Genomic DNA, 117,688 nt, shown 5'->3' on the forward strand with positions numbered 1-117,688 from the left:
CTGGTTCTGGAATCCCCCAACATCGGGAACATGTTTCCTGCCTCTAGCATGTCCAAACCCTAAATAATCTTAGGTAGACAAAAATGCTGGAGAAACTCAGCGGGTGAGGCAGCATCTATGGAGCGAAGGAAATAGGTGACGTTTCGGGTCGAAACCCTTCTCCAGAATAATCTTATATGTTTCAATAAGATTCCCTCTCATCCTTCCAAACTCCAGAGTATACAAGCCCAGCCGCTCAATTCTCTCAGCATATGGCAGTCCCGCCATCCCGGGAATTAACCTGGTGAACCTACACTGCACTCCCTCAATAGCAAGAATGTCCTTCCTCAAATTTGGAGAAGAAAATTGCACACAATACTCCAGGTATGGTCTCACTGGGGCCATGTACAACTGCAGAAGGACCTCTCGACGGGATCGTTGAGTCCGGCATCCCGGGAATTAACCTCGTGGACCACCCTACCTGCGACTCCATCTTCAAAAAACGTGCCGATGCCATACCTGCCAACATTTGAAAATGAAAAATCTTCCTCTGAGTGCGCGGGTTGACGGAGATGGAGCGCGGAGTGGGGTCATACCCATGTAAGAGAACAAGAATGCATAACTTGTTTATTGTGTATTTATAGAAATAAAGAAACATAGAAAATAGGTGCACGAGTAGGCCATTCGGCCCTTCAAGCCTGCACCGCCATTCAATATGATCATCCAACTCAGTATCCCATCCCTGCCTTCTCTCCATACCCCCTGATCCCTTTAGCCACAAGGGCCACATCTAACTCCCTCTTAAATATAGTCAATGAACTGTGTGGCCTCAACTACCTTCTGTGGCAGAGAATTCCACAGATTCACCACTCTCTGTGTGAAAAATGATTTTCTCATCTCGGTCCTAAAAGATTTCCCCCTTATCCTTAAACTGTGACCCCTAGTTCTGGACTTCCCCAACATCGGGAACATAGAAACATAGAAATTAGATACAGGAGTAGGCCATTTGGCCCTTCGAGCCTGCACCGCCATTCAATATGATCATGGCTGATCATCCAACTCAGTATCCCGTACCTGCCTTCTCTCCATACCCCCTGATCCCCTTAGCCACAAGGGCCACATCTAACTCCCTCTTAAATATAGCCAATGAACTGGCCTCAACTACCCTCTGTGGCAGAGAGTTCCAGAGATTCACCACTCTCTGTGTGAAAAAAGTTCTTCTCATCTCGGTTTTTTAAAGGATTTCCCCCTTATCCTTAAGCTGTGACCCCCTTGTCCTGGACTTCCCTAACATCGGGAACAATCTTCCTGCATCTAGCCTGTTCAACCCCTTAAGAATTTTGTAAGTTTCTATAAGATCCCCTCTCAATCTCCTAAATTCTAGAGAGTATAAACCAAGTCTATCCAGTCTTTCTTCATAAGACAGTCCTGACATCCCAGGAATCAGTCTGGTGAACCATCTCTGCACTCCCTCTATGGCAATAATGTCCTTCCTCAGATTTGGAGACCAAAACTGTACGCAATACTCCAGGTGTGGTCTCACCAAGACCCTGTACAACTGCAGTAGAACCTCCCTGCTCCTATACTCAAATCCTTTTGCAATGAAAGCTAACATACCATTTGCTTTCTTTACTGCCTGCTCCACCTGCATGCCTACCTTCAATGACTGGTGTACCATGACACCCAGGTCTCGCTGCATCTCCCCCTTTCCCAATCGGCCACCATTTAGATAATAGTCTGCTTTCCCGTTTTTTGCCACCAAAATGGATCTCACATTTATCCACATTATACTGCATCTGCCAAACATTTGCCCACTCACCCAGCCAATCCAAGTCACCTTGCAGTCTCCTAGTATCCTCCTCACAGCTAACACTGCCCCCCAGCTTAGTGTCATCCGCAAACTTGGAGATATTGCCTTCAATTCCCTAATCCAGATCATTAATATATATTGTAAATAGCTGGGGTCCCAGCACTGAGCCTTGCGGTACCCCACTAGTCACTGCCCGCCATTGTGAAAAGGACCCGTTTACTCCTACTCTTTGCTTCCTGTTTGCCAGCCAGTTCTCTATCCACATCAATACTGAACCCCCAATGCCTTGTGCTTTAAGTTTGTAACAAATCTTCCTGCATCTAGCCTGTCCAACCCCTTAAGAATTTTGTAAGTTTCTATAAGATCCTATAATATATAATATATAACATATAATAAGTTTATTGTGTATTATATGTCATAGCTGCTTTCTTGCATTTGTCCAGAAGTTTATCATTGAAAGTCATTTGGTAGCAACGTTTGCCCATGGCCCGTGGAAACGTTAAGAGGCTGGAATCCCTCTATATCTCGTTCTCTCTCCCTCTCTCTGAAGCTGGTTGGTGATTGGCCGCACTCCCCTCGGAGACAGTGTTTGATTGGCCGTCGAGTGACCAGCGCATTATGTGATTGGACACAATGCCCTTGGAGACAGCGGCTGATTGGACGGGAAATTTAAGGGAGGCTGATGGATGATTGGACGCAATCCCCTTAGAGACAGCGGTTGATTGGACGAGAATTTTAAGGGAAGCTGGTCGGTGATTGGACGCAAAGTCCCTCGGACACAGTGTCTGATTGGCCGTCGAGTGACCAGCGCATTATGTGATTGGACACAATGCCCTTGGAGACAGCGGTTGATTGGACGAGAATTTTAAGGGAGGCTGATGGATGATTGGACGCAATCCCCTTAGAGACAGCGGCTGATTGGACGTTTTTTTCCCTTCATTTCAAAATCGTACTGTTCTCATTTTTCACACTTTTTTAACCTAAAAATCGGATCAAATACGATAAAATCGGACTAGTCGGCAGGTATGCAATGCACACCTAGACCCCTCTGCTCTGCAACACTCCCCAGAGCCCGAACATTCACTGTGCAAGTCCTGCCCATGTTAGATTCTCCAAACTTCAACAGCTCAAATTTCTCTGTCATTCCTTTATGGTGTGAAAATAAAAATATCTGCACACCCAGTCATCTGCTGCTCTTTGACCCAGCTTCCAGGAAATCTTACTGCAGAGCCATAAGAACAAATAATACTGCTTGCTGCTTCTAAAATAAAGAGCTCTTTTATTTAAAATCCCATCCACAGGCGCTTTCCTGGGTTCACTTTGTCGGAGGCACACCCCCCAACTCTCCTGAAATGTCACTGCTCGCAGCCCATCTACAAAATTGCCGCTGTGTTGACATTAAATAAACAGTTAAATTACACCGAAGATAGACACAAAATGCTGGAGTAACTCAGCGAGGACAGGCGGTATCTCCGGAGAGAAGGAATGGGCGTCGTTTCGCGTCGAGACTTTTCCTCAGACCAGCATTCTGTAATTATACCAGCGGTCTAAAGCAAAGATCTTATCTAAAGAAGGGTCTCGACCCGAAACGTCACCCATTCCTTCTCTCCAGAGATGCTGCCCGTCCCGCTGAGTTACTCCAGCATTTTGTGCCCGTCTTAAATTACAACTAACATATTTGCCGCAGTTCAGCACTCACAAGAAGCCTTTACACTTTTAAAAAGAAAATGTTTTTGGTTTGGAATCTTGCACAGTTAGTGAGCTCAGAAAATGGAATCGCAGGCGGCGACAGAGACCTGGGTTTGATCCTGACTAATAATAGAAACATAGAAACATAGAAATTAGGTGCAGGAGTAGAGGCCATTCGGCCCTTCAAGCCTACACCGCCATTCAATATGATCATGGCTGATCATCCAACTCAGTATCCCGTACCTGCCTTCTCTCCATACCCCCTGATCCCCTTAGCCACAAGGGCCACATCTAACTCCCTCTTAAATATAGCCAATGAACTGGCCTCAACTACCCTCTGTGGCAGAGAGTTCCAGAGATTCACCACTCTCTGTGTGAAAAAAAAGTTCTTCTCATCTCGGTTTTAAAGGGTTTCCCCCTTATCCTTAAGCTGTGACCCCTTGTCCTGGACTTCCATAACATCGGGAACAATCTTCCTGCATCTAGCCTGTCCAACCCCTTAAGAATTTTGTAAGTTTCTATAAGATCCCCTCTCAACCTCCTAAATTCTAGAGAGTATAAACCAAGTCTATCCAGTCTTTCTTCATAAGATAGTCCTGCCATCCCAGGAATCAGTCTGGTGAACCTTCTCTGCACTCCCTCTATGGCAATAATGTCCTTCCTCAGATTTGGAGACCAAAACTGTACGCAATACTCCAGGTGTGGTCTCACCAAGACCCTGTACAACTGCAGTAGAACCTCCCTGCTCCTATGCTCAAATCCTTTTGCAATAATGGACTTCAAGAAAAATCCCCCCCCCCCCCCCCCCCCCCCCCCCCAGGAGCCCCTTATCATCAAAGGGACTGTGGTGGAGAGGGCTGACAGTTACAGATACCTGGGATTACAAGTAACATCAGATCTGAACTGGATTTTGAACACTGCTGCCACAGTGGAAAAAGCCCAGCAGAGACTGTACTTCATCAGGCTGCTCAGAAAAGCTGGTCTGCACTGTCGCCCTCTCACCCAGATCTACAAAGGACTGATAGAGAGCATCCTCACCACAGGCCTCACGGTGTGGTATGGAAACACCACACAGAGAGGAAGGCTCTGCAAAGAGTGATAAAGACTGCATAGAGGATTATCAGAACGGAACTCCCCTCCATGGACACAATCTATACACAGCGCTGTCAAAAAAGAGCAGAGAGAATCATCAGAGACACACTACATCCAGGTCACTCCCTGCTCAAACACAAAAACTGCACATACAACCTCAGGCACAGACGAGCGGACAGCATCGTCACAAACAGATGCTGTTGCGCCGGGAGCCCGCGGATCCCTGGAGGGAGACCGCTTTTCGGGGCTCCTGCAACGGAGAATTCTCCCGCCCGTGTTGCGGGGTCGAAGAGCTCCTGGAGCGGGGCCTCACTACACCGCCCCGCGCGGCTGGAATGGCCGCGGGTACTTGCGAGCGCACACCGGGGGCTCTAACACCAAGACCCGGTGTGCGACCTCGCACCACCCGGCGTGGCTTCAATGGCCGCGGGACAATCGCCATCGCCAGCCGGGGGCTTTGACTTTGACTCTGACATCGGGGGGGGGAGAGTGCAGTGGAGAGATAAGTTTTTTTTGGCCTTCCATCACAGCTATGTGATGGATGTTTATGTAAAATTGTAATTATGTTGTGTCTGGGTCTATTTGTGTGTAATGTATGGCTGCAGAAACGGCATTTCGTTTGGACCTCCAGGGGTCCAAATGACAATTAAATTGACTCTTGACTCTTAACACGCTTTTTGAAGAGCTTCTTCCCTGCCACAGTGAGACTCTTGGCCAAAACAAAATGAACTGATGTCCTGACCTACCTCATAGCATATCATATTATATTATATTATATTGTCTCCTGGGCCTGAGCAATTTACAATGCAATCGACACTTTTTATATAGGGTTTGTGTAATTTACACTTTCCCCTTTATATAGGGTTTTAGGCATTTTCTTTCTTTTTTAGTTCTAGAGAAGTATATGTTTTTATTGATTATGTGTATTCTGTGTGTCTTTTTAACTTGACTTGACTCTCTGAACAACCGCACAAGAGTTCCTATGTGTGTAAGCACAAATGGCAAATAACGTTTTTGACCTTTGACTTTTGACTATAGGTGCTTGACTGTACGGAGTTTGTACGTTCTCCCCGTGACCTGCGTCGTGGGTTTTCTCCGATATCTTCAGTTTCCTCTCACACTCCAAAGACGTGCAGGTTTGCAGGTTAATTGGCTTGGCACAAACGTAAAATTGTCCCCCGTGTGTGTCGGGTAGTGTTAATGAGCTGGGATCGCTGGTCGGCGCAGAATCGGTGGGCCTGTTTCCATGTTGTATCTCTAAACAATAGGACAAGGCTTCACATCATGGTAGACCAGCACAAAGCACTGGTCCGTTGAGTTGTACAAGCATACACTAGACAATGGGTGCAGGAGTAGGCCATTTGGCCTTTCGAGCCAGCACCGCCATTCAATGTGATCATGGCTGATCATCCAACTCAGTACCTCGTAGAAACATAGAAACATAGAAATTAGGTGCAGGCGTAGGCCATTCGGCCCTTCGAGCCTGCACCGCCATTCAATATGATCATGGCTGATCATCCAACTCAGTATCCCGTACCTGCCTTCGCTCCATACCCCCTGATCCCCTTAGCCACAAGGGCCACATCTAACTCCCTCTTAAATATAGCCAAAATGAACTGGTCTCAACTACCCTCTGTGGCAGAGAGTTCCAGAGATTCACCACTCATTCCTGCCTTCTCCCCATATCCTCTGATTCTGTATCTTTAAGAGGCTCTTTTGAAAGTATCCAGAGAACCGGCCTCCACCGCCCTGAGACAGAGAATTCCACAGACTCACAAATCTCTGTGTGAAAAAGTGTTTCCTCATCTCCCTTCTAAATGGCTTACCCCATATTCTTAAACTGTGGGCCCTGGTTCTGGACTCCCCCAACATCGGGAACATGTTTCCTGCCTCTAGCGTGACCAAATCCTTAATAATCAGATTTCTGATGCAGGATTTCGACCGCCCAAAGAAAATGGATTTATCTTCAAGTATAAATCTGCTCTGGTCAATCCCACCATTTTGTGGTGGAGAAAATGTAAACAGGAATCTGCAGCCATGCCTTGCAATTTTAAAATTCTGGTTAAACTGGTTGCTTTTTTTTAAAAATAGACTCAAGTACGATTCCTGCTCACCCTTAATGATTAGTCAGACCATGTTTTTATTCCTGCTTTGCAGTTGCTGGTTGGGAAAGAAAAGGTGGAAGATGGGGGGAGAGGGAGAGCAGGGATCCAGACTTTCCTCGTGTTCCAACTATCGTTCAGTTCAGTCTGACCCCTTTGGAGAAACGGGGCCAACTCGCAAAGTTGGACTAAACTCCAGCAAGTTTTTTGATGAGACTGTCAAGTGAGTGTAAGGGCTGCTGATCAACAGATTATTTCCTTAGACGTCCTTGCAGGTTTTAAAAACAACCGCATTCATCCAACGTGATAACAGTGTCGTGGCTCAAAAGTCCAATAGTGTTTCGGAGATGAGAAGACATCCAAAGTTCGCTGTTGAGGGCACGGCTATGACTCACAGCCCGGGAGCTTCAGTATCGAGGTCTCTATGTACTGGCAAAGGCAAGGGACATGTGCATCACCAGTGTGGATGGAAGCCGTGGTGTGGGGGAGCTGGTTCATTGCAAGAAGCTTCACGTAATATCCACTGTATATGACCAGTAGTTGATAGGCTATTTCCTGAAACAAAAACCACACAAAAGGTTTTTGATAAAAGGGAAAGTGAGATGAGACATCAAAATATCAAATAGACAGTGTCGTTCTCAGGAACTCACAAAGTATTTCTTAGATACAATAGACAATGGGTGCAGGAGTAGGCCATTCAGCCCATCGAGCCAGCAACGCCATTCAATGTGATCATGGCTGATCATCCCCAATCAGTACCCCGTTCCTGCCTTGTCCCCATATCCCCTGACTCCACTATTTTTAAGAGCCCTATCTAGCTCTTGAAAGCAAGAGAACTGCAGGAATTGCAAGAAGCACAACTAGACTGCAGTCCTAAACTACCATCTACCTCATTGGTGATCATTGACCCATCAGCCTGAAGAAGGGTCTCGACCCAAAACGTCACCTATTCCTTCTCTCCATAGATGCTGCCTCACCCTCTGAGTTTCTCCAGCATTTTTGTCTACCTTCGATATTTCCAGCATCTGTAGTTCTTTGTACAGGGCCCTAATGAGACCATTTAGATAATAATCTGCATTCCTGTTTTTGCTGCCAAAGTTGATAAACCTCACATTTATCCACATTAAATGTGGATAAACAACCCATGAGATTGATGGTAGATGATCAGTCTGAAGAAGGAACTCGACCCGAAACGTCACCTATTCCTTCGCTCCATAGATGGTGCCTCACCCCCTGCGTTTCCCCAGCATTTTTGTCTACCTTTGATGGTTGCTCAGCACTGTTCTCTAGTAGGCGAGGAGACCAAGAGAGAGATGTATTACCTCAGAGACTGCTCCCTCTGTAACTCTCTGGTCAATTCGTCCCTTCCCACCCAAACCACCCCGTCCCCTGGTACTTTCCCTTGCAACCGCAGGAAATGCTACACTTGTCGCTTTACCTCCCCCCTTGACTCCATCCAAGAACCCAAGCTGTCGTTCCAGGTGAGGCAGAGGTTCACCTGCATCTCCTCCAACCTCATCTACTGCATCCGTTGCTCTAGGTGTCAGCTGCTCTACATCGGTGAGACCAAGCGCAGGCTTGGCGATCGCTTCACCCAACACCTCCGCTCAGTTGGCAATAACCAACCTGATCTCCCGGTGGCTCAGCACTTCAACTCCCCCTCCCATTCCCAATCCAACTTTTCTGTCCTGGGCCTCCTCCATTGCCAGAGTGAGTCCCACCGTAAATTGGAGGAGCAGCACCTCATATTTCGCTTGGGTAGTTTACACCCTGCGGTATGAACATTGACTTCACCAATTTCACCCTGCTTTCTCCCTCCTTCCCCTCCTTATAGAAACTTACAAAATTCTAAGGGGTTGGACAGGCTAGATGCAGGAAGATTGCTCCCGATGTTGGGGAAGTCCAGGACAAGGGGTCACAGCTTAAGGATAAGGGGGAAATCCTTTAAAACCGCGATGAGAAGAACTTTTTTCACACAGAGAGTGGTGAATCTCTGGAACTCTCTGCTGCAGAGGGTAGTCGAGGCCAGTTCATTGGCTATATTTAAGAGGGAGTTAGACGTGGCCCTTGTGGCTAAGGGGATCAGAGGGTGTGGAGAGAAGGCAGGTACAGGATACTGAGTTGGATGATCAGCCATGATCATATTGAATGGCGGTGCAGGCTCGAAGGGCCGAATGGCCTACTCCTGCACCTAATTTCTATGTTTCTATGTTTCCCTCCCCTTCCCAGCTCTCCCTCAGCCCACTGTCTCCACCTCTTCCTTTCTTCTTCCCACATCCCCCACCCACCCCACATCAGTCTGAAGAAGGGTCTTGACCCGAAACATCACCCATTCCTTCGCTCCATAGATGCTGCCTCACCCCCTGAATTTCTCCAGCATTTCTGTCTACCTAAATGGCCTGTCCCGCTTTCACGACCTAATTCACGACCTTTTTTACTGGTGGACATTTTTCATCATGTTGAAAAACGCCCCGACCTACTTGATGCCATGAGTACCTACGACTAGCATCACGACTTGCTACGATCTACCTACCACCTCGTGATGACCAGGCTGCGAGTAGGAGTCAAGGGCAAACTCGGGAATTAGGTCATGAAGGTGGGACAGGCCCTTAACGTTACCTCAGATGTGCCTTCAGGCACTAAGCTGGTCAGAGTGTTAAACACATGCTTCGGTTGCCGACAGCTGTGACTCGGAGAGCCACCGTCATTCCCTGGTAACAGAGGAGCCTCTTCAGACCCAGCGACCACTTTATTCAGAGCACTGACTTGAGTCGTCTCAATGACGATGTAGAGATGGCCCAGTTTCTCACGCAGAAGGGACTGTGGATTGGAAACACAAACTGTTTAGTTTCATTTAGAGATTCAGCATGGTAACAGGCCATTCGGCCCACACCGACCAACACCCACCCTGTTCACTAGCCCTATATCCTACACACTGGGGACAACTAACCTAGAATCTCACTGTAAGCCAACATCTGCTGCTCCTGGGTCAGGGTCTGAAGAAGGCCCTCGACCCAAAACGTCCACCTTTCCTTGACAATAATAGACAATAGGTGCAGGAGTAGGCCATTCGGCTCTTCACCGCCATTCAATGTGATCATGGCTGATCATCCACAATCAGTACCCCGTTCCTGCCTTCTCCCCTGACTGCGCTATCTTTAAGAGCCCTATCTAGGTCTCTCTTGAAAGCATCCAGAGAACCGGCCTCCACCGCCCTCTGAGGCAGAGAATTCCACAGACTCACAACCCTCTGTGTGAAAAAGTGTTTCATCATCTCCGTTCTAAATGCCTTACCCCTTATTCTTAAACTGTGGCCCCTGATTCTGGTCTCCCCCAACATCGGGAACATGTTTCCTACCTCTAGCTTGTCCAAACCCTTAATAATCTTATTTTTCAATAAGATTGCCTCTCATCCTTGTAAATTCCAGAGTATACAAGCCCAGCCACTCCATTCTCTTCAGAGATGCTGCCTGTCCCACTGAGTCACTCCAGTTTTTTGTGTCTGTCCAATTTAAACCAGCACATGCACTTCCTTCCTGCACATCTGCAGTTCCTTTCCACACAGTCATTTACAAACCTGTTGGGTTGCGCTGACACTTTGTGTCCAAGCTGCAAACTTGCATGTTTTCGGAATGTGGGAGGAAACCCGGAGCACCCGGAGGAAACCCACTTGGTCACAGGGAGAACGTACAAACTTCTTACAGCCAGCACCCGGGGTCAGGATTGAACCCGGGTCTCGAGCGCTGTGAGGCAGCAACTCTACCTTTGCGTCACTATGGTGCGTTAAAATGGTCTGAGAAAGGGGGACCCAAATATGAATGAATAAGTTTATTGGCCAAGTATATTCACATACAAGGAATTTGCCTTGGTGCTCCGCCCGCAAGTGTCAACATGACCTACAGTGACAGTGAGGTATGACACATATAACATTATTATGGGCTAATGGGATGAGCTTCGATGGGGTAGGGACAATAGGTGCAGGAGTAGGCCATTTGGCCCTTCGAGTCAATGTGACCATGGCTGATCGTCCCCAATAATAGACGATAGATAAAAGAGACCCTTCGGCCCAGCGAGTCCGCACAGATCCACCAACGATCGCCACTCTTGGTGGGTTTTTTTATAATGTAAAAAACTGGAGTAAATGTAATTTTGTTCAAACCTAGGTTTGAATGACAATAAATAGCATTCCATAGAAACATAGAAATTAGGTGCAGGGGTAGGCCATTCGGCCCTTCGAGCCTGCACCGCCATTCAATATGATCATGGCTGATCATCCAACTCAGTATCCCGTACCTGCCTTCCCTCTATACCCACTGATCCCTTTAGCCACAATGGCCACATCTAACTCCCTCTTAAATATAGCCAATGAACTGGCCTCGACTACCCTCTGTGGCAAAGAGTTCTAGAGATTCACCACTCTCTGTGTGAAAAAAGTTCTTCTCATCTCGGTTTTAAAGGATTTTCCCCTTATCCTTAAGCTGTGACCCCTTGTCCTGGACTTCCCCAACATCGGGAGCAATCTTCCTGCATCTAGCCTGTCCAACCCCTTAAGAATTTTGTAAGTTTCTATAAGATCCCCTCTCAATTTCCTAAATTCTAGAGAGTATAAACCAAGTCTATCCAGTCTTTCTTCATAAGACAGCCCTGACATCCCAGGAATCAGTCTGGTGAACCTTGTCTGCACTCCCTCTATGGCAATAATGTCTTTCCTCAGATTTGGAGACCAAAACTGTACGCAATACTCCAGGTGTGGTCTCACCAAGACCTTGTACAACTGCAGTAGAACCTCCCTGCTCCTATACTCAAATCCTTTTGCTATGAAAGCTAACATACCATTCTCTTTTTCACTGCCTGCTGCACCTGCATGCCTACTTTCAATGACTGGTGTACCATGACACCCAGGTCTCGCTGCATCTCCCCTTTTCCTAGTCGGCCACCATTTAGATTCTATTCCATTCCATTCCATTCCATTTCCATTTCATGGACCTAAGGGCCAGTTTTGGTGAGTCTACGATTCTACGACTAGATTCACGAGCAGGCAAAGAATGCAAAAGCTACCTGGAGCCCAGAGCCTGCATGACGTCTTGATTCCAGCAGAGAAGCCAGTCTCCTCTCACATCCCCGAATGTTGAAATAAATGAAACAGAGCTGTACGTTGGTCAAGGAACATTTTCCACTGGTGATATCGCACACCCATGCACCAGCCCGTTTACAGAGACCATAATCACAATAATACTTTATTAGCCAAGTATGTCTTGCAACATACGAGCAAATTCATTTGCCATATAGTCATACCAATAAAAAGTAACGGAACGCACAAAATATATTTTAACATAAACATCCACCACAGTGACTCCTCCACATTCCTCACTGTGATGGAAGGCGAAAAAAAAGTTCAATCTCTTCCCTTCACCACCAGGTGACGGGATGATCTTGGCTCCCGTAGCCGGTGGCGATTGGGGCCTCCACGTTGGGGCGATCAAGCTCATGCATCGGGGGAGGGGGGACGGTCATGTTTCGGGTCAAGACCCTTCTTTCAGACTGAAGGGTCTCGACCCGAAACATCACCCGTTGATTCTCTCCATAGATGCTGCCGGTCCCGCTGAGTTACTCCAGCATGTTGTGTCCATCTTCAAATGACGTCACGCGCTCCAGACGGCTGTGCGGACGCATGAAGTCGCGCGGGACCATCGTGTATTTAGCATGCCAAGGACACGCAAGTGGGACAGGGGCTTAAGAATTTCACTGCTCCCTGGCCAGTACATGTGACAATTAGACAGTTTGGACATCTTTAATCCCCAGAGATTATTCTGCCGTTTGAGAAGGATACATGTAACACACTTGAGCAATATTTTGTGCCATCCATTGCTCCAACTAGGATGTTGTGTTTCACGAGATTCTCGTTGGTCCACATGAGACGCAGATCCGTATTCGAATTAATCTTTAAAATAGATAAAATAGAAAGTTAGAATTGAGACTTAATCGAGGAGTTCTCATTGGAGATCAACATACAAGAAATGGGGTGGGAAGATTGCAACCTTCACGTGGTCCGCTCTGTTTTGACGAATGCAATCGATCTGGCGTGCACAATCAAATAAGATCAAATAGAACAAGTTGCCCTACAACTTTAGGCTGTGCACGCCATTCGCAAGACGATGAATTTGCAAGAATATTACATGATGTCACGATGCAGCTCGATAAGACATTGGACACGCTAGAGGCAGGAAACATGTTCCCAATGTTGGGGGAGTCCAGAACCAGGGGCCACACACAGTTTAAGAATAAGGGGTAAGCCATTTAGAATGGTGATGAGGAAACACTTTTTCTCACCCAGAGAGTTGTGAATCTGTGGAATTCTCTGCCTCAGAAAGGCAGTGGCGGCCAATTCTCTGGATACTTTCAGGAGAGAGTTAGATAGGGCTCTTAAAGCTAGTGGAGTCAGGGGATATGGGGAGAAGGCAGGAACGGGGTACTGATTGTGGATGATCAGTCATGATCACATTGAATGGCGATGCTGGCTCGAAGGGCCGAGTGGCCTACTCCTGCACCTTTGTCTATTGTTAGGCCACATTAGGAGAATTGCCAGGGACCCGGGTTCAATCCTAACCACAGGTGCTGCCTGCACGGAATTTGTACATTTTCCCTGTGACCATGTGAGTTTCCCTCCCACATTCCAGTGTACTCCAAAGACAATAGACGAAAGGTGCAGGAACAGGCCATTCGGCCCTTCGAGCCAGCATCGCCATTCAATGTGATCATAGCTGATCATCCACAATCAGTACCCCGTTCCTGCCTTCATATCCCCATATCCCTTGACTCCGCTATCTTTAAGAGCCCTATCCAGCTCTCTCTTGAAAGTATCCAGAGAACCGGCCTCCACCGCCCTCTGAGGCAGAGAATTTCACAGACTCACAACTCTGTGTTAAAAAGTGTTTCCTCATCTCCGTACTAAATGGCTTACCCTTTATTCTTAAACGGTGCCCCTGGTTCTGGACTCCCCCAACATCGGGAACAGGTTTCCAGCCTCTAGTTTGTCCAAACCCAAAATGATCTTATATGTTTCAATAAGAAACCCCTCTCATCCTTCTAAACTCCAGAGTGTAGAAGCCCAGCCGCTCCATTCTCTCAGTATATGACAGTCCCACCATCCCAGGAATTAACCTGGTGAACCTACGCTGCACTCCCTCAATAGCAAGAATGTCCTTCCTCAAATTTGGATACCAAAACTGCACACAATACTCCAGGTGTGGTCTCACTGGGGGACCTATACAACTGCAGAAGGACCTCTTTGCTCATATACTCGACTCCTCTTGTTATGAAGGCCAACATGCCATTGGCTTTCTTCACTGCCTGCTGTACCTGCATGCTTACAGTGTGGCAACAAAACATATTTTTTCTCTCCTACCTTCTTGTGCTGCCAGTGTAAGATGAGAAGCAGGGCGGTGGTGAGCAGAACAGCTACAACGCTGACCAAGAGGCAGAAAGCCCAGAAGAAGCTCTTCAGATACTGGCTCAAATAGACATGGAAGGTGGAGTAGAGACAGCACCAGGTGACCAGATAGAACACCTATGTGATCAACAGACAAGATTGTAACAATGTGTAGGAAGGAACTGCAAATGCTTGTTTAGATAAAAACATACTGTAGAAACACAGAAAAATAGGTGCCGGAGTAGGCCATTCGGCCCTTCGAGCCAGCACCGCCATTCAATATGATAATCGCTGATCATCTAAAATCAGTACCCCATTCCTGCATTTCCCCATATCCCTTGATTTCTTAGACGATAGACAATAGGTGCAGGAGGAGGCCATTCAGCCCATCGAGACAGCACCACCATTCAATTTGATCATGGCTGATCATCCCCAATCAGTACCCCGTTCCTGCCTTCTCCCCATATGCCCCTGAGTCCGCTATCTTTAAGAGCCCTATCTAGCTCTCTCTTGAAAGTATCCAGGGAACCGGCCTCCACCGCCCTCTGAGGCAGAGAATTCCACAGACTCACAACTCGCCGTGTGAAAAAGTGTTTCCTCATCTCTGTTCTAAATGGCTTACCCCTTATTCTTAAACTGTGTGGCCCCTGGTTCTAGACTCCCCCAACATCTGGAACATGTTTCCTGCCTCTAGCATGTCCAAACCTTTAAAAATCTTATATGTTCCAATATGAAAGAACGGCAGATGCTGATTTAAATCGAAGGTAGACACAAAATGCTGGAGTAACTCAGCGGATGAGGCAGCATCTGTGGAGAGAAGGAAGGGCGATGTTTCAGTCTGAAGAAGGGTCTCGACCTGAAACGTCGCCCATTCCTTCTCTCCAGAGATGCTGCTTCACCCCCTGAGTTACTCCAGCATTTTGTCTCTCCCTTAGTTCCGTTAGCCCCAAGAGCTAAATCTCTCTTGAAAACATCAAGTGAATTGGCCTCCACTGCCTTCTCTCTAGGTGAAAATGTTTTTCCTCATCTCAGTCCTAAACAGCCTACCTAAACAGTTGGTAACCTGTGTGACCCCTGGTTCTGGACTCCCCCAACATCAGGAACATTTTCCCCAAAGATTACACCAAAGGTAGACGTAAAAAGTTTGAGTAACTCAGCGGGATAGGCAGTTTCTCTGGAGAGAAGGAACGGGTGACGTTTCGAGTCGAGACCCAACTTCAGACCGTATCAATCTCCGACGCTGTGAGGCAGCACCTCTATCAGCTCGATTCTTCACAATGAACTTATTTTCGATATACTATACCAGTCGGAAGGGTTAGTTATTTATTTACAAAAATCCCAAGTTGGTGACCATAATTATATAACTTCCTCCTGAATTTTTCCCATTTAAAAAAAAAGCTTGGAGTTGCAAAATGACTGGCAATGCTATTAATGGAAAATAGTTTACACTGTGCATGGACCGCCTGGTGTCAAGTTACTCCACTACATCTCATGTCAATTAAATGGGATGCCGTGTTGGTTTCTTACGAGTCTTGCTATTGAGGGAATGCAGCGTAGGTTCACAAGGTTAATTCCCGGGGTGGCGGGACTGTCATATGCTGACAGAATGGAGCGGCTGGGCTTGTACACTGTGGAGTTTAGGATGATGAGAGGGGATCTTATTGAAACACATAAGATTATTAAAGCTTTGGACACGCTAGAGGCAGGAAACACGTGGTCCGCTCTGTTTCGACGAATGCAATCGACCTGGCGTGCACAATCAAATAAGATCAAATAGAACAAGTTGCCCTACAACTTTAGGCTGTGCATGCCATTCGCAAGACGAAGAATGTGCAAGAATATTACATGATGTCACGATGCAGCTCGATAAGACATTGGACACGCTAGAGGCAGGAAACATGTTCCCGATGTTGGGGGAGTCCAGAGCCAGGGGCCACACACAGTTTAAGAATAAGGGGTAAGCCATTTAGAATGGTGATGAGGAAACACTTTTTCACCCAGAGAGTTGTGAATCTGTGGAATTCTCTGCCTCAGAAAGGCAGTGGAGGCCAATTCTCTGGATGCTTTCAAGAGAGAGTTAGATAGGGCTCTTAAAGATAGCGGAGTCAGGGGATATGGGGAGAAAGCAGCTACGGGGTACTGATTGGGGACGATCAGCCATGATCACATTGAATGGCGGTGCTGGCTCGAAGGGCCGAATGGCCTCCTCCTGCACCTGTTGTCTATAGGAACAAACTGATGACCAAAGGAACCACAGAATTTCGACCAACTAAATGCCACGGAGTCTTGCTCCCACAACAAACAGTTCCCCAATTTGCACAGGGGACCAATGGTAGATTTTTGCTCGATTTCAGCGCCAGAGATCCGGGCTCAATCCAGACTAGAGGTGAAGTCTGTACAGAGTTTGTACATTCACGTTCGTTATCTCCGGGTCCCTCCCACACTCCAATGGCGTGCATGTTTGTCGGTCAAGAGCTTCAGTGAATTGTCCCTAGTGTGGCGGAGAGAATTAGTGCAAGGGTGATCGATGGTTGGTGCGTTCTCGGTCGGCCGAAGGGCCAGATTCCACGCTATATAGAGATACTGCATAGAAACAGGTCCTTTGGCCCACCGAGTCCGTGCGGACCAGCGATCCCCGCACATTAACACTATCCTACACACATACTAGGGACAATATACACTTATACCAAGTGTTCAAAGCCAAGCCAATTAACCTACAAACATAGAAACATATAGGTGCAGGAGTAGGCCATTCGGCCCTTCGAGCCAGCACCGCCATTCAATATGATCATGGCTGATCATCCAACTCAGTATCCCGTACCTGCCTTCTCTCCATACCCACTGATCCCTTTAGCCACAAGGGCCACATCTAACTCCCTCTTAAATATAGCCAATGAACTGTGGCCTCAACTACCTTCTGTGGCAGAAAATTCCAGAGATTCACCACTCTCTGTGTGAAAAATGTTTTCCTCATCTCGGTCCTAAAAGATTTCCCTCTTATCCTTAAACTGTGGCCCCTTGTTCTGGACTTCCCCAACATCAGGAACATGTTTCCTGCCTCTAGCGTGTCCAGCACTTAATAATCTTATATGTTTCAATACGGTGTCCTCTCATCCTAAATTCCAGACTGTACAAGCCCAGCCGCTCCATTCTCTCAGCATATGACAGTCCTGCCATCCCGGGAATTAACCTTGTAAACCTACGCTGCACTCCCTCAATTGAAAGAATGTTCTTCCTCAAATTTGGATAACAAAACTGCACACAATACTCCAGGTGTGGTCTCACTAGGGCCCTGTGCAACTGCAGAAGGATCTCTTTGCTCCTATACTCAACTCCTCTTGTTATGAAGGCCAACATGTAATTTGCTTTCTTCACTGCCTGCTGTACCTGCATGCTTACTTTCATTGACTGATGAACAAGGACCCCCAGATCCCGTTGTACTTCCCCTTTTCCCAACTTCACACCATTTATATAATAATCCGCCTTCCTGTTTTTGCCACACATTTATCGCATTAACCTCACATTTATCCACATTAAACTGCATCTGCCATGCATCTGCCCACTCACCCAACCTGTCCAAGTCACCCTGCATCCTCACAGCATCCGGAGAAAACCCACATGGTTCATGTTCATGAACTATAGGAGCAGAATTAGGCCATTCAGCCCATCAAGACTACTCCGCCATTCATTCATGGATGATCAATCTTTCCCCCTCAACCCCATTCTCCTGCCTTCTCCTAATAACCCCTGACACCTGTACTAATCAAGATCCTGGCAATCTTCGCTTTAAAAATGCCCAGAGTTGGCCTCCACCACACTGTACAACTGCAGAAGGACCTCGTTGTTCCTATATCAAACCCCCGTCTCTGACGCTGCAAGGCAGCAACTCTATCGCTGCACCACCCTTAATCTAATTAAGGCGGCCTACCTACCTGGATTGGCACGGCCTTTCCTGCCGGGATCGACCGGAGCTCCAGCAGCGGCAGGACAGCGCTGGAACATCGCGGGGCTGGCGATGCCTTACCGGGGGTCGGCGTTTGGAGCCCGGAGTGCTGGACCTGCTGCCGACATCCTGGAGCTGCGGTTTGCGGAGCTCCCAACGCGGGCGGCGCTGATGGACAGCGCGGGGTCCTGTGACTCTGCCCGGCTCGGCCTGCGGACTCAGGAGCTGCAGACTCCGGCAGCGGGAGGCGGCTGATCGGGAGGTCCAGGCCGCTGAGGAGGAGGATGCTCACCGTCAGGGTTCGGCGTCAGCGTTCCACCAGCCCGACGTGAGGGCCTGAACATCGGGTCACCCGGGGCGGCGACTGCAGGTGCTCGGAAGGCCCCGACTACGGATGGACACGGAGGGGAGGCTGGCCCTGGCCAGCACTATGGTGCCAGCTGTCCTCACCTGGGTGCCATTCCCCTGACTCCGTTATGTTGTGTTGCCCTATCTTTATGTCTTTGTGCTTTTTTAAAGACGTTAATTCAATTTTAATTTTATTTTTAATATGTTTTATTATTTATTTATTATTTATTTTTATTATTTTTCTTGTGATTTTTTTTAAGGGGGAAATTTTTTATAAAACCTGTAAGGAAAGGATTTTTTGTCTCAACAGAGACAATGGTGAAAATTGAAACTCTACAATACAAGGGTATCTAGAGGCCATTATTCGCTATTTTAGGAAGTGTTAGTGTTACCCTTGTGGAGTGAAGGGCATCATGAAGCCGCTGGAACTGAAGTACATGTATCTTCTTACTTCTGAGCTCATCAGCGTTGCTTGGATGGGCAGCTTGTAAACCTCTGGCGATATCTGTGCAGCGTGGAAATAAAATGCCGAAAGTGAATGCACCTGTAACGGCCTTCCCTTGGCTTGGACTCTCGCCCCCTTGCCAAGGGCCGTCACGGTGGGGCGCAGCGGTAGTGTTGCTGCCTCACAGTGAATGCATAGCCGGAGACCTAATGTGCCATCCTGACCGGCGGGGACCCTGTCTGTACGGAGTTTGCACGCTGTATCCGTGACCTGCGTGGGCACATTCTTGATCTCCCTTCGATGATCTTCAGGCCTGTCCCACACTCCAAAGAACAGTTAGACAACAGACACATAGGTGCAGGAGTAACTCCTTCGAGCCAGCACCGCCATTCAAAAAGGATCGCAGCTGATTTGGGTCGACAATAAGCACCTCTGTTCCTTCCTTCTCCAGCATATCCCCTGACTCTTCTATCTTTAAGAGCCAGCGTAGTAGCTCCTAAACTCTTGAAAGTATCTTAGAAAGACGTGACCCCTGGGAGGGGTATAGACAGGCTAGATGGCACGGAAGATTGTTCCCGGACCCATTTCCAAGCTTCCAAGTCCAGGACAAGGGGTCACAGCTTAAGGATAAGGGGGTAGGCCATTTGGAAAACGGAGATGAGAAAAAAATGTTTTTCACACAGAGAGTGGTGAATATCTGGAACTCTCTGCCACAGAGGGTAGTTGAGGCCAGTTCATTGGCTATATTCAAGAGGGAGTTAGATGTGGCCCTTGTGGCTAACGGGATCAGGGGGTATGGAGAGAAGGCAGGTAACGGGATACTGAGTTGGATGATCAGCCATGATCATATTGAATGGCGGTGCAGGCTCAAAGGGCCGAATGGCCTACTCCTGCACCTATTTTCTATGTTTCCATGTACAGGTATGTAGGTTAATGGTCGCTGCCCAAATTTAAAAATTGTCCCTAGTGGTATACTATAGAGTGGTGGAGTAACTGTGCGGGGAGGCAGGTCGGCGCGGAGAACCGGTGGGCCGAAGGGCCTGTTTCACAGCTGTATCTGGAAACTAAACTAACAGGCACATTCCTGATCACCCTTCGATGAGCAGGAGGGCCTGTTTCCATGCTGTATCTCTGAACAGTTATAAGATAGACACAAAATGCTGGAGTAACTCAGCGGGTCAGGCAGCATCACTGGAGAAAAGGAATAGGTGATGTTTTAGGTCGAGACACTGCTGCATGCTCTCTGTCCTGTTGAGTTACTCCAGCTTTTTGTGTGTGTCTTCGGTTTAAACCAGCCAGCGTAGTTCCGTCCTAAACGTTTAAACAAAATTAGGTCCAAACGTGACCAGCTGGGACTAGTATAGATGGGGCATCTTGGATGGCACGGACAAGTTGGGCCGAAGGACCCATTTCCAAGCTTCCAAGTCCAGAAGCAGGGGCCACAGTTTAGGAATAAGGAGTAGGCCATTTGGAACGGAGATGAGGAAAAATGTTTTCACCCATAGAGTTGTGAATATGTGGAATTCTGTGCCTCAGAAGGTGGCGGAGGCCAATTCTTTGGATACTTTCAAGAGAGAGTTAGATAGGGCTTTTGTAAGAGAGGGCGGAGTCAGGGGATATGGGGAGAAGGCAGGAACGGGGTACTGATTGGGGATGATCAGCCATGATCACATTGAATGGCGGTGCTGGCTCGAAGGGTTGAATGGCCCACACTCCTGCATATTGTGTTCAATAATACACCATGACTATAGGAATCCTGATGGTCGATGATTTACAACTTTATTGACTAGCTATATAGACAGGGAGAGGTTGAGTGGCTGGTATTATTCAGGAGGGGAGGATCAGGCAGCATCATGTGGAGAACATGGATAGGTGAATGTTTCACAGTAGTGCACAGAGTAACTCAGGTAGGGGAATCGAGGACCAGAGGACATAGGTTCATGGTGAAGGGGAAAAGATTTAATAGGAATCTGAGGGGTAACTTTTTCACACAGAGGGTGGTGGGTGTATGGAACAAGCTGACGGAGGAGGTAGTTGAGACTAGGACTATCCCATCATTTAAGAAACTGTTGGGTATGTACAAGGATAGGACAGGTTTGGAGGGATATGGGCCAAGCGCAGGCAGGTGGGACTAGTGTAGCTGGGACATGTTGGCTGGTGTGGGCAAGTTGGGCCGAAGGGCCTGTTTCCACACCGTATCACTCTGTAATAAAAACATTCCTCCACCTCTCATTGTGGCCACACACACACACAAGTTGGGGCCGAACACACACACACACACCGTATCACTCACACATACAACACACACACCACCTCACCACACACACACACACACACACACACACACACACACACACACACACACACACACACACACACACACACACACACACACACACACACACACACACACACACACACACACACACACACACACACAGACAGCAACAGCCTACAAGGATCTTCTGCAAGTTTCTTGCAGACGTGATTAAGTTTCGGTTCTCTATTCCCACAGTGGCTCACATGGAAGTCAAGAGGAGAGATGACCAAACGTTTCTGCAATTTAAGCTGGAACTACAGAACTATTTTAAACTTCTCTGCAGATTCAAGTCAAAAGCAGGAACTGAAAGTCGGGGGGAGGCGAGGAGTCAGGAGGTTGCGGGAGAAATCCCTGTCCAGATTCGACCAGTCGAGACATTATGCAATAACAAGTGACTGCAGATGTCGGTTTACCAATGAAGGACACCAAGTGCTGGAGGAACAACAGACAATAGGCGCAGGAGTGGGCAATTTGTAGGTTAATTGGCTTGGTTTAATGGTAAACTGTCGCAGAAGTGGGGCTGCACTGTGGTAGAGCCACTGCCTCATAGTGCCAGAGACCTTGGTTTGAGCCCCACCCCGGGTGCTGCCTGCGCGGAGTTTGCATGGTATCTCTGTGACCACGTGCGTTTCCTTCAGATGCTCCAGTTTCCTCCCACATTCCAAAGACGTGCGGGTTTGAGTGAGTGCAGCGTAGGTTCACCAGGTTAATTCCCGGGATGGCGGGACTGTCATATGCTGAGAGAATGGAGCGGCTGGACTTGTACATTCTGGAGTTTAGAAGCATGAGAGGGAATCTCATTGAAACATATAAGATTGTTAAGGGCTTGGACACACCAGAGGCAGGCAACATGTTCCTGATGTTGGAGGAGTCCAGAACCAGGGGGCACAATTTGAGAATAAGGGGTAAGCCATTTAGAACGGAGATGAGGAAACACTTTTTCTCACAGATCGTTGGGAGTCTGTGGAATTCTCTGCCTCAGAGGGCGGTGGAGGCCGGTTCTCAAGATGCTTTCAAGAGAGAGTTAGATAGGGCTCTTAAAAATAGCGGAGTCAGGGGATATGGGGAGAAGGCAGGAACGGGGTACTGATTGTGGATGATCAGCCATGATCACATTGAATGGTGGTGCTGGCTCGAAGGGCCGAATGGCCTACTCCTGCACCTGTTGTCTATTGTTAAGTTGCCCTCTGTAAATTGCTCCTAGTTTGTAGGTTTAGTTTAGTTTAGAGATACAGCTCGGAAACAGGCCCGCACATTAACATGATCCTACACCCACTAGGGACAATGTTTACATTTACACCAAGCCAATTAACCTACAAACCTGTACGTCTTTGATGTGTGGGAGGAAACCGAAGATCTCGGAGAAAAATCACGCAAATATCACCGTACCTAATGGTGCATGTGACAGTAAATGTGAATCTGAATCAGGTCACGAGGAGAACATACAAACTCCGCACAGACAGCACCCGTGGTCGGGATCGAACCCGGGTCTCCGGCGCTGCATTCGCTGTGAGGCAGCAACTCTACAGCTGCGCCACCGTGGCCGGATAGGAAAGTGAGATTACATAGTACGGGTGATTGAGGGTCAGCATGGACACGATGGGCCGAAGGGTCTGTTTCTGCCTGAATTCTCCAAAACAAAAGCAGGAACCATGTCACAAAGAAAGGTGAGCGTTGTACCTGGATTCCAAATCTGGAGAGACCTTCCTCACACGACTCTAGATCGAATCCACGAGTCCACCATGGCCCGCCGGAGGCGAGGACCAGCAACGTGCGGCCATTGTACAACACTGCAACACAAAGTGTGCACGGTTTGCTCTTTGTCTAGGTGGATGGTCGGAAGCCAAGAAAGTGCATGCATTAGGACCAGAGGCCACAGCTTCACCTGCATCTCCTCCAACCTCATCTATTGCATCCGCTGCTCTAGGTGTCAGCTGCTCTACATCGGTGAGACCAAGCGTAGGCTTGGCGATCGCTTCGCCCAACACCTCCGCTCAGTCCGCAATAACCAACCTGATCTCCCGGTGGCTCAGCACTTCAACTCCCCCTCCCATTCCCAATCCGACCTTTCTGTCCTGGGTCCTCCTCCATGGCCAGAGTGAGTCCCACCGCAAATTCGTGGAGCAGCACCTCATATTTCGCTTGGGCAGTTTACACCCCAGCGGTATGAACATTGACTTCTCTAATTTCAGGTAGTCCCTGCTTTCTCCCTCCTTCCCCTCCCCTCCCCAGCTCTCCCACAGCCCACTGTCTCCGTCTCTTCCTTTCTTCTTCCCGCCCCCCCCCATCCCCACATCAGTCTGAAGAAGGGTTTCGACCCGAAACATCACCTATTCCTTCTCTCCATAGATGCTGCCTCACCCGCTGAGTTTCTCCAGCATTTTTATCTACCTTCAGAATTAAAAGACGTTCCTTTAGGAAGGAGATGAGTGTGAATTTCTTTAGTCAGAGGGTGGTGAATCTGTGGGATTTATTGCCACAGAAGGCTGCGGAGGCAAAGTCAATGGATATTTTTAAGGCAGAGATGGATAGATTCTTGATTAGTATGGGTGTCAGACGTTAATCTGTAGGTCAAGCAGTATCTGTGATAAGAGTGACTGTTTACTCTTTTCCCTCAAAGTAACAAGAACATGAACCTTCTCAGCTATTTTGGGCCCCATATCCGAGGAAGGATGCGTTGGCTCTGGAGAGGATCCAGAGGAGGTTTACAAGAATTATACCAGGAATGAGTGGGTTAACATACGATGAGCGTTTGACGGCACTGGGCCTGTACTTGCTGGAGTTTAGAACAAACTTACTGAACAGTGAAAGGCCTGGGCAGCAGAAGATGTGGAGAGGATGTTTCCCACTAGGGGAGAATCTAGGATGAATGGAAGAGTTGAGGATGAATTTCTTCACTAGAGGGAGAATCTGTGGAATCTAGCCGTAGAGGCCAGAGGACACAGCACTGATTCTTGATTAGTATGAAGGAGAATGGAAGGGGGATGTGCTTGATTGAGGAAGACCTGATGGGCCGAAGTTTGAGGACGAACCACGTTCAGATCAGAGATGGCCTACAGGGAGAATCCAGCACCTCTGGTGGCCAACAATAACCTCCTCAACTCCAAAAAGCGAAGGAGGTATGCTTCGTAGACCAGAGGGGCCAAGTCATATGGATATTTTTACGGCTCCAACTAGATACCTCGGAGTACATTCTCGATTAGTATGGGTGATCAGGGGCAGCGCCTTTATGGGGGCTCAAGAAAGCCCACCTGAAGGCAGGAGAATGGAGCTGAGAGGGGAAGATAGATCAGCTATGATTGAATGGCGGAGCAGACTTGATGGGCCGAATGAGCTAATTCTGCTCCTATCACTTGTGGATTCTGCAGGGGGATAGTTGGTGAGAAGACATTGGTCCTGAACACTGTGCTAGTGTAAACTTGACACCCTTTAAACTTCAGGGAGTGAACCAGTGCCCATACCCTGATATGCATTGAAGTAGAGATACTTGTCCGGCAACATCACAATCTGGTTTGGGAACAGCTCTGCCCAGGACAGGAAGGATCTGCAGAGAGTAGTGCGTTCGGCCGAACACACTATGGGAACTACACTCACCCCCCTGCAGGACCTATACACCAGGAGGCGCAGATCCAGTCAGCAACATTATGGGGGACCCCTACCCCCCCCAGCAACAGACTGTTCCAGCTGCTACAGTCAGGCAAACACCTCCGCTGTCACGCTGTGAAAACAGGGAGGATGAGACGGAGTTTCTCTTCCCACAGGCCGTCAGGACTGTAAACTCTGATCTCATCAGGGCAAAAATACTGGTGCATCTTCGTTTAAAAAAAAAATGTAAATACTGGTTCTGTTCTGTTGTTTTGCACAATCCCACAGGCATTGCCACTGTACATCTGTATGTGTATGTGACAATTAAAGTCAACTTGAAAGTTTCCTGGAGTAAATATCAGCAGAAACTGGCCTTGGACCACCCATCATCGAAGCAATGCCCAAGTAAGCATGCCATGCTTCCTTAGAAGGCCAAGGAAATTCGGCATGTCCCCAATAACTTTCACCAACGTCTATAGATGCACCGTTGATCCGGAATAAATCTCAGTAAAGTTTGGGAACAGCTCCATCCAAGACTGCAATAAATTGTCCCTTTGGCCCAACCTGCCCACACCAACCAACATTCAATAGACAATAGACAACAAATGCAGGATTAGGCCATTCGGCCCTTTGAGCCAGCACCGCCGTTCAATATGATCATGGCTGATCATCCACAATCAGTACCCCGTTCCTGCCTTCTCCCCATATCCCCTGACTCCGCTATCTAAGAGCCCTATCTAGCTCTCTCTTCAAAGTATCCAGAGAACCGCCCTCTGAGGCAGAGAATTCCACAGACTCATAACTCTGTGTGAAAAAGTGTTTCCTCGTCTCCGTTCTAAATGGCTTACCCCTTATTCTTAAACTGTGTGTGGCCCCTGGTTCTTAACTCCCCCCAACATCGGGAACATGTTTCCTGCCTATAGCGCGTCCAAGCCCTTAGTAAACTTATATGTTTCAATGAGAATCCCTTTCATCCTTCTAAACTCCAGAGTGTACAAGCCCAGCTGCTCCATTTTCTCAGCATATGACAGTCCCGCCATCCCGGGAATTAACGTTTGTAAACCTACACTGCACTCCCACAATAGCAAGAATGTCCTTCCACAAATTTGGAGACAAAAACTGCACACAATACTCCAGAAGTGGTCTCACTATGGGCCCTGCACAACTGCAGAAGGGCCTCTTTGTTCCTATGCTCGACTCCTCCATCCAAGACCGCAAGAAATTGTCCCTTTATTCCAACCTGCCCGCACCGACCAACATTCCCCACACGCACACTCATCCCGCCTGCCTGTGTTTTACCCATATCCCTCTTGACCCGTCCTATCCATGGACCGGAATGTTTCTTAAATGTTGAGTGTGCTGTTGGTCACAAACCTATCGTGCTGCTGCTACAAGTGAAAATGTCCCTGCTTGTTACCTATGACAATCAGCTCTGGTACTTGGACTCATAAACTCACCTGGTCTCTCGGATGAAGAATAGCACTCGGGATCATTGCTGCTGCTGCTGCCGCTGATACTGCCTAACCCATTTGGATCTAGTGGAGAAAAGTCAGGAGATGGGAATAGGTGATGTATAACACATTGAGGTAAGATCGAGTCATACATTTTTTTTTCACTTAGATTTTTTTTGATTTTTAAGAGATACTAGACCAAGTGCAGACCCGTTGGGTCTGCTCCCCAAATGGTGTGATCCCCAACACAATATTCCACCATGCACCCGTTTCCTCCAACGGAACTGAACCCGTTCCCAACTGTAAGATTCCAGCACTCCCCTGCCTCCCTCAGCAGTGGATTAAATAAAAATTCCAATTGGCCCTCCCCCTCCTGTTGAAGCACTTGCTGTGATATCCCATTGAGGTGAAAAGTTCAGAGTGTTCCTGTCTTGCAACTTTGTTTTGAAGTGTGTTGGAAGCTGATAGGAAGGAGTGTATTGGGCATTGTGACATCACACGATGGAACGAATCAAAAGGCAGAAAGGCAGCCGGACGGCGGACGGCAGGCGGCAGCCACACAGTTTTACTATATAACTAGACCAAGTGCAGACCCGTTGGGTCTGCTCCCCCAATGGTGTGATTCCCCCAACCCAATATTCCACCATGCACCCGTCTCCTCCAATGGAACTGAAGCCGTTGCCAAATGTAGGAGCACTCCCCTGCCTAGATTTGCACCTCCCCTGCCTGCTGCGCAGTGAAAAGTTCAGTGTTCCTGTCTTGCAACTTTGTTTCGAAGTGTGTTGGAAGCTGACAGGAAGGAGCAGCGAATCAAAAGGAAGAAAGGCAGCTGGCAGTCGGACGGCAGGCGGCAGCCACAGACTTTTATATATATATACTAGACCAAGTGCAGGGCTCCCCCAATGGTATGATTCCCCCAACCCAATATTCCACCATGCACCCGTCTCCTCCAATGGAACTGAAGCCGTTGCCAAATGTAAGTTTCCAGCACTCCCCTGCCTCCCTCAATTGCACCTCCCCTGCCTGCTGCAGCAGTGAAAAGTTCAGTGTTCCTGTCTTGCAACTTTGTTTCGAAGTGTGTTGGAAGCTGATAGGAAGGAGCAGCCATCAACGAATCAAAAGGCAGGAAGGGATCCGTACTGCAGGCGGACGGATGGATTTGAGTTTTATATATTGATAGATAGATAGATAGATAGATAGATAGATAGATAGATAGATATACAAAACAGAACACCATCACCATCAGAAAAACAGCAATCAAAATTAAAAAATAAAAATAAAATAAAAATAAAAAGAAAATAAGTAGATAGGGGGGAAAAAAAGTAAATAAATTGTAATAAGACCGTGTGGTTCACTTACCAAATTAAAAAAAGAAAAAACATTGCATTGATTAGTTATCTGGAGATAATTCAACATTCATACAAACATACCATCAATACAACGCAATCTTCCCATATCTAGCTCGGCATTTATCTAATTGGTCATGGCTCAAATAAACGGTCCATTTTTCCCAGATCTTCTCAAATGAATTCTCCTTGACTCTCAAGGAATATGTCAGTTTCTCCATATCAAAGATCTCGCACAATTTCTAACCACTGTTCCTGTTTTGGACTTTTTTCATTCAGCCACTGCCTGGTCATAAATTAGAGTCATAAATGTATTCAATACAGAACAGGTTCAATGGTCCCTCCACTTCTCCTCAGGCCCCCTTTCTGTCGTGGCTGACCTGACCATGGATGTCTCCAGGGTTGGAGGATGCCAGTGCGTGACTTTGTATAATGTGGGGAGACTGGTGCACAGACGGTCCTTGACAGATCTGGGTCAGGATCCAGTGGCATGGAGTCCAAGACGACCGGAGACCCTTTTCTGCTGCAGCCTTCATCCGCCTTCCCAGCCGTTGTGACTGTGACGCTCCACTGAGGTCAGCCATCGTCCTCCGCCTGTTCCACCATTGAGGTCTTGGTTGGATTGCTCTTTGTCAAAGACCTCCCCCTTGACCTTACCGCCATGGGTGGCCCTACCAGGAGCGTAGATAGCTCCAGACGGCATCGCTCTCAGGATCTCAGGACCACACAAGCTTCTCCACCACCACAAGGTGACAATACACGGACAAGCCAGTGGGTGTTGGATCGTGTAAATGTGCGGGGATCGCAGGTCGGCGCGGACCCGGTGGACTGTTTCCGTGCTGTATCTACAAACTGTATCTCTAAACTAAATTGCTCACCATTTATCCAGTGAATAAGGTCTGCCTCTTCCACAGCATCGAGTGATGTCACAGAGGATCTAGCGGATGAGATGCTTTCTCCACCATTGCAGCGTGCCATTACACTATTCTCTGGCCACGCGATGCTGCAGGATCTTGCCTCCTTGCAGCTTCAACCATGGCATAAAGGACAGGTACTCCCGTAACCCACACATGCAACCCTCTTCACATGTACTGCTGCTCAGCGATGCCCGACGATTCACTTCAATAGTGGCACATCTCGAGGCCCGGCCAACCTGAACCAAAATACAAATCACAAATAACAAAAAATATATCATAACAATACACAATAGACATCGGCCCATAGAGCTGTGATCATGTGTTCACTGTGACATTGGCTGATCAACCACTATCAGAACTGATTGATCATAGAATCATAGAAACATAGAAAATAGGTGCAGGAGTAGGCTATTCGGCCCTTCGAGCCTCCACCGCCATTCAATATGATCATGGCTGATCATCCAACTCAGTATCCCGTACCTGCCTTCTCTCCATACCCTCTGATCCCCCTAGCCACAAGGGCCACATCTAACTCCCTCTTAAATATAGCCAATGAACTGGCCTTAACTACCTTCTGTGGCAGAGAGTTCCAGAGATTCAAATGCTTTTCTCATCTCGGTTCTAAAGGATTTCCCCTCTATCCCTAAGCTGTGACCCCTTGTCCTGGACTTCCCCAACATCGGGAACAATCTTCCTGCATCTAGCCTGTCCAATCATGGTTGAGTTCTTAATCAAATTTCATAGCTGGACCAAACTGCAATATGAAAGGTGCTTTCCATGTTTTGTTAGTACTGGAGTAAATCAATGGACAACAACATTAGGTGCAGGCCAGACCATTCAGCCCTTCGAGCCAGCACCACCATTAATTGTGATCATGGCTGATCGTCCCCAATCAATAACCCGTGCCTGCCTTCTCCCCATATCCCTTGACTCCACTAGCCCCTAGAGCTCTACCTAACTCTCTCTTAAATCCATCCAGTGATTTGGCCTCCACTGCCTTCTGTGGCAGGGAATTCCACAAATTCACAACTCTCTGGGTGAAAACATTTTTTCTCACCTCAGTCTTAAATGGCCTCCCCTTTATTCTCAGAATGTGGCCCCTGGTTCTGGACTCGCTCAACATTGGGAACATATTTCCTGCATCTAGCTTGTCCAGTCCTTTTATAATTTTAAATGTTTCTATAAGATCCTCCCTCGTCCTTCTAAACCTATTAACCTACAAACCTGCACGTCTTTGGAGTGTGGGAGGAAACCGAAGATCTCGGAGAAAACCCACACAGATCACGGGGAGAGCGTACAAACTCCGTACAGACAGCGCCCGTCAAACCCGGGTCTCCGGCGCTGCATTCGCTGCAAGGCAGCAACTCTACCGCTGCGCCAATGTGACCGCCAAAACATCTGCCTGATAACATCTGGGAAGAAACTATCCCAGAATCTGTCCCTATCCCTGTATCTTCCACTGTTATCAATAAGGAGATCAACATTGTTTTCCTCCTAGCATTTTCTCAGACATACTTTTTCCTTGAACCACTGTGGTAAGTAAAGTCTGTCGATGTCAGGCTTATATCCCCTCTCAGGGAGGGGAATTTCAAAATTTTCACATCGTCCGAGTGAAGGAATTTCTCATCTCAGTCCTAAATTGCGACACCACTATTCGATGATTTGGTGCCAGCTACATTTAGACTCAGCAGCTAAAGGAAACATATCATCAGGCATTGACCAATTCCAGAACTTGAACCCCATTGAGTTACAGAGCTGTACTCAAAGGGGAGCACAGTGGCACAGCGGTAGAGTTACCGTCTTACAGTCCAGCACATCATCTCCATTCACCCATCGAGAACTCTTCTTGTGCTTCCTCGTCACCCTTGCTCTTCCCCCTCTGCCTTTCTTAAAAGGCTGCTAAAGCAAAAGGGCTACTGCAAACAGCAGTACTTGTATTTTTACTAACATCCTCCAAACGAGTGCCTTCCTTGCTTGCATGGTTCAGAATGACTTTTAAAAAAACAACCTGGGAGGCATTTTTTTTGTGAGAAAAAAAATGCAGACATGACATCATTTTATCAAGTCAAGGCAAGTCAGTTTTATTTCTATAGCACATTTAAAAACCGACTCTCGTTGACCAAAGTGCTTTACATTGGTGGAGATACTAACGTTATACAACATTGGTTCATAGATTAAGTACATACATAAATACATACATATAGCCCTCACTCAGAGGACGTCAAGAAAGGCTTGAGAGTAAAGATGAGTTTTAAGTCTCGACTTAAAGGAGTTGATGGAGGGGGCAGTTCTGATGGGAAGAGGGATGCTGTTCCACAGTCTAGGAGCTGCAACCGCAAAGACGCGGTCGATCGCCCCTGAGCTTATGCCTAGACCGCGGGATTTTCAGCAACCCCAGGTCGACCGATCTGAGAGGCCTGGAGGTGGTGCGGTGGGTGAGAAGACTTTTGATGTAGGTGGGGGCAAGCCCATTGAGGGCTTTGTAGACATAAAGAAGGATCTTGACATTTATTCGGAACTGCACAGGGAGCCAGTGGAGAGAGGCCAGGATCGGGGTGATGTGGTCCCCTTTTCGGGGGCCCGTCAGGAGTCCCAAGATCTTTTGAGCTGTAGACATTCGGCACTGGTCATTGTTGGTTTTCGGTGTGGTCCTCTGAGGTGGAAGGGGGTCGCGTTCATTCGCGGACCAATTTGCCTGAGACCATCCTCGAGTGAAACGTACATGGTCGAAGCCAGTCTTCAACATAGTCGATGGAGGTCTTCTTCATAGTCGAGGGAGGTCTTCAACATAGTCATAGGAGGTCGTACACATAGCCATGGAGGGTGGTAGGAGGTCGTAGGTCACCGAGACCGTGATTTTTTTTGATTTTTTTTAGTCGTTTAAGGTCGCCAGAATTCGGGGTGGAGGTCTCCCAAGTGAGACAGGCCCTCAACACTATCCTACACCCACTAGGGACACTTTTTGCATTTACACCAAGCCAATTAATCTACAAACCTCCCACACTCTTTGGAGTGTGGGAGGAAACCGAAAATCTGGGAGCAAACCCATGCTGGTCACGGGGAGAACGTACAAACTCCGTACAGACAGCACCCGTGGTCGGGATTGAACCCGGGTCTCCGGCGCTGCATTCGCTGTGAGGTAGCAAATCTACCACTGCGCCACCATGACTTCCTGCTACTTGGGCTACTTGGCCCCAGTGTGTGTAGGATAGTGTTTGTGTGCAGGAATTGCTGGTTGGCGCGGACTCTGTGGGCCAAAGCACCAGTTTCCACGCTGTATCTCAAAACTAATACTAGATTAAAGGGTGGCTGGAATCTGAACATCACTGCCTGCAGGAAAGCTTTCGATGTCTCTACTCTTTCGAGGTACAGCAGCCTGTGAACCAAATTTGTGCGGATCAATACTCTATTGCGTACAGTTTTGGGCTCCTAAAAAGAGGAAAGACATTCGTGCCATAGAGGGAGTACAGAGAAGGTTCACCAGACTGATTCCTGGGGTGTCAGGACTTTCATATGAAAAAAGACTGGATAAACTTGGCTTGTACTCGCTGGAATTCAGAAGATTGAGGGGGGGATCTTATAGAAACTTACACAATTCTTAAGGGGTTGGACAGGCTAGATGCAGGAAGATTGTTCACGATGTTGGGGAAGTCCAGAACTAGGGGTCACAGTTTAAGGATAAGAGGGAAGTCTTTTAGGACCGAGATGAGAAAATCATTTTTTACACAGAGAGTGGTGAATCTGTGGAATTCTCTGCCACAGAAGGTAGTTGAGACCAGTTCTTTGGCTATATTTAAGAGGGAGTTAGATGTGGCCCTTGTGGCTAAAGGGATCAGGGGGTATGGAGAGAAGGCAGGGATGGGATACTGAGTTGGATGATCAGCCATGATCATATCGAATGGCGGTGCAGGTTCGAAGGGCCGAATGGCCTCTACTCCTGCACCTATTTTCTATGTTTCTATGTTTCTATTGCCAGCATGGACATGGTCGGCCGAAGGGCCTGTGTACGTGTTGTAGGACACTTATAGTTCATCACTGAGCAACTGGGAGATTAGGTTTACCTACCTGATCTCCTGGTTGCTCAACACTTCAACTCCCCTTCCCATTCCCAATCTGACCTTTCTGTCCTGGGCCTCCTCCATTGTCAGAAGGAGACCCAGCGCAAATTGGAGGAGCAGCACCTCATATTTCACTTGGGTAGTTTACACCCCAGCGGTATGAACATTGACTTCTCTAACTTCAAGAAGCCCCTGCTTTCCCTCTCTCTCCATCCCCCCCCCTTCCCAGTTCTCCCACCAGTCTTACAGTCTCCGACTACATTCTATCTCTGTAACACCCACTTCAGTTTGAAGAAGGGTCTCGAACCGAAACGTCACCCATTCCTTCTCTCCAGAGATGCTGCCTGTCCCGCTAAGTTACTCCAGCATCTTGGATATGGAGGTTACACAAAAAAGCTGGAGAAACTCAGCGGGTGCAGCAGCATCTATGGAGCGAGGGAAATAGGCAACGTTTCGGGCCGAAACCCTTCTTCAGACTGATCGGGGGCGGGGGTGGGTGGGGACAAGAAAGGGAAAAGGAGGAGGAGCCCGAAGGCTGGGGGATGGGAGGAGACAGCAGGGGGGCTGAGGAAGGGGAGGAGACAGCAAGGACTAACAAAATTGGGAGAATTCGATGTTCATGCCCCCGGGGTGCAGACTCCCCAAACGGAATATGAGGTGCTGTTCCTCCAATTTCCGGTGCTGCTCGCTGTGGCCATGGAGGAGACCCAGGACAGAGAGGTCGGAGACGGAGTGGGAGGGGGAGTTGAAGTGCTGAGCCACCGGGAGGTCAGCTTGGTTATTGCGGACCGAGCGGAGGTGTTCGGCGAAACGATCGCCCAACCTCCGCTTGGTCTCACCGATATAGATCTGCTGACATCTAGAGCAGCGGACGCAATAGATGAGGTTGGAAGAGATGCAGGTAAACCTCTGTCGCACCTGGAACGATTGCTTGGGTCTATAGATCTGCTGACATCTAGAGCAGCGGACGCAATAGATGAGGTTGGAAGATGGAGGATGCTTCCACTGGTGGGAGAGTCTAGGACTAGAGGTCATAGCCTCAGAATCAAAGTACATTCTTTCAGGAAGGAGATGAAGAGAAATGTCTTTAGTCAGAGGGTGATGAATTTGTGGAATTCTTTGTCACAGAACGCTGTGGAGGCAGTCAGTGGATATTTTTAAAGCAGAGATAGACAGATTCTTGATTAGTACGGGTGACAGAGATTATGGGGAGAAGGCAGGAGAATGAGGTTAGAAACATAGAAACATAGAAATTAGGTGCAAGAGTAGGCCATTCGGCCCTTCGAGCCTGCACCGCCATTCAATATGATCATGGCTGATCATCCAACTCAGTATCCCGTACCTGCCTTCTCTCCATACCCCCGGATCCCCTTAGCCACAAGGGCACATCTAACTCCCTCTTAAATATAGCCAATGAACTGGCGTCGACTACCCTCTGTGGCAGAGTTCCAGAGATTCACCACTCTCTGTGTGAAAAAAGTTCTTCTCATCTCGGTTTTAAAGGATTCCCCCCTTATCCTTAAGCTGTGACCCCTTGTCCTGGACCTCCCTAACATCGGGAACAATCTTCCTGCATCTAGCCTGTCCAACCCCTTAAGAATTTTATAAGTTTCTATAAGATCCCCTCTCAATCTCCTAAATTCTAGAGCGTATAAACCAAGTCTATCCAGTCTTTCTTCATAACACAGTCCTGACATCCCAGGAATCAGTCTGGTGAACCCTCTCTGCACTCCCTCTATGGCAATAATGTCCTTCCTCAGATTTGGAGACCAAAACTGGACGCAATACTCCAGGTGCGGTCTCACCAAGACCCTGTACAACTGCAGTAGAACCTCCCTGCTCCTATACTTAAATCCTTTTGCAATGAAAGCTAACATACCATTCGCTTTCTATACTGCCTGCTGCACCTGCATGCCTGCCTTCAATGACTGGTGTACCATGACACCCAGGTCTCGCTGCATCTCCCCCTTTCCCAATCGGCCACCAGGAGGGAGAGATAGATCAGGTCCGATTGAATGGCGGAGTAGAGTTGATGGGCCGAATAGGCCTAATTCTGCCCCTATCACTTGTGCCCTGATGACCTCCAAAAATTATAAATGCATCTCAAACTGTGCAAGGAGGTCCATCTGCAGTTATACAGGGCTCTAGTGAGACCATACCTGGAGTATTGTGTGCAGTTTTAGTCCCCTAATTTGAGGAAGGACATTCTTGCTATTGAGGGAGTGCAGCGTAGGTTTACAAGGTTAATTCCCGGGATGGCGGGACTGCCATATCCTGAGAGAATGGAGCGGCTGGGCTTGTACACTCTGGAGTTTAGAAGGACGAGAGGAGATCTCATTGAAACATAAGATTATTAAGGGTTTGGACACGCTAGAGGCAGGAAACATGTTCCCGATGTTGGGGGAGTCCAGAACCAGGGGCCACAGAGTTTAAGAATACGGGGTAAGCCATTTAGAACGGAGACGAGGAGACATTTTATCATCCAGAGAGTTGTGAGTCAGTGGAATTCTCTGCCTCAGAGGGCAGTGGAGGCCGGTTCGCTGGATACTTTTAAGAGAGAGCTAGATAGGGATCTTAAAGATAGTGGAGTCAGGGGATATGGGGAGAAGGCAGGAACGGGGTACTGATTGGGGATGATCAGCCATGATAATATTGAATGGCAGTGATGGCTCGAAGGGCCGAATGTCCTCCTCGTGCACCTATTGTCTGTTGTGCTTCAAAACCAGGGAAGTATTCACAGCTGGAAATAATGTCAGATATTTTCCATTTCAGCAGCTTGCTAGGAATTACTACTGGGAAACGGAACACCCTGGCGTGCAGTTTTCTTGGATATTGATATAGGAATAAGTGGAACCATTGTAGACTGGGTCAGGTCTGGTATCCCCTGACATGCAACTTGTCAGCACATGGAACATCTTAGCCTACCGTAGCTGGGTTCCCCAGAGGTGTTACTACCTTGTGACACAACACTATCGTACGAACAACAAACTGCAGATGCTGGTCAATACACAAAGGACACAAAGTGCTGGAGTATGTCAGACAATCCACAATAGGTGCAGGAGGAGGCCATTTGGCCCTTCGAGCCAGCACCGCCATTCAATGTGATCATGGCTGATCGTCCACAATCAGAACCCCGTTCCTGCCTTCTCCCCATATCCCCTGACTCCGCTATCTTTAAGAGCCCTATCTAGCTCTCTCTTGAAAGCATCCAGAGAACCGGCCTCCACCGCCCTCTGAGGCAGGGAATTCCACAGACTCACGACACTCTAGGTGAAAAAGTGTTTCCTCATCTCCGTTCTAAATGGCTTACCCCTTATTCTTAAACTGTGTGGCCCCTGGTTCTGGACTCCCCCAACATCGTGAACATGTTTCCTGCCTCTAGCGTGTCCAAATCCTTAATAATCTTATATGATTCAATAAGATCTCTCATCCTTCTAAACTGCAGAGTGTACAAGCCCAGCCGCTCCATTCTCTCAGCCTATGACAGTCCCGCCATCCCGGGAATTAACCTGGTGAACCTACGCTGCACTCCCTCAATAGTAAGAAAGAATTGCAGATACTGCAATAATTAAAGGTAGACAAAAATGCTGGAGAAACTCAGGGGGTGAGGCAGCATCTATGGAGCGAAGGAATTTTTGACGTCTCAGGTCGAGACGTTTTCCGTCGAAACGTCGCCTATTTCCTTCGCTCCATTGATGCTGCATCACCCGCTGAGTTCCTCCAGCATTTTTGTCTACCAGAGTGCTGGAGTAACTCAGCGGGTCAGGCAGTATCTCTGGAAAAACACGGATAGGTGACGTTTCTAGTTGAGACCCATCTTTGGACTGATTGTAATGGGGGGGGCGGGAGAAGGGGGGAAACCCGGAGGAAACCCACATGATCGCAGGGAGATCGTGCAAACTCCACACACAAGGTCAGAATCGATCCCGGGTCTCCGGCGCTGTGAGGCAGCAGCTCTACCCGCCGCGCCACTGAACATGGATAAACTGGGCTGAATTTCCAGAGGCATGCAACAGTTTGGGATAAAATTCACAAGAGGTTGGCATGGTGGCGCAGCGGTAGAGTTACTGCACCACGGGTCATTGTCTTTACGGAATTTGTACGTTCTCCCTGAGTTTTCCCCAGGTGCTCCAGTTTCCTCCCACACTCCAAAGACATAGAAACATAGAAAATAGGTGCAGCAGGAGGCCATTGCGCCCTTCGAGCCAGCACCGCCATTCATTGTGATCATGGCTGATCGTCCTCAATCAATACCCCGTGCCTGCCTTCTCCCCATATCCCTTGATTCCACTAGCCCCTAGAGCTCTATCTAACTCTCTCTTAAATCCATCCAGTGAGTTGGCCTCCACTGCCCTCTGTGGCAGGGAATTCCACAAATTCACAACTCTCTGTGTGAAAAAGTTTTTTCTCACCTCAGTCTTAAATGACCTCCCCTTTATTCTAAAACTGTGTGTGGCCCCTGGTTCTGGACTCGCCCAACATTGGGAACATTTTTCCTGCATCTAGCTTGTCCAGTCCTTTTATAATTTTACATGTTTCTATAAGTTCTCCCCTCATCCTTCTAAACTCCAGTGAATACAAGCCGTACAGGTTTGTAGGCCAATTGGCTTAGTATAATTGTAAATTATCCTGAGTGTGGATAGGATAGTGTACGGGCATTCTCCTAAACGTCTACAGGTACACGGTAGAGAACATTCTGAGGTTCCATCGTGGCCTGGTTCAGCAACTTGAATGTCCAGGAAAAGACTACAAAAAGTTCTGACCACTGCCCAGTCCATCACCGGCTCTGACCTCCCCACCATCGAAGGAATCTATTGCCCAACACGCATATTGCCCAACGCATCACCGGTTCCTCGCTCCCCTCCATTGAGTCTGTCCAAAGCAAGCGTTGTCTGCGGAGGGCGCTCAGCATCGCCAAGGAGTGCTCTCACCCCAGCCACAGACTGTTTACCCTCCTACCATCCGGGAGGCGCTACAGGTCTCTCCGTTGCCGGACCAGCAGGTCCAGGAACAGCTTCTTCCCTTAGGCTGTCACTCTACTCAACAACATACCTCGGTGACTGCCAATCACCCCCCCCCCCCCCCCCCCGGACACTCCTCCCATAGGAAAAACACTATGTCTGTATATATGCTAATGTAAATATTTATTCAAATCATATTCTATGTCGCTCTTCCAGGGAGATGCTAACTACATTTCGTTGTCTCTGTACTGTACACTGACAATGACAATTAAAGTTGAATCTAAAACTGAATCTGAATCTATGGTAGTTGCTGCCTCAAAAAGGCAGCCAGAACCATCAAAGACCCACACCATCCTGGCCACACACTCATCTCACCATTGCCATTGGGAAGAAGGTACAGGAGCCTCAAAATTGTAACGCCCAGGTTCAGGAACAGCTGCTTCCTCACAGCCATCAGGCTATTAAACACGACAACAAATAAGCTCTGAGCTGCAAAAGATTATATTATTACTGTTCTATGCCTGTTATATATTGAAAAAAAAATTATCTTCCCCCGTAATGTACAATGCTTAAATATTCACATATTCTGTTGTGCTGCAGCAAGTAAGAATGTTATTGTCCCATCCGGGACGTACTACATTAAAACTCTCTTGAATCTTGACGTATGTGGGGATCTGTGGTGGTGGGGGGAGGTGCAGACTCAGTGGGCTGAAGGACCTGCTTCCACTCAGTATCTCTAATCTAAACTGGCACTTAAAATGTCACCCAGTTCAGAAAAGTTCCCTGCCACAGATTTCTTCTTAAACAGTGGTTCTGGTACAAAAGTGAAACTGATAAAAATAGAACACATCTTGCAATTCTGCAAAGAGACGACCTCTTTCAGAAACTTTCAGACCACAATGTCTCAACAAACAAACGGCAGATAAAGTATACAGCCAAATAAAGTTCTCTGGTGATTTTTCAACCTCACGCAGATAACCCTGTATTAAAATCACCAAGCATCACAAAATGCTGGAGTAACTCAGCGGGACAGGCAGCGTATACGGAGAGAAGGAATGGGTCGAGAATTCTGAAGAAGGGTCTCGACCCGAAACGTCACCCATTCCTTCTCTCCATAAATGCTGCCTCACCCGCTGAGTTACTCCAGCATTTTATGTCAACCTCCAATTTTATCCAGCGTCCGCAGCTCTTTCTCACACAGGAAGAGCAGCAATTCTGTTTGGAGCCGTTGCCTTAACTCGAGTCGCGGACTGTCAAAGAATTATTCACAGGAAGTGCCTTAGTGTCGAAACATGCAACGACTTCAAGAGGATTTTTAAAATCTGATGTTATGCTGTAGTTTTAACACTGGCGCTTCGAACTTACCAGGCCATTATCAGTCGCAATTTCCGCGCATATAAACATCTCAAAATAGACAACAGGTGCAGGAGTAGGCCATTCAGCCCTTCGAGCCAGCACCACCATTCAATGTGATCATGGCTGATCATCCCCAATCATAGAAACATAGAAATTAGGTGCAGGAGTAGGCCATTCGGCCCTTCGAGCCTGCACCGCCATTCAATATGATCATGGCTGATCATCCAACTCAGTATCCCGTACCTGCCTTCTCTCCATACCCTCTGATCCCCATAGCCACAAGGGCCACATCTAACTCCCTCGGTACCCCGTTTCTGCCTTCTCCCCATATCCCCTATCTTTAAGAGCCCTATCTAGCTCTCTCTTGAAAGCATCCAGAGAACTGGCCTCCACCACCCTCTGAGGCAGACAATTCCACCGACTCACAACCCTCGGTGTGAAAAAGTGTTTCCTCATCTCCGTTCCTAACGGCTTACCCCTTATTCTTAAACTGTGTGTGGCCCCTGGTTCTGGACTCCCCCAACATCGGGAAAATGTTTCCTGCCTCTAGCGTGTCCAAACCCTGAATAATCTTACATGTTTCAATAAGATACCCTCTCATCCTTCTAAACTCCAGAGTGTACAAGCCCAGCCGCTCCATTCTCTCAGCACATGACAGTCCCACCATCCCGGGAATTAACCTTGCACTCACTTTACAAAGATGATATTTGACAAGTTGGTCAAAATAGCAGTTTGAGTTTGCTTTCCATGTCATTGCAAATTTACAATTATATTAATACAACCCCACTATTATTTTAACTGAATTTATAGTTGAGCGCCGCAGAGTATTCTAATGACGTCACGTGTGATTTGCGAGCGACATCACGCATCACGACCTATTTTACATATGATGCGTAAATGAGGCGTAAATGAGGCGCAAGTGGGACAGGCCCTTAACACTCTATGTGGACTCTGCGGATGGCTCCATTGTATCCATGTATAGTCTTTCACACAACAAAAGATGTTCACTGTACCTCAGTACGCGTGACAGTGAACTAAACTCAAACAAAATGAATATTATTTTTCTCAGCAATATTTCAAGACAAAAAACACTTTAGTAAACCAGTACAAGTACAGCTTCATTAAAATTGATTTTTTTTTTAGCAGAAGCTCAACTAGAGCGTATATCACGAGCTGATACATCATTCTCAAAAATGCATGACATGGGAATGTTTTGCTTTCAATCACCTGCAGTTATGCTGCTTGTTTGTTTTGGGTCCGTTTCCAATCTGTCAGCGTTGCTGGGGTTTGTGTTCGACTAGTCAGCTCGCAGCGGGTCTGGAGGCCAAGTTTCTACCGCACTCTTGCTCGCACGACTTCAGTTCCTATGGGGCCGATGGCCTGCCACAGATGCCGTGACTTTACAGGAAACCTTTCTGCTCGACAGCACTTGCTTTCGATGTTAATCTCTTTCCTGATTCCTTTCGTGACTGAGTTAACCCCTTGCACCATTTCCTCCCTGGAGCTGCCAACCCATCAGAATTGCAGTTTGAAGAAGGGTCTCGACCCGAAATGTCACCCATATGCAGTCTGAAGAAGGGTCACAATCCAAAACGTCACCCAAAACGTCACCCATATACAGTCTGAAGAAGGGTCTCGACCCGAAATGCCACCCATTCCTTCTCAACAGACACTAGACAATAGGTGCAGGAGTAGGCCATTCAGCCCCTTCGAGCCAGCACCGCCATTCAATGTGATCATGGCTGATCATCCCCAATCAGTACCCCGTTCCTGCCTTCTCCCCTTATCCCCTGACTCCACTATCTATAAGAGCCCTATCTAGCTCTCTCTTGAAAGTATCCAGAGAACCGGCCTCCACCGCCCTCTGAGGCAGAGAATTCCACACTCACCACTCTCTGTGAGAAAAAAAGTGTTTCCTCATGTCCGTTCTAAATAGCTCATCCCTTATTCTTAAACTGTGGCCCCTTGTTCTGGACTCCCCCTACATCAGGAACATGTTTCCTGCCTCTAACGTGTCCAAACTCTGAATAATCTTATATGTTTCAATAAGATCCCCTTTCATCCTAAACTCCAGAGTAAAGCCCAGCCACTCGATTCTCTCAGCATCAGACAGTCCCGCCATCAAGGGGCAGATAGTTCCAGATAGCTCCACAGACTCACAACTCTCTGTGTGAAAATTTAATAGAATGAACATGAGAATTAACCAAATAGAACCAACTAACCTGAATCATTCACTCTGTCTGTCTCACTCTCTCTCTCTGTGCAGAGATCGCCTGATCTCCTGAGCATTTCCAGCATTTGCTGTTTGATTTTTCATTCGGATCAGCACATGTTTTCTTTGGTTGAATAAACACACATTAGAGTGGGCGCCAGAGAACTGAGACTGCAAGCCACTGGTATTGCCCTGAAGAGGGGGAGCTGATCCTGTGCTCGACATGTGACTCCTGCTCACTCTGATGCAGTTCACACTTCATGCCTAGTTATGGAATCAATAAAAGTTCTCTTGTTAGTGCCTTCCACAATTCTTCAAGCAGAGCCAACATCAACATTCCTTTCCTTCACTTCGAACAAAACAAAGAAGTCTCCCGGCACGGTGGCACAGCGCTAGAGTTGCTGACTCACAGCGCCAGAGACCCGGGTTCGATCACGACTACGGGTGCTGTCTGTGTGGAGTTTGCATGTTCTCCCCGTGACCAGATGGGTTTTCTCTGAGAGCTTTGGTTTCCTCCCACACTCCAAAGACGTACAGGTTTGCAGGTTAATTGGTTTGGTATATGTGTGAAAATGTCCCCGAGTCTGCATGGGATATTGTTAATGTGCAAGGATCGCTGGTTGGCGAGGATTCGGTGGGCCGAAGGGCCTGTTTCCGCGCTGTATCTCCAATCCAAGTTAAACTAAGCTGCAGATGCTGAATGGGTGATGTTCCAGATCTCGACCCGAAAACTTCACCCATTCCTTCTCTCCAGAGATGCTGCCTGTCCCGGCGAGTTACTCCAGCATCTTTGGTGTAAATTGGCATCTGCAGTTCCTTCCGACACATAAAGGGAATGGATACAGGATAATAGGAATACTATGTATTTTCTGATAGTAACATTTTTGTGAAGTGCGTGTGCACGTCATGGTACGAAATCCAGTGTAATGTGAAAATATCTATGACAGCAAATTGCATGTGATTTTTTTTCTCTCTGAAGTCAATAAAATAGAATCTTTTAAAAAAATCCATTCGCAATTAACATGACTTCTGGGGAATGTTTGCAAAATAATATTTACTTTTGGTATCAAATACAGGAAGGCAGATTATTATCTAAATAGTGTCAAGTTGGGAAAAGGGGAATTACAACGGGATCTGGGGGTCCTTGTTCATCAGTCTACGAAAGTAAGCATGCAGGTACAGCAGGCAGTGAAGAAAGAGAATGACATGTTGGCCTTCATAACAAGAGGAGTTGAGTATAAGAGCAAAGAGGTCCTTCTGCAGTTGTACAGGGCCCAAGTGAGACCACACCTGGAGTATTGTGTGCAGTTTTGGTTCCCTAATTTGAGGAAGGACATTCTTGCTATTGAGGGAGTGCAGCGTAGGTTTACAAGGTTAATTCCCGGGATGGCGGGACTGTCATATCCTGAGAGAATGGAGCGGCTGGGCTTGTACACTCTGGAGTTTAGAAGGATGAGAGGGCATCTTATTGAGACATATAAATTATTAAAGGTTTGGACACGCTAGAGGCAGGAAACATATTCCCGATGTTGGTGGAGTCCAGAACTAGGGGCCACAGTTTAAGAATAAGGAGTAAGCCATTTAGAACGGAGACGAGGAAACACATTTTCTCACAGCGAGTTGCGAGTCTGTGGAATTCTCTGTCTGAGAATTTGGCAGCCGATTCTCTGGATACTTTCAAGAGAGAGCTAGATAGGCCTCTTAAAGATAGCGGAGTCAGGGGATATGGGGAGAAGGCAGGAACTGATTGGGGATGATCAGCCATGATCACATTGAATGGCGGTGCTGGCTCGAAGGGCTGAATGGCCTCCTCCTGCACCTATTGTCTATTGTCTATTGTTTCTACTATCCATCGTGCTAATTAGGTTTCACATATAATGAACCAACAAATGGAAATGAATCCAGTCGTAACTAAGGTGCTGAACCCACTGTTAGAAACATAGAAACTAAGTCTATCCAGTCTTTCTTCATAAGACAGTCCTGACATCCCAGGAATCAGTCTGGTGAACCGTCTCTGCACTCCCTCTATGGCAATAATGTCCTTCCTCAGATTTGGAGACCAAAACTGTACGCAATACTCCAGGTGTGGTCTCACCAAGACCCTGTACAACTGCAAGAACCTCCCTGCTCCTATACTCAAATCCTTTTGCAATGAAACATACCATTCGCTTTCTTTACTGCCTGCTGCACCTGCATGCCTACCTTCAATGACTGGTGTACCATGACACCCAGGTCTGCATCTCCCCCCTTTCCCAATCGCCACAATTTAGATAATAGTCGCTAATGTTGCTATGCATTGTATTAATGCTGTTTAGAATGAGGAAATGATAAAATACATGAGGGGGAAGCACCTTAGTAAAATGGGGTAGAGTATTGAAAGGCAGGTCGTCTCAATGCGGATATCAATATCTATTTTTGCAGGGAGCCTGAACATTTTAAAATACTAGCAAACTAAATCATAGTCATAGAGTCATATGGAGTCCCTTGCCCAGAGTTGATGAATCAACGATATAGGTTCAAGATGAAGGGGAAAACATTTAATAGGAATCTGAGGGGTAACTTTATCCACACAGAGGGTGGTGGGTGTATGGAACAAGCTGCCAAAGGAGGTAGTTGAGGCAGGGACAAACCAAACATTTAAGATACAGTTAGACAGGTACATGGATAGGACAGGTTTGGAGGGATATGGACCAAACACAAGCATGTGGGACTAGTGTAGCTGGAATATGTTGGCCTGTGTGGTCAAGTTGGGCCAAAGGGGTCTGTTTCCACACTGTATCACTCTATGACTCTCTAAGAAAAAGTCATACATTGTGAAAACAGGCCCTTCGACCCAACTTGCCGATACTGAGCGCCCAGGAGAGGAAAAGACTACAAAAAGTAGTAAACACTGCCCAGTCCATCCTCGGCTCTGACCTTCCTTCCATCGAGGGTATTTATCGCAGTCGCTGCCTCAAAAAGGCTGGCAGCATCATCAAAGACACACACCATCCTGGCCACACACTCATCTCCCTGCTACCTTTAGATAGAAGGTACAGGAGCCTGAAGACTGCAACAACCAGGTTCAGGAATAGCTACTTCCCCACAGCCCTCAGGCTATTAAACCTGGCTCGGACAAAATTCTGATTATTAATAACCATTTTCTGTTATTTGCACTTTATCAGTTTTCATTTATTCATGTGTGTGTGTATATTTATATTATGGTATATGGACACACTTATCTGTTTTGTAGTAAATGCCTACTATGTTCTGTGTGCTGAAGCAAAGCAAGAATTTCATTGTCCTATACAGGGACACATGACAATAAACTCTCTTGAACTTGACCAAATTATCCCACATCTAGCATCCACACTGAGGCCTACTCCTGCACCTTTTGTCTATTGTCAAATGTCATGTAAATGTATGTATGTATGTATGTATGTGTGTATAATTATTTTTATATATATTATTTATATACTTATATTTTTTACATACTTATAAAATATACTTATATTTACTGTATATACTTTAGATATACTGTATACTTTAAATATATACACTATATACACACATGCATACACACATCCGTATACATATAAAAACAAACAATAATAGTGTATGAGAAGACAAAACCAGTGCCCCAGGTTGATGTTGTTCAGAGTTTGTTCTGTTTAATAGCCTGATAACTTCATGGCTTACACTAATACATATGCATGGCTAATTTAACAAAGGACATTCGTGCTATTGAGGGAGTGCAGCGTAGGTTCACACGATTAATTCCCAGGATGGCGGGACTGTCATTTGATGAAAGAATGGAGCGACTGGGCTTGTATTCACTGGAATTTAGAAGGATGAGAGGATATCTTATAGAAACATATAAAATTATTACGGGATTGGACAGGCTAGATGCAGGAAACATGTTCCTGATGTTGGGGGAGTCCAGAACCAGGGGCCACAGTTTAAGTTAAAGATAGCAGGAGTGGGGGGATATGGGGAGAAGGCAGGAACGGGGTACTGATTGTGGTGATCAGCTATGATCACATTGAATGGCAGTGCTGGCTCGAAGGGCCGAATGGCCTCCTCCTGCACCCGTTGCCTATGTATCTATGCATGCACAAGAATGCATAAACCAATCGATGTCGTTCAGAGTTTGTTGTGTTTAATAGCCTGCTAGCTTGTGGCTTGTTCATTATAACACTGGGGAATTCCCAATCCCAGCAGCTGTGCGGCAGCCGGTGAAAGTCGGAGGAGCTGGTTTGGCAGAGCACTTGCACACCTCATCCCTTCCACAAGTTATCGAGATATTACACACAAACAAACTCTGAACAAAACATCGACTCCGGGGCAATGATTTTTGTCTTCTTATGCACTATTATTGTTTTGTTTTTTAATGCATATAGGGATGTGTGTGTATCCAATGCATTTCTGTGCACAAGTCCACGGATAAGGCGACCCCACTCACCTCCATCGTAAGTCGAGCGGCGTCTGCAATCCTCTCCCTTCCTCCGACTGCCTGGGCGAGCGGCGCAGCGCAACCAAACCTGGCCCGGGCCACTGAGCCCGCCCCCTTAGGGCGGCGCACCCTTTGATCGCCGGCTTCCCATTGGTCCACCCGCATGTCAATCAAGCGACCAGCAAGCTTGGTTGCAGGCCGGGGGCGGGTTCTGCAAAAGGGAGCGCGCTGATTGGTCGCCGGTCCCGGCGGCAGGAGGATTGCTGGCCGGTGATTGGCTGGACCTGACGTCGATCAGAGGGGCGAGGGGGGCGGGATTTGGCTCAAGTTACGACCAAAGATCAGAGTTACGACCAGCATTGATCCGATGGCTAGGAATGCATTGAGTCTCAGTCTGCCCTCTCCCTGCAAAGGGTGTTTCATGGGCAAGAAGCCACTCCATTGCCGTGTAGTCAAAGTAACATTAGCAAAGTTGCAGATGACACAAAGCTGGGCGGCAGTGTGAACTGTGAGGAGGATGCTATGAGAATGCAGGGTGACTTGGACAGGTTGGGGGAGCGGGCAGATGCATGGCAGATGTGGTTTAATGTAGATAAATTTGAGGTTATCCACATTGGTATCAAAAACAGGAAGGCAGATTACTATCTAAATGGTGTCAAGTTGGGAAAAGGGGAGGTACAACGGGATCTGGGGGGGTCCTTGTTCATCAGTCAATCAAAGTAAGCATGCAGGTCCAGCAGGCAGTGAAGAAAGCAAATGGCATTTGGCTTTTATAACAAGAGGGGTCGACTATAGGAGCAAAGAGGTCCTTCTGCAGTTGTACAGGGCCCTAGTGAGACCATACCTGGAGTGTTGCGTGCAGTTTTGGTCCCCTAATTTGAGGAAGGACATTCTTGCTATTGAGCGAGTGCAGCGTAGGTTTACAAGGTTAATTCCAGGGATGATGGTACTGTTATATGCTGAGAGAATGAAGCGGCTGGGCTTGTACACTCTGGAGTTTAGAAGGATGAGATGGGATCTTATTGAAACATATAAGATTGTTAAGGGTTTGGACACGCAAGAGGCAGGAAACCTGTTCCCGATGTTGGGGGAGTCCAGAACCATGGGCCACACAGTTCAAGAATAAGGGGCAAGCCATTTAGAACGGAGACGAGAAAACACTTTTTCTCACAGACACTTGTGAGTCTGTGGAATTCTCTGCCTCAGAGAGCGATGGAGGCCGGTTCTCTGGATACTTTCAAGAGAGAGCTAGATAGCGCTGTTAAAGATAGCGGAGTCAGGGGATATGGGGAGAAGGCAGGAACGGGGTACTGATTGTGGATGATCAGCCATAATCACATTGAATGGCGGTGCTGTCTCAAAGGGCCGAATGGCCTACTCCTGCACCTATTGTCTATTGTCTAGAATAGTGTAAGGGGCGATCGCTGATTGGTGCCAACGGTGGGCCGAAGTGGCCTGATTCCATGCTGTATCTCTGGTCTAAAGTAAACTGCGTACCTGGACTCCAACCGCACCCGTGGGTTGGATGAAATAAATATCTCCCCAGGGAAGCAGGAATAAAACCAGTTGCTTCAGAGTGGTTTGTGATTAGAGAGAGGATGCTGGATAGCACAGGGACACTCGAAACACTTAGACTCCTTTGAAGTTTATTTGCAGCAGCTGACGACTTCAGAACACACGACTTGCACATCAACACATTGTACTTCATCAAACACAATATTCTCCAGATGTACGTTGGGGGTAGTGTACACAGAGAGATGTTAAATACACTTAGGACATTACACATTTAAAATAACACTTGCAAAGGCTTCTCACATTTCACATTTTCCTGCAACATTTGGAGGTGTCACAAGATTACTACTAAAGAATGAGGCCCATTAATTTCCAAGAAACCGTGGAATACAAAGCCCAGTTTGCAGAGCTCCAGCGAAAGAAAATATTTTGAACGCAGAAACAAAGTGCCGGAGTAACTCATATGAAGGATCTGCAGATGCTGGCTTAAACACAAAATGCTGGAGTAAATGAGTGGGTCAGGCAGCATCTCTGGAAAACATGGATGGGTGATGTTTCGGGTCGAGACCCTTCTTCAGACTGCTCCTGACCCGAAGCGTCACCTGTCCAAGATCTCCCGGGATGCTGCCTGACCCGCTGAGTTAATCCAGCAATTTGTGTCTTTCCTTGGTAAACCAGCATCTGCGATTCCTTGTTCCCACATATATAAAACATTCATTCATGATATCGTGAGTAGCCAGCTGAATATAATAGAGATACAAGCCAGAGGGGAAAACCAACTTGTAAGTACATTGTGAAATATGATGTTTAAGATGGAACTGCAGATGCTGGAACAATCGAAGGTAGACAAAAATGCTGGAGAAACTCAGCGGGTGAGGCAGCATCTATGGAGCGAAGGAATGGGTGACGTTTCGGGTCAAGACCCTTCTTCAGACTGATGTGGGGGTTGGGGGGGTTGGGGGAAGAAGAAAGGAAGAGGCGGAGACGGTGGGCTGTGGGAGAGCTGGGAAGGGGAGGGGAAAGAGGGAGAAAGCAAGGACTACCTGAAATTGGAGAAGTCAATGTTCATACCGCTGGGATGCAAACTGCCTAAGCGAAATATGAGGTGCTGCTCTGCCAATTTATGGTGGGACTCACTCTGGCCATGGAGGATAGAGTATTATGTTTGAATTCATTTAGTTTGAAGTCAGTGGGTCCAGGTAGCCTGTAATGTCAATGATAAGGAGCTCAGAAGTAAGATGGATTTTAGTATGTGCCAAAAGTGAATTAATCTGGATTTTTTGAACCTAACACAAATTGGAATCCGTATTGTAAAACCATTCAATACTTTTGATGGAAACAAAATGCTCGAGTAACTCAGTAGATCAGGAGAACACGGATAGGTGATGGTTATGGTCATATAAAATTATAAAAGGACTGGACAAGCTAGATGCAGGAAATATGTTCCCAATGTTGGGCGAGTCCAGAACCAGGGGCCACAGTCTTAGAATAAAGGGGGGGTCATTTAAGATTGAGGTGAGAAAAAACTTTTTCACCCAGAGAGTTGTGAATTTGTGGAATTCCCTGCCACAGAGGGCAGTGGAGGCCAAATCACTGGATGGATTTAAGAGAGAGTTAAATAGAGCTCTAGGGGCTAGTGGAATCAAGGGATATGGGGAGAAGGCAGGCATGGGTTATTGATTGGGGACGATCAGCCATGATCGCAATGAATGGCGGTGCTGGCACGAAGGGTCGAATGGCCTCCTCCTGCACCTATTTTCTATGTTTCTATGTTAACCCTTCTTTCCGACCCCAAAGGCATCTAAAACTATCAAGAAAGCCTAGTCTAACGAAGGGAGTCAACCAGAAATATTGCACATGTTTTCTTAATACTTTAAGACTTCTTCAGGGACTGAAGAAGGGTTCTGCCCAGAAACGTCAGCTAGCCTTGTTCTCTGGGTATGCCACCTGACCCGCTGAGTTACTCCAGGATTTTGTATCTGCCTTTGGTATAAACCGGCATCTGCCGTTCCATGTTATTACATTTGATATTTTCACCTAATCAGCCGAGCCTTTAGAACTGAGCGAGTTAGAACTCATGTGCTGGGGCAACTCAATGGGTCAGGGAGCATCTCTGGGGGACATAGATAGGTGATGTTTCGGGTCTGGACCCTTCTTTAAACAGGAGCTGGTTCCTGACCTGAAGGTTCAACTATCCATGCTCTCCAGAGATGCTGCCTGACCCGCTGAGGTGCTCCAGCAATTTGTGTCTATTTTCTATCAACATCAACGTTGGGTATCCACATGCTGTATATTTTCTGCAACTTAATTGCTACCGGATAATGAATACAATAACTTATTGTATACAGGCACTTCCCCGACTTCCGTAACAGGTGACTCGTGTCAACTCGCACTTTCGTAAGCAATTCTTCAGGCCCGCTGCTTTATTTCTAAACTGCAGTAGCAATGCACTGTTGCATGCGGCCGTTTCCGCAAGCCAGTCTGCTGTTCTCGTGGATGCTCGCATGTGGTCCCTGCATTGGAGCTCCCCCGTGGTCCCTACCCTCCCCGGTCTCCACGATGGAGCTCTCCTTGTGGTTCCCATGATGGAGTTCCCCCCCCCATGGTCCCTACCCCCCTCGGTCTCCACGATGGAGCTCCCCATGCGGTCCCCATGATGGAGCTCTTCCCCATGGTCCCCACCCCGGGAGCTCCCCTGTGGTCCCCACTGAGCCCCCTGGTCTCCATATTGGAGCTCCCCACGTGGTCCCCATGATGGAGCTCCCCCGTGGTCCCCACCATGGAGCTCCACCGTGGTCTCCACTCCCACTGGCACCACACAGTACGAACAGTAGATTTACACATACACATGCATCCGTCTCCGACTTACCTACGTAACGTCTGGCTTATGCGAGGTCGTAAACCTTAACGCAAGTCGGGGAGTGTCTGCAATGTATAATACACAAGGTCAAGCAAGGGAACAATACTCAAGATGATCACAACACAGTCCACAGTGAGTCCGCTTCCGTCCAATTACACGTGAAGCCCGTCTACATTTGCACGCGGTAGTTCTCGTGGAATTCCGGCTTGATGTCACACACAAGTGTGAGCAGTTGTCGGAGGACCTTCTCCTTGTTGCGGTGGTGGTTGGCCTGCATGGCCTGGATTTTCTGCCGCGTGAGTTGCTCCACCTCCGTAGCCAGGTTACCCTGAGAGCCCATGACCTTTGGCAGGGTGAGAAAAGGACAATGAGACTCAATGAGAGGTACAGGAGCATTAGCTGCAAAACCAGCAGGATGCTCCTCAGCTTCTTCCCACAGGCTATAAGACTGCTAAATGGACTTTGCCCCCTGCCAAGTATCGCGCACCAACCACCAACCTGGACACACTGCAGCAGAGCCACTGTTGTGCCGCTGCCGATCGGAACGCCTGTTGAATGTTTAGTAGAGTGTTAAATTTGTTCATGATACATGTATTTTTATTTCTATTTATTTTTAATGCACACTGAATGGACACTGGTTGAGCAACATTTTTTTTGTTTCCTCTGGGTATGTGAATACTCAGGAAATGACAATAAAGATATACAATACAATGAAAGTAAGCATGCAGGTACAGCAGGCAGTGAAGAAAGCCTGGTGGCTTTCATAGCAAGAGGAGTTGAGTATAGGAGCAAAGAGGTCCTTCTGCAGTTGTACAGAGCCTTAGTGAAACCACACCTGGAGTATTGTGTGCAGTTTTGGCCTGTTGGCCTTCATAGCAAGAGGAGTCGAGTATAGGAGCAAAAAGGTCCTTCTGCAGTTGTACAGGGCCCTAGTGAGACCACACCTGGAGTATTGTGTGCAATTTTTGTCCCCTAATTTGAGGAAGGACTTTCTTGCTATTGAGGGAGTGCAGCGTAGGTTCACCAGGTTAATTCCCGGGATGGCGGGACTGTCATATGCTGAAAGAACGGAGCGGCTGGGTTTGTATACTATGGAGTTTAGAAGGATGAGAGGTGATCTTATTGAACCATATAAGATTATTAAGGGTTTCGACACACTAGAGGCAGGAAACATGTTCCCGAGGTTGGGGGAGTCCAGAACCAGGGGCCACACAGTTTAAGAATAAGGGGTCGGCCACTTAGAACGGAGACGAGGAAACACTTTTTCTCACAGAGAGTTGTGAGTCTGTGGAATTCTCTGCCTCAGAGGGTGGTGGAGGCCGGTTCTCTGGATACTTTCAGGGGAGAGCTAGATAGGGCTCTTAAAGATAGTGGAGTCAGGGGATATGGGGAGAAGGCAGGAATGGGGTACTGATTGGGGATGATCAGCCATGATCACATTGGATGGCGGTGCTGGCTCAAAGAGCCGAATGGCCTACTCCTGCAACTACCGTCTATTGTATTGTGTTCAGTTTTGATCACCCTGCCATTGGAAGGTTGTTGTTGAAGTGGAAAGAGTTGCAGGGAAGATTTACGAAGATGTTGCCAGGTCTGGAGGCTCTGAGCTACAGGGAGAGGTCGGTCAGGCTAGGCATTTACAGCTTAGAGCTCAGACATCTGCGGATTGATCTTACGGAGGTGTGTAGGATCATGAAGGGAATAGCTAGGGTGATTGCTCAGAGTAGCAGTATCAACAACCAGAGGATACAGGTTTAAGGTGAGAGGAGAAAGATTTCATAGGACCCTGAGGGGCAACTTTTTCACACAGAGAGTGGTGGGTATATGGAAATAGCTGCCAGAGGAGGTAGTTGTGGCAGGTGGGGCATGTTGAAGACCTTTGGACAGATACATGGATAGAAGGTGTAGAATGATATGGGCCAAGCACAAGCAGGTGGGACCAATGTGGATGGGGCATGTAGGTCGGTATGGGCAGGTTGGGCCGAAGGGCCTGTTTGCATGCTGTATGGCTCTATGACAAAATGGGGCTTGTGTAGATGGAGCATCTTGGTCAACATGGGCGAGATGGGCTGAAGGGCCTGTTTGCATGCAGTATGACTATGAAAAAATGGGACTAGAATTGTGGGAGCACATTGGTTAGCATAGGCAAGATGGGCCAAAGTGCAAGTTTGCATGCTCTATGGCTCTATGACAAAATGGGACTAGTGTAGATGGAGCACCTTGGTCAGCATGGGCAAGATGGGCCGAAGGGCCTGTTTGCATGCCGTATGGTTCTATGATAAAATGGGACTAGCATAGTGGGAGCATCTTCGTTGGCCTGGACAAGTTGGGCTGAAGGGCCTGTTTACATGCTCTATGAGTGTACCAAATGCTCCTTACCGCTTCCTGTTTATGTCGGAAGTCCTTCTCCCTTTCCTGACGGTATTGCTCAATCTCACCCTGGGCCTCTTCTTTCGCTTGTCTCAGTCTCCGAGCTTTCCCTGGAACAAGAACCATCAAGCATCAGTAGCTGGACCTCTGTAATCCCCCCAACAATGTGAAGTCAGCAGCTCACCATGTGATTACACTCAATTTGTATGCCCTGATTTAACCAGTCAATGAAACATAGCAAATGGGTGCAGGAGGAGGCCATTCGGCCCTTCGAACCAGCACTGCCATTCATTGTGATCATGGCTGATCATCCACAATCAGTAACCCGTGCCTGCCTTCTCCACATATCCCTCGATTCCGCTAGCCCCTAACGCTCTATAAGTGAATTGACCTGCACTGCCTTCTGTGGCAGAGATTTCCACAAATTCATAACTCTCTGGGTGAAAACGTTTTTTCTCATCTCAGTTTTAAATGGCCCATTTATTCTAAGACTGTGCCCCCTGGTTCTGGACTCCCCCATCATTGGAAAAAAAAATGATGGTCTGAAGAAGGATCTCGACCCGAAACGTTGCCCATTTCCTTCGTTCCATAGATACTGCCTCACCCGCTGAGTTTCTCCAGCATTTTTGTCTACCTTCGATTTTCCAGCATCTGCAGTTCATTCTTAAACATTGGGGGGGGAAGAATCCCTGCATCAGTCTCGCCAGTATGACTGTCTCCGACTACTTCTGTCTCTGTCCCGCCCCCTCCACTGACATCAGTCTGAAGAAGGGTCTCGACCCGAGACGTCACCCACTCCTTCTCTCCAGAGATGCTGCCCGTCCTGCTGAGTTACTCCAGCATTTTGTGTCTGCCTTGGTAATATTATGTTTTTACTATCAGGTGTACAGCGCAAAAATGTTGTTAAGCAGCTTTTGCAATAGATATTTTTGAAGAATAAGCAGTGTGATGCAGGAACAACAGGGATAAAAGGTGCAAAAGCATTTTTTCAACCACAAACCCAAAATGCAGGAATTTTTTTTTGACTGGGCCAGCAGATTATTGTCCTCAGATAGACAGACTCGACCAGAAGGTTTCAGAATAGTACACACAGAGACATAAAAAAATGATCAGTTGGACAGGGCCCTAGTGAGACCACGCCTGGAGTATTGTGAGCAGTTTTGGTCCCCTAATTTGAGGAAGGACATTCTTGCTATTGAGGGAGTGCAGCGTAGGTTCACCAGGTTAATTCCTGGGATGGCGGGACTGTCATATGCTGAGAGAATTGAGCGGCTGGGCTTGTATTCTCTGGAATTTAGAAGGATGAGAGGTTATCTTTTTGAAACATATAAGATTATTAAGGATTTGGACACGCTAGAGGCAGAAAACATGTTCCCAAAGTTGGGGGAGTCCAGAACCAGGGGCCACACAGTTTAAGAATAAGGGGTAAACCACTTAGAAGGGAGATGAGTAAACACTTTTCACCCAGAGAATGGTGAGTCTGTGGAATTCTCTGCCTCAGAGGGCGGTGGAGGCTGGTTCTCTGGATGCTTTCAAGAGAGAGCTAGATAGGGCTCTTAAAGATAGTGGAGTCAGGGGATATGGGGAGAAGGCAGGAACGGGGTACTGATTGGGGATGATCAGCAATGATCACATTGAATGGCGGTGCTGGCTCGAAGGGCCGAATGGCCTACTCCGGCACCTGTTGTCTATTATCTATCACTTATCTACCTTTCTTTCGGTAGCTCTGACCAGCATGTAAGCAAGGTCAAGTGAAAGGTGGGGGGGATGGAAATAACAACTAAAAAAACCATGTATACAAATAATAAATCATCTATAAACGCAACGCAGACTCTCAATCCCTTGCTATCTGCAGTATGGCGGTCGCTATTTCAGAAAACCTCCAAGAACGCAAATATTTCAATCCTTTTTATTTGTGGCCTAGAAGATTAACACTGAAATGTACATTTATTGGGATTTTTTTTTTTTCGTTCTAAGGTTCACATTCATTTGCAAAAACAAAAACCAGTTTGCATCCTGATACATCGAGGCTCTGTCCGAAAAACCGTGCACACGTTAATATCTTTCCCTTAATGTCAGATGCAAAATGCTCCTTTAGAGTGTAGTCTGTTATTTAATATTTAATCCCGTTTGTTTCTTTAATCGGCAATCCGCCAAAGCCTTGGATGGCGACCTTCGCCACAATGCAAAAGGCACGGGCGTTTTAATGTTTTTATCATCTTCGCTAATCTCAAAGGTATAATCAGAAATTGCTCACGTTTCCGGGCCTCGGCGACCTTCTCTGCCGCTCGTTTCTCAGCATGGAGAAGCTGCTGTATTCCTTGGGACTGACTGGCCATTTTCTCCCCTCTCTCGATGCTGCCTCTCCTGTCGATATGGTACCAGATGATGCAGGAGACAATGGGATTCCTCCAGGTCCTAATGCTGGTCGAATTTCTACAGAGCTTTGCTCTTGCTGCGCAGAAGAACTGACAACAAATATGTTTCGTGGAGGAAGGAACTACATCAAGTTAGACGCAAAAATCCGTAGTAACCCAGCGGGACAGGCAGCATCTCTGGAGCAAAGGAAGAGGTGATATTTCTGAAGAAGTCGCCTAAGTGGGACAGGCCGATATTACTGCCTCCGACTACATTTTATCTTATCCCGTCCACTCCCCTCAAAACAGTCTGAGGAAGGGTCTCGAAACGTCACCCTTTCCTTCTAGAAACATAGAAAATAGGTGAAGGAGGAGGCCATTCGGCCCTTCGAATCATTCATTGTGATCATCCCCAATCGATAACCCCTGCCTGCCTTCTCCCCATATCCCTCGATTCCACTAGCCCCTAGAGCTCTATCTAACTCTCTCTTAAATCCATCCAGTGATTTCGCCTCCACTGACCTCTGTGGCAGGGAATTCCACAAATTCACAACTCTCTGGGTGAAAAGATTTTTTTCTCACCTCAGTCTTAAATGGCCTCCCCTTTATTCTAAGACTGTGGTCCCTGGTTCAGTTCTCTCCAGAGATGCTGCCTGGCCCGTTGAGTTACTCCAGTATCATTGTGTCTATCTTCTGACAAAAATATGTTGTGTGCAGGAAGGAACTGCATTTGCTGGCTTTCAGTGAAGAAAGACACAAAATGCTGGAGTAACTCAGCGAGACAGGCAGCATGTGCAGGAAGGAACTGCAGATGCTGGTTTAAATCGAAGATAGACACTAAATGCTGGAGTAACTCAGCAAGAAATCGCAGATAGACAGCTGGAGTAACTCAGTGAGACAGGCAGCATGTGCAGGAAGGAACTGCAGATGCTGGTTTAAATCGCAGATAGACATAAACTGCTGGAGTAACTCAGCGGGTTACATCAGAGATGCTGCTTGTCCCGCTGAGTTACTCCAGCATTTTGTGTCTATTTATGATAGATCAGCCATGATTGACAATAAACAATAGACAATTGGTGCAGGAGTAGGCCATTTGGCCCTTCCAGCCAGCACTGCCATTCAATGTGATCATGGCTGATTATCCCCAATCAGTTCTCCCCATATCCCCTGACTCCGCTATTTTTAAGAGCCCTATCTAGCTCTCTTGAAAACATCCAGAGAACGAGCCTCCACCGCCCTCTGAGGCAGAGATTTCCACAGACTCACCACTGTGTGAAAAAAGTGTTTCCTCATCTCCATTGAATGGCGGCATACACTCGATGGGCCGAATGGCCTACATCTGCTCCTATGACTTATGAACCATCTGATGCATGAGGTAGCGGTGTGAATCTATACAAGACAGTCTACAAACAAGAACGATTAATTAAATGTTGTAATATTTATTATTTGCATCAGGAAAACTTCATTAAACCACTGATTAGCCTCATTCAGACTCCCATTTTAATTTCTGTATATTCAATGCACAATACAATGCTGTAATGTTCAGAGGTATCTGGGCAAAGGAAAACTGGATGTACAAGTCAAACATGGTACACAATGAATGAATCTTACATGTTTTCATTTGGTAAACTTCACAAAGGAGAACAGAGTCCAGATTTAGCACCAGGTCTCAATCTTTTATACAGGGACAAGATCCCTCTCCCAATCTCATCAGCAAGATGAAGGCGTTTCGTTCAGAGATACAGCGCGGAAACAGGCCCTTCGGCCCACCGACCCCGTACAAACCATGTTCTAGAGGTATCCAAATCTAAATGCTATTAGTTATTTAAGTTATGACATTGGATGGAAGCTGCATACCAAATCTCGTTGTGCTTATGTGCAATGACAATAAAATATATTATTATTATTATTATTATTATTACTACTGACCTGGACTCCCTGCACTATCCTCCACATTGGGAACAATTTACTATTTTACCCAAGCCAATTAGCCTACAAACCTGCACGTTTTTGGAGTGTGGGGGGAAACCGTAGAAAATGCACGCAGGTCACGGGGAGAACGTACAAACTCCATATAGGCAGCACCGGAGTCAGGATCGAACTGGGTGCTGGGGAGAAATCTTTCAAGAGAGAGTTGGATTTAGCTCTTAGGGGCTAAAGGAATCAAGGGATGTGGGGAAAAAGCAGGTACGGGGTACTGATTTTAGATGATCAGCCATGATCACATTGAATGGCGGTGCTGACTCGAAGGGCCGAATGGCCTACTCCTGCACCTGTTTTGTCTAAGTTTTTTATGTTTCTATTTATCTCATCCCCTGGAACAATAATGTTAAAGGGAGAGCTAGATAGGGCTCTTAAAGATTGTGGAGTCAGGGGATATGGGGAGAAGGTAGGAACGGGGTACTGATAGGGGATGATCAGCCATGATCACATTGAATGGCAGTACTGGATCGAAGGGCCGAATGGCCTTCTCCTGCACCTGTTGTCTATAACCCTTTTTTTTTGCAAGGCAAAGTAAAAATATTGACTCGTCTAATAAAATATCATTTTTTAATTCTTATATCGGGATCTGCTTTGTAATCCCTACCTCACCATCACCTCCAAAAAACAACACGAGAATTGGACTTCATTTGAATGATATCAAAGTTATGGCCCTATATACGTACATCTAAAAGGCTTTGGCACTATAACTGGGTCTTCCCATGGACTCCATTCTAGTAGGTTATTCAGGATGTTTACAGTCGAGGCTGATCTCTCTGTCATTTAGCCCACAAATATGCTTGTTGCCACAGTAGTGAAGAAGCCCAGTTACTGCTATCGGGGTTGTTACAGGTTTGGGCATCACCTTGCGTCAATATCGAACCCCTAACCACCACAGCTCCATGCTCTAGTTTAAAATGTAACTTTCATATCACCAATGCAGAATATGCATTTTGTACCACCACCACCACCACCCAGACATTAGCCAGAGTCCCTGAGAATTTTTATTTTAATAACATAAGGCTTTTATTCTGACGATTCTGTCTGCGTTGCAGACTTCACTTGATCAGCTCGGCCTCTGGTTTGTACACTTCCACAGTCGATAAGGAAACAGGCCTCGTTGAACTGGCCTTTCCACTGCCCAATATCGTCAATTGGAGTCTACAACTTCATCCCCCTCTCAATGCCCTCTCCTACGGTATTCCCAAAGCTCTTCCCGACTGGAAATTGATGGCTGGAAAATTCCGCCCTCCTTGACATTGATATCTGGGACTTGGGGCCAAGCAGGCAAGTTCCATCCCACCAAATGGGGCAACTCTTAGAACCCGCTCGCTCCTTGCACAAGATCAGAGACACGCATGGTCCATTCACACCAACCGCTTCCACAGTTAATCAAATTCCCAAACCAGATTTTAATTGTAAAAATATATTCAATAAAGGGGAGAGATGGATTAACACCTTGGTCTTAGTCCCAAAGGAGGATAGAAGCTATTTGAAAACAGGCCTTCGTCAGGCGATTAAAGATCCCTAGGGGCGGCATGTGACAACCTAAGCCCAGTGACACGAGCCAACCCATCGCAGAGCTGTCTTTAGAGTTCTACAAGATTTAGAGTTTAGAGTCTAAAATTTTACAAGATGGATTTCATCTTCGGACGGGGAAAACCCATTTTACGAATCAAAGAACACCAGTCGATCAACTCGCGCAACTTCCTGGGGTGGCCCGGAGCTGTTGCCCGTGAGGAAGCGTTTGGTCCGCGCGCTCATCGCCACCCCGAGTTTCTCCGTGGACCAAGAGGGGACATCAAGGCTCCCCCTCAAACGACGCGGATCTTCACGAAGGAAATGGATTCCGTGGTGTCCACGTGTCCCTTTTCATAGACCAAGTAGAGGTGCTGCTCGTTGCTCTTGTTGCCGGATGTGGTCATCGATGAGTAGCCACTCGGGCCTTGCCAAATCGGCAGCGTGTCCTTCTCCCACGATACCCCACTGTTAAAACTCCACCGTATGGTCATATTTACCCCTGGACATTAAATGGAGAGAGAGAGACACAAAATTAATTGAAAAATTATTTGAAACATCTTAGCCACTCGGGCCTCCATGCCAGCAGGTCGCGAGGATAATCGTAGGTACTCGTCGGCAGAAAAATGTCAACGAGTGTCCCCTTTTGCTCCCTGCGATGCCATTTCCACTGTTAATGGAAACTCCACCGAGTCCACACGGCGATCACGATTTGCCCACTGGACATTTACAATTCACGGAAGAACGAACCTACAAACCTGCAAAGAGTGTGGGGAGGAGAGAGAGAGCACAAAAACCCACGCAGTTGAAAAAAAATTCCTGAAACACACACTTAGACAATAGGTGCAGGAGTAGGCCATTGGAACCTTCGAGCCAGCACCGCCATTCAATGTGATCAAGGCTGATCATCCCCAATCAGTACCCCGTTCCTGCCTTCTCCCCATATCCCCTGTCTCCACTATCTTTAAGAGCCCTAATATCTAGCTCTCTCTTCAAAGTATCCAGAGAACCGGCCTCCACCGCCCTCTGAGGCAGAGAATTCCACAGACTCACCACTCTCTGTGAGAAAAGTGTTCCCTCATCTCCGCTCTCAATGGCTTACCCCTTATTCTTAAACTGTGGGCCCCTGGTTCTGGACTCCCCCAACGTCGGGAACATGTTTCCTCCCTCTAGCGTGTCCAAAGCCCTTAACAATCTTATATGTTTCAATGAGATGCCCTCTCATCCTTCTAAACTCCATAGTGCACAAGCCCAGCTGCTCCATTCTCGCAGCATATGACAGTCCCGCCATCCTGGGAATGAACCTGGTGAACCTACGCTGCACTCCCTCAATAGCAAGAATGTCCTTCCTCAAATTAGGGGACCAAAACTGCACACAATACTCCAGGTGTGATCTCACTAGGGCCCTGTACAACTGCAGAAGGACCTCTTTGCTCCTATATTTGATTCCTCTTGTTATAAAGGCCAACAGGCCATTCGCTTTCTTCACTGCCTGCTGTACCTGCATGCTTGGGACAACTTACAATTTATGGAACACACTTGGAACAGTTTACCATTTACGGAGGCCAATGAACCTACAAACCTGCACGCCTTTGGAGCACGTGGGGAGGAGACTGGAGCTCCCGGAGAAAACCCACGCAGTTCACGGGGAGAACATACAAACCGCGTACAGGCAGCACCGATCCCGGGTCTCTGGCGCTGCGTGCGGCAGCAACATGCAGATCGGGCGCTCGGGAAAGGCAATGCGTTACTGAGATTGGACGCGAACGGATTTCGGGTGCGCGGGTGAGAACACACTCACGGTGGTTGGCATTGGCAGGATTGCTGAAGAAGACAACGTTATTTTTGACGACTGCTCCAGCCGCTACAGCAGGGTCGATCAGATCCTCATCAAAGGTCACGGTCTCCAGCGGGAGGCTGTCGCACCCATCGTAGCTCTTCACTATAATCCGGCAGTGACAGTGGTAGTAATTCTGGTTCCTGGCGTTGACCACAACAGACCCATCCGGTAGTTCGTACGGCTTGAATGCAAACACACGCACATGTTTAGTTAATGCATTTAATTTTCAATTAATTTCATTAATTAACAACTTCTCGTTCAAGAAGCAAGGAGATACACGCAGGCACAGCAGGCAGTGAAGAAAGCCACTGTTGGCCTTTACATAGAAACCTAGAAACATAGAAAATAGGTGTAGGAGTAGGCCATTCGGCCCTTCGAGCCTGCACCGCCATTCAATATGATCATGGCTGATCATCCAACTCAGTATCCCATCCCTGCCTTCTCTCCATACCCCCTGATCCCTTTAGCCACAAGGGCCACATCTAACTCCCTCTTAAATATAGCCAATGAACTATCCTCAACTACCTTCTGCGGCAGAGAATTCCACAGATTCACCACTCTCTGTGTAAAAAATGATTTTCTCATCTCGGTCCTAAAAGACTTCCCTCTTATCCTTAAATGGTGACCCCTAGTTCTGGAGTTCCCCAACATCGGGAATAATCTTCCTGCATCTAGCCTGTCCAACCCCTTAAGAATGTTGTAAGTTTCTATAAGAATCTCCCCTCAATCTTTTGAATTCCAGCGAGTACAAGCCGAGTCTATCCAGTCTTTCGTCATATGAAAGTCCTGCCATCCCGGAATCTCTGGTGAACCTTTTCTGTACTCCCTCTATGGCAAGAATGTCTTTCCTCAGATTAGGAGACCAAAACTGTACGCAATACTTTATAACAAAAGGATTGAGTGCAGGAGCACAGAGGTCCTCCTGCAGTTGTACATGTAGGTACAGCAGGCAGTGAAGAAAGCCAATGACATGTTGGCCTTCATAACAAGAGGAGTTGAGTATAGGAGCAAAGAGGTCCTTCTACAGTTGTACAGAGCCCTAGTGAGACCACACCTGGACTATTGTGTGCAGTTTGGTCTCCGAATTTGAGGAAGGACATTCTTGCTATTGAGGGAGTGCAGCGTAGGTTTACAAGGTTAATTCCCGGGATGGCGGGACTGTCATATGCTGAGAGAATGGAGCGGCTGGGCTTGTATACTCTGGAGTTTAGAAGGATGAGAGGCAATCTTATTGAAGTATATAAGATTATTAAGGGTTTGGACACGCTAGAGGCAGGAAACATGTTCCTGATGTTTGGAGAGTCCAGAACCAGGGGCCACACAGTTTAAGAATAAGAGGTAAGCCATTTGGAACGGAGACGAGGAAACACTTTTTCTCACAGAGAGTTGGGAGTCTGTGGAATTCTCTGCCTCAGAGGGCAGTGGAGGCCGGTTCTCTGGATGCTTTCAAGAGAGAGCTAGATAGGGCTCTTAAAAATAGCGGAGTCAGGGGATATGGGGAGAAGGCAGGAACGGGGTACAGATTGGGGATGATCAGCCATGATCACATTGAATGGCGGTGCTGTCTCGAAGGGCCGAATGGTCTCCTCCTGCACCTATTGTCTATTGTCTATTGAAACCCACTTCCCCAACTCGGTAATTCCACCCACGCCATACATGCTGGGGAAACACCCATTGTTACCTGGTTCTCGTCTGGGTTAAAGTCACTGGAGCGTTTGGGCTGGTTGAATGGAATCCCCTTCAGGTTGCCCCCATTCCTCCAGGTCACCCCATGGTCATCGCTCAGAACGCAGAATATCCCATCTTCCTCGATCGAGCCGTGCCCACAGGCGATCAGACGACCCTTGTTCGGGTTGTACTTTTTCTGTGCAGAAACAGAGAAGTTTGAGTCAACAGACAATAGGTGTGGCAAAGGGCATTCGGGAAAGCGAGACTATTATCCGTTCAATGTGATCATGGCCGATTGGGAAAGGGGGTACAGTGAGTGCCTTCTGTTCCCTGGTACACCGCTATCTTTGACAGGTATTGCATGTATTAATGCCTAGGCAGTGAAGAAAGGAAGAATTCATTGTCCTATCTGGGACACAAGCAAAAACTCATTTTAATTTAGGAGCCCTATCTAGGTTCTACTGCAAAGCATCCAGGGACTTGGTGAGACCACACCCTCTGAGGCATTGAATACAGTTTTGGTCACCAAATCTGAGAGAAAACATTCTTGCCATAGAGGGAGTTCTAGAGAAGCTTACCCAGATTCTTCCTGGGATGTCAGGACTGTCTTATGAACTCCCCCTGGATAGGACTTGGTTTCCTGCCCTCTAGAATTTAGGAGATTGAGAGGGGATCTTATAGAAACTTACTAATCCTTAAGGGGTTTGGACAGGCTAGATGCAGGAAGATTGCTAAACTCTTTGTTTTTTTTTTCACACAGAGACAGGTGAACCATCTGGGAAACTCTTGTGCCCTACAGAGGGTCCCTCAATAGCAAGAATGTCATTCCTCAATTTAGCGGGAGTTTGGATGTGGCCCTTGCACCTAAGGGGATCAGGGGTATGGGTGGCCGATTGGGTACGGGGGACTGAGTTGGATGATCAGCCATGATCACCATTCACTGAAGGTGCAGGCATGAAGGTGCCGAATGGCACTCCTGCAAGCGAATTTCTATGTTTCTATCATTTCTAAAGGGAAGTATAGGAGCAAGGGGTTCTCTGCAGTAAGGATGACAGGGTCTTGGTAAAAACCGACCTGGAGTAAGCGTACAGTTTTTTCACACAGAGAATGGTGAATCTCTGGAACTCTCTGCCACAGAGGGTAGTTGAGGCCAGTACAGCAGACATATTTAAGAGGGAGATAGATGTTAACCTCGTGTCTCAGCGTATCAGGGGAAATAGAGAGAAGGCAGGTACGGGATACTGAGTTGGATGATCAGCCATGATCATATTGAATGGCGGTGCAGGCTCGAAGGGCTGAATGGCATCTACTCCTGCACCTAATTTCTATGTTTCTATGTTGGGGAAGTCCAGGACAAGGGGTCACAGCTTAAGGATGAGGGGGAAATCCTTTAAAACTGAGATGAGAAGAACTTTTTTTCACACAGAGAGATGGTGAATCTCTGGAACTCTCTGCCACAGAGGGTAGTTGAGGCCAGTTCATTGGCTATATTTAAGAGGGAGTTAGATGTGGCCCTTGTGGCTAAGGGGATCAGGGGGTATGGAGAGAAGGCAGGTACGGGATACTGAGTTGGATGATCAGCCATGATCATATTGAATGGCGGTGCAGGCTCGAAGGGCCGAATGGCCTACTCCTGGACCTAATTTCTATGTTTTTATGTAACAGACAATAGGTGCAGGAGGAGGCCATTCGGCCCTTCGAGCCAGCACCGCCATTCAATGTGATCATGGCTGATCATCCCCAATCAGTACCCAGTTCCTGCCTTCTCCCCATATCCCCTGACTCCGCTATCTTTGACAGCCTATTGCAATGTATTAATGCCTACAATATTCTGTGGTGCTGCAGCAAGGAAGAATTTCATTGTCCTATCTGGGACACAAGACAATAAACTCTCTTGATGACTTTAAGAGCCCTATCTAGCTCTCTCTTGAAAGTATCCTGAGAACCAGCCTCCACCGCCCTCCGAGACAGAGAATGCCACAGACTCACCACTCTCTGTGAGAAAAAGTGTTTCCTCGTCTCCGTTCTAAATGGCTTACTCCTTATTCTTAAACTGTGTGGCCCCTGGTTCTGGACTCCCCCAACATCGGGAACATGTTTCCTGCCTCTAGCGTGTCCAAACCCTTAATAATCCTATATGTTTCATCCTTCTAAACTCAAGAGTGTACAAGCCCAGCTGCTCCATTCTCTCAGTATATGACAGTCCCGCCATCCCGGGAATTAACCTGGTGAACCTACGCTGCACTCCCTCAATAGCAAGAATGTCCTTCCTCAAATTAGGGGACCAATTTGGGATGCGGGCGGAAACCAAAGCACCCTGAGGAAACCCGCAGTCACTGGGAGAACATGCAAACTCCACACAGAGAGCACCCGTGGTCAGGATCGAATTTGGGTCTCTGGCACTGTAAGGCAGTGGCTGTACCAGCTGCATCAATGAGCCCCCTGTTTCTTTTTTTTTTTTTACAATGCATAGTACAATTTTAGAATGGCTGAGCACAGCAGTTTGTACATGTTTTCAGCGATAGTAAACGGGTTCCTCATCGGAAAAAGGCTGGACTCCCTTAACAATGTTTAACATTGGTGACAAAGTTATTTACACCTGTGTCAATAAGGCAAGGTTGAATCACCCTCAAATACAAACGTTTGACGTAGTTCCAAAGAAATGAATATAATCCCTTCCTCTATTGCTGTTTGGTTTTCTGCTGCATGCAGGTTTTATTTGTGATTATACTCATGAGCTTAAGAAGAAGCTTGCCGTGGCCTTGTGACACAAAAGAACTGCAGAATTAAGACATTCATAGAAACATAGAAATTAGGTGCAGGAGTAGGCCATTTGAGCCTGCACCGCCATTCAATATGATCATGGCTGATCATCCAACTCAGTATCCCGTACCTGCCTTCTCTCCATACCCCCTGATTCCCTTAGCCACAAGGGACACATCTAACTCCCTCTTAAATATATCCAATGAACTGGCCTCAACTACCCTCTGTGGCAGAGTGTTCCAGAGATTCACCACTCTCTGTGTGAAAAAAGTTCTTCTCATCTCGGTTTTTTAAAGGATTTCCCCCTTATCCTTAAGCTGTGACCCCTTGTCCTGGACTTCCCTAACAAACATCTTCCTGCATCTAGCCTGTCCAACCCCTTAAGAATTTTGTAAGTTTCTATAAGATCCCCTCTCAATCTCCTAAATTCTAGAGAGTATAAACCAAGTCTATCCAGTCTTTCTTCATAAGACAGTCCTGACATCCCAGGAATCAGTCTGGTTCCGTCTCTGCACTCCCTCTATGGCAATAATGTCCTTCCTCAGATTTGGAGACCAAAACTGTATGGAATACTCCAGGTGTGGTCTCATCAAGACCCTGTACAACTGCAGTAGAACCTCCCTGCTCCTATACTCAAATCCTTTTGCAATGAAAGCTAACATACCATTCGCTTTCTTTACTGCCTGCTGCACCTGCATGCCTACCTTCAATGACTGGTGTACCATGGCCCCAGGTCTCGCTGCATCTCCCCCTTTCCCAATCGGCCACCATTTAGATAATAGTCTTTCCCGTTTTTGCCACCAAAATGGATAACCTCACATTTATCCACATTATACTGCATCTGCCAAACATTTGCCCACTCACCCAGCCTATCCAAGTCACCTTGCAGTCTCCTAGCATCCTCCTCACAGCTAACACTGCCCCCCAGCTTAGTGTCATCCGCAAACTTGGAGATATTGCCTTCAATTCCCTCATCCAGATCATTAATATTTATTGTAAATAGCTGGGGTCCCAGCACTGAGCCTTGCGGTACCCCACTAGTCACTGCCTGCCATTGTGAAAAGGACCCGTTTACTCCTACTCTTTGCTTCCTGTTTGCCAGCCAGTTCTCTATCCACATCAATACTGAACCCCCAATGCCTTGTGCTTTCGGCCCAACAAGACTAATCCGACGTCCCCTAATTTGAGGAAGGACATTCTTGCTATTGAGGGAGTGCAGCGTAGGTTTACAAGGTTAATAGCAACATAGAAACATAGAAAATAGGTGCAGTAGTAGTCCATTCGGCCCTTCGAGCCTGCACGGCAATTAAATATGATCATGGCTGATCATCCAACTCAGTATCCCGTACCTGCCTTCTCTCCATACCCCCTGATCCCTTTAGCCACAAGGGCCACATTTAACTCCCTCTTAAATATAGCCAATGAACTGGCCTCAACTACCCTCTGTGGCAGAGAATTCCAGAGATTCACCACTCGCTGTGTGGGAAATGTCTTCCTCATCTCGGTCCCCTTATCCTAAAACATTGACCCCTTGATCTGGACTTCCCCAACATCGGGAACAATCTTCCTGCATCTAGCCTGTCCAACCCCTTAAGAATTTTGTAAGTTTCTATAAGATCCCCACTCAATCTTCTAAATTCTAGCGAGTACAAGCCGAGTCTATCCAGTCTTTCTTCATATGAAAGTCCTGACATCCCAGGAATCAGTCTGGTGAACCTTCTCTGTACTCCCTCTATGGCAAGAATGCCTTTCCTCAGATTAGGAGACCAAAACTGTATGCAATACTCCAGGTGTGATCTCACCAAGACCCTGTACAACTGCAGTAGAACCTCCCTGCTCCTATACTCAAATCCTTTTGCTATGAATGCTAATATACCATTCGCCTTCTTCACTGCCTGCTGCACCTGCATGCCTACTTTTAATGACTGGTGTACCATGACACCCAGGTCTCATTGCATCTCCCCCTTTCCTAATTGGCTACCATTCAGATAATATCAGATAATTCCCGGGATGGCGGGACTGTCATATGCTGAGAGAATGGAGCGGCTGGGCTTGTACACTCTGGAATTTAGAAGGATGAGAGGGCATCTTATTGAAACATAAGATTATTAAGGGTTTGGGTACGCTAGAGGCAGGAAACATGTTCCCAATGTTGGGGGAGTCCAGAACCAGGGGCCACAGTTTAGGAATAAGGGGTAAGCCATTTCGAACGGAGACGAGGAACCACTTTTTCTCACAGAGAGTTGGGAGTCTGTGGAATTCTCTGCATCAGAGGGCGGTGGAGGAAGGTTTTCTGGCTGCTTTCAAGAGAGAGTTAGATAGAGCTCTTAAAGATAGCGGAGTCAGGGGATATGGAGAAAAGACAGGGACGGGGTACTGATTGTGGATGATCAGCCATGATCACATTGAATGGCGGGGCTGGCTCGAAGGGGCGAATGGCCTCCTCCTGCACCTATTGTCTATTGTCTACCATTCAATCATGGCTGATCTATCTTTCCCTCCAAGCCCCATTCTGCTGCCTTCTCCCCAAAACCCTCGACACCTTACTAATCCAGATCCTATTAATCTCCACCTTAAAAATTCCCAACAAGATGTTTTCATGGCTGTCTGTGGCAATGAATTCTACAGATTCACCACCCTCTGGCTAAAGCAATTGCTCCCCATCTCCTTCCCAAAGGTCCATCCTTTTTTTCTGAATCTGTGCCCTCTGGTCCTGGGCTCTCCAACTAAGTCTTCAGTTGAAGTTCAAGTGAGTTTATTGTCATGTGTCCCTGTATAGGACAAGGAAATTCTTGCTTTGCTTCAGCACACAGAAAATAGTAGGCATTGACTACAAAACAGATTAGTGTGTCCATATACCATAAAATAAATATATATACACACATGAATAAATAAACTGATGAACTGCAAATAACAGAAAATGGGTTATTAATGTTCAGAGTTCTGTCCGAGCCAGGTTTAATAGCCTGATGGCTGTGGGGATGTAGCTATTCCTGAACCTGGACGTTGCAGTCTTCAGGCTCCTGTACCGTCTACCTGAAGGTAGCAGGGAGATGAGTGTGTGGCCAGGATGGTGTCTTGATAACTTGGGTGACACGGTGGTGCAGCGGTAGAGTTGCTGCCTTGCAGCGCCTGCAGTGCCAGAGACCCGGGTTCAACCCCGACCACGGGGTGCTGTCTGTGCGGAGTTTGTACGTTTTCCCAGTGACAGAACAGGTTTTTACCCCAGAGATCTTTGGTTTCCTCCCACACTCCAAAGACTTCTTCTTCTTGCGTATGGCGTGCACAGCCTAAAGTTGTAGGACAACTTGTTCTATTTGATCTTATCCACCCCTATCCACCTGCATTGAAAACGGCTTCGAGAACAAACTGAAGACCGGGGCAGTGTTCCTTGATCTCACCGCAGCCTATGACACTGTGTGGCACAAAGGCCTCCTCCTAAAACTCACCAAAGCACTACCTGCCTGGGCATCAGAAACCATTCTCCAATCGCAGGGTCAGAGTTCACCTTGGTCAGAACAAGAGTGCATGGAGAACGCAGAAGAATGGGCTCCCGCAAGGGTCAGTTTTAGTCCCAACCCTGTTCAACCTTTACACAAATGATCTACCCACCACCACCAAATCCTGCAAATTCATCTATGCAGATGACATCTGTTTGGCCTTCCAAGCACCAGATGTTGGTACATTGGAACACGTGCTCAATGAAGACCTTGCTAAACTGGGCAAGTACTGCAAAACCTGGCGCCTAAAACCAAGCCCAGAAAAAACAGTCTCCAGTGTGTTCCACCTCCATAATGCAGAAGCCACAAGAGAACCAGACATCTATCTGAGCAGGACCAAACTGAAGTATGCCCCCACTCCAACCTACCTCGGAGTGACCCTTGACAGGACCCTATCCTTCAAGGAACATCTCAAAGGAACAGCAGCTAAGGTGAAGTCCAGAAACAATCTCCTCAGTAAGGTTGCTGGCTCAAAGTGGGGGGCAGCAGCCCCCACACTGCACATTTCAGCACTAGCCCTTGCATTTTCTTCAGCCGAATATTGTGCCCGTTTGGTCCAGGTCATCCCACACACACCATGTGGACATCCAACTGAACTCAACAATGAGGATCATCACAGGAACAACTCGCTCAACACCACTCCCCTGGCTCCCTGTCCTATCCAACATAGCCCCTCCACACATCCGGCGAGTAGTCCTCACTCAAAGGATGCACCAAAAGACCAAAAACTCCCCTCACCTGCCAATTCACATGGACATCTTCAACCCACCCACTGCTCGACTTCCATCTAGACGACCAATTTGGAAGAACCCACCACCAGCTGATTTCACCATCCAATCAGCTTGGAAAAAGGAATGGGAGTCCAAGGACGTCCCAAATAAACATCTGGTGTCAGACCCCACCCTACCGGTCCCTGGCACCAATCTCCCAAGGAAGCAGTGGACGACACTGAATAGATTCAGGACTGGACATGGCCCCTGCTTGGCCAGCCTTCACAAATGGGGCAGCAGCCGAACCCCGCGGTGTGCTTGTGGAGAGCAAACAATGCAACACATCATTGAAGCATACCCTCAACAAAGATTCAAAGGAGGACTTGTCACCCCTGATACAGCAGATCAAGAGGCAACTGCTTGGCTAAAGGACTTTGCATTCGCTAAATAAAATAAATTTGATCTTATTTGATTGTGCACGCCAGGTTGTTTGCATTCATCGAAATAGGGCGGACCACGTGAAGGTTGCAATCTTCCCACCCCACTACAAAGACAATAGGCAATAGGTGCAGGAGTAGGCCATTCGGCCCTTCGAGCCAGCACCGCCTTTCAATGTGATCATGGCTGATCATCCCCAATCAGTACCCCGTTCCTGCCATTTCCCCTGACTCCATTATCTTTAAGAGCCCTATCTAGCTCTCTCTTGACATTATCCAGAGAACCGGCCTCCACCGCCCTCTGAGGCAGAGAATTCCACAGACTCACAACTCTGGGTGAAAAAGTATTTCCTCACCTCCGTTCTAAATGGCTTACCTCTCAATCTTAAACTGAGTGGCCCCTGGTTCTGGACTCCCCCAACATCTGGAACATGTTTCCTGCCTCTAACGTGTCCAAACCTTTAATAATCTTATATGTTTCAATAAGATGCCATCTCATCCTTCTAAATTCCAAAGTGTACAATCTCTCAGCATATGAAAGTCCCGCCATCCCGGGAATTAACGTGGCGAACCTACGCTGCACTCCCTCAATTGCAAGAATGTCTCTCCTCAAATTAAAACTGTACACAATACTCCAGGTGTGGTCTCACTAGGGCCCCGTACAACTGCAGAAGAACCTCTTTGCTCCTATACTCAACTTCTCTTGTTATGAAGGCCAACATGCCATTCGCTTTCTTCACGTACATATTTGTAGGTTATTTCTCTTGGTATTGTCCGGAGTGTGTGTTGGATGTGTGGGGAGGAAATTCGCTGGTCGGTGCAGACTCGATGGGCCGAAGGGCCTGTTTCTCCAACACTAAACTGAACTAAACTCAACAACCTGCTCACCTGGATTCCCAATCCCGGGCCTGGAGCAAACATCTTGGTCCCAATCATGTTGGACAGGTTTCGCGGTTGGCCCCATGTTCTCCCATCATCTTCGCTCTCGATCAGCAGGGTGCTGGAGACGTTGCAGTGGAAGTGGTGCGCGCACATTGTGTACATGATAAAAACCCGCCCCTTCTGCTCATCAACCAGTATCACCCCCAAGTTCAGCCCGTCGACCTTTGAGCCGTCGTTGTCCAGGAAGGTGGTGGGGCTCCAGGTGACACCTGGAGGAAACAAGGAGAAGTGGGCAATGAGGCACGGTGGCACAGCGGTAGAATTGCTGCCTTATAATGCAAGATACCCTGGTTCGATCCCGGCTATTGCCAATTCTTGTAATTGAGGGAGTGCAGTGTAGGTTCACCAGGTTCATTCCAGGGTTGGCGGGACTAACGTATGATCAAACAATGGGTCGACTGGGCTTGTATTCACTGGTGTTTAGTGAGGGGATCTTATTGAAACATGTAAGATTATTATGGTTAAGAAGGAATTGCAGATGCTGGAAAATTGAAGGTGGACTAAAATGCTGGAGAAACTCAGCGGGTGAGGCAGCATCTATGGAGCGAAGGAAACAACCAACGTTTCTGAAGAAGGGTTTCAGGCCGAAGCGTTGCCTATTTCCTTCGCTCCATAGATGCTGCCTCACCCACTGAGTTCCTCCAGCATTTTTGTCTACCTAAAATTATTATGGGATTGGACACGCTAGAGGCAGGAAAAAATGTTCCCGATGTTGCGGGAATCCAGAACCAGGGGCCATAGTTTAATAATAAGGGGTAAGCTATTTAGAATGGAGATGAGGAAACACTTTTTCCACACAGAGTTGTGAGTCTGTGGGATTCTCTGCTTTCTGGAGGCAGGTTCTCTGGATGCTTTCAAGAGAGAGCTAGATAGGGCTCTTAAGGTTTGCAGAGTTAGAGGATATGGGGAGAAGGCAGGAACGGGGTACTGATTGTGGATGATCAGCCATGATCACATTGAATGGCGGTGCTGGCTCGAAGGGCCGAATGGCCTACTCGTGCACCTATTGTCTATTGATTGTGCCTGCCAGGTTGATTGCATTCGTTGAAACAGGGTGGACCATGTGAAGGTTGCAATCTCCCACCCCAGTTCTAATGTTACAAATATCTTACTCAGGGGCGGAGGGCCAGTCATTTCTCAGTTCAGTTTAGTTTAATGTAGTGATACAGCGCGGAAAAAGGTTTTTCTGCTCAGAGTCCGCACTGATCAACGCTCCTAGTAAACCAACACTGACCTTCACCCTGGGGACAATTATACCGGAGGCCAATTAACTTACAAACCTGTACGTCTTTTGGAAATGTGGGAGGATATTAAGAATGACTGGGAAAGAGAACTCCAAATTTCTCTCCCTATAGAGAAATGGGAGAGGATTCTTCAATTAGTTAATACTTCCTCAATGTGTGCAAGACATGACCTGATACAATTCAAGGTGGTTCACAGAGCTCGTATGTCAAAAGATAAGTTTGCTTGTTTTTATGGGCATATAAATCCTACCTGTGACAGATGTAACTCTGAAGTAGCCTCACTGACCCATATGTTTTAGTCCTGCCCACTTTTGGAAAAATATTGGAAAGAAATGTTGTGATACTATTTCTGTAGTTTTAGGTATCGATTTACAATCCCATCATATTACTGCAAATTCTGGGCTACCAATGTTAGATTCTATTCTTTTGGCCAGCTCCGCCCATCGGCTAATTGCTGCTACCACATTTATCGCCAGAAGAGCTATTTTATTTAAATGGAAAGACTCTAACCCTCCGACCACACTCGATTGGTACTTTGACATTGTTGAACCCTTGGTTAAAGTTGATCGAACTTGAATAAGCTTTATTCAACATTTTCACACAACATAAATTGTCTCCTCTCCAAAAGTTATAAACATTATTTTACCTTTAGACGGTGGAACAGACTTGATGACAAACGGGGACTTAGATTGTTGAATATTAGATTATTTGCAGCCCAGATTCTTTCTTTTTTTCTAGTTTAGAGGGGTTTGTTTTATCCTTTTTTCTCTTTTTTTCTTTTTTTCTCTTTTTATCTTCTTGTTTTTATATATATAAGTTATCTTTTAAAGAACATCGGGAGGTCTATATTCAATGTGTATTTTGACACTGTACTCATATTTAGGTTATACCTGCCATTAATGTCACCCTGATCCCTATGTATCAATATTATTTTCGAAACGTTGCCTATTTCCTTCGCTCCATACATGCTGCTGCACCCGCTGAGTTTCTCCAGTTTTTTTGTGTATCAATAATAATAATAATAATAAGAATAGTAATAATACATTTTATTTTCGGGCGCCTTTCAAATCTCAAGGACACCTTACAAAGATTAGCAGAAGAGAAAAAAACATAGTCGGAGAAAAATAAATAATAAGGACATCATCAATATACAAATTAAAGATAGAAATCGCTCCAAAGACACAAAATCAATAAAAATCAAAAAACACAATGTATCAATATCATTGTTATGTTGATTATTACTTTTTTGCTGTCTTGTTTTTGAAAAAAACTAATAAAAAGATTTTAAAAAGGAAAGAAAGGGAATGTGGGAGGAAATTGGAGCGCCCGGTAAAAAAGCCCAGGGATACTGTACAAACTGTGTACAGACAACACCCGGAGTCAGGATTGAACCCGTGTCTCTGGCACCACGAGGCAGCAACTGTACCACTGCACCATATGGAACCGGCAAAATGCTAAAGTCCTCAGGGTTATGAGAAAAATTCTCTGAACTTGACAGGCATCAGTTTTTTTGGTTGCCGGCGCAGAATTAGATGCGGTTTATGATGCTGACTAAGGTGGAGTAAACTCATTGCTCTTGCCCCACATCACTCACGTGTTTAAACTGGAAGCCCTTTGGTCAGTCCAGCAGATATCACCACCTACCCACCTTCACCTTCCCCCTTCAAATGCCACGGGTCCTCTTTTGATCAAAGATTAAAGGGCCTGTACCACTTGGCCGTCATTTGCGCCTCATTGCAACGTCCCGCACAAATCACGCGTCATCATGTCGTCTGGTTGCGTGACGTCATTAGAATACCCTGCAGCGCAGCAACTGATGGTCACGCACGGTGACGTAACCATGTGTCACCACGAGATACGTCATTTAGAACGGAGACGAGGAAACACTTTTTCTCACAGAGAGTTGTGAGTCTGTGGAATTCTCTGCCTCAGAGGCCGGTTCTCTGGATACTTTCAAGAGAGAGCTAGATAGGGCTCTTAAAAATAGTGGAGTGAGGGGGATATGGGGAGAAGGCAGGAACGGGGTACTGACTGGGGACGATTAGCCATGATCACATTGAATGGTGGCGCTGGCTCGAAGGGCCGAATGGCCTCCTCCTGCACGTATTGTCTATTGATACACGCGAGACGTCAGGATGCCAGTGAGCGACGCCAATGCGTCACGCAGGTGGCGTGTGGGGATTTCGTGCAGCACGAAATCCTGTAGTGTCGCATGATACAGCACGCAACTCCATACTCCTCCACGCCTCTCCATGCGCCCGTCCCACGCTACCCGTGCTTCACAACGCGACAACCACATTTTTGGAGGTTGCGTAAATGGCGCACAAATGACGGCCAGGTGGGACATACCCTTAACACTATTTAAACACAGTCGGCCTCATTGAGACGTGCCCAGGAATTTAAGTGTGTCAGACCACTATTATATAGTCAGAGTATGCTTGTACACTCTGGAGTTTAGAAGGATGAGAGGTGATCTTATTGAAACATATAAGATTGTTAAGGGTTTGGACATGCTAGAGGCAGGAAACATGTTCCCGATGTTGGTGGAGTCCAGAACCAGGGGCCACACACAGCTTAAGAATAAGGGGTTAAAGCCATTTAGAACGGAGATGATGAAACACTTTTTCTCACAGAGAGTTGTGAGTTTGTGGAATTCTCTGCCTCAGAGGGCGGTGGAGGCCGGTTCTCTGGATACTTTCAAGAGAGAGCCAGATAGGGATCTTAAAGATAGCAGAGTCAGAGGATATGGGGAGAGGCAGGAACGGGGTACTGATTGGGGATGATCAGCCATGATCACAGTGAATAGCGGTGCTGGTTCGACGGGCCGAATGGCCTACTCCTGCACCCATTGTCTATTGTAAAATTGCACACAATACTCCTGGTGCGGTCTTAGCAGGACCCTGCACATCCACAGTAGGACCTCCTTGCTCCTGTTCTCAAATCGTCTCGCAATGAAGGCCAACATGCCGTTAGCTTTCTTCACTGCCTGCTGCACCAAACACAGCGGCAATCATTCACCTGCATCAGTCGACGTGCGAACGGCAATGAACTTGGCACCAATATCAGCCGACGAATGCTTCCTTGCCTCTGCCACGGCAATGAGGTTATTGGAGGGGGTGATAGAAATGAGCGGCACCCTGAATGTGTCGACGTGGTCCACACCACCGCTGATCCACAACAGCTGTTCATCTTCAATGAGAGGCTGGATCTGGAACAGAATGGGGAAGAGTCACTCTACTGTATACTCCAGCGGGAAATAGACAATAGACAATAGGTGCAGGAGACGGCCATTCGGCCCTTCGAGCCAGCACCGCCATTCACTGTGATCACGGCTGATCATCCACAATCAGTACCCCGTTCCTGCCTTCTCCCCATATCCCCTGACTCCGCTATCTTTAAGAGCCCTATCTAGCTCCTTCTTGAAAGTATCCAGAGAACCGGCCTCCACCGCCCTCTGAGGCAGAGAATTCCACAGACTCACAACTCTCTGTGAGAAAAAGTGTTTCCTCATCTCCGTTCTAAATGGCTTACCCCTTATTCTTAAACTGTGTGGCCCCTGGTTCTGGACTCCCCCAACCCGAACATGGGGTCCACACATTCCCATTCGCTGGGCAAAGTATAGAACAGAATGCAGAAACCATGTAGCCATAAAAAAGTGGGGATTAGTTTAGTTTAGAGATACAACGTGGCAAACTGGTCCGACAAGTCCGCGCTGACCAGTGATGGCCGCACACTAATACTATCCTACACACACACACACACACACACACACACACACACACACACACACACACACACACACACACACACACACACGAGGGACAATTTACATGTACATCGATCCAATGAACCTACAAACCTGTACGACATTGGAGCATGGGAAAAAAGCAACGGAGATGTGGAAATTCGAACGGAGGCGAGGAAAAACTTTTTTCAGATAGAGAGTTGTGAGTGTGTAGAATTCTCTGCCTCAGAGGGCGGTGGAGGTCGGTTCTCTGGATGCTTTCAAGAGAGAGCTAGATAGGGCTCTTGAAGATAGCGGAGTCAGGGGATATGGGGAGAAGGCAAGAACGGGGTACTGATTGGGGATGATCAGCCGTGATCACAGTGAATGGCGGTGCTAGCTCGAAGGGCCGAATGGCCTATTCCTGCACCTATTGTCTATAAAACAGAGAATCTGGAGAAAGCCCGCGCAAGTCACCACGACAACCTACAAACTCCACACAGACAAGCACCCCGTGTCAGGATCGGACCCCCGGGTCTCTGGTGCTGTAAGGCAGCAACTCTACCACTGCCCCATCATGCCACCCAACATATTGTTCACAGGTTCATTGTACAGGTGTGTGGTGGAGAGCGTTCTCACATCGTGTATCACAGCGTGGTACGGAAACTGCTCTGCTGCTGACAGGAAGGCGTTGTTGCCAGAGGGTGGTCAAATCTGCCCCCCCAAAAAAAAAAAAATCACAAATAACTGCCTCCCTGCCATCGAGGACATTTACATCAGCAGGTGTAAGAGCAGAGCCTCAAACATCATGAAGGACCCCACCCGCCCCGGGAGAATGCTGTGCAGCATAAAGGCCAAGACAACAAGGCTTAAATCCATCTTCTTTCCCGAGGCCGTGAGACCTTTAAACACCTACCTCATTGACTGAACCCTCAGTGCCTCAGTGAACTGTCTGCTGCTGCTATGGACATTATTATAGAAACATAGGCAATAGGTGCAGGAGTAGGCCATTCGGCCCTTCGAGCCTGCACCACCATTCAATATGATCATGCCTGATCATCCAACTCAGTATCCTATACCTGCCTTCTCTCCATACCCCCTGATCCCTTTAGCCACAAGAGCCATATCTAACTCTCTCTTAAATCTAGCCAATGAACTGTGGCCTCAACTACCTTCTGTGGCAGAGAATTCCACAGATTCACCACTCTCTGTGTGAAAAATGTTTTTCTCATCTCGGTCCCAAAAGATTTCCTCCTTATCCTTAAACTGTGTGTGGCCCCTTGTTCTGGAGTTCCCCAACATTGGGAACAATCTTCCTGCATCTAGCCTGTCCAACCCCTTAAGAATTTTGTAAGTTTCTATAAGATCCCCCCTCAATCTTCTAAATTCTAGCTATGTCTTTTAACCATGCTGCTTTTTTTACTTTTTACTAGTTATACATAGGCTCATTACTATTTATATTTTATCCGAGGATATGACATGGGCATCACATGCCTCAGCACTGGTGAGTAAGGCAAGGCAGCGCCTTTACCACCTCAGACAATTGAGGAAATTCAGAGTGTCTCCGAGGATCCTCCAGTGCTTCTACGCAGCGGCGGTGGAAAGCATCTTGTCCGGGAACATTACCATCTGGTTTGTGAATTGCTCTGCCAAGGACATGAAGTCTCTGCAGAGAGTAGTACGTTCGGCCGAACGCACTATGGGAACTTCACTCGCCCCCCTGCAGGAACTATACATCAGGAGGTGCAACTCCAGAGCAAATAAAATCATGGGAGACCCCTTCCACCCCTGCAATGGACTGTTCCAGCCGCTACGGTCAGGCAAACGCCTCCGTTGCCATGCGGTGAGAACGGAAAGGTTGAGAAGGAGTTTCTTCCCAGAGGCAATTCGGACTGTAAACGCCTATCTCTCCAGGGACTAACTCTACTGAACGTTTTTCCTTCCATTATTTATTATGTAAAAGAATATGTGTGTTATGATTGTGTTTATAATTTGTTTGGTTGTTTTGTTGTTTGTCTTTTGCACAAAAGTCCGCGAGCATTGCCACTTTCATTTCACTGCACATCTCGTATGTGTATGTGACAAATAAACTTGACTTGACTTGACTTGTGGAAGCTTTTTATACAAGTTAGAATTTATTGATGTCTTTACAGCACTATTATGCTGCTCGGACCCGAGTACAAATTTTGTTCATGATTCATGTTTTTATCGAATGAGAATAAATAAATTAAATGCAGTCCACAAGTTCTCCTGCCTTCCGACACCCGTACTAATCAAAAATCTATTAATCTCTGCCTTTAAAAGTATCCATTGACTTGGCCTCCACACCCTCCTGGCGATAATACTTGCCGCAACTCCCTCCTCCAGCAGCTCATTCCATATACCCACCCAGCCGCGGGTGACAATGTTGCTTCTCAGGTGGTCTCTGGTGCAGCAGTTTCCTCGAAAGACAGACAGCTTCGTAAGTCTAACGTGGGGTCTTGTCACAAAACAATTGGAACATGTTTCCTGCCTCCAGCGTGTCCAAACCCTTAATAATCGTATATGTTTCAATGAGATCTCCTCTCATCCTTTTAAATTCCAGAGTGTACAAGCCCAGCCCTCCATTCTCTCAGCATATGACTGTCCCGCCATCCCGGGAATTAACCTTGTAAACCTACGCTGGGCTCCCTCAATAGCAAGAATGTCCGTCCTCAAATTAGGGAATGGCAGATGAGTTGAACAGGTACTTCGGATAAGTCTTCACTAAGGAGGACACTAAACAAACTTCAAGTGGCTGCCTCTCCATCTGAAGAAGGGTCTCGACCCGAAATATCACCTATTCCTATTCTCCAGAGATGCTTCCTGACCCCGCTGATTTACTCCAGCTTTGTGTGTCTATCTTCAGTTTAAACCAGCATCTGCAGTTCCTTGCTACGCAACATTTTGGCCTTTCCATCTTGAAATCAAATTCAATTAAGTCAGATTATTTTGACAGATTTCGCCAATCTTGATGAAACAAACAGACTGCTTTCTTATACTGAAAGCAATGACATTAAACTGACCACTTGAGACTAGTCATCGCTAATTGACACAATTATTGCCTCTGCATGTCTGTTGGCACAAGAAATACATCGAACGGGAGAAGCCAAGATTGCAACCACCACATATGCCAAATGCAATGTTTAAGAAGGAACTGTAGATGCTGGAAAATCGATGGTAGACAAAAATGCCAGGGAAACTCAGCGGGTGAGGCAGCATTTATGGAGCGAAGTTTTAGGTGACGTTTTAGTTCGAGACCCTTCTTCAGACTAAATGCAAAGTTTTGATTAGTTTAGTGATACAGAAATTGGCCTTTCGGCCCATTTAGTTTAGAAATTCCCGTACACTAATACATCATACATACACTAGCGACAATTTACAATTTTGCCAAGACAATTAACATGCAAACCTCTATGTCTTTGGAGTGTGGGAGGAAACCAGAGCAACTGGAGAAAACCCACACGGACACAGGGAGAATGCACAAAACCGACCATAGACAATAGGTGCAGGAGTAGGCCATTCGGCCCTTCGAGCCAGCACCGTCATTCAATGTGATCATGGCTGTGATCATCGCTTCCTGCCTCTAGCGTGTCCAAACCCTTAACGATCTTATATGTTAAGAGTCTGAAGAAGTGTCTCGACCCGAAACATTACCCATTCCTTCTCTCCAGGGTTGCTGCCTGTCCCGCTGAGTAATGGGCCCGTCCCACTTGGCGATCTATTTAGGCAACTGCCGGCGACTGTCATATTCATAGTCGTGGCAGGTCGCCGAGAAAGCAGCCACAACCTACTTCATCCTGGCGACAACCTACCACAGAACCTACGTCAGGAGAAGTCATGCTACGCTCATTGCCGCCAAACCCGCTGTTGTCAAATAAATTTGAGCATAGAAACATAGAAAATAGGTGCAGGAGGAGGCCATTGGGCCCTTCGAGCCAGCACCGCCATTCATTGTGATCATGGCTGATCGTCCCCTATCAATAACCCGTGCCTGCCTTCTCCCCCGTATCCCTTGACTCCACTAGCTCCTAGAGTTCTATCTAACTCTCTCTTAAATCCATCCAGTGATTTGGCCTCCACTGCCCTCTGCGGCAGGGAATTCCACAAATTCACAACTCCCTGGGTGAAAAAGTTTCTCCTCACCTCAGTCTTAAATGGCCTCCCCTTTATTCTAAGACTGGTGGCCCCTGGTTCTGGACTCGCCCAACATCGGGAACATTTTTCCTGCATCTACTTTGGCCAGTCTTTTTATAATTTTATATGTCCCCCCCCTCATCCTTCTAAACTCCAGTGAATACAAGCCTAGTCTTTTCAACATGTTGAAAAATTAGCGGGACCCAGAAAGACGCTAGGACTTTTTTGCGCAACTGAAGAGACTACACCCGGCGACCACATGTGGTGACAAACTAGTCGCCTGTGATTGCTGGAAAAAAATAATCACCTAAGTGGGACAGGCCCATTACTCCAGCATTTTTGCCTACCTTCGATTTAAACCAGCATCTGCAGTTCTCTCCTGCACACCCTGTCACAGGTTGAAGATGATGGCAATGATTACGCTACAATGAGGTGCCTGTTACATGCAAAGGCCATTCCTCTATGATTAAATTTAAAGATTAATGATCAGCTGTAAAGTTGCCATTATTCATCAGTGCATCAATTGTTAACCAAGGGCTCGCTGGAAACACAATGTTCTGATAAGGACACGAACATACAAGCTGAACGCTACAAAGAGGTTGCTTTTATCAGTGGAGGGTTACTGCGAGTTTCTCCGGCATTTTGTGTCTATCTTTAGTTTAAACCAGCATCTGCAGTTTCTTCCTACGCAGTGGTCAGAGTGACTTGATTTGCACTGGTGATCTCTGTGACGTGTCTGTATGCTGAAGGGTCAAGTTCCACGCTGTAACTCTGCACTAATCTTAACACAGGATATATCGAGCGACTGACCAGTCAGTGAAAAGACTGATATATATATATATACGATATGCTCTCTGCGAATGTTGACAAGATGTGATGAGGAAAAACTTTTTTCACACATAGAGAGTTGAGAGGTAGGAAACATTCCCGATGTTGGGGGAGTCCAGAACCAGGGGCCACACACAGTTTATGAATAAGGGATGAGCAATTTAGAACAGAGACGAGGAGACACTTTTTCACACAGTCTGTGGAATTCTCTGCCTCAGAGGGCGGTGGGGGCCGGTTCTCTGGATGCTCTCAAGACAGAGCTAGATAGGGCTCTTAAAGAGGGGGAAGGCAGGAACGGGGTACTGATTGGGGATGATCAGCCATGATCACAGAGAATGGCGGTGCTGGCTCGAAGGGCCGAATGGCTTACTGCTGCACCTATTGTCTATTGTTCAACGTTAAGTCTCCTCCATATTAATTTAATTTGATATTTAAAGCAAATCCTAAATTTCCCAAACTAAATTAGGCCAAAACATGTTAGACAATCCACAATAGACAATAGGTGCAGGAGTAGGCCATTCAGCCCTTCGAGCCAGCACCGCCATTCAATGTGATCATGGCTGATCGTCCCCAATCAGTACCCCATTCCTGCCTTCTCCCCATATCCCCTGACTCCGCTATCTTTAAGAGCCCTCTCAAGTTCTCTCTTTAAAGTATCCAGAGAACCGGCCTCCACCGCCCTCTGACGCAGAGAATTCCACAGACTCACAACTCTCTGTGAGAAAAAGTGTTTCCTCGTCTCCGTTCTAAATGGCTGACCCCTTATTCTTAAACTGTGTGTGGCCCCTGGTTCTGGACTCCCCCAACATCGGGAACATGTTTCCTGCCTCTAGCGTGTCCAAACCCTTAACAATCTTATATGTTTCAATATGTTGAACAGTAGCGAGCGGCTTCAGGAAGTCCACTGGTTGACTGGTGTGTGGACGATACCCAAGCCATTAATCACCTAGTCCCGTGACATGGACGTTATGGCTTTCGTTACATCTAACACAGAGTATGCATTAGAACACACATCCACTTATTTTGCTCTACAAACTGGTAGGCAAGTCTGTTCCAACAATTTCCTCTTTTACATTCAAGTTAAACCATTTTGAATTTCCCTTCATCTTACTTTCAGTTTGAATTAATGAAATTAATTTCCTAGTTTTCTGAGTCCTTCTCCCCCCCCATATTCTTCCCAACTCCCCAACCACCTCCCCAGTTCATTCACTCACCATCCCTCACTCATTATTCTCTCCCTCCTTCATTATTCTCTCCCTCCCTCCCATCTTTCACTCCTTCCCCCTCTCACTCCCTACCTCCCCTCCCAATCCTCCCCCTCACCCACCCAGTCCCTCCCTCACTACCACCTTCTCCATCACTCCCCACACTCAGTCCGTCTCTCCTCTCGCCCTCCTTTCTCACACTCACTCCCTCTTTTCTCACACTCTCCCTCCTTTCACACTCACTCCATCTTCCCTCATGCTCACCCCCTCCCTCCTCACACTCACCCCCTCCTTTCTCACACTCACTCCCTCCTTTCTCACCACCACTACCCCTCATCATTCCCTCTTTCCCTCCCTCCCTCAGTCTATCCCTCCACCCCCTCCCTCAACTTCCTCAGTCCTTCCCATTCCCTCTCGCACCCCACTCTGCCTATCCCTCACACCCCGTCCTTTTCCCCTCCCTCCCTTCTCACACTCCACCCCTCCTTCCCCCATCCACTCCCTCCTCACCCCCCATCTATCCCTCACACCCTTCCTCACTACACCCCTCACCCTATCCTCTCTCACCCCCCCTCTCTTGCATTGCCTGCCTCTCTCTCTCTCCTTGTCTCTCCCAATCTCTTGTTCCATCTCTCTCTCTCTCACACACATTCTCTCTCTCTAACTCTCTCTCGCTCACATTCTCTCTCTCATTCTCTCTCTCTCTCCTACTATCATTCTCTCTGTGTCTCTCTCTCCACTACTCTCTCACACATTCTCTCTCTCTCTGTCTCTCTCTCTCACTCTCACTCTCATTCTCTGTCTCTATCTCCCATCTTACTCTCTCTCTCACTCTCTCGCACTCTCTCTCTCTCTCTCTCCCCCTACTCTCTCTCTCACACACACACACATTCTCTCTCTCTCTCTCTCTCTCTCTCTCACACTCTCTCTGTCAAACCACACTATCTCTCTCTCTCTCTCTCTATTCTCTCTGTCTCTCTCTCCCTCTCTCTCTCTCTCTCTCTCTTCTCTCTGTCTCGCATTCTCTCTCTCTCTCGATCTCCCTGTTCTCTCCTCTCTCTCTCTCTCTCAGACACACACATTCTCACTCTCTCTACCCTCCCCTCCTCCTCCCTCCCTCGGCCCCAGTAATCCCTACCCTCTCCCCCGCCCAGCCACCAGACGGGACCGGCCTTTACCTTTAGCGGCAGCGCAGCGCCGGGCAGGAGCAGCAACCAAGCGGCGGCCAAGCGACACAAGGCTCCGGCCGCTCCCGCCGCCCTGCAGCCCTCACGCCGCCTGCCCGGCCGCCCCGGGTCCATGGTGCAGGGCAGAGCGGGGTAGCCGGGGTGATGGGGCTGCTGCCTCTGTCTCTGCTGCTGCCGATGTCCACACCCCGGGTCACGGCTCTGGTACTCGCTCTGATCCGCTGTCGGCGCTCATTATTACGCGCTGTGGGACCGCCCCGTCAAAGGCTGGACCAGGACCGTGTCGTATGTTTGCCTTCATGTCAGTGGACGGCGCAAGAAACGCCTCCTACCCACCCGGCAGTAGAGGGAGGGACAGACTGAGACAGAGAGAGACAAAGACAGCAGAGAGGGAGAGAGAAGGCGGAACTAGGCAGATACCCACCGATAATAAATATTCAGAAAAGAGCACTACATTTTTGGAATCACCTTAAATCTAACCCCCCAGATACCCTCCAGTTTAAAGCCCTTCAAACACAAGAAGGGGAAAAGAGTTCCCTGTGTCAGTTGGTACTGAGACTAACTACCCTATTCTTCTTCTTAACATAGAAACATAGAAATTAGGTGCAGGAGTAGGCCATTCGGCCCTTCGAGCCTGCACCGCCATTCAATATGATCATGGCTGATCATCCAACTCAGTATCCCGTACCTGCCTTCTCTCCATACCCCCTGATCCCCTTAGCCACAAGGGCCACATCTAACTCCCTCTTAAATATAGCCAATGAACTGGCCTCAACTACCCCCTGTGGCAGAGAGTTCCAGAGATTCACCACTCTCTGTGTGAAAAAAAAATCTTCTCATCTCGGTTTTAAAGGATTTCCCCCTTATCCTTAAGCTGTGACCCCTTGTCCTGGACTTCCCTAACATCGGGAACAATCTTCCTGCATCTAGCCTGTCCAACCCCTTAAGAATTTTGTAAGTTTCTATAAGATCCCCTCTCAATCTTCTAAATTCTAGAGAGTATAAACCAAGTCTATCCAGTCTTTCTTCATAAGACAGTCCTGACATCCCAGGAATCAGTCTGGTGAACCGTCTCTGCACTCCCTCTATGGCAATAATGTCCTTCCTCAGATTTGGAGACCAAAACTGTACGCAATACTCCAGGTGTGGTCTCACCAAGACCCTGTACAACTGCAGTAGAACCTCCCTGCTCCTATACTCAAATCCTTTTGCAATGAAAGCTAACATACCATTTGCTTTCTTTACTGCCTGCTGCACCTGCATGCCTACCTTCAATGACTGATGTACCATGACACCCAGGTCTCGCTGCATCTCCCCCTTTCCCAATCGGCCACCATTTAGATAATAGTCTGCTTTCCCGTTTTTGCCAATACTACCTGTTCTCTCCTGTTCCCCCCTCTTCTTGCTGTAATGCCCACTCTGTTTTGTAGCGAATAGAGGTGTCTCCCCTTTGTCTCCTGTTCCCAGTATTGTTGCCATTCCTGATTTATTTTCTTCCACACAATGTGTTTTCCTTCAGATTTGGATAATTGTAAGTTTTTTGCAGCCTCCTTTGCCAATTTATCCACCTTTTCATTCCCTAGAACACCAATGTGTGCTGGGACCCACAACAAAGTCACGTCACTGCCCCTCCTTGTCACTTGGCTTAATAGTAGTAGAATTTCATACACTAAGTCAGGCCGCCTATGGGATGCACCAGACCCAAAACTCTGGATTGCAGATAATGAGTCGCTACATATTAATACTTTGCATGGTTGCACCTGTTCTATCCACCGAACTGCCATCAAAATAGCGTACAGTTCCACTGTATATACTGCCAAATAGTTATTTGTTCTTTTGTAAATCTCAACATTCATCCCTTGCACTACCACAGCTGCCCCTGTTGTTTCAGCTACTGGGTCCTTTGATCCATCTGTGAAAATTAAGAGGTGTTCCCTGTATCTATTATATATATGGTTATGGTATTCTGTTTTTAGGTCCGAATTTTTCTCCCTCCTTTTTGCCTCCCATATCTCCAGATCAACTTTTGGGATGTTCAGTAACCATGTTGGCACAGATGGCCACAATACTGCAGGGGCGGAACTCTTTGTCCTCTACTTCCATGTCCCTTGCCACACCTCCTCCAACCCAGCCGAAGCTTCCAGACTGAGCCACCCCTCTCTCCCAGCACTCCTGTACTACCTGTTTTGTAGCGTGGTTCTCTCCATGACCCTTAAGGCTTAGCCAGTAATTAGCCATTAGTTGTCTGCAGCGCAGCCTCAACGGCATCTCCCTAGTTTCCACCTGTAGTGCACATACAGGTGACGTCCGCACACCTCCTATACAGATTCTTACAGCTAACTACCCCTATTCAGTTAAACCCTACCCAGTTAAACCATGACCAGCCCCAGATCAATACTGACCCCCCAATCACCAGTTAGAGTGAACCAAATTATCAAACAATGTAAAGAAACGTATTTGGAACATTGGGATAAAGAAACCAAAAGCCAAAGCAGATTAGAATGTTACTGTTCCCTAAAAAGAGATTATAAATTGGCAGACTATCTCTCAACTGTTAGAGATATAAAGCAGAGACAGGCCCTCACCAAATACAGGTTAAGTGACCACTATTTGGCAGTTGAAAAAGGAAGACAGAAGAGATTCTGGCAACCAAGAGAAAACAGAATATTCGGCCACTGTTTGACAGATGAGGTTGAAACAGAGGCGCACTTCCTCCTAAAATGCAAAAAAATTGACAAAACAAGGAAAGCATACTTTGACAAACTCAGTGTGGCAACCCCTGATTTTAAAGAACTAGATGATACATCAAAACTAAGAATAATCCTTGGCGAAGGAAATACGGCACATCTTGGTGCACAATATGTAACAAGGAAAACATTTTTCACACAGAGAGTGGTGAATCAGTGGAATTCTCTGCCACAGAGGGTAGTTCAGATTCAGATTCAGATTCAGATTCAATTTTAATTGTCATTGTCAGTGTACAGTACAGAGACAACGAAATGCATTTAGCATCTCCCTTGAAGAGCGACATAGCAAACGATTTGAATTAAAAAAAAAAAATAAGTAATAAGAAAATAATATAATAAGTGTCCGGGGGGGGGGGTTGGCAGTCATCGAGGTACGTTGTTTAGTAGAGTGACAGCTGCTGGAAAGAAGCTGTTCCTCGACCTGCTGGTTCGGCAACAGAGAGACCTGTAGCGCCTCCCGGATGGTAGGAGGGTAAACAGTCCATGGTTGGGGTGAGAGCAGTCCTTGGCGATGCTGAGCGCCCTCCGCAGACAGCGCTTGCTTTGGACAGACTCAATTGAGACCAGTTCATTGGCTATATTTAAGAGGGAATTAGATGTGGCCCTTGTGGCTAAAGGGATCGGGGGGTATGGAGGGAAGGCAGGGATGGGATACCGAGTTACTGAGTTGGATGATCAGTCATGATCATATCAAATGGCGGTGCAGGCTCGAAGGGCCGAACGGCCTACTCCTGCACCTATTTTCTATGATTCTATGTTTCTATGTAACAGCATGCCATAACCGGAGAGACGGTGAATGACCAACATGCACATATGTACGCACACACTAATTGACATTAACTAACACTAAGAAATGAATATTGAATTGCTAAACTTGCTATTGTGTTGTACTGCTTACAGCTGCAAGAATGTGTTGCAATCAATAAAGGGCTATAGGCCTATTGCGAGTTTATGTACAGGGACATATCTATCCATACACTGTATACTTGTATTTATACTTATGCATTTTAAACATGTATGTAATGTTTTATCCTTTGGCAATATAACAATGTTTTTTTATCATGCCAATTAAGTTTTTAAATTTAATTGAAAAAAAAATTGAATTGAATTGAAATTGAAAGAGACAGACAGAGAGAGGGACAGAGCAAGAGACAGAGAGACAGATAGAGAGACAGAGAAAGAGACAGAAAGAGAGAGAGAGAGAGAGAGAGAGAGAGAGAGAGACAGACATAGAGAGACAAATAGAGAGAGAATGAGAGAGACAGAGAGAGAGAGAAAGAGAGAGATGAGGAGAGACAGACGGGAACAGACAGACAGAGAGAGAGAGAGAGGGGGATAGAGAGAGAGAGAGAGGGATAGAGAGAGAGAAAGCGAGAGACAGAGACAGAGAGAAAGAGAGAGAGAGAGTGCCAGTAACCCCAGAAACAGGTCAATAAGTCAAGAATCAAGACTTTTATTGTCATGTGTCCCAGATAGGACAATGACATTCTTGCTTGCTGCAGCACAACACAATATGTAAACATAGTACAGAACAGGAGATACAAGTTCTGTGTGTCTATAGACCATAGACCATATATATCTATATACACAATAAATAAACAGATAAAGTGCAATAGGCTGTTATTGTTCAGAGTTTGTTTGATGGCGAGTTTAATAGCCTGATGGCTGTGGGGAACCAGCTATTCCTGAACCTGGATGTTGCAGATTTCAGGCTCCTGTACCTTCTTCCCGATGGCAATGGGGAGATGAGTGTGTGGCCAGGATGGTGTGGGTCCTTGATGATGCTGCCAGCCTTTTTGAGGCAGTGACTGCGATAGATCCCCTCGATGGTGGGGAGGTCAGAGCCGATGATGGACTGGGCAGTGGTCATAACTTTCTGCAGCCTTTTCCGCTCCTGGTCGCTCAAGTTGCCGAACCAGGCCACGATGCAACCATCAACTTAGAAACAAGGCAACGTTCAGGCTCAGGGACAGTTTCTTTTCAACAACCATCAGGCTATTAAACACTACCACCTCCAAATAAGCTCTGACCCTCGTTGACTTGGGGGCAGTTGTGGATTTACCTACAGGCTTCAAAGGCTGAAGCCCAGGGCCGCAAACTCTATGGGCCTCCGGCCAAGGTGTATAATATTTTTGACACTGTCATAGGCCTTTCTAACATATGCTGTCACAACGCACTGTAGTCTCTAAACAACCCTTCAGTAATTTTCCTTGCTCTCCATTCCAGAATAATACTGTTTTAAGCCGATAACTCGACACTAGCACTGGCAATAAATATATTTTTTAAAAAGCGCAGCTTTCCAGCCCCTTATCTCATTGGCCACGCTTGGCTGCACATTGGTGTCAATCTGGTGGAACCAGGTTCGGCAAACTTTCACACGTAAGCAGCGATGGCGGGTGCAGGGAACATCTTTGGATACATGCGGGCTTCAAAAGACAAAACTCAGGGGTATTTCACAATAACATTTGATGTTCTTTAGAGAAGGGATTGCGGATTGCGGAATTTAAACACCCCTCATCATCCTTGGCTTTACTCAAATTATTTTTAACACTCTTCAATTTTCTAGTCGTGGGGGATGGGGGGGGGGGGGGGGGGGGATGGATTGGGAGGGGCCTCACAAGCGGAATAGCCTAGGACCTCTCTTCATCTAAATCCGGCCCTGCTTGTAGAACATTTTTTTTTGTCTTTGCACTATTATTGTTTGTTTTATATCAATATATATATGTAGGAAGGAAGATTTAAACTGAAGATAGACACTAAAAGGTGGAGTAACAGTGGGACAGGCAGCATCTCTGGAGAGAAGGAAAGGTTGCCTATTTATATATTGATAAACATATACATACTGTGCATGTACACACACATACACACACACATATATATGTTTAAAAAAGAACTGCAAATGCTGGAAATAATCGAAGGTAGACAAAACTGCTGGTGGAACTCAGCGGGTGCGGCAGCATCTATGGAGAGAAGGAATAGGGGTAGCCCCTGATAGTATATATCTGGGCGAGTACTAAAATCTTGTGCTAATCAGCTAACTCCAGTGCTCACCACAATATTCAACCTCTCCCAGGCCAAGCCCATGGTCCCTGCCTGCTTCAGGAAATCCACCATTGTACCAGTGCCAAAGAATGCCTCTCCAGCTTGCTTGAATGGCTATGGACCGACCGGTGGCCCTTACCTCTGTAGTCATGAAATGCTTCGAGAGGCTGAACAAGAATCACATCTGCGCCTTCCTCCCTCGGAACATGGACTCGTTGCAGTTCGCATACCATCCGAACAGATCCACGGACGATGCGGTCTCCCAGGTTTTGCACACTGCTCTCTCTCATCTTGACAGCCAGAAGGGGGGCTACGTGAGGATGCTGTTCATAGACTTCAGTTCAGCCTTCAACACGATAGTTCCCACCAGACTTGCTGAGAAGCTGCTGGAATTGGGGCTCAACACCTCTCTGTGTGCCTGGGTCCTGGACTTTCTCACCGCCAGGCCCCAGGTAGTCAAGATGGGAGGGAATACATCGAAGTCCCTCACCCTGAGCACAGGATCGCCCCAGGGTTGCGTCCTCAGCCCCCTACTGGTCTTCATTTTGTCTCCAAATCTGAGGAAGGACATTATTGCCATAGAGGGAGTGCAGAGAAGGTTCACCAGACTGATTCCTGGGATGTCAGGACTGTCTTATGGAGAAAGACTGGATAGACTTGGTTTATACTCTCTAGAATTTAGGAGATTGAGAGGGGATCTTATAGAAACTTACAAAATTCTTAAGGGGTTGGACAGGCTAGATGCAGGAAGATTGCTCCCGATGTTGGGGAAGTCCAGGACAAGGGGTCACAGCTTAAGGATAAGGGGGAAATCCTTTAAAACCGAGATGAGAAAAACTTTTTTCACACAGAGAGTGGTGAATCTCTGGAACTCTCTGCCACAGAATGTAGTTGAGACCAGTTCATTGGCTATATTTAAGAGGGAGTTAGATGTGGTCCTTGTGGCTAAAGGGATCAGGGGGTATGGAGAGAAGGCAGGTACGGGATACTGAGTTGGATGATAAGCCATGATCATATTGAATGGCGGTGCAGGCTCGAAGGGCCGAATGGCCTACTCCTGCACCTAATTTCTATGTTTCTATGTTTACTGTACTCCCTGTACACACATGACTGTGTGGCCAGGTTCAGCTCCAACTCCATCATCAAGTTTGCTGATGACACTGTGGTGGTGGGCCTGATCTCAGACAACGATGAGAAGGCCTACCGGGAGGAGGTGGCTGATCTGGCACTCTGGTGTCAGGACAACAGCCTCCTCTTGAATGTCACTAAAACTAAGGAGCTGATTGTGGACTTTAGAACAGCACAACAACCGAGGACGTACACAACATCTGGGGATAAATGGGACTACTGTGGACAGGGTGAGCTGTTTTAAATACCTGGGAGTCCACATCACAGAGGATCTGACATGGACAACACACACTGCTGCACTGGTGGGTAAGGCAAGACAGCGCCTTTACCATCTCAGGCAGCTGAGGAAATTCAGAGTCTCTCTGAGGATCCTCCAGTGCTTCCACTCTGGGGCTGTAGAAAGCATCTTGTCCGGCAACATCTCAATCTGGTGAGCCAACTGCCAGATACACGGTTCTGGTATACTGGTATCTGTTCATCATTAGTTGTTCATAAATAAGTGAAGTAACATTGTTATGTGCTATTAATGTTGCCAAGGGTGAACAGGATGAAAATATTTGTGAACCGCTGTATCCAAAGGATGTGAAAGCTGCAGACATTATTTAACTTGCACAAGCACAATAAACCAGCTAAAATAAGCGCATGATATGAATATATGTAGCTGGGACATTGTTGGCTGGTGTGGGCGAGCTGGGCCGAAGGGCCTGTTTCTACACTGTATCACTCTGTGACAAGTCCACGCCCCTGAGGACATCCCGCAGCCCCGACGTCGGACTGGTATCATCCCGGCGAGCGGTCCTGGACATCGGGCCGCCCGTAGCTGCAACTGCGGAGGGCTTGGGGAGACCCTGACCACGGGGAACAGTGGAGGAAGAGACTGACTCTGGTGCCTTCTCACACAGTGGGAAACTTTGATTCTGCTGTGTGGGGATGTTTTGTGTTGAATTCTATAGTGTGTTGAGTCCAGTTTATTTTTATTTTATGGCTGTATGGGAATTCATTTCACTGTGCCATCTGGCACACGTGACAATTAAATTTATCTTGTATCTTGTATCTTGTATCTTGTATTTCAATGCATTTTCTCATCCACTTGGATTTGAAGGGAAAAAGTCATCCATCCTTTTTCTCCAGCAACACTGCCTGATCTGCTGAGTTACTCCAGCACTTTGTGTCTAACTTCAGTACAAAACAGCATCTGCAGTTTAACATAGAAACATAGAAAATAGGTGCAGGAGGAGGCCATTCGTCCCTTCGAGCCAGCACCGCCATTCATTGTGATCATGGCTGATCGTCCCCTATCAATAACCCGTGCCTGCCTTCTCCCCATATCTCTTGATTCCACTAGCCCCTAGAGCTCTGTCTATCTCTCTCTTAAATCCATCCAGTGACTTGGCCTCCACTGCCCTCTGTGGCAGGGAATTCCACAAATTCACAACTCTCTGGGTGAAAAAGTTTTTTCTCACCTCAGTCTTAAATGACCTCCCCTTTATTCTAAGAGTTTCTTTCTACATATTTTGTCAGTTCCACTAGAAAATCTCCTCAAGGTATGTCTGCTTTGAAATTCTCCTCTCTCCGGAGTCTGGAGAAGGGTCCCCACTCGAAACTCCCCAGACCCCTTTCCTCCAGAGATGGTGCTTGGCCCGCTGTGTTTATTCCAGCACCAGTCAACTCTAGTTGGAAATTGCTCAATCGGCGCCCCCTCCTGGTCATCTCATTTCCCAGCGAAATCTTGTGCCAAGATCACGTCGTAAGCCAATGCAGAATATTCCATGGTTCCTGTTACTCGGAATAATAAAAGCATTAAAGTAATAGCAAAACATTTCTGACCTACGGGAAAGTCTAGGACCACAGCCTCAGAATAATTCTTGGAGGATTGGACATGGTAGATGGAGGGAAAATGTTCCCGATGTTGGGGGAATCCGGAACCACTGGTCATTGTTTAAGAATAAGGGGTAGACAAAAATGCTGGAGAAACTATCTGAAGAAGGGCCTCGACCCGAAACGTCACCTATTCCTTCGCTCCATAGATGCTGCCTCACCCGCTGAGTTTCTCCAGCATTTTTGTCCACCATCGATTTTTCCAGCATCTGCAGTTCTTTCTTAAAGAACAACAGGTCGACCATTTAGGAATGAATTGCGACGAGGAAAAACTTTTTTTCACGCAGAGAGTTGTGAATGTGTGGTGTTCTCTGCCACAGAAGGCAGTGGAGGTCAATTCACTGGACGTGTTCAAGGGAAAGTTAGATTTAGCTCTAAGGGCTAAGGGAAACGTCGCCGATTCCTTTTCTCCAGAGATGCTAGCTGACCCACGGAGTTACTCCAGCATTCGGTGTCTATTTTAGGATGAGGCCACACTGGAAATGGATGTCCATCAGAAACAGAGAGGACATGACTTCAGAATTAAGGGACAGAAGTTTAGGGGTAATATGAGGGGGAACTTCTTTACTCAGAGAGTGGTAGCGGCGTGGAATGAGCTTCCAGTGAAAGTGGTGGAGGCAGGTTCATTGGTATCATTTAAAAATAAATTGGATAGGCATATGGATGAGAAGGGAATGGAGGGTTATGGTTTGAGTGCAGGCAGGTGGGACTAAGGGGAAAAAACATTTGTCGGCACGGACTTGTAGGGCCGAGATGGCCTGTTTCCGTGCTGTAATTGTTATATGGTTATAGGCCATTTCGCCCACTTGGGTTGGAAACATCTGTCCAGCCTGTCCGATTCCAGTTACCCATTTACTCTGTCACATTTTCCCTTCTTAGCCCCTCCCCATCCCCCACCCCCCCCCCCCCCCCTTCCCCCAATTTCACCGTGTACTTTAGCTATGATTACTTAATGTCAAATCCAAATAATCCTCGCGACAGTGGCCATGAGCTGTCTTTTTTTTTTTAACTCTGCAACTCTGTAGAGGAAGGTAGACAAAAAGCTGGAGAAACTCAGCGGGAGAGGCAGCATCTATGGAGCGAAGGAATGGGTGATGTTTCGGGTCGAGACCCTTATTCAGACTGATGTGGGGGTTGGGATAGGGGGGGGGGGCGTGAAGAAGAAACGAGGAAGCGGAGAGAGTGGACTGTGGGAGAGCTGGGAAGGGGAGGGGAAGGAGGGAGAAAGCAGGGACTACCTGAAATTGGAGAAGTCAATGTTCATACCGCTGGGGTGTAAACTACCCAAGCGAAATATGAGGTGCTGCTCCTCTAATTTGTGGTGGGACTCACTCTGGCCATGGAGGAGGCCCAGGACAGAAAGGTCGGATTGGGAATGGGAGGGGGAGTTGAAGTGCTGAGCCACCGGGAGATCAGGTTGGTTATTGCGAACTGAGCGGAGGTGTTGGGTGAAGCGATCGCCAAGCCTGCGCTTGGTCTCACCGATGTAGAACAGCTGACATCTAGAGCAGCGGATGCAATAGATGAGGTTGGAGGAGGTGCAGGTGAACCTCTGCCTCACCTGGAAAGACTGTCTGCGTCCTCGGATGGAATCGAGGGGGGAGGTAAAGCGACAAGTGTAGCATTTCCTGCGGTTGCAAGGGAAAGTGCCCTGGACATGGGTTAGGTTTAGGTGGGATGGGACGAATTGACCAATGCAGAGGTTGGGATATCAGCCAAGTGCGCATTGTCCTGAACTCAATATATCAACAGTAGCTGTTAAAATCTTACACGCCCATAGTGCCCTGCACATCCCCTCCAAAGCATTTTACGCCCAATTAAATACTTTTAAAATGAGATGGACACAAAACGATGGAGTGACTCAGCGGTCAGGCAGCATCGAGGGAGAACATGAGTAGGTAACTTTTCGGGTCCAGGTCCTTCTCATTTGCCCATTTTTTCCATTGATGCTTCCTGACCCGTTGACTTCAGCATCTTGTCCCTAAAGAGTCATCATCATAGAGTGATACAGCATGGAAAGAGTCCCTTCACCCCAACTCACCCACACCAACCAACATGCCCCAGCTACACTAATCCATACTACCCACGTTTGGCCCATATCCCTCCAAACCTGCCCTATCCATGTCCATGGACGCAAAAGTTGCAATAACTCAGTGGGACAGGTATCATCTCTGGAGAGAAGGAATGGGTGAAGTTTCGTGTCGAGACCTTTCTTCAGACAGAGACAGTGTCTCGACCCCGAAATGTCACCAATTCCTTCTCTCCAAGTCAAGTCAAGTCAAGTTTATTTGTCACATACACATACGAGATGTGCAGTGAAATGAAAGTGGCAATGCTCGCGGAACAACAAAACAACCAAACAAATTATAAACACAATCATAACACACATATTATTTTACATAATAAATAATATATAATAAATAATAGAGATGTTACCTGTCCCGCTGAGTTACTCCAGCTTTTTGTGCCTATCTTCTGTTCAAACCAGCATCTGCAGTTCCTTCCTGTACCACTCTTGCTGTTTCTTAAACTGTTTTGATAGTCCATGCCTCAACTACCTCCTCTGGCAGCTTGTTCCATACACCCACTGTGTGAAAACGTTACCCCTCAGATTCCTGTTAAATCTTTTCCCCTTCACCTTAAAGCCTTTTTTTTTTTGCTTTCTAAATGAGGTTGTATGGTTGTAAAATTGGAAAGGCGGTGGCCACTTGTTAGCAGGAACCGTAGAAATTCACTCTGGCGCCCTTTGTGCTGTGATTTGCTCAAGTGAAGATGGCTGTGGACGATTGCAGCAGGATCTGGATCGATTGGCCAGGTGGACGGAGGAATGGTTGATGGAATTTAATACAGAGAAGTGTGAGGTGTTGCATTTTGTGACGTCGAACAAGGGCAGGACCTACACAGTGAATGGTAGGCCTCTGGGTAGTGTTGTAGAGCAGAGGGATCTAGGAGTACAGGTGCATGGTTCCTTGAAGGTCGAGTCACAGGTAGATAAGGTGGTCAACTAGGCTTTTGGCACTTTGGCCTTCATCAGTTAGAGTATTGAGTATAGAAGTTGGGAGGTCATGTTGCAGTTGTATAAGACGTTGGTGAGACCACATTTAGAATATTGTGTTCAGTTCCGGGCACCATGTTATAGGAAATATATTGTCAAGCTTGAAAGGGTTCAGAAAAGATTTACGAGGATGTTGCCAGGACTAGAGGGTGTGAGCTACAGGGAGAGGTTGAGTAGGCTGGGTCTCTATTCCATGGAGCGCAGGAGGATGAGGGGAGATATTATAGAGGTGTACAAAATCATTAGAGGAATAGATCGGATAGATGCACAGAGACCTTTGCCCAGAGTAGGGGAATCGAGGACCAAAGGACATAGGTTCAAGGTGAAGGGGAAAGGATTTAATAGGAATCTGAGGGGTAACTTTTATGTGGGCGTATGGAACAAGCTGCCGGAGGAGGTAGTTGAGGCTGGAACCATACCATCGTTTAAGAAACAGTTGGACAGGTACATCGATAGGACAGGTTTGGAGGGATATGGACCAAGTGCAGGCAAGTGGGACTAGTGTAGCTGGGGCATTGTTGGCCGGTGTGGGCAAGTTGGGCTGAAGGGCCTGTTTCCACACTGTATCACTCTGTGACTAGTGTAGATGGGGCATGTTGGCCGGTGTGGGCAAGTTGGGCTGAAGGGCCTGTTTCCACACTGTATCACTCTGTGACTCTGTGGCTATTCCAGCATCTGTAGTTCTTCGAGTCTCCAGCATACCCTTAACTTCATCATTCGCTTTGGCCAATAGGTTCTCTCGTTCCCCATCGAGTAGGATTACGTGTCCGCTGGTTTTGGGGCGGGCGTATCTCGCGTTGGAGCAGATTTCCTGACCGCTACTACTGCTGACAGCGCGCCCGGAGGGAAAGGTCCCGGCTTCTTGTTCTCGATGGCTTCTAAACAACACGCCGAGGGTCTGGCCGAATACCTGAACTGCCCCATTTGTCTGGACTTGTTCAGCGAGCCGGTGATCCTGGAGTGTGGCCACAACTTCTGCCAGGGCTGCATCATGCGCTACTGGGAAGGCGGCGAGACCGTGTCGTGCCCGGAGTGCCGGAAGGTCTTCTCCGACAGGAGCCTACGATCCAACCGGGCGCTGGCCAACCTGGCGAGGAAAGCTCGCAACCTGCTGCAGCCGGAGGCCGAGAGCCGGTGCCGCCGCGGGGTGGAGGAGGAGGAGGTGGAGAGGCGAGAGTCCCGGCGCAGTCCAGGGGGCGGGCAGCCGGTGCCCCTCCACTGCGGCGAGCACGGAGAAGAACTCAAGCTGTTCTGTGAGACGGACAGGGAGCTGATCTGCGTGATGTGCCTGGAGGGGAGAGACGGCCAGGGACACCGGTCCCACAACTTCATGCTCATCAGTGAAGCGGTGGAGATGTACAAGGTCAAAACGGGCCTGCAACCCCCCACCCCCCCCATCCACCACCCCAATCCCCACCCCTCACCCCCACCCCCATCCCCCGACCCCCCCCATACCACCCCCCCCCCCACCCCCCCCCCCCCCCATCCACCAACCTCAATCCCCACCCCCCCACCCCCCACCCCCCCCACCCCCACCCCCCCCATCCACCCCCCCACCCCCATCCCCCCCCCCCCCACGCCGCCCCCTCCCCCCCACCTCCCCCCCCCCCCCCCCCCCCCCCCCCCCCCCCCCCCCCCCCCCCCCCCCCCCCCCCCCCCCCCCCCCCACCCCCCCCCCCCCCCCCCCCCCCCCCCCCCCCCCCCCCCCCCCCCCCCCCCCCCCCCCCCCCACCCCCCCCCCCCCCCCCCACCCCCCCCCCCCACCCCCCCACCCCATACCAACCCCAATCCCCACCCCCACCCCCACACCCACCCCCCCCTCCACCCCCCACCAACCACCACCAACCCCAATCCTCACCACCCACCCCCCACCCCCCACCCCCTCACCCCCCCACGCCAACCCCACCCCCACCCCCACCCCCCCCCCCACCCCCACCCACCCCCCCCCCCCCCCTCCCTCCCCCCCCCCCCCCACCCCACCCCCCCCCCCCCCCCCCCCCCCCCACCCCCCCCCCCCCCCCTCCCCCCCCACCCCCCCCCACCCCCCGCCCCCACCCACCCCCCCCACCCCCCCCCTACCCCCCCCCCACCCTACTCAGGGCCCGGGTCTCTCAATAATAACAGGACCGGTACTGTGGCGCAGCGGTATAGGGACTGTAGGTCACTGTGTGGCCCCTGGTTCTGGACTACCCCAACATCGGGAACGCGTTTCCTGCCTCTAACGTGTCCAAATCCTTAATAATCTTATATGTGTCAATTCCTATATGTTCCCGATGTTGGGCGGTGGGGGAGGGGGGGGGGGTCTGGAGTTTAGAAGGATGAGAGGGAATCTTATTGAAGCATATAAGATTATTAAGGGTTTGGCCACGCTAGAGGCAGGAAACATGTTCCTGATGTGTTCAAGAAGGAACTGCAGATGCTGGAAGATCGAAGGAACACAAAATTGCTGGAGAAACTCAGCGGGTGCAGCAGCATCTATGCAGCGAAGGAAATAGGCGACGTTTCGGGCCGAAACCTATCTTCAGACTCTTCTTCAAACATGTTCCTGATGTTTGGAGAGTCCAGAACCAGGGACCACACACAGTTTAAGAATAAGGGGTAAGCCATTTAGAACGGAGACGAGGAAACACTTTTTCTCACAGAGAGTTGCGAGTCTGTGGAATTCTCTGCCTCAGAAGGAGGCCGGTTCTCTGAATACTTTCAAGAGAGAGCTGGACAGACCTCTTAAAGATAGCGGAGTCAGGGGACATGGGGAGAAGGCAGGAACTGGGTACTGATTGGGAATGGTCAGCCATGATCACATTGAATGGCGGTGCTGACTCGAAGGGCCGAATGGCCTGCTCCTGCACCTATTGTCTATTTCCGTTACACCTTGCTCCTCTTACATTAAAGCTATGCCCTCTAGTTTTTAACATTTAAACCCTGGGGGAAAGTTTTTTCTGTCTCTATCGCGATGAATGGCGGTGCTGGCTCAAAGGGCCGAATTAAACACTTCTGCATCTATTTTCTATGTAATGCCCAACGACTTGGCCTCCATAACCTTCTGTGGCAATGAATTCCACAGATTCAACACCCTCTAACTTCCTTTAAATTCTTCCCCATCTCCTTTCTAAACGAACTTCAATTTATTTTGACGGTGAGGCCTTTGTTCCTTGACTCTCCCACTAGCGAAGACACCCTCTCCACATCCACTCTAGTCCTTCACGATATGTGGGGTCCACATGTCAACAGTCAAACGAGGAGGAATTTTGGGGGTCAGGCTACGAAAGAGGGGACCCCAGCTAATCCCTTTGCTCCTTTTCACCGAGTCTCTGCCGGCTGACCAGAGAATTTCCACTCGATGATGGCGAGCAAGCATTGTAACCGCGTGAAACTGTTTCAATTTCAGGACAAGTTGAAATCCTTATCGGACATTCTCAAGGCAAAGTCCGCTCTCCTGGAAGCAAAAATGACGCAAAAACAGGTTCCGGACGTGGGGGTAAGAACTCTCTGTCCTCTCTGTCACTTCCTTGTTTTGTTTATTGCAGCCCTCGTCTCCCCCCCCCCCCCCCCCCCCCCCCCCCCCCCCCCCCCCCCCCCCCCCCCCCCCCCCCCCCCAACCCCCTCTCCAAGCCTCGCTAATCTCTCCTGCTCTCCAGGATCAGAACAGCCAACTTCAGAACTTCGTTATGGCCGAATTCACCAAAATGCACCAGGTTCTCATTAAGATGGAGAAGCGCCTGATCGGCGAGTTGAAGGAAAACGCCGAGAAGATCTCGGAAAGGCTGGAGAAAAACCTCAAGGACATCCAGGAGAATCTGCTCACCATTCAGCAAAAGCTATCCCGGTCACAGACACAGTTGGATCAGGAAGACATCATCGCCTTCTTGAAAGTGAGTGTAGTTGCCCTGGTGGGCCGGCAGGCGGCGCTGGGCTCGACCCCGGCCTCTGGTGCTCTCTGTGTGGAGTTTGCCCGTTCTCGTTGGGTCATAGAAACATAGAAAATAGGTGCAGGAGGAGGCCGTTCGGCCCTTCGAGCCTGCTCCACCATTCATTGTGATCATGGCTGATCGTCCCCAATCAATAACCCCTGCCTGCCTTCTCCCCATATCCCTTGATTCCACTAGCCCCTAGAGCTCTATCTAACTCTCTCTTAAATCCATCCAGTGACTTGGCCTCCACTGCCTTCTGTGGCAGGGAATTCCACAAATTCACAACTCTCTGGGTGAAAAGATTTTTTTCTCACCTCAGTCTTAAATTACCTCCCCTTTATTCTAAGACGGTGGCCCCTGGTTCAGGCCCCTGGACTTGCAGCCCACCATTGGGAACATTTTTCTTGCATCCAGCTTGTCCAGTCCTTTTATAATTTTATATGTTTACATAAGATTCCCCCTCGTCCTTCTAAACGCCAGTAAATACAAGCCTAGCCTTTTCAATCTTTCCTCATATGACAGTCCCGCCATCCCAGGGTCCATCTCAGATTTTTTCCCGGACGCCCCGTTTCCCCCCTGCATCCCCGAGAGTTCATTTTAGTTTGCCGAGGTACAGTGAAAAGCTTTTGTTGCATGCTAACCAGTCAGCAGAAAGACAATACATTATTACAACTGAAGGTAGACACAAAATGCTGGAGTAACTCAGCGGTTGAGGCAGCATCTATAGAGCGAAGGAAATAGGCAACGTTTCGGGTCGAGACCGCTCGACTAAAATGCTGGAGAAACTCAGCGGGAGAAGTAGGGTTAATTCCCGGGATGGCGGGACTGTCATATGCTGAGAGAATGGAGCTGCTCTAGAGTTTAGAAGGATGAGATGGGTTCTTATTGAAACATATAAGATTGTTAAGGGTTTGGACACGCTAGAGGCAGGGAACATGTTCCCGATGTTGGGGGAGTCCAGAACCAGGGGCCACACACAGTTTAAGAATAAGGGGTAAGCCATTTAGAACGGAGACGAGGAAACTCTTTCTCACAGAGAGTTGTGAGTTTGTGGAATTCCTTGCTTCAGTGGAGGCCGGTTCTCTGGACGCTTTCAAGCGAGAGCTAGATAGGGCTCTTAAAGATAGCGGAGTCAGGGGATATGGGGAGAAAGCAGGAACGGGGTACTGATTGTGGATGATCGGCCATGATAACATTGAATGGCGGTGCTGGCTCGAAGGGCCGAATGGCCTACTCCTGCACCTGTTGCCTATTGTCTATTGCATCTATGGAGCGAAGGAAGTAGGCAACATTTCTGGTGACCCAAAACGTTGCCTATTTCCTTTACTTTATAACAGTGTTCTGGATCTGCACACCAGGATTGCCTTCCCCCTCATTCAACCTCCCAGCCTGATACTCCTTCTCTTCTCGTTTCAGGACCAAGCGGATGAGCAGATAAGGTAGGTGGCCGCTGTTTACCGAGACTCTCTGCTGCATTGTAATGGCCCTTGCACCCAGAATGTAACATGCACCATCTGTATTTTTTTGCCAGCGAGGACCCTGGGCAACTATTGTTGGCGATTGATCGACTACCTCTGGGGATATTTCGAGGACCTTTACAGTACGCAGCCTGGAAGGAAATGGCCGAGAGTATCACACCTTGTGAGAAGTTTACTATGTCTTCTCCGTTACCCGTGTTCACGCTATCAACACACAGGCCCTTCGGCCCACCATGTCTATGCTGTCCCTTGCACCAATTCAACATAGCTCAAAGATCGCCATTGAGGTAGAAGAGAGATCAGAACCGCTGGCTGGCGAGAGGACGGTTCAGTTGCCAGATAACAGCTGGGAAGACACTCTCCCTGAAATGTTTACTAATATTGTGCCACGTAGCCACCTTCCCCTCAGATAGCAATAACCCATTCTACATTTCCTTGATCTGCGTCCACTTTGATCTCTCGTTTTCACACCTTACCCTTCCATATCTCCATGCCTACCCTGTCTCTCAATCTAAAGAAGGGCCTCGACCGGAAAACCCACCCATGCCTTCTCAATAAGTGACGCTTTGGGTCGAGACCCTGCTTCGGACTCGAGACCCATCTCCAGAGATGCTGGCCGGCCCGCTGAGTCACATCAGCGTTTTGTATCTATCTTCGATGTAAACCAGCATCTGCAGTTCCTTTCGCACAAGAAACTCCATTCTGATGGGTGATGCCTAACCCCAGTCTGAAGAAGGGGACCCGACCCAAAACGTCACCTATCCATGTTCTCCACAGATGCTGCCTGACCCGCTGAGTTACTCCAGCACTCTGTGAAACGTCACCTATCCATGTTCTCCACAGATGCTGCCTGACCCGCTGAGTTACTCCAGCACTCTGTGCAACGTCACCTATCCATGCTCTCCACAGATGCTGCCTGACCCGCTGCGTTACTCCAGCATTTTGTGCCTATCTAAAGACGGATTTGGTATTGGTTATTGAAAAGATCCTACAAATAAGCCTGAAGAAGGGTCTCGACCCGAAACGTCTCCTATTCCTTCGCTCCACAGATGCTGCCCCACCCTCTGAGTTTCTCCAGTTTGCCTTCGATTGTTCCAACATCTGCAGTTCTTTCTCAAACACTGCAAATGGATGTTTTTTTTTAAATCCTCCATTATTTTAGAACAGGGTGTACTTTCAAATCGCGCTATCAAATATATTGTTACATGCTCCTCAAATCCGTTTTATGTGTACATAGGATGTTACAGTTGTTTGAGATGTAACAGTTGTAAGGCAAATGCAGACGAAGCAAGTTGTGTTGGGAGTTAGCCCAGCGTCAATGTTCTTGGGTTCGATAACGGAGAAGACATTTGTTACCATTGGAATTTGCGAGGTTGATAACTATTAGTCTAGGCTTTTCTTTTATCGGTGCTAACAATTTGCAGTTGGGGACTTTGCAAAATAAAACTGCAGGCAATAACGATAATTCGCTGGAAGGATTTAAGAAGGACCTGCAGATGCTGGAAAAATCGAAGGTGGACAAAAATGCTGGAGAAACTCAGCGGGCGAGGCAGCATCTGTGGAGCGAAGGAAAAGGGGACGTTTCGGGGTCGAGACCCTTCTTCAGACTGATGTGTGGGGTGGCGGGGCTGGGAAGAAGAAAGGAAGAGGAGATAGTAGGATGTGGGAGAGCTGGGAAGGAGAGGGGGAAAAGACCAGCGGTATCAGCACCTCATATTCCGCCTGGGTAGCTTGCGTCCGGATGGCATGAACGTTGAATTCTCCCAATTTTGCTAGCCCTTGCTGTCTCCTCCCTATCTTAACCCTCGAGCTGTCTCCTCCCATCCCCCCGCCCTCAGGCTCCTCCTCCTCCCTTTTTCCTTCTTCCTCCCCCCCCCCCCCCCCCATCAGTCTGAGGAAGTGTTTCGGCCCGAAACGTCGCCTATTTCCTTCGCTCCATAGATGCTGCTGCACCCGCTGAGTTTCTCCAGCAATTTTGTGTACCAGCGGTATGAACATTGACTTCTCCAATTTCAGGTAGTCCCTGCTTTCTCCCTCCTTCCCCTCCCCTTCCCAGCTCTCCCACAGCCCACTGTCTCCGCCTCTTCCTTTCTTCTTCCCGCCCCCGCACATCAGGCTGAAGAAGGGTCTCGACCCGATTCCTTCGCTCCATAGATGCTGCCTGACCCACTGAATTTCCCCAGCATTTTTGTCTACCTCCGCTGGAAGGCGGAGGTTTTTGGGGAAGCAGGGGCGGTTCCCTAGTGACGAGTGGAGTACATCAGGGTTAAGTGCTGGGCCCGTTACTGTTTGTCACGCTACCCATGGCAGTGCGTTTGAGGCCTCCTCCAAAAAATCCATTAAGATGTCCCGCAACTACATCTACGAATGAATGACTAAGTATATTGGCCAAATATTCACATACAAGGAATTTGCCTTGGTGCTCCGCCCGCAAGTGACAACATGACATACAGTGACAGTTACGAATCACACATAAAACATTAAACATTAACAATCAAATATTATCCATTAAACATGTGAATTAAATAAAATACCAGAGCAAAAAGAGGCTACAGATTTTTGGTTATTGAGTAGAGCTACTACTCGTGGATTTTTTTTTAAGAAGGCCAGTTCATTGGCTATAATTAAGAGGGAGTTAGATGTGGCCCTTGTGGCCAAGGGGATCAGAGGGTATGGAGAGAAGGAGGTACGGGATACTGAGTTGGATGATCAGCCATGATCATATTGAATGGCGGTGCAGGCTCGAAGGGCCGAATGGCCTACTACTGCACCTATTTTCATGTTTCTAATAACTGCAGATGCTAGAAAATTGAAGGTAGACAAAAATGCTCGAGTAACTCAGCGGGTGAGGCAGCATCTATGGGGCGAAGGAAATAGGCAACGTTTCGGGCCGAAACCCCTTCTTCAGAGTTTGTGGCCAGGTTGAGAGGGGTCAGAGATGTTCTTGCCCGCTCACTTCCTGGCCTATATCCAGAATATTGCAACTAAAATATTAATGTCCTGTTCTGTTTTTTTCTCTCTCCTTCTCTCTCTCTCCCCCCCACGTTCTGCACCAGTTCCAGCTTCAGTGACGCTGAACCCGAAGACGGCTCACTCATGGCTCATCGTGTCGGATGATCTGACCAGTGTCCGCTATGCCAACAAGCAGCAGCAACTGCCCGACACTCCAGAGCGGTTCAACCCTTCTCTGTGTGTTCTGGGCTCGGAAGGATTTGTGTCGGGGAGACATTACTGGGAGGTCGGGGTGGGGGAGAGCACGGAGTGGGACGTCGGGGTGGTGAAGGAGTCTGTCAACAGGAAAGGGGACATCACCGCCGTGCCGCAGGCTGGATACTGGATCGTGTGGTTGAGGAATGGCAACGACTACAAGGCCGGCTCGCTGCCCCGCACCCGACTCCGCCCGGGCAGCAGACCCGGCAAGATCGGCGTGTACCTGGACTACGAGGGCGGCCAGGTGTCGTTCTACAACGCGGACAACATGTCCCATCTCCACACCTTCACCGACCTCTTCGCGGAGAAGCTCTACCCGTTCTTCAGCCCCTGCTTGAGCGGCCACGGGGAGAACTCCGAACCGCTGAAGATTTGCCAGTCCAAGCTGTATTGCCGTTGAGGAACCCGGCCCTTCCTCCTTAGCTGTCTGCCATTCCTTTCCATTCCTGGCCTACTCCTGCACCTAATTTCTATGTTTCTATGTTTCCTTCATTCCTTTCCATTCCTTCATTAACACAGCCAGGCATTGTGTGTGTGTGTGTGTGTGTAGGGGGGTCTCGAGTTGAATCTCAACTCTACATTCACCCTCGAATAAAGCACCGAATTTACAAGTTATAGATCGGGCCAAAGCATCGTAGTTTCATAGGAGCTGAATCAGGCCACTCGGCCCATCGAGTTTATTCCCACCATTCAATCATGGCTGATCAAATCTTTCCATCTCAACCCCATTCTCCTGCCTTCTCCTCATAACACCCGTACTAATCAGGAACCTATCAATCTCAAAGTCAATCGCCTGTTATGTTACGTGAACTGGTCATGTTCTATTGACACCAAAGGAATTGCCAATGCAAATCACCAACGCCACATAGACAACAGACAACAGGTGCAGGTGGAGGTCATTTGGCCCTTCGAGAAAGCACCGCCATTCAATATGATCATGGCTGATCATCCCCAATCACTACCCCGTTCCTGCCTTCTCCCCATATCCCCTTTCTTGAAGAGCCCTATCTAGCCCTCTCTTGAAAGTATCCAGAGAACCGGCCTCCACCGCCCTCCGAGGCAGAGAATTCCACAGACTCACAACTCTGTGAGAAAAAGTCTCCGTTCTGAATAGCTTACCCCTTATTCTTAAACTTTGGCCCCTGGTTCTGGACTCCCCCAACATCGGGGACATGTTCCCTGCCTCCAGTGTGTCCAAACCCTTAATAATCTTATATGTTTCAATAAGATACCCTCTCATCCTTCTAAACTCCAGAGTATACAAGCCCAGCTGCTCAATTCTCTCAGCATATGACAGTCCCGCCATCCCGGGAATCAACCTGGTGAATCTACGCTGCACTCCCTCAATAGCAAGAATGTCCTTATTGGTTTAAGTCTTGCTTTAACCTCTTAATTTGTCACCCCTTGCCCAACCCGTACACATTAATCTGCGGTCCAAATTTAAGAGCCCAGGAGAGGGTGTACATGTGTGAATTCAAATCTAATTGGACTGTGGCCCAATTATTCGTTTCATTCACATCATGTCCCGGGTTGATGATGCTTTGTGACTTCTGCGCATGCAGATATCTCAAATCTCGAGTTGAATCTCAACTCTATATTCACCCTCGAATAAATCACCGAATTGACAAGTTATAGATCGGGCCAAAGCATCGTAGGTTCATAGGAGTTGAATCAGGCCACTCGGCCCATCGTGTCAAATCTTTCCCTCTCAACCCCATGCTCATGCCTTCTCCTCATAACACCCGTACTAATCAGGTACCTATTAATCTCAAAGTCAAATTTCGAAGTCAAATCTGTTTCGTCACATGCACCAACGAAGGTGCAGTGAAATGAATTTACCAGCAGCGACACACTTAAAAAAGAACACACAATACATAATAGAATTTGCCTTAAAAAAATCCATTGACTTGGCTACCACAGCCGTCTGTGGCAATGAATTCCACAGATTCACCGCCCTCTGGTTAAAGAAATTCCTCCTCACCTCCATCCGAATAATACGTCCTTTTATTCTGAGGCTGTGGCCTCTAGTCCCAGACTCTCCCACTGGTGGAAACATCCCCTCCACATCCACTCTATCCAGGAATCACAAACGATGCTTGTACCTAATCTACAGGAAGGACATGCATATCACAATCTGCCAGATTCCAGTGTGCTTACTTCAAATCTCTATTAAATGGCATTAAAACACCTTCATCACGGGCTGATCTTTCATATTTTGTATAGTCAATTCAGTTTGGTACTTTTCGTGAACCAATTATTATCTTGTCGCATCATACAACTGTTTGCCAATAGCGAGCAAATGTTAGTGCCAAGCTGACGGCCTCTGCAAGATCCTTTACAGTGCATGTGTCCTGCAACATGTCGCAGCTCAGGAGATGTTCCATGGTCTGGATGGAGGCCCCGAGATTTCTCCAGTCTCAGTAGAGGAGCGAAGAGGTCCTTCTGCAGTTGTACAGGGCCCAAGTGAGAGCACACCTGCAGTATTGTGTGCAGTGTTGGTCTCCAAATTTGAGGAAGGATATTCTTGCTATTGAGGGAGCGCAGCGTAGGTTTACACGGTTAATACCCGGGATGGCGGGACTGTCATATGCTGAGAGAATGGAGCGGCTGGGCTCGTACACTCTGGAGTTTAGAAGGATGAGAGGATATCTTATTGAAACATATAAGATCATTAAGGGTTCAAGAAGGAACTGCAGATGCTGGAAGATCGAAGGTACACAAAAATGCTGGAGAAACTCAGCGGGAGCAGCAGCATCTATGGAGCGAAGGAAATAGGCAACGTTTCGGGCCGAAATTCTTCTTCAGACTGATGGGGGGGGGGGGGGGGGGGGGGGGGGGGGGGGGGGGGGGGAAGGAAGGAAGGGGGGAGGAGGGGGAGCCGGGGAGGGCGGGGGGATGGGAGGAGACAGCTCGAGGGTTAAGGAAGGGGAGGAGACAGCAAGGGCTAGCAAAATTGGGAGAATTCAACGTTCATGCCATCCGGACGCAAGCAACCCAGGCGGAATACGAGGTGCTGTTCCTCCAATTTCCGGTGTTGCTCACTCTGGCAATGGAGGAGACCCAGGACAGAGAGGTCGGATTGGGAATGGGAGGGGGAGTTGAAGTGCTGAGCCACCGGGAGTTCAGGTTGGTTATTGCGGACTGTGAGCGGAGGTGTTCGGCGAAACGATCGCCCAACCTCCTCTTAGTCTCCCCGATACAAATAAGTTGACATCTAGAGCAGCGGATGCAGTAGATGAGGTTGGAGGAGATGCAGGTGAACCTTTGCCACACCTGGAACGACTGCTTGGGCCCTTGAATGGAGTCGAGGGGGGAGGTGAAGGGACAGGTGTTGCATTGCTTGCGGTAGCAACGGAAAGTGCCCGGGGAGGGGGTGGTACGGGAGGGAAGGGAAGAATTGACAAGGGAGTTGCGGAGGGAGCGGTCTTTGCGGAAGGCAGATATGGGGGGAGATGGGAAGATGTGGCGAGTGGTGGGGTCACGTTGGAGGTGGCGGAAATGGCGGAGGATTATGTGTTGTATTTGCCGGCTGGTGGGGTGAAAGGTGAGGACTAGGGCGACTCTGCCCTAATCATTAAGGGTTTGGACACACTAGAGGCAGGAACCATGTTCCCGATGTTGGGGGGGGGGGGGGGGGGGGGGGGGGGGGGGGGGGGGGGGGGGGGGGGGGGGAGAACCAGGGGCCACAGTTTAAGAATAAGGAGTAAGCCATTTAGAACGGAGATGAGGAAACAATTTTTTACACAGTTGTGAGTCTGGAATTCTCTGCCTCAGGTGGAGGCCTGTTCTCTGGATGCTTTCAAGAGAGCGCTAGATAGGGCTCTTAAAGATAGCGGAGTCAGGGGATATGGGGAGAAGGCAGGAACGGGGTACTGATTGTGGATAATGTTTTTAAAAGGGAACTGCAGATGCTGGAAAATCGAAGGTACACAAAAATGCTGGAGAAACTCAGCGGGTGCAGCAGCATCTATGGAGCGGTGGAAATAGGCAACATTTCGGCCCGAAACGTTACCTATTTCCTTCGCTCCATAGATGCTGCTCAAAGATTAGAGAGAAGCTCCTCTAAGATCTTTGATGCTGCTGCACCCGCTGAGTTCCTCCAGCATTTGTGGGTACCACCCGCTCTATAATCATTGGTGGAAATTCGCGGTACTGCAATGGTTCGCAGCTTCCCGAATGAGGAAGGAGTTTCAAGCAGGAAGTGCTCGGAGTTAAAAATGGCTTCGAAGGAACAGATTCAGAGTTTAACCGAGGACGCGATGTGTCCCGTTTGCCTGCATGTGTTCACCGACCCGGCCACACTGGAGTGCGGGCACAACTTCTGCCGCTCCTGTATCACACAGCGCCGGGACAGGGAGGGGAAAAACTCCTGCCCGGAATGTGGAGAGGAGTTTACAGACCGCACACTCAAAATACACCGGAGCTTGGCCAGTATGGTCGAGAAAGCTCGAGCACTGTGTGGGAACACGGAAGGGAAGAAAAAACTTCACTGCGAGGAACATCAGGAAGAACTGAAGCTGTTTTGTGAAACCGACAAGAATCTGATCTATGTGATATGTGTAACTGCGCGGGAACACAGAGATCATCGCCTCCTGTCCATTGAAGAAACTGCTGAAGCCTTCAAGGTAAAAGCAAACACAATTTTGTTCACCTTGATCAGTTTCCCTTTTTGCTTTCCGCAGAGGCCCATCCTTCCCCGCCTGCCTGCTTCACCCCTGGCAGTACTTGCCCCAATAAAATGTTCCCAATGTTGGGCGAGTCCAGAACCAGGGTTCACACACAGTCTTAGAATAAAGGGGAGGCCATTTAAGAGCGAGGTGAGAAAAAAACCTTTTCCACCCAGATAGTTGTGAATTTGTGGAATTCCCTGCCACAGAGGGCAGTGGAGGCCAAATCACTAGATGGAATTAAGAGCGAGTTAGATAGAGTTCTAGGGCTAGTGGAGTCAAGGGATATGGGGAGAAGGCAGGCACGGGTTATTGATAGGGGATGATCAGCCATGATCGCAATGGATGACGGTGCTGGCTCGAAGGGCCGAATGACCTCCTCCTGCACATATTTTCTATGTTTCTAATATCTTCTCTCTAACACCCTTGTACCTTGTACTTTCCGAAGAGTCCACCAGGGACAATACTGGAAACTGGACAATTTTATAGTGGGCAGTTTTTATATTTTGTGATTAGAGCCAGGATGTTTAGGCATGAAAAACTCTGAAATAGGCAGGCAAAAAAACCATAATAAAATTACAAAAAAGGCGCGAAAATGGCATTTATTGACATAAAAAGGCATTTATTTCCACCACCAAAATATGGTTAATTAAGATAATATAAAAGTATACTACATTAAATGACCAATGTTGCCTGGTTACACATAATTACTAGCATTTTTTTCAAATGATCTGGTGTTAAACTGTGCCGTCTGTCAGACAGAATATGTTTCATTTGTGAAAAACATCTTTCTACCTCAGCTGAGGTCACTGGTGCATACCCGAAACAAGCTACAGGCTCTATATTCATGTCGATATCTTGTGCATTACAACTACCTTTGAGAACTTTAGCTATGTTTTGTATTTCTTCAAGATATTTGTTAGCTAAAATCGCTCTATCACATTTCCCTTGTATGTCTGTACCTGCATCGCCAGGATCTTTATCAATGTCGTCAGTGACTTTGTTGAAAACCTGCAAGTTATTCTCTAATGTGTCGCCACGTTTCTCAAGGGAAGTGGTAGCTTGCGGGAAGTTTGCAAAATTGGAAGCGATTTTGGAGAAGAGTGAACCAGCGACAGCGGCATGAATGAATGAACGACCGACGGTGGCGCCCCCGGTGGTGGAAATGTTCTTGTAATTTATACAATGTTAACACGTTAATAATAACATTAATATTAACGTGTTAACATAGAAAACAACATCGTAATCACGGTACAACTGGAGAAAATAGCACGACCTTTTAACAAAACGGCGAAAAAAGGCTGATTTAGGCACTCGATCGCGAAAAAGGCATTATCTTGGTGAAATTATCAAAAAAGGCATGAAAAGGCACATGGCATTAATGGCAAAATCCTGGCGCTATTTATGACAATAGACATTAGGTGCAGGAGTAGGCCATTCGTCCCTTCGAGCCAGCACCGCCATTCAATGTGATCATGGCCGATCATCCCCAATCAGTACCCCGTTCCTGCCTTCTCTCCATATCCCTTAACTCCGCTATCCCTAAGAGCTCTATCTAACTCTCTCTTGGAAGCATCCAGAGAATTGGCCTCCACCGTCCGCCCTCTGAGGCAGAGACATCCTCACACTCACAACTCTCAAGCCAATTAACCTACAAACCTGTACGTCTTTGGAAAGTGGGAGCAAACCGAAGATCTTGGAGAAAACCCACATCAGTCACAGGGGAACGTACAAACTCCGTGTAGACAGCGCCCATAGTCGGGATCGAACCCGAGTCTCCGGCACTGCATTTTGCTGTAAGGCAGCAACTCTACCGCTGCACCACGGTGACTGGGGCACACTGCCCCATCCATGCAGGTTTCCCATGCACCTTCTCTACAGCAGCAAAGTTGAGTATAGGAGCAAAGAGCACAGTTTTTCCTCCTGCCTTCTGCAGTTGTATAGGGCCCAAGTGAGGCCACACCTGAAGTATTGTGTGCAGTTTTGGTCTCCCAACTTGAGGAAGGACATTCGTGCTATTGAGGGAGTGCAGCGTAGGTTCACCAGGTTAATTCCCGGGATGGCGGGACTGTCATATGCTCATACAATGGAGCAGCTGGGCTTGTACACTCTGGAGTTTAGAAGGATGGGAGGGTATCTTATTGAAACATATAAGATTATTACGGGTTTGGACACGCTAGAGGCAGAAAACATGTTCCCGATGTTGGGGGAGTCCGGAACCAGGGGCCATAGTTTAGGAATAAGTGGTAAGCCATTTAGAAGGGAGATGAGGAAAAACATTTTCACACAGAGTTGTGAGTCTGTGGAATTCTCCGCCTCGCGGTGGAGGCTGGTTGCTTTCAAGAGAGAGCTAGATAGGGCTCTTAAAGATAGCGGAGTTAAGGGATATGGGGAAAAGGCAGGAACGGGTTATGGATGATCAGCCATGATCACATTGATGGCGGTGCTGGCTTGAAGGGCTGAATGGCCTACTTCTGCACCTATTGTCTATAACATGATGTGCTGCATCCGTTGTTCCCGATATTGCCTCCTGTACATTGGCGAGACCAGATGTAGACTTGGACAACGTTTCGCCGAACACTCGTGCTCAGTCTACAAAGGCTTGTTGGACCTCCCATTTGTGTACCATAATACCTTCCCATTCCCACGGCGACCTTAGTGTCCTGGGCCTCCTCCGTTGCAAGTGTGTGACCACAAGGAAATTGGAGAAACAACACCCCTATACATTGGCATCAGCCAATCATCTCTGTCCCATCTGCAACTGGCCCAAAACGCCACAGCGAGACTTCTGACGGGTACTCGTAAAAGGCACTCCCTCACCCCGATCCTGGCCTCTCTCCACTGGCTCCCAGTACGGAACAGAATCAACTTCAAGCTCCTCATATATGTATACAAAGTCCCCACCTACATCAAAACACTTCTAACCCACCATTTTACCTCCAGGTCCCTCAGATCGGCCGACTTGAGGTTTACTGACTATCCCGCGGTCTAGGCATAAGCTCAGGGGCGACCGCGCTTTTGGGGTTGCAGCTCCTAGACTGTGGAACAGCATCAGTACTGCCCCCTCCATCGACTCCTTTAAGTCTAGACTCAAAACGTATTACTACTCCTAGCTTTTTGAGGCCCTCTGAGGGAGCGCTGTGAACAGTTTATGCATGTATTGTTAGATCTATGTACCACTGTATGTATCACATTAGTACCTTCAATTATGTAAAGCACTTTGGTCAACGTGAGTTGTTTTTAAACGTGCTATACAAATACATTTATTATTATTATTATTATTATTATTATTATTATTATTATTATTATTATTATTATTATTATTGTTGTTGTTGTTGTTATTATTATTATTAGTATTATTATTATTATTATTAGTATTATTATTAGTATTATTATTATTAGTATTATTATTAGTATTATTATTATTATTTATTATTATTAGTAGTATTATTGTTGTTATTATTATTATTATTATTAGTATTATTATTATTATTATTATTATTAGTATTATTATTATTATTATTATTATTATTATTAGTATTATTGTTGTTATTATTATTATTATTATTATTATTATTATTATTAGTAGTAGTAGTAGTATTATTATTGTTGTTATTATTATTATTAGTATTATTATTATTATTAGTAGTATTATTATTAGTATTATTATTATTATTATTATTATTATTATTATTATTAGTATTATTATTATTATTATTGTTGTTGTTATTATTATTATTATTACCCCCCCACACTCCCCCCCCCCCACACTCACCCCACCCCCCCTCCCCTCCCTTGTCTCTCGTTGTAAACCAGCATCCACAGTTAAATGTCATGGCCCCAACCACGGGTGAACAAAGGAGGAATTCTTGGAATCTTGGAATGGCCGCGGGACTCTGCGAGCGCACACCGGGGGCTCTAACACCAAGACCCGGTGTGCGACCTTGCACCACCCGGCGTGGCTTTAATGGCCGCGGGACAATCGCCATCGCCAGCCGGGGGCTTGAACTTTGACTCTGACCTGGGGGGGGGGGGGGGGGGGGGTGGGGGGGGGGGGGGGGGGGGGGGGGGGGGGAGTGCAGTGGAGAGATAAGTTTTTCTGGCCTTCCATCACAGCGATGTGATGGATGTTTATGTAAATTATGTTGTGTCTTTGGTCTATTTGTTTGTAATGTATGGCTGCAGAAACGGCATTTCGTTTAGACCTCAAGGGGTCCAAATGACAATTAAATTGAATCTTGAATCTTGAATCTTGAGGAGGACTGGCGGGTCTTTGTTGCATTCCACCACAGTGAAGAATGATTTAAAAAAAAACATTCAAAATATATACAATACATGAATCGTGCAAAAAATTCGTCCGACAATTCCTCTTGTGATGTGGATGTTCGGTCTGAATCAATTCATCTTTGTGTTGTTGTGTATTTCAGGGGCAAACGCCCGAGTTGGTGCAAGCGCTTCTGAAGAAGGGGTGAGGCATGCTCTTTATGAGACATTGCGCTGTTTATTTTTGGAATTAAATCAGGCATCCTTGAGGTTGGTCTTATAAAGAGCTGTTTGTTTGATGCAGGATGGATGGAAGCGTGCAGAGGTTTTCAGTGGTAGGCGGTGACGTGGTCGTGGGAAAGTACGACCACCCATTTTTGTTGTACGGAACTATGAAAGCAGCGCCAAATAACATCAAGAGAGGTAAAACCTAAGCAACTAGTCGATATAATTACCTAATATTTAGGTGTAAATAATATATTAAACACTGGACTGATGGAAAACATCAATTGTTCTGACTACATGTATAAATTCCCTCCTTCGCCAACAGAGGTCCTGCCCTCTCCCGAACTACCGTCCCTGTTTTAATGCCCGTATAAAATGTCACTTTCTATGTCATTTTAATTTCTATATCACATTTAAAACACAACTCTCGTTGGCCAAAGTGCTTTACATTGGTGGAGTTACTAAAGTTATACAACACTGGTTCAGAGATTGAGTACATACATAAATACATACATATAGCCCTCCCTCAGAGGACGTCAAGAAAGGCTTGGGAGTAAAGATAAGTTTTAAGTCTCGACTTAAAGGAGTTGATGGAGGGGGCAGTTCTGATGGGAAGAGGGATGCTGTTCCACAGTCTAGGAGCTGCAACCGCAAAGACGCGGTCGATCGCCCCTGAGCTTATGCCTAGACCGCGGGATGTTCAGCAACCCTAAGTCGGCCGATCTGAGGGGCCTGGAGGTGGTGTGGTGGGTGAGCAGACTTTTGATGTAGGCGGGGTCGAGCCCGTTAAGGGCTTTGTAAACATAAAGAAGGTTCTTGAAATTCATTCGGAACCGCACAGGGAGCCAGTGGAGAGAGGCCAGGATCGGGGTGATGTGGTCCCTTTATCGGGTGCCAGTCAGGAGTGTCGCTGCGGCGTTTTGGACCAGTTGCAGGCGGGACAGAATTATTGTTTGATTTTCTTTAAGCCTACTCAGTAAGGATATTTCATATACTGTCATATGCTGAGAGAATGGGGCGGCTGGGCTTGTACACTCTGTAGTTTAGAAGGATGAGACACATTTAAGATTATTAAAGGTTTGGACACGCTAGAGGCAGGAAACATGTTCCCGATTTGGGGGAGTCCAGAACCAGGGGCCACACAGTTTAAGAATAAGGGGTAAGCCATTTAGAACGGAGATGAGGAAACACTTTTCCACGCAGAGAGTTGTGAGTCTGTGGAATTCTCTGCCTCAGAGGCCGGTTCTCTGGATACTTTCAAGAGAGAGCTAGATGGGGCTCTGGAAGATAGCGGAGTCAGGGGATATGGGGAGAAGGCAGGAACGGGGTACTGATTGTGGATGATCAGCCATGATCACATTGAATGGCGGTACTGGCTCGAAGGGCAGAATGGCCTCCTCCTGCACCTATTGTCTATTGTCTAGTGTTTCATTTCCTCGTCTCCGTTCTAAATGGCTTACCCCTTATTCTTAAACTGTGTGTGGCCCCTGGTTCTGGACTCCCCCAACATCGGGAACATGTTTCCTGCCTCTAGCGTGTCCAAACCCTTAACAATCTTATATGTTTCAATGAGATTCCCTCTCATTCTTCTAAACTCCAGAGTGTACAAGCCCAGCCGCTCCATTCTCTCAGCATATGACAGTCCCGCCATCCCGGGAACTGAGACTTTAGAGACTGAGGAGTGGGGAATTAGACGAGGTTTACTGTACATACACAGGTTAGATTTTCTTTTTGTAGGGTGGTCGTGCAAATACTGGAGAGCATTGCTTTAACATGATTGGGGGCAGTTTGAAGAAGGCCAGCGAGATGTTTCTGATAGAGAAGGGTCGTAGATGCTTGAAAAGCACTGCTGGACGAGACGGTGGAAGCACTCATGGCCGCAACTACGAGATATTTCAGTCAGAGCAGATCCCGTTAGTCAGCCCGGCGGACTTTAGTGCAAAAAGACAAACAACCAACCAACCAAACAAACTATAAACACAATCATAACACACATATACCTTGACATAATAAATAATGGAAGGATGTTGGGGTAGTCCAGAACCAGGGGCCACACACAGTTTAAGAATAAGGGGTAAGCCATTTAGAACGGAGATGAGGAAACATTTTTTCAAACAAAGAGTTGTGAGTCTGTGGAATTCTCTGCTTCAGAGGGCGACGGAGGCCGGTTCTCTGGATGCTTTCAAGGGAGAGTTAGATAGGGCTCATAAAGATAGCGGAGTCAGGGGATATGGGGAGAAGGCAGGAACGGGGTACTAATTGTGGATGATCAGCCATGATGATATTGAATGGCAGTGCTGGCTCGAAGGGCCGAATGGCCTCCTCCTGCACCTGTTGTCTATTGTCCTAATACCCCGGGAAATCCTTCGGTTGCCAACCACCTGTTTAAATTTCACATTCAAATGTTTAATCAATAACGTTTTATTATTAATGTTTAATATTTTATGTGTCATGTGTGTCATGTTGTCACTTGCGGGCAGAGCACCAAGGCAAATTCCTTGTATGTGAATACTTGGCCAACAAACTTATTCATAAACTTAATCATTCATGAGGCCGAACGCCTTCTCCCCCCGATCCCCGGGGACTCTCTGATTCTCTGCTTCTCCCCCCAGTCTCCGTCACCCTGGATGTAGAAACAGCAGGTCCGAGGCTCGAGGTGTCTGAGGATAGGAAGAGGGTGACACATGACTTAGAACCCGGAGTGCAAATATTGAAGAAAATGCGCGCAGATATCAGGAAACATCTTGCACCCTGTCCCTTTGTGCTGGGATCGAAGGGATTCACATCGGGGAGACATTACTGGGAGGTGGAGGTGGCGGGGAGTCGGGGCTGGTGTCTGGGAGTCGCCGCAGAGTCCGTGGAGAGGAAGGGAACGGTAAAGCTGACCCCGGCAGCCGGAGTCTGGAGCATCGGGCGTGATGGTGACGGGCTCGATGCGCTCATGTCCCCTCTATCCCGCCTCCACGACCGTCCCATCCCCAGGAGGGTGGGAGTTTATCTCAGTTACGTCCGGGACAGTTTCATTTTACGACGCGGCCACCAAGTCCCATCTCCACACCTTCACTGGGAATAAATTCACGGAGAAACTCTATCCTCTCTTCGCGGCTTGGAGTGGAAGCAGCCTGAGAATCTGCTCCGGCCCCGCTCCGGGTGTGTGACAGGGTCGGGTCCCGGGACCGGCGTCAGGAGCGGGGCTCAGCCAGGGACTGTGGGGCAGAAACCCGGTGGACAAAAGGTCGGCGCTGAACGTACGGCTCCCATTTAATCCCCAAGTTCCGCGTCGTGAAACCCCAGTGAACGCGGAAATAAAACCAGGGGGAATGTAAATGTGGGAAGAGTGAAATAAAAACAAACTGAATTTAGACCTGTGGATTTGTTCATTTTACCGCGTTAATGGTGTCCATCAACGGAATGGATTTTTAGACTTAGGTCGTGGCTGACCTGGCCATGGGTGTCTCCAGGGTGCTAGTCCCTATATGGAGGATGCCTGTGCGTGACTTTGTTTAACGTGGGGAGACTGGTGCACAGACAGCCACCCCACGGTCCTTGACAGATCTGGGTCGGGATCCAGTGGCATGGAGTCCAAGATGACCGGAGACCCTTTTCTCCCGCAGCCATCATCCGCTTTCCCAGCCGTTGTGACTGTGACGCTCCACTAAGGTCAGCCATCGTCCTCCGCCTGTTCCACCGTTGAGGTCTTGGTTGGATCGCTCTTTGTCAGAGACCTCCCCCTCGACCTTACCGCCATGGGTGGCCCTACCAGGAGCATCGATAGTCCAGACGGCATCGCTCTCAGGATCTCAGGACCACACAAGCTTCTCCACCACGACAAGGTGACAATCCACGGAGAAGATATCGTTTCGTTAAAATACATCGACTAGGAGGCATTAGTGATGTATTTGCAATATTAATGTTTGTTTGTCTTCTTAAGATAATAAATGATCTTTTTTGTTGTAGGTCACGGAGTTTACAAAGTACAATGATTACATATCTGCTCTGCTGCAAGTGAGAATCTCATTGTTCCGTTTTGCAGAAATGACAATAACATTCTCTGGACTTCTGGCTTGATATGAACTGGTTAACATATAACAATTACAGCACGGAAACAGGCCATCTCGGCCCTACAAGTCCATGCTGAACATTTTTTTTCCCTTAGTCCCACCTGCCTGCACTCATACCATAACCCTCCATTCCCTTCTCATCCATATGCCTATCCAATTTATTTTAAATGATACCAATGAACCTGCCTCCACCCTTCCACTGGGAGCTCATTCCACACCGCCACCACTCTCTGCGTAATGAAGTTCCCCCTCATATTACCCCTAAACTTCTGTCCCTTAATTCTGAAGTCATGTCCTCTTGTTTGAATCTTCCCTATTCTCAAAGGGAAAAGCTTGTCCACATCAACTCTGTCTATCCCTCTCATCATTTTAAAGACCTCTATCAGGTCCCCCCTTAACCTTCTGCGCTCCAGAGAATAAAGACCTAACTTATTCAACCTATCTCTGTAACTTAGTTGTTGAAACCCAGGCAACATTCTAGTAAATCTCCTCTGTACTCTCTCTATTTTGTTGACATCCTTCCTATAATTGGGCGACCAAAATTGTACACTATACTCCAGGATTGGTCTCACCAAAGCCTTGTACAATTTTAACATTACATCCCAGCTTCTATACTCAATGCTCTGATTTATAAAGGCTAGCATACCAAAAGCTTTCTTTACCACCCTATCTATATGAGGTGAACTGGTCATGGGTGTCTCCAGCGTTGGAGGACGCCTGTGCGATTGGTGGCGGTACACGGATTGTCCACCTTTCGGATCAATAGACAATAGGCAATTGGTGCAGGAGTAGGCCATTCAGCCCTTCGGGACAGCACCGCCATACAATGTGATCATGGCTGATCATCCCCAATCAGTATCCCGTTCCGCCCTTCTCCCCGTATTCCCTGACTCCGCTATTTTTAAGAGCCCTACTCTGCCCTGAGACAGAGAATTCCACCGATTCACAACTGATTCAACACACAGAAAAAAATGTTTCCTCGTCTCACCCCTTATTCTTAAACTGTGCCCCTGGTTCTGGACTCCCCCAATATCGGGAACATGTTTCGGCACGCCGACCTTCTTCCAATAAGATATCCTCTCATCCTTCGAAATTCCAGAGTATACAAGAGCAGCCGCTCCATTCTCTCAACATATGACAGTCCCACTTTCCCGGGAATTAACTCTGTGAACTGGGGGAGTCCATTGTGAGGTTATCCACTTTGGTAGCAAAAACAGGAAGGCAAATTACCATCTAAATGGCATCGTTGGGAAAAGGTGAAGTACAACGGGATCTGGGGGTCCTTGTACATCAGTCCATGAAAGTAAGCATGCAGGTACAGCAGGCAGTGAAGAAAGCAAATGGCATGTTGGCCTTTATAGCAAGAGGAGTTGAGTATAGGAGCAAAGAGGTCCTTCTTCAGTTGTACAGGGCCCTAGTGAGACCACACCAGGAGTATTGTGTGCAGTTTTGGTCCCCTAATTTGAGGAAGGACATTCTTGCTATTGAGGGAATGCAGAGTAGGTTCACCAGGTTAATTCCCAGGATGGTGGGACTGTCATATGCTGAGAGAATGGAGCGGCTGGGCTTGTACACTCTGCAATTTCGATGGTGAGAGGGAATCTTATTGAAAGATGGTCGGGGTGCCGAAACATGTTCCCGATGTTGGGGGAGCCCAGAACCAGGGGCCACACACAGTTTCAGAATAGGGGGTAAGCCATTTAGAACGGAGACGAGGATACACTTTTTCACGCAGAGAGTTGTGAGTCTGT

General features: G+C 47.7%; 4 protein-coding genes across 4 annotated transcripts; 1 reads left to right on the forward strand and 3 right to left on the reverse strand.

Moving 5' to 3' along the window:
• Nucleotides 1–6,682: 6,682 nt before the first annotated feature.
• On the reverse strand, nucleotides 6,683–45,578 carry LOC129694583 (transmembrane protein 268). The gene is made up of 11 exons (XM_055631310.1): nucleotides 45,485–45,578; nucleotides 41,054–41,307; nucleotides 28,418–28,692; nucleotides 26,200–26,277; nucleotides 22,838–22,947; nucleotides 18,791–18,897; nucleotides 14,078–14,240; nucleotides 12,503–12,613; nucleotides 11,731–11,820; nucleotides 9,292–9,492; nucleotides 6,683–7,227 (listed from the first exon to the last, which is right to left on the reverse strand). Exons 3-11 carry the CDS (start codon nucleotides 28,515–28,517, stop codon nucleotides 7,057–7,059), a joined length of 1,131 nt encoding a protein of 376 aa, XP_055487285.1. The 5' UTR covers nucleotides 28,518–28,692; nucleotides 41,054–41,307; nucleotides 45,485–45,578; the 3' UTR covers nucleotides 6,683–7,056.
• A 2,372-nt stretch (nucleotides 45,579–47,950) lies between these two features.
• On the reverse strand, nucleotides 47,951–54,660 carry LOC129694584 (V-type proton ATPase subunit G 2-like). Its single transcript, XM_055631312.1, has 3 exons — nucleotides 54,472–54,660; nucleotides 52,224–52,324; nucleotides 47,951–50,190 (listed from the first exon to the last, which is right to left on the reverse strand). Exons 1-3 carry the CDS (start codon nucleotides 54,551–54,553, stop codon nucleotides 50,017–50,019), a joined length of 357 nt encoding a protein of 118 aa, XP_055487287.1. The 5' UTR covers nucleotides 54,554–54,660; the 3' UTR covers nucleotides 47,951–50,016.
• Nucleotides 54,661–55,990: 1,330 nt separating this feature from the next.
• On the reverse strand, nucleotides 55,991–82,522 carry neu1 (neuraminidase 1). Its single transcript, XM_055631323.1, has 6 exons — nucleotides 82,264–82,522; nucleotides 74,192–74,381; nucleotides 69,876–70,138; nucleotides 61,591–61,773; nucleotides 59,871–60,090; nucleotides 55,991–58,571 (listed from the first exon to the last, which is right to left on the reverse strand). Exons 1-6 carry the CDS (start codon nucleotides 82,384–82,386, stop codon nucleotides 58,366–58,368), a joined length of 1,185 nt encoding a protein of 394 aa, XP_055487298.1. The 5' UTR covers nucleotides 82,387–82,522; the 3' UTR covers nucleotides 55,991–58,365.
• An 11,884-nt stretch (nucleotides 82,523–94,406) lies between these two features.
• LOC129694592 (zinc-binding protein A33-like) lies at nucleotides 94,407–104,908 on the forward strand. Its single transcript, XM_055631319.1, has 6 exons — nucleotides 94,407–95,485; nucleotides 97,511–97,600; nucleotides 97,761–97,994; nucleotides 99,450–99,472; nucleotides 99,565–99,674; nucleotides 102,568–104,908. Exons 1-6 carry the CDS (start codon nucleotides 94,994–94,996, stop codon nucleotides 103,119–103,121), a joined length of 1,503 nt encoding a protein of 500 aa, XP_055487294.1. The 5' UTR covers nucleotides 94,407–94,993; the 3' UTR covers nucleotides 103,122–104,908.
• The last annotated feature ends 12,780 nt before the right edge of the window (nucleotides 104,909–117,688 follow it).

The sequence above is a fragment of the Leucoraja erinacea genome, unplaced genomic scaffold (genome assembly GCF_028641065.1).
Source record: "Leucoraja erinacea ecotype New England unplaced genomic scaffold, Leri_hhj_1 Leri_71S, whole genome shotgun sequence".
Lineage (NCBI taxonomy): Eukaryota > Metazoa > Chordata > Chondrichthyes > Rajiformes > Rajidae > Leucoraja > Leucoraja erinaceus.

Coding starts and splice junctions, on each gene's coding strand:
- LOC129694583 (XM_055631310.1), bottom strand. CDS start 28,517: ATGGCACGCTGCAATGGTGGAGAAAGCATCTCATCCGCTAGATCCTCT. Junction 26,278..28,417: donor CCTTATTCACTGGATAAATG/GTGAGCAATTTA, acceptor TTTCTCCACTAG/ATCCAAATGGGTTAGGCAGT. Junction 22,948..26,199: donor TTCTTCATCCGAGAGACCAG/GTGAGTTTATGA, acceptor TTTGTGTTGCAG/TGTTGTACAATGGCCGCACG.
- neu1 (XM_055631323.1), bottom strand. CDS start 82,386: ATGGACCCGGGGCGGCCGGGCAGGCGGCGTGAGGGCTGCAGGGCGGCG. Junction 70,139..74,191: donor TCGCACGTCGACTGATGCAG/GTGAATGATTGC, acceptor TGTTTCCTCCAG/GTGTCACCTGGAGCCCCACC. Junction 58,572..59,870: donor TCCTGCCAATGCCAACCACC/GTGAGTGTGTTC, acceptor TTTAATGTCCAG/GGGTAAATATGACCATACGG.
- LOC129694584 (XM_055631312.1), bottom strand. CDS start 54,553: ATGGCCAGTCAGTCCCAAGGAATACAGCAGCTTCTCCATGCTGAGAAA. Junction 52,325..54,471: donor GGTCGCCGAGGCCCGGAAAC/GTGAGCAATTTC, acceptor TTCTTGTTCCAG/GGAAAGCTCGGAGACTGAGA. Junction 50,191..52,223: donor TCCGACATAAACAGGAAGCG/GTAAGGAGCATT, acceptor ACCCTGCCAAAG/GTCATGGGCTCTCAGGGTAA.
- LOC129694592 (XM_055631319.1), top strand. CDS start 94,994: ATGGCTTCTAAACAACACGCCGAGGGTCTGGCCGAATACCTGAACTGC. Junction 97,601..97,760: donor AACAGGTTCCGGACGTGGGG/GTAAGAACTCTC, acceptor CCTGCTCTCCAG/GATCAGAACAGCCAACTTCA. Junction 99,473..99,564: donor CAAGCGGATGAGCAGATAAG/GTAGGTGGCCGC, acceptor TTTTTTTGCCAG/CGAGGACCCTGGGCAACTAT.